The following is a 128,137-nucleotide window of genomic DNA, read 5'->3' on the forward strand; positions in this document are numbered from 1 at the left end:
TGCAATTAGCTGCCGAGGCAATTACAGGTTTGTGGAGGGTAAATGTGACATGCTCTTATTTTTTTAATCATACAATAAGCATGATGTTCATCGCTCGAGCCACAGAATTTGTGTTTACAGCAGAACTGCGATCACAAGAAAAATGTTAGTCATTTTAAAGTCTTAGTGGTATTTTTAAAACTTTAAATGTCTCTGCAGTTGCCCCTCCACACAGACGCGCGCACACACACACAGACATTACTCTAATTGCTTTCCTTCTGTATAAGTAATGTTATGCCAGCAGCCCAGCTGATTGGGCCCCTCCAACACATGCTGCTTATTTCCCACATAGCCATGAGTGGCCCATCAGAGTGCCATTGTTATCTATCAGATTGTCAGCAGTCATTACTTATTCAACCAGCTGTCATGTCTTTTGTCCAAAATCATTCTTTACTTTGTCCAGAAGACCTTCTAATGCCAGCTGTGGCCCGTTGACCCCCCATCTGACACATTTTGCCCAAATGCTCTAGTTCTCTCTCTCTCTCTCTCTCTCTCTCTCTCTACCACACACACACACACACTGACAAAAACTCTCCACGCTGGCTGTCCAGCTTATGCTCCTGTGGCAGTAAAGGGAGGTGGCCCTGCAACAAACAATCCAAGTAGACAAAAAAGCAGCACTCATCACTCTCCTGTTGTGCTTATCAGTGGCAGAAATATTTTAAAACACAGAGTAAGACTTTTCCAAATTTCATTTTACTTAAATTGAGTCTTTTAAAGTCAGATCTGTCTGAACCTAGATATCTGTATGGAACAGCCGGGATGCTACACTGTAGACACACTTATAAACATTGTTAAGCCACTTCAGCTGCTTCTTAATTCACCAAGGGATCACCAAACTAAGATCAAATTGTTATTATGAATAAATTATTATTATTAAATTATTTTCTGTCATTCTATAAATGATGTCATTGTTTATAGACAACATGACTTGCAGCTTTTTTCCCCTATAGACTCTACTACTTAAATGTCAAAACCAATTCCTCAGTTATCTTATAATGCATCTTGATGCAGCACTCTAGTTCATCTTTTGTCTGAAACAAGCCCTTTTAGCTCCATTCCCCCTCCCTTTATGGCATCTTTCTTCTGATTGGCTCACCCCTGCAAGTAGAAGGTTTGAATTGCAACTGGATGGGCAGTGTCTGCTCAGGGCCAGAGCTGTGTGCCTGAGATGAGCATGTATGCGTTGCTCTAAAACGAGTGTGTGCAGCAGTTTGAAGCCTGAGCCTTTGGCTCGTAGGGATAACCTGCACACAGCGTCACCATTATTTCAACCCAGTATTGGAACAATATATAAGATAAAATAATGAGGAAGCACGCAATAGGTCCCCCTTTAATGAGTGACATCTGAAGAAAATCTGTAATAATATATAATTGTAATCATACTTCCATTATAAGCCCTTGGGTGTATTTGAGATAAATGCACTGAACACTGGAATACTTTCAGATACATGCAGCACTCAGCTGGCTGGTGAACAGAGAGTCATGAAGGTGTCCTTGTGACATTGCCAAGACAGCTATAATATTTATTTAGGATTTAGGAAGTAAGGAGCTATGCCAAATACTTACTTAAAAATAGACAGGAGTCATTGATAGAAGCTATAAATAAAGAGAGGGAAGAGGGGCTTGTCCTGGATGGGGGTATTTATAGCGCAGGCACACAGCTGTTTATGGGAGGCAGTGCACTTATCAATAAAACCATAAACCCTGAAATACCACTGAATGCACAGTGACCTCCCTCATACATTTCTGGAAAGATGCATCTGAAGTGAAATTAAATCACTTTTATGAGGGGATCAAAGGGATTACTCCCAAGGGTCTTCTATTCTCGGACACAGTAAATGCAAAAGTTGGATCACTTTTCAGTGCTCATATACTTTTTTGTCCTCCTCCCCCTCCCCCGTTTCTCGTGCAGGTTTTTAGTCGCCAATACACCTCCTTCACCGATTACTAAATAAACACTGAGAAATTATATATTAAAGTTTCATACGTTTAAGATTGAACATCACATACATTTAAGAAGATTTTTATTTTAATTAATTTGTTTAGCTTTATATTTTTAATCGTCTAAGAAAGAAGCGTGTATTTTATGTCACTGTTTTTTTTTTTTTTGGCCGTGTAATGTGTAAGAAAGTTGTGTGATACAGGTGCAGTAGGGCAGACCAGCTGACTGAGGAGCAGGAGGAGGGGCAGGCAGGCTGGCCGAGGTCCTGCTGCACGCCGACACTGAGCACACTTGAACGGAGGGAAGCTGCGACGCGCACCGCTGCTGCTGGTTCTGAGCCCCCGGCAGCCATCAGACATTCACCTGTCTAGGAGTTTAGCTAGCAAGCTAAATAGTTGAAAGTCTGAAAAAACAAAGTGTCTACAGTAATAAATTAAAGATAGGAGCTGTAACTAGTTGTTGCAGTTGCAGGTTAAAAATGTCTATCTTACCGTTCACCCCTCCAGTTGTGAAGAGGCTTCTTGGCTGGAAGAAAGGAGAGCAGAACGGACAGGAGGAAAAATGGTGTGAAAAAGCTGTCAAAAGTCTGGTGAAGAAGTTAAAACGGACGGGACAGCTGGACGAGCTGGAGAAGGCCATCACAACACAGAATATCAACACAAAATGCCTAACTATACCCAGGTAAAGACAAAGACAGAGCGCTGACTGACTGCCTCTGAATAAGTGAGCTAGCAAGCTAATGCTGGTGACAGCTAGCGTTAGCCCAAGCAGCTAGGTAGTTAGCTTGAGTTGATATTAGCAGATGTTTGTATTTAAAGCAGCTCTATTTTATAGAGAGCAAAGTCAAACTGGCGAATTGCCACATCAAAGACAACATAAAGCGTTTGATGTTATGACATGGATTTTGATTGGACCTGCCGCCAGAATAAAACCAATCGTGCATTGTATTTAGAGCTAACATTAGCTCTATCATCTTATCATCTTAACCTGTGTTAAATAGATACAATTTTGTTCTGCAGATAGGGAGCACACAATTGGTACTCATCGGTCTTAAATATATATATATATATATATATATATATATATATATATATATATATATAATTGCCTGGTAGCGTTAAAGGAATAATATGGTGTGTTTCAACCCATATATTAGAGTCTGTTATGTTATTTTCCAGCATTAGTTTGCGCAACGATATGATCTGTAGTAAGACCAGCTGTGCAGCATGTAATTGTGAGGCAATGCTGTAGTAGTGAGTGTTTGTCACATCTCCGAGCTAGCTTCACCTGCTGACATGGTAACTAGTGCTGCATAAATATGTCCACAGTTCACACATGTGATAAACGGAGAGGGAGTGGTTTGGCTAAGCTGGAGCTTGACTCATAGAGGATGTTTAGACTGTGTGTGTCTGTGCTCTGGGAAAGTTATAATAAGAGTCCAGTTTGGGATTCCCCATATGGGATACCCATCTGTATTAGACCTGCACAATTTGTCAGACATATGAGGTGGACTCACTGGGTGTGACACATCACATTGGAGCCACATAGTTGTATTACCGGTGCTTTGAATCAGTGCACAGAAGTAGACTGATTAGGCACAACATAAAAATCCTTAGTGAAATACTTAACTCTGATCATTTTGTCAGACTGCAGTGTTTTGGTGGTTGCTGGGATTCATGCGGACAGCACTTTGACATGTAACACCATCTTAAACATGATTACTTACCTCACTCATCTGGTGGCAGTGGAATCCCTAAGCAGGGACACACTCCAAAACATAAAAAAGCAGTTCACAAATGTCTCAACCTGGCATCACACTCCCTGGATTCTTTACAATCTAATCAAGCATCAGCGGGCAAGAACAGGCCTGATGAAGGAAGACTTTATTCCAGCCTAAAGGGTCTCCTGTCAGTGTCCTGGTGCCAGACAGTCCTGGACATCCCCAGAGGTTTCCCAAAACTGTTTTGTCTGTATGCTGGGTCCTACCCAATATTAGGAAGGTGTTTTTAAGTGTTAAGACAACTCAGTGCATGTGTGCAGTTAAATATGTTTACTCATAAGTAAATGTGTTTACTTATTGTATACAGTCTTCAATCAAAGGACACAAAAAGTAGCCCCTTTCCCTTATAAAGATCTCCCCTTAATGACTAGGTTTGACACCTCAGCATATCCAAACAGACCTGGTTTTGTGACTATTGGGTTCCAAGTGTAGCTGCATAGGCAGAGACCATTCCCATTAACCTCTGATGCACGCCCAATCATTTTGTTCTATAAGCAGGCCTGAAATATGAAAGAACCACTCAGTTCATAAAAGAGATTAAAGGGTTACTCCTTGTCAGCTTTCTATGGGTAAGGAGTTAACATAATGAATGTTGTTACCATGACCTTGAGACCTGTGACAGTCACAGAAAAAATTTGGACCTTAAGCCCCTACTTATTTTATGGTGGCGTTTTGCTGGCATGCTTTGGGTCACCTTATCCCTTTAAAGTGAAATGTTATACAAGTCAATACAAAGTTGGTTTTAATGATCACTTTATCTTATGATAAAACATTTCAAAATGGCAGTATTCAATTCCAGAATGAGTGTTTCCCTGTTGGCATGAGTGATCAGTAAACGGTTTGATGAGTGTCAGAGTGGTGTAACTCATAAGCTATGTCTTTCAAATCAATTCAGGTCTCCAGTGCCACAATCAAAACAAGATGTAGCATTTTAAGAATGGTGTCCCGTCCGTCCAGTAGAGGCCCAGGGACTTAAGGGGTGTCCTCACAGGAAGAGACTGGCATAAAGTTAGTGGGGGTCTCTGTGGAATGTCAGTAAAATTCAGACAAATGTAAGAGTGAAAGTTGATTCTAAAGGTTAGCAGTACAAAGTGGTTGGTCAGAGTTGAACCTTTTTCAAGTTAGAGGTGAGCCCATTGAAGCAGCTACCAGTAAGAACAAAGGATAATGCTGATTGACAAATTGGGGAGTTGGTAAATACATAAGCGTGTTGTCTAACTGGAACATGGAATGTCTCTGTCGACCAACCATAAGCTATGGAGTGATGAACACTGAGTGAAAAACTGCTATATTATGCCAGGTTGTTGCTACAGGTATAGCAATGACAGTAAAGACATTGGTATAACACAAAGCCTGCTATTTAAAAAGATCAAATCAAATCAAATCACTTTTATTGTCACATCACATGTGCAGGTACATTGGTACAGCACATGTGAATGAAATTCTTGTGTGTTTCTTCTTGTGTTTCTTTAGCTTTTGTTCCCACATAAAACAAATAGGGCTGTTCCACACCTTTTTTTCCTCTTAATAATTAGTACAAAAGGAGCTTCAGTGACCTTAACAAGCCTCCAGAAATTTTTTCCAAGCCCTAAAAGGCAGCTTGTAGGCCTGATTGCTAACAAAACTGGGAGTCTCCCATCACAGTAAGTGTGGATGTCAAAGCATGGGTGGTAACCTACATTAAAACCTTTTTCTCAGTTGTTGGGAATGTGCTCTGGGCTCTAGGGAGGGCGTGGGCCACTGTTTGGATTGTGGTTCAAGTTGTCAGTGGGTTCATAGACAGTAGACTTTACAGAATAACAGCTGTGTTGCTATCTGTTGGGGATAGAGTGACTCAGTGATTCTGTATTGCAGCCAGCCTGCATTGTGCTGTACTTTCATCACCTCCTCTAATGTGGCGTGGAGAGAAAGGGGTTGTGAGCATTTAGAGTGGTCAAGTGCTTGCCTGAGGTGCTTGCACCTAGAATGAACTTAACCAGCAGGAAATTATTATGTACCAAAATGTCAAAACTGTGAAACTAAGCGCACCACAATTTTCTGGCATCCATGACTGATTTTACAGCACCCACAGTAAGTAGAGTAAAAAGTATGAGCTTACTGCAAAGGTTTGCCTTTTAACTGGTCATGTTAAAAAAGTTAAGTTCATTGGTATTATAATGTAAACCTCTCTTGTTTACTGTAGATTTCAAATATATTGGTAATGGGTTGTGTTTCTTGCCCTTAGGTAAGCATTTAATTAATGCCACTGTTAAAATAATTCAGTTACAATTGATGGAGTTTTGTTAATGTATAAAAAAATGTTTTTGGCATCCAAAAACATTTTGGCCTATTATGAAATTATACTAATACTTACTTTTAACCTTGATAGCATTCACTCAAGCAGAAAATACATTTCTCTTTATCAAATGACCACAAATAAGAGGAAATTGCAAAAACTTAGGTTAAATAAGGCAAAACATCTGGGTTAGCTTAACTACATGTGGCAAAGCCATGCTTGCGAGCATAATGGGAAGCCAGAAACAACCCTGATTTTTTTTAAGATGGTGTGAAACCCGACATTGATAAAAGATATCTTATAAAACCGGACATAGACAGTATGTCTGTTCATATTCTTGCATTTGTTAGATTAATATTATTGTTTATTACACTATATTGGCTATAGGATCATTTTGAATTATTGACCCTCAAGTTCCATACTGGTGCATTGTTGTATAAAACTGCATAAATGCAATGAAGGGACTTGCGTTTTGGTTAAAATGAACAGATGTAAATAAAAACTGAGCAGCTGGTGATACTGAAATCCTAGGTCCATATAGTGTGTGTCTTAACTAGTAGGCCACCAGATGTCCTTTAACAAAGACAAACGTTGTTAACATTTTTTTAATGCGCTTCTGCAGATGCAGGCACTTTGCGCCGCACTTGCATTTATTTATGTAGTATAATCAGCTGGTTGTGGTTGCTTCTGGAGTTGGAGTCTTTGACAGAAAGTGGTTTGTCTTCTACTCGGGGGGGGTGATTTGGTTGGTAGTGTGATGCTCTAACTTTCTGGCTGGTGGATGTACTGTTGTTGTATATTCAGCTAAACAGGAAGGTTGCCTCAACTGGCTGTGTGACAGTGGTCATCATGTCAGAGTGGCAAACCAGGGAGACAGAAACTAGCCCAGGCCAGCCTCTCAGCTGAGGCTTGCAAATGCTGACCTAAGCTGACCCAGGAAATAATGCTGGAGGTCATCATAAGGAGGACTGGAGTTCCTTCTATTTTTTTTAAATACCTGATTGTATTAGGCTAATGAAAAGTAAGCTCTGTTACTTACTGATTATAGTAACAATATTGGCAACTGGACCTTGTTTTCACTCATCTTAAAATGAGATTTTGTCACTCATTGCTTTATTTGAAATCTTTAACAATGGGGCTCTTGTTTTTTCATTTTAGCCTTTCCGCAGTTCTTCCAGTCGTTCCACCATTTGTCATTTTAGCTACTGGAAAAAACAGAAGTGCCATCCTCTGTTCTGGTTGCACATTTTCCTTGAAGATTTTGCCCCCATTGTGAGGCAAAATTGCATAGTGAACACAAGGCTTATAGAGAACAAAATTAAATGTGGATATTGTCATTATACTAAACCATTAAAATTCTGTGGTCTGTTTTGTATGACTGAAAAATAAAACCACCCTTTTAGGTATTGCATTGCTAACTGGGCCTCACTGGGTCCTTGTGTGTCAGTCTCACTGAGCATCTCTATATGAAGCTACAAAAATGACAAGAATCTACAGTCCTCATTAAAATAGAGGACATTTTTGAGACTCTTGTATAGCTGTTACAAAAACAGTCTTGCAGAATGTGTCCTGCAGATGGTATTGCTTTCAAGGAGCTCTGGTTTTAACATGGAGGGGGTCTGGAATTACATGAACAGACTGAAGATATTGTGGCAGTTTCTTGAAGATGCCAGTTTCTCACCAGGTGGCTTTAAAAAAAATTATTGTTATTTATTAGTGTTATGTCTTAGTTCAGCTTGGGTGGAGAATCAGGATAGAACCTGAGTTTGGTTCTATCCTGGTTTTGGTTTTGGTTGGTTTTGGTTCAAAATAAGATGTATGAGCCACATTGTGTTGTGATTCAAGAGGGACGAGCTGGAGGGACAGTAGGTCATGTGAGTGTTGAAAATGAAAAAGAAAATACCACCTTTTTCCATAATGTGAATAACAAAAGAACAAGTAATGTGTGCACAATGTGAGCAGAGTGTCTGTTATTACGTCTCTAAAACAGTGTTATTAGTGCCTGTTATCCCAGGTAGTAAAGAGTACCTTAAAGACACATGCGTCTTCTTAGTGTCTTGCAACATCAACAACTAAATCAGTGTTCAAGAGACCCAGAAGGTTGGTGGGTTACATTAAATCACAGTGCAAAGGAACATACATGCTGGCCTTAAAAAGGGCAACGCCCAAGTAGATTCACCGATAAACTTTGTGTGCTGGATCACTCCAATCAGCAGTGAGTGTAGACAGGAAGCAGAGTGATTGGCACTTAGGTCGTTAGGCCATTCACAGTTGAGGGAGGGACAGCACAGCAGAATCTACGTTGGGTCAAAAAACTCATCATTGAGAAAAAAAAAGTTTTTCCAGTTCATTTTAAGAAGTTAATGCATAAAAAGATTATTTGTGCACCTAAAACTTGGCCAAAGAATGAAAACCACTTTTCATGTTGCACAGCTCCACAATAAACTGAAATGTTGTTAAGTCATCAAAATGCTACCCCACACTGAGATTCCAAGACAATCCTTCCTTTGCATATTTTTTAAATTTCAGTTACATGAGGGTATACATAGGTTTACACTACAAAGGTACCATAACCTCCTAGGACCTGGCGTCCACATATGTGGACATCACATTTTTGGTTATTTAGACCCAAATACTCAATTTTGCTCTACAAGGGCCTGATATCCACTTACGAGGACATACTGCTACTGTTCTATTGAAATTTTAAACAAATATCCTAATTTGTGGCTCTCATTTTTCTTAGAAACGAAAATTTGGTAAAAAAAAAAAAAAAAATCTGGTAATTCTTTGTTTTTACATTCATCGGGGCCCAATATGCCCAAATATCAAAGATAAATTAAAAATGCATGCTGTGGAAGAGTTCGGGTCTTAGGAGGTTAAGTACTTAAATATTATTATTAGTTTTAACGAAAGCTGCTTCATGGTTGGCCTTTTCCACTTCAAATGTAAAAATAGACATTTACATTCTGTTATTATTAACCCAGGTGTCAGTAGAATTGGGGCCCTGTTTTGTTCTTGGACATATTTTGTGAGCTGTATTGAAGATGAAAAATATTTTAGTGAAACAATTGAGGGTAAACCAGCACAGAGTGACTAAATTTAATCTGAATGTTTTATATTTCGACCGTGATGTCTTTCAGGTCTTTGGATGGACGTCTGCAGGTTTCCCACAGAAAAGGTCTTCCTCATGTGATCTACTGCCGCTTGTGGCGCTGGCCGGATCTGCAGTCCCACCATGAACTCAGAGCTGCCGACCACTGTGAATTTGCCTTTCACACCAAGAAGGATGAAGTATGTGTCAACCCCTATCACTACCAGAGGGTGGAGACACCAAGTGAGTGTTCTTAATTGCTACGTGTTCCACATGATTGTAGTTAAATTAAAGCTTTCTCCAAACTGGGTACAGAACTGATCTGATCCACTGTCTCCAGTTTTGCCTCCCGTTCTAGTGCCACGACATACAGACATCCCTGCCGAGTTCCCACCACTGGATGACTACAGCCCATCCATCCCTGAAAACACCAATTTTCCCGCTGGCATTGAGCCCCAGAACAACTATATTCCTGGTGAGGGAAAAAAAGCAAAAAACACATCCCACTCATTCTTGACTCGGTCTCTAAATTATTTTTCTCAGGGATGATTTAGTTTCTGGCTCATGCCCCAAAAATGTTGTTCCTGAGTGCGGTTTTTATATTATATTAAAATATTGTATTTGTGTAGTTGTATCATAGAAGCAGTTTAAACACGCAAAAGAACAACGTGTGTGCTTAACCCATGTGTTACAGAAACTCCCCCACCAGGGTACCTGAGTGAGGATGGTGAGACAAATGATCACCAGCTTAACCACAGCATGGACACAAGTGAGTCACCTGACTGTACACACACCTGAAGCTTATACTACTCTAATTACAGCTTATAATGGTCATGAACCCACCTTCTATTACCACTCTGTTTCAGGTTCACCCAGCCTGTCACCCAATCCTGTATCCCCTGCAAACAATAATCCTGGTAAGTAACATCAGTCAGTCAAGTTTACTCAGCTTTAGCTCCTGGACATATTTTAAGTTATGTGTGCCAATAGAAATATCAGCCATTCGTTTAAAATCCAGTGTTTAATCTGGATTTGAAGTTTTTTGCTTGTTAGGAAAAAGCTTATTACACCCTCCAAGATATATGTATATATAACAAAATTGAGCAGTAACAGAACTGCCCAATAGTGAATGGGAAAAAAAATTGATAATAACATATTTATAAAGAAACTTTATAAATGGTTCTCCAGTTATTACGAAAGTCAAACCTGTAGTAATGATATCATTAAAAGTACAAGTGCTGTAATAGAATATTTGCACTTAATTCATGTGTTAGAGCCTGTCATCGCTAAAGTGTGTGTCATGCAACAGAGCCTATAAAACAAATTGAATGGTCAAAGCTATCATAATGATTTTGAGGTGTGTTGCTTGATTCAAATTTGAGTAGCGCAAGGGATTTAACTGTTTTTTTTTCTCCATATGTTTGTCCGTATTTGGAATAGTAGAGATGAGAAGTTGGCAAAAGAGCCATTTAGTTTTCAAACCGTTAAAACGGTCAAAGTTCCTTAACTAGCATGGATGACAATAATTTAATTAGTCTTGCTTTTTTCTCTTGAATTCACATGAAAACTGAATTTTTTCAAACACTAAGTGGTCTTTATTTATTTCTACAAGGTAACTACCCTTTTCTGATTTTCTTTATTTGGTTAGTGTAATTGGTCATAAATCAATATTTTTAGTCTGATCTCAACCTCTAAATGTAAAATGAACACTTATTGAATTTACTTCAAGAGGGCAATCGCCCCACATGAAAAAACACGGATGTATAATGACTTTATATAGTCTGAAATGGTCACTGTTGTATGAAAACTTGCCACAACTCTACTGTACACATGCTTGTGCTCAGTCTTTAATACCTAAATAAATGCTGAAAGACACTGGCTGATAGACACTATCATCATGTACACCTGAACTACAGATTATTAATTTATAATGGTAAAGAAGCATTTGCATCAGCGGTATGTAGTTATGCTCTATTGGCTGCTCCATTAATGGATGTAAATGGACACTGGGGCTGGGATCCTGGTGGCTCAGTTGGCTAACACACACAACAGCTTTTGGGGGTTTTTTTGGTCACAAATGACCATATTTAGACAGCAACACCAACAAATGTGGCTAACAGGATGCTTCAATAAACTGTATGGGTGCAATACAATTCCAGTCACCACAACTGAAGCACAAACTTTGTGGACAGTCTGTACTACCGTGCAGGCCTCTTTATCTGTCAGACAGTTCCATTGTCATCTTTCAAAAACTACACACACTACAATTACAGTCAAAAGGCACATTTCAGTAACTTAAATTAGAAGAGGTAAACCCTAGCAGTCAGCTATAGTGGCTGTAATTGCTTTTATTGCCCTAGCTCTCACTCAAAGTGGCTAAACACCTAATTTTAAAGTCTCCAAAAAAATTCACTATATAAGATATATTAAGAAAAAACATGTATACAAAATTTCGTCATTAGTACAGTTGTTAAGAAGGTGCAAATTAGCTGTTAAGTGAAACATTTTCACATGGGAGTCCATCTCTCTTGTTGCAGCCATTGAAGCAACTGTATTTTATGACACTTCTGCATTGGATCAATGCATCACTTGCATTACTATCCTTGATTTTCTTGTTGGTTTGTTTATTTATTTGTGGAGAACATTATGTTATTTATTTATTTATTTTGGGGGGGTTGGTGTGTTTGAATGTCTGTTTATGAGACTGATGAGCAATGTACGCACACACTTGAGTGAGTGGATCGTGTCTGGCTTAGCTTCAGGGCAGTAAGTATGGTATGAATGGAGTCTTTGTGTTTGCTCTGTTCTTATGTGTGGAAAAACCAGCTACATGCAGCTTTAAGATAATGCAGTAAATGTCTGCGTGGCGGGTTATTCTATGTGGAGACAAACTAGGAGGTCCTTGTTGTGTTTTGCTTTTTAAGAAAGGTATTTCATGTCTGGCTGAGGTTATGAAGGTCATGGGTAAGAGCTTTTTGAGAGGAACCAAAAGAAACATTGTCAGGACTTGGTCATGATGCTGCACCTTCAGCATCAATTTGATGACAGAGCTGTTCAACTATTTAATTCTTTCATCGTGGAAATAGATTAAACCTGTAAATGTCTCTTTGTCTTACCAGACTTTCAACCTGTGACATATTGTGAATCTGCCTTCTGGTGCTCCATCTCCTATTATGAGTTGAACCAGCGTGTTGGAGAGACCTTCCACGCTTCACAACCCTCCCTTACAGTAGATGGATTCACAGATCCCTCCAACTCTGAACGCTTCTGTCTGGGCTTGCTGTCAAACGTCAACCGCAACTCAGGAGTAGAACTCACACGCAGACACATAGGTATTAACTGTATTTCGAAGGGACGGCATAAATTTGTTCTGATTATATGTGAAGGTTGTTTTATGCTGAGCTATCTTTTTTTTTTTCTCCTCTTTTTCCAGGTCGGGGTGTGAGGTTATACTACATCGGGGGTGAGGTGTTTGCAGAATGTCTCAGTGATAGCGCCATCTTTGTCCAAAGTCCTAACTGCAACCAGCGCTATGGGTGGCATCCTGCCACTGTGTGCAAAATACCTCCAGGTCAGCACAACGTGCATACAAACACAGCTCATTAAAGGCAATATGACCAGAGTATGACTGTATAACTGTGTTCTTCTGCTCCTGACATTTATTTTATTCTCTGTGCTAGTAAACCTGACAATAAATATTTTGTTGCTAGGCTGCAACCTGAAGATCTTCAACAACCAGGAGTTTGCTGCGCTGCTCTCTCAGTCAGTCAACCAGGGATTTGAGGCAGTCTACCAACTCACCAGGATGTGTACTATTCGGATGAGTTTTGTTAAGGGTTGGGGAGCTGAGTACAGGTAAATATTTTACTATTTTTCTTATGTTACTTACAAAGTATAAGATATTGTTACATTTGCTTATTATTTGACTGACAGTAAAGTAATACGTGAGAAGGACTGATGTCATGTTGTAGTGGCGTAAATGTGTAATATGGTGTTCTGAAATGGTAGAGGTTGTGTAGTGATTAAAATAAATGTCATTTTCTGGTTAGGTCATTTACAGGTAGTTAATAAATGTCAGTGTACTAAATATTTTGGCTGGTAGATGGCCTGCTTAGAGGTCAGAAGACAAGTTAACATTTAACTGACCCAGCTAGTGAGTGGCTCGTATTACTCGTGTTTTTCAAGTCTCTGACGTGCATTTTTTTTTTCCTAAACGTGATGTGGAAACTTAAATTGTACACTGCATATACAATCAAATTGAGGTTCAGTGAGTCAACATTTTGTTTATTAGGCAGTAAAATGCTGGAAGAAAAGAATTTGTAAGTTTCCCTCTGTTTGGGAAACATGCGGACAATTGAATCTATTGTAGAACTTATTACACAAATGAATGCACATTATTCCAAAGAGGTTGTTAAACATCTTCATTCATAATTGGAGAAGTGAGGAATAAAAGAAGAAAAACATGACTTTGGGTTGTTGACTGAAGCTGACTTTTAACAGGAAAAGAAGGTGATGGGGGATGGTGTAACTGTGACTCTGTAAGAGAGGAGGAAGAATGCAGCAGGCATGCAGTAGTGAGGGGGGTATGAAGTGGGGTGTGGACATATTTCTAACTGCCTCTGGAAGGGGGATTCCCACTGGACTATGAATGGTGCGTGTTGTATTTCTGGCACCAAACACCTTGGAGAAAAACATCCTCAGAGATACTTGAATGGCTTCAGAAATAGCCCAGAGCTAGCATCACTGTTCGGGAAATTCTTCCAAAAATATGGACTGCATAAGCTATAAGACAACAACTGTTATAATATAGTACAGAAGAAAAGGTTCAACAATGACAGAAATGTGTGCTTTCCTTCTTTGTGTTCTGCAGACGTCAGACAGTGACCAGCACCCCCTGCTGGATAGAGCTACATCTTAATGGTCCCCTTCAGTGGTTGGACAAGGTCCTCACACAGATGGGCTCCCCCAGCATCCACTGCTCTAGTGTGTCCTAGGAGCAGCCCTCCTTCCCATCCACACTCAAACCCCCCCCATAGGAATCAATCCACAGAAACAGCATTTCCCCTGCTGTGTTTGACATTTCTCATCACATGTACAGCACTGTCTTTAGTGTCATTTAGTGTCTCAATTTCATGGTCATTGTAGGACATTTTTATGGGTTTTATTATTTTCAGAAGACAGAAATGCATCTTCATGATTATTCTTTTACATATTATGTCCATCCTTCCTGTTAATTAACTTTACATTTCACAAAGGAGACTGAAATGTTTGTTTTCCAAGTTGGAAGATATGCAGTTTCAACTTGGCCATCGACATGTTTTAAAACATTTTTGATTCTATGAATTAATCAATATTATGAATAAGCCTTTAGTGTCCCAGCAATCACTGAATTGGGAAGCTTATTTATTAAACAAACGATAAATTAACATGAGAAATGTTATTTATAGAGACAGAATATATTTCATTAATATTTTAAGTAGAAGGTACTTTCCTTTATTGATTTATGATCAATAAAGAAACCAATTATCTGATCAGTGAATTGGTATTTTGTCTAGTTTAAAAAAAAAAAAAAAAAACAGTATCAGTGTTTCTGATATAGAGCCCTTGTATTAAAAGTATTTTGCTCAATGAAAGAGACATTTTCTAAGTTATTTTTGCATATTGTCCTGCATGAGAATATATTTTTCTTATTGCCTAAATATGATTGTACATAAATATTTATAGCTTGTGTAATCTGCTAGTCATCCATTGCTTGAAAGAGTGGATCAAAGTGAACTCTGGCATGGGTGGATTCACAGTAAGACTACTTTTCAGGTGAGTTGGTTCTGAAGTGTGGCACAGGAACACTGTACCAACCATTAGTGTTATTTGATAACAGGCTCGATGAGTCATTATAGTAGACTGACTGAATCTGGACACCATGTGACTTGAAGTATGAAGTGTACAGTGACCAAGGTTGTGTTCATCTGTTGTTGGCAGTGTGGAGTGAAAACAACAATGCAGGTCTTCTTATGTATTATCAATTGTTAACCAATGGTACACTATGCTCCTTATGGGTAAATGATGCATTTCAAGTTTATTGTGTCACTTTAATGGTTGTGGTAATTTGCTTGTCCACTAAATACTGTATATTACATGTACATTACAATATAAGGCATGTGTAATATGCTCACTGTCCTTGGTCGTTGTCTAAGACGTCACCATGTTAATCCTGCACTCACTCACAGTACATAAGACTGAGTCACCAAGTAATCTATTTAAAGGAGTTACATGGTGCTGAACGGAAACACTGTACTACACAGTACATTAGGTATGTGGTAGGTCTGTATCAGTACTTGAGTTCCTTGATATTCTTTTAGTGGTTTTAGGATCCAAGTCTTATGTTTTTGTTTTTTAATGTAGACTAATATTTGTTCTCAAATGTCTAGAATTATCTGTGAAATTTTAATAAATTGCAAAACAGTAAAAAGAGGGCTGCTTCTCTGTAAAAGGAATTATGTATGAAATATAAATGTAAAAAGAACAGTTTCCTCACAGCAGCTGGTGCATTCATTGTACCACTAAATTGACCATTTCTGTGTTAGGGTGGCGACCTGTCTGGGGTACACTCTGCTTCTCATACGTGACCCTGCACCAAGGAGTAAAGTTGCTTGTTGAAACATTATTATACACCGTGACAAAAATTTGAAATTGATATACAGAAAGCGGATAAGTGTCCTGTAATAAATGATATCATCAGGAAACCTGTAGAGGTGACGCGACACTCTTTTGCTAAACGGCATAGTTTGTGATGGTATGTATGTACAGTATAATATTTTTAAATGTGCTTCTCTACTCATTAAGGCTTGATAAAATATTAGAAACTCCCCACTGCACTACATCTAAATTACTTATTTACTGCAGAGTTAATCGCAAAGCACAATACACATATCCTTTTATTTAAGTTGAATAGAGATTGTGAACCCATGTGAGTGTTCACAACAAATAAACCATACTCACTAAATATTAAAAATCACAAGGTTTTGTGTTAATTTATTCCAGTGTGCATTATATGTCTTTTTAGGATAAGGCACATCATTTACCTTTAAAATATATGTATCAATGTACCTAATAACAAATACACAAACCACATACATTTCATGTCTTTCCCCACCTTCAACACCATCACGTGCTGAGGTTCACTTAGGGCTAAAGTATAGTGAGGAACCCAGGGGAGTAGATTGAGGATCAGGGCCACTCATTTGCTTTTCTTGCAATCAGGAAATTCCAGCTGTTTTTTCAATACATCATTTCATGTTAAGAATCCACAGTTTCTAAATATACCAATGCCTACAGTGCCATCTGTAAGCATCTCCACTTTCCAAGTGCAAGCAGGATGTCACGGGATGCTGAATCTTGTGGAAGCCCCAAGAAAAACAGGAGGATCAGGTGAAAGGAGTCCAAGTTACAGCCAGCTACTTTTAGCTTTCTTCTCCCGATGATAACCCATCTATCTCATCTTCATCACCACCGATGGCCATCCAAAATGCTTTTGCCACCTAGAAAGCAGATTGTGGGTAAACAGTTCATGTATTGAACTAATTAAGGGTTAAATTAAAACACTAAAGAAAAAAAAAAAAGTTACCTTTTCTGCATGAACTTTTCTCTGCTCGTGGGGTAATGAAGAAGCTTTGTCTGTAGGTTTAAAATAGAGAAGACCAAAATCATCAGTCAGCCACAATGACATCAGGTCCACTGGCATCCAAATATTTGAGCACTCCTGATGAAAAGTTGATTTGTTGTTTTTTGTTTGTTTGTTTCTGAAACCTTGAATGCAAGACTAGAGTTTTTGTGCAATGTAAGTATTCCAAAATCTTAGTAATCTCAGAAATCCTGAAGGTAACTAGCTTGTCTGTACTTTGGCTTGTTCATAGTTATTGTTCTGGAAACTTGGGCAATGCACATTTCAAGACTTACATACATATTCTGACTCCTAAAACATTATTCCTACAATAATCAGCCATTGGGTCCTCTACTAAGTAAGAGCGCCTTGTCTTTTGAAGATTAAAAATTTCATGCCCACAATTCAGGATATGGCTTTAAGAAGGCCTTTACTCAGCTGGAACTGGAATTAATGGAACTGATTTACTGTACTTAAAAAGAAAGGAGGGACATCAAAGTGATGTCTGGAAAACAAAGCAAAAAAAACCTTTTAAGAGATCTACTCGTAGGATTGCTAGAATCCAAACCCTGTGATGAAAACAAAGGAACTTCAGGAAAATTGAGCAGACTGTGCTTTAATCTACTTGTACAACCATGACCTTCGTGGAAGAGATAATTAAAAGCATCAGAAGTTTTCAAATGAACATCTAAATAAACCTAATGATCTCTTTAACTGTTAAGCATATGGGTGGATGGCTTGTGTTACAGCCACTGGCACAAGATAGAGGAAGGATGGATTCAATTATACACCACAAATTCTGCACTGCAGTATCTGCAAACAAAAAGCTCAAGATAAAAAAAAAAAGATGATGTTGTTTAACAACATTTTAACAATCCGAAAAACACCTCAAAATCCAACAACAACTACTGAGTGACGAACACTGAAGATTTGTCAGTGGTTCTTGAAATTTCCTGAGCTAAACATCTTCAACAGTTGATGGAGTTTAAAGAAGCTGTGCAGGACAGAACAAAGACCTGACAAAAACTGAAAGATGTTTGCAAAGAAAGGGTGAAAATCCAACAAACAAGAATGGTAAGATGTGTTGCTTACAAAGTAATGACCATGGGGGCTTAAACTTTTTATCATAATCACTTTTTTTTTATTAGTTAAAGTAATCATCTGAAATGCATCAAACTATTTTGAAAATATAATGAAAAACAAAAGCCAAATACATCAAAGATGCTCACTTAGCTATTCAAAGTGAACTCTATAGAAAATACTTAACCTCCACAGGGACAACATACCTTTAAATAAAAAAAAAAAAGAAAGAAAGAAAGAAAGAAAGAAAAAACAAGATTTGCATGTCTTTTTTAAAATTCCCCCATTTACCTTTCATCTCCTTTAATTTGGTAAAAAGCCGTTCAAAGTTATCAACATCTACATCTCCAGTTGTGAGGTTAGCGAGCTCCTGAATGTCCAAATCAGTCATTGCATCTGAGGGAGATCAAAAAAATGTGCTGTATGTTTATACACATAACTAACAGTGCCAGCAGCAGTATTTTGAGGAATCTGAGAAAAATTGATTCACGACTTAGTAAAGAAAATTCTATCACAAGGCAATCGCTTACCAACTACTGCCTCTTCCTGTGTGTCTGTATTTGTAGTACTTTCTGTATGGTTAGGCTCCTCATTGTTAACGGTGCCCTCTACTGGTAAGCTGGAAGACTACCAAAAAAACAAAACAGCTTGGATCAGCATGCCTCCACAAAAACGACTTTAAAAAAAAACATAAATTGAAATTGTATTGATTCAAGCAAGCAAGAAAATGCATGGAAAAAAAAGACTATTAAAACCTAAATAAATCGATCATTATCAAAAAAGGAAAACTCCACTGACTGGTGGATCTTGGCAGGTGCGTGGGTTGTTATGTCTGGAAGCCACCAAACTGCTCATTAGACCAAAGCCCTGATTGTGCCCTGTTAGAGATGTAAACTGTCACATGCCATACATGCATACACAGAGTATGTAGTAGTTAAATAAAAGGTTATGTCATCTTACCATCCTTCATTTCCACGCTGGACCACACATTTGCATTGAGAGCCTGAACAATTCTCTTTACACCTGTGGATTCTGGAAAGTCGTCTGATAGAGAAAACAGAATAGTGTGAATGCGGGTGAAAATATTATCAAAACACAAAGAATTGAGATATAAATCTGGGTGATGTCACTGCTCATTTCTCCCATTTGAGAAACTCACCATCCTCATCTGGGAGCTCCTGAGGATTGAGTTCTACGAGCTCAAATGCATGAGCCAAACACCACTGCTGCGCTTCATGTCTGGTGACTCCTACAACATAAATTAGAAGTTGTATCCCCCACAACTTGTATGTAAGACAGTGTTTTCTGCAAGCCACGTGCAGAGCAGAAAAAACTGACCATTTTCACAGACTCTGTCACAGACCAGGATGAGCACCTCTGGCGCAAGATCTTCCACTACCGGGATCCAAGGTTGTAGCTTTTGCAGCCCATCTTTCTGCAAACATAATGGATGATATAAAGGCATGAAGAAACGTGCAGTTTAGACTTATAAATATAACTTCTTATGTCACATACCGCTTTGCTGTCAAAATAAGCGATGAAAGCTTGCATGGACTGGGCAATCTCTGACGACATGTGAAAAGTGCTTGATACAACACAGAGACTGACATCTGCCGTATAATACTTGTTGTTGATGGTCCAAGGGTACCAGACCACTGTTTCCTCTCGCTTTGTCGGCTCGGGTAAAGTCTTCGTACTGAGGATTTCTGAGACAAAAACAAATCTGTTGATCTACACGAACAAAGACGTCAAGCTAAGCTTCTCACGGTGAAAGCTCAAGCAACAGGAATAGCATTAACCTTAATTAGCATTACCATATCGCTTGTATATCAGCCTGGCGAAAGTAAAGGACATAAAATGGCTTAGACGCCTTGAAGAAATTCGCTATTAACCCGAGAAAAAGACATAAAAGGGCTTCCAGATGCTATCGCTTAGTTAGCTCTGTTTAACGTTAGCTTCCTTACTATTATGTTATTTTCACCTTAACTTACGTTTGATTAGTTCTTCTTCTTTAAACTCGCCGTCACAGCTAGTGACAAGCACACACGGGGTGGCTATTTCTGTGTTTTCTTCTGAAGCTGACATTTTAATTATAAATTGGAGAGAAAGCTTCTTCAGCTATTAGCTTAGCGTTACGATGGAAAACTTGGGAGACCTTTCAACTCTGACCGGCCTCTTCCGGTGCACGTTAAACAGTCTTGTGACGTTTAATTGTAAAAATATTTTTCGATCCATCATTGAAACTAAGTAATAATAATAATAACAATAATAATAAGGATGATGATAATGATAATTATTTAAAAAGCAAAATCAAAAAATTGCAGTCTGCGTTTATGTGAAGTGGAGGGACACTGTGAACAAATCTAACATCAGCTGATATGTTTTAGAAGGTGATTAAAGTAAAGGCCATGGTTATGTGGCAATGGGATAGGAGCATTGGGATAAACAATTATTTACTTAGACGTGACCCTTATATGCCTGACTGTCAAACTCCAGGAAGAAATGAGCTGCACGGTGTCTCGTCGTCAAGGTTACGTGTACCGAATCAGAAACTTTCACTGGTGACAAGCTAATTGTTTCGCTAACAGTGGTTAACTCAATGACTGTAGAAAAGTCATTGGGGTAACTAGTACAGTTCGCCATTGTGCTATATATATTTCAGTTACAAACCCATAAATAATGATGAAAAAAAATGTCCAAAGTGGTTAAAAAGGAAGACAAGTCGGGAGCTGTTTCGGTTCGGGTAAAGTTTCCTTGACTTATCTTGCCTTTCGCTAAATCATCAAACTCGTGTATGCTGTTTTTAGGTCATTTTCTGGAGTATTTACATTTTATGACTGTATTGCAGGTGGAAGACGATTTAAGACAAGTCAAACCTAGTCTTGAGAAAGTGACTGTCAGTGAGGGGAGGACAACACTGAACACTCAGGCCCTGAACATCAGGGTGAGAAATCTTCACGCACAGTAGCATTTATATTAAATAAAGAGACTTAAGTGAAACATAGTACACGTAAGAACCGACAGTTAATAAGTTCTTGACTGTCTGTAGAAACATGCAGAGGATTGTTTGAAAACAGTGAATAAGCAGCAGCTGGTTCTTCCTCCCATTGAAGATTTACAAAAAAAGACTATTTCTAAATGGTAAGTAGTATTTTTAGTGGGAATATTTTGCTCAACCATTACCTTTTTGCAAATTTGATTAAATATGTTTAGAATTGTTGTGAATTCTGGTTAATTGGGATTGTGAGTCTGAAAGAAAGTCTTTACACAGGACTCCTTGTCTGGAGAAAATCTCAGATGTGAAGAAACAGAGAGAAAACCTTCCAGGAGCTCCAGCAGGGGAACAGGTAGATTATTATGTGCATTCAGAAACTTTAAAAAAGGATAATAAATGACCTTTTTTCAATTAATGAGGGTGTGTACAAGCTAAACACGTGCAATACGATAGGGAAGGTAAAAGCGGGCAAGGATTGATACCTTTTTTGTTTAGCAAAAATCCTAACTATTTACACGCTCATTGGAAAAATTATTAGGTACACCTGTTTGCATTAACAGCATGTAATGCAAATATCAATAGCCCAATCACACGGCAGCAACTTGGTGCATTTAGGAATGTACAAAATCACCTGCTGAAATTCAAACTGAGCGTCAGAATGGGCAAGATGATCTCTGGACGTAGCATTGTTGGTGCCAGGCGGTCTGTTCTGAGTATTTCACAAATTGCTAGTTTACTGGGATTTTCCTGCACAACCATCTCTATAAGGTATACAGAGGATTGTCTGAAAGAGAGAAAATATACAGTGAGCGACAGTTCTCTGGATCAGAGGAGAATAGCCAGACTCCTTTAGGTTGATCCATCGCTTTACGGTTACAGTGTAACCATCTTCAGATGGCTGCTTCCAGCAGGATTATGCACCATGTCACGAAGATTGTTCACCTCAAAGTGATTTCTTGAACATGACAATGAGTTCACTGTACTCAAATGGTCTCAACAGTCACATGATCTTAAACAGAGCACCTCTGGGATGCAACAGATCTGTATTAGTGGCGTGATACTGTCATGTCAATGTGTACCAAAGTCTCTGAGGAATGTTTGCAGCCCCTTGATGAAACTTGTGCCATGATGAATTAAGGCAGCTATGATTCAAAAGGGGGGTTCAACCTGGTACTGATGAGGTATACCTAATGAATAGACTAATGAGAGTGCATCTTCTATTACAATTTCTGATTTTTTTTTTCCTTTCTCTGTTTCAGGACAAGTTAGCATTGAACATGTGTTTGCCAAACAAAAGATCCATTAGGCATCAGAAATCTGGGAAATTGCTTACTGATACTCACAGGAAGAGAGCAAATGAGGTAAGTAATATTCCATAAATGTAGAATAACCTGTAGTTGTAGTTTGCTATCATGCATGATTTCTGTAGAAACTACACCTTACAGAAAGCCATAGGGTCTTTCAAATGAAGTATAAACATGGTATTACATTTACTGATCATATACATAATGTTATAACATAAACAACTCTTAATCCAGTTATTCTTATTGTGATGTATTATTTATCACAGGTGGGTCTAAAATAAACCCTGTGAACTTGCCACTTTAGTCAGCTTTTCTCTGGAGCCTTTGAATCTGCTTATGATGTCGATAGTTGTTTTTTTCTCCAAAAATTATGTGCTACAGTTTGTCGGATTGAATACTCTACACAAAGTAGCTGACAGATAATTTGCAGTGGCTTTGTAAAACGGAACCACAAAAGAGAATTTAGACTTTTCATTTGTTGCAGACATCAGGCTCAATGTTTTCTAATTATATTTTAAACGTTTTCATGGGGCATTTCAGTCTTACTGCTGGAAAGGACACCATTCACTGCATGAAGTCTCGGCTATAATCATAGTTTTGTCAGAGTTTAATCATGAAATAATAATTATTTCCTCCGGGTATTTGCTTTGTACAGTGAGAAAAGTTTCTGCTGCACCTGTGGTGAATTAGATATCATTGTTCTTTTCCCCGATACTTACTCTCTAATCCTTCCAATAGACAGTGTGTGCTGGAGTGAAGAGTGATGGTAGTGTTCTGTATTAATAGATGCCTCAAGTCTCATGTTCAGACAGTCTGTGACGTAAAGGTCACTTGGCTTAGGGATGACATCCAGCACTTGTCACAGCAAACAAATTAATCTTTGCAAAGGTCGGCATTAGTTTTAGATCTCTTTTACACACTTTTCTGATATGTTTTTGGGAATCTCTACCTGACATGAGAAACATAGGCCAAGACTGTCACTCTGATATAGGAGAGATGGAATTGCTGGCTGCAGAAAGCGGAAAGCAGCAGATTGCAGCACATCAGCATTCTTCTAAAGTAACAGGCGCCTGATTGCTGTGCTATGGGCTACTGGTTTACAGCTGTCTCAAGACAGAAGTGGATACCTGGTCCAGCATGCCAATAAGACAGCCGTAGCTTCCCCAACTGCTAACCACTGGCTCTCTGCCTGCTACCATCTCCTGCAACTCAGGCCAGCTCTTCTTCTCTCCATACCCATGCCAGGCAATGAGCGTTTGCATTTTAGCAATTTTACAAAGGGTGCCACCTTTTTCCCCAACCTCATCTGAAACAGATGTGTGCCTTTGAGGGGAGAATCTCACTGCACCTGGCTGCTACCTGTGGTCTGTCAAAGAGCTCAGTGGTCTGAGAAGAACAAAAGAAAGGACATTAGGTGACAAATCTGGAGGAGCACAAACTTTCTGTTTTATGAGTTGTGAAATGTTTAAATGTAGTCACAACAAATTCATACTGAAATTAGGCCAATAAATCTTGTTTTATTTTTATTGTGATCCAGTGTTATGAATTAAAATGTTTAAGGTTAACAGATTTGAATAACTATGATTGACAGTGAGTTACAGCGAAGGTCCTATTGCCAGTGGCACTTTTCTAAATTCTTAATGAATGCAGCAAACCTGTTGTTTCTGATAAAGCATGCTATCCTGAACCGCTTGTTTATACTTGTTCCCCTAGAAAATGTTTTCATGTCTAATGGGACAGATGGGTTTTAATGTGGACAGTAGCAGGTAATGTCAGGCAGCGTTTTGTTGGTTGTGTTTACATCTGATGTGCAGTCACTGATGTTGCGAAAATCTTCTGTTCAGGCAAAAGGTGACAGGATAATCTCTGGCTCTGTGGTGAATCTTCAAGGAGCTGAATCAAAGGGCCATCACATCCTGGTAGTTCCCAAAGAAGACTTTGGGACAGGTTAGAAGCATTTCACCACCCCTACACCATCTCCTCATCTTTTATACTCCAGACAAACATCTTTTGACATTCTGTGTTTGCTTAATGTTTGTGGAAACTTTGATCAAGTCAGTAATTCCACAATATTCTATAGTGTCAAACTCCAAATCATATAAATTGTTATATTAAGTTAGTAGTATTAAGTTTAGATACTATTATATCTTTTTTTTTTAATCCGGGGAGAGGATGAACGAGGACAGTGCCACATCCAAATTTGTGTTCTGTGTCGATCGAGTACAAGGATGCATCTCTTTATCCCAGAGAAGATTGATATTTTTCAAAGATGGGACAGCACTCTACAGAGTCTGTAGCAGTTTTTCCTGTTTCTGTCTGCTTTTTACATGAACCTTGAATTTATTATTTAGGGAATATTAAAAAAATGTCTTTTATGGAAAATGTCATTTATCTTTGCTAAAAGTTCTACTTTTTAGAATACCAAACTTTTAAGAATCTGGATAAAAGTCCATCAGCTTTGCCAAAGCTATTATGTTTTTTGTCTCATCCTTCTAGCTGTTTTAGTTTTTCTTTCATGGTTTTAGGTTAAATATCTCAATGACTCTGTTCTTGAAGAGATAGCTGATGCTTGATTTGACTTCTGATCACTTATCTGGGTCTTTCTGTGAATTTTGCCCTGATAGATTCAAAGTCCAGGTGCCACGAACAGCCAGTATGTAAAACAAAAGCTGAATCCACTTATTTAAGAGCAGACAAAGACTGCACACCCACTAAGACACCAGCTTTCGCCACAACTTCCAAGAGCATGGTTCCTAGAAGTCCTCAGGTACACTAATTCAAAAATAGTAGGTGCTAAAAACCAACATTTTCATGAATTGTAACACTGTTATTAATAACTAAGCTGGGTGTCTCTCACTTGTTTCCTCTTTAGAGCCTGCCTGTAGATATCCCCAGGTACCTTTTTACAATCAGAAGTGGACAGGTCGACCCAATGGCTGCAGACTTCTGTCATTTCAAGCAGTGTTTTGTCTTGTGCTGGAGCAGTGTGGTTGATGTTCTAGAGGCCCTGCAAAAACTGCTCAGGGAGTTTGCTGTGCCTTTAGCCAAAGTGGGTGGAGAGCGCCTGGTGGAGCTGAGCCATGTTTGGGATAGTGGTTGGAGTAAAGCTCCTTCAGCAATGCCTGTCCTCTCAGTGCTAGAAAACTGGGAGGAGGTTTCAGAACTCATCTCGCACCCAGGTCAGCGCTACAAGGGAGAGGGAGGCATCGAGGCCGCTGCCATCCACATCCAGTCCTCCTGGAGGCGCTACTTAGCCCGGACAGCCTACTTGTGCCACTGTCGCCGCAAGTGGGCGGCGGGCACCATTGCCATCTCATGGTTGATGCACGCTCAGCTGTGCCGTGTCAGGAAGGCCCTGCAGGCTCGGCGTTTTAGTCAGCTGGAAAACAGCCGCAGCCGAGCACAGGTGATGCTACTTTCTCGCTTCCATCTCTCTTTTACCTGATAATGCTCTGGTACCTGTTTTCTTGACTATTCTCTCAATTTCTCCAAATCCAATGAATCCATTGATATTTGTCCTTTGACTGTAAATGGATTCCTTTTCATTAAAATAAGGTTGCACATTGTGATTCTGTTTAGTATAAATGTTCTGTATTTTACAAGCATTTTTTAAGGCACATGGTCATTTCTAGAACACCAAGACAATTTTAGAAATTAGGACAGAAGCCATGTAATGCTATGCCAAGATGCAGTGTTATAGACAATTGTTTACAGTGGTAAAAAATGCATTTCTCTAGTACTTACAGTGTGAGATTTAAAGAAACAAACCCAGATATACACATTTTAGTAAAGTTTAAGGAGAAAACAAAAAGACAATGGAAAAGTGGACGGGATGAAGACAATAAATATAAGTATAGCCACACTGTAAAAGAAGACAGAAGCAGAAACTGTGGTAATGAAGGCTACAAAGCCTAGGGACAATCAGCTGATTGTCTGTTACAGTTCAAGTAATAATTACTACACATATGATGAAATCTTATAAAAATGAAATACATGTTTTGGCATTTGTTAGTTATTTGATCTCTAAAAGGGAAAGGTTTCCCCTCTCTCTCTTCTGATACTCAACATCTGATTTAATGAAAAAAATTGATTATGTATTTTCTCAGTGCCACATCATCATTTGTGTTCTTTGTCGATCAAGCACAAGGCTACTTCTCTTTACCCTAGAGAGAATTGATATTCTTATAAGATAGGACAGAGCTCTACAGTGTCTGTAGCACTTTTACCTCTTTACCAGTTTTTTACAACCTTAGATTAATTTAGGAAATATTAAAAAATATATCTTTCTGCTTTTAAAAATGCCACACTTTTTAGCAAGTGAGCATGATTTGTGCTATTAAGTATCAATCCTGATCTAATGAACAACTAATGAATCTTATTCCACTAATATGAAATAAAATATATTTACATAGTCATGGCTTCTGCGTTTTTCAGTAAGCTACAAGGCAGATTTAGGTGAAGAAAATCAAATATTGTTCAGAGAATGTGTTTTATATATTGCCCACATACTGGGAAGGGATTTTTTCTTCATTCAAAAATAATATGTTACTGTGAATTTTAACGTGTAAATAAACAGTAAAGGGAAAACATGTTCTAATCGCACTGGCATAATTTAAGAGATGCAAAAGAGTGACGGTACATATAATCTCCACCAGAACTGCAGTTAAAAACAAGCTCGTTTTTTGATTTGTTAGGCTGAAAAGACTGATTTTCTTCATTGAAGACTTCCAGGCTTCCCAAGGTTTATGCTCAGTATCTCCAAATATTTTAACATCTCCTTAACATGGCAGAATGCACAAAGTATACTTAACTACGTTAACTTGTAATCTTAGACATGGGAAATAAAACAGTGTTTCTATTTAAAAGACTGCTGTGACAGTTCAATTGCTCTACATACGTAATATTCTGTAATCCTTTTCCCTTTTCTTGTAGATGTCATGTCTCTGTGTCATCTGGCTGAACATCTTCTAGAGCGCTGACATAATATTAATTAGTGCCTACAACTTCATTTAGTTTTACCATTACTGTGTGTGTATACATGCACTAAATGTATGTTCTCACTCTTAAAGCATTCATACCCTGGTAATTAAGCCTGCTAATCTTCCCCTGGCAGTAGCATCATGTACCTTGCTGATTGAATTAATTGTGAGAAGATGTTCCTAAAGTAAACGCTTAATTTAATTATGGTGGTATTTTATGCTTGGTTTGCTTCTGTGAGCCCAGAGAGAGATTGGCTTGATGTGTTTTAGCTATGCAGTGATATGATGATTTGTGTGTGTATGTGTGTGTGCATACGCTCTGGCGATCCCATCTCTGATCGCTCTTTTTTTCCGTCCCCAGCATCTGGCAGCCAACTGGAAACGCATCCAGTCCTTCAAGAGGACCATTATCCACATCCCTTCATTAGGTAGCTTTCTTTGCCTGCTGCACACACACACACAAGCACATCTGATCTAGCAGCAGTCACCCCCGGTCTCACCACTCTGCTGCCCCAGTCTGTGGCCCTGGTGCAGGCACTCTGTCTCGTTCAAATGACTCTCTGCAGGAAAGCACTCACAGGATGATGACAGTCCCCATGCCAGGGAACTGAACAATTTAGTCTCAATCGCCATTTAATTTGTAGATTAAGCAAATGAAAAGCCATTATGGTGAATATTTACAAGCGGCACAAAGGTCTTATTTTATTGCTGCGCAAAAAAAAGGCAGGAAAAAAAAGACACAAAAGAGGAATCGCTGCTGTGTTTTTTACGCTAAACACAGAGTGCAATCTAGGATCGGTTCTTGTTCTAATTTCACCACAGCATCCACATTTAGACTGTAATCAGGCATGTGCATTGTAAATCATTGAGCGATTGTCTAAAATTATTAAGCCTAATTACTAGCAGATGGAATGCTTTATTTGCACTTGGGGTGACTACAGAGAGTGCTGTGTGAGCAAGGATAATTAGAAAGTTGAACCCCATTGTTGTTAATTAGCATGAATCCAATCATTTAATTACCTTGATTCAGTTGAGGATTCTCTCTCAGGCAGAAATCCAGACATACATGGGCTAAAATCCTGGCGGTATCACTGAATGTAGTTCAGTGGTGGCTGGACATGGTGCAGCAGGACTCCCAGCACGCGACAGGCACAGCACCTGCTAGTTATTAAGCTAAATTAATCATCGGATTGCACTACAGTGTGATTAGACTTAAGTCCCTCACCCCCAAGTCTAGTAACACGTGCATTATCAGTAGTTGTACAGAGCTACAGATTTTTAAACTGTTAGATAACATATAACATTTTTCTGACAGGATACTCTCAGAGGAAACGACTGAACTTGAGAGGCTTTGACATCCTACAGAACATCCAAATGAGCAGGTTGTGTGATATTAGAGGTAAGCTGCACAGCTTACGTTTTTTTATTGTTCATATCTGTAAACATGCCATTTGTAAAACACTCTTTGTGTAATTGTAGATGAAAATGTGGAGGTGATCTACATATGTCCCCAGCATCTGGGAAACGACATCTTGGACTATTACACCAGCCTCCTGAAGTGTGATGGAGCCACAGATGGGGCTGATACCACGACCGCTCGAGCCTCATCCTCCCGTGAGACGCTACATCATCCTCACACCTGAGGCTGTAGATTATTTCCCAGTAAGGATGACAGTATTCACCAATTTATTTGCAACTTTTAAGTATTAACATGATAACAATGTGCCTTTTGAGCACAGAAATCTGCTTACTATATATTTATAGATGCCACAAGCATTTGTAGTTTAGAAATTATCCTCTAGAGGGTACCAAAGGAGGTTGTTGTTATAGCGCTACACTCTGTGTAACATTTTTTCATCTTTCTTTCTACTTGTCAAACCAAAACTCTACATATTTTGTAAGTTTTACTGAATTTAACTGAGGGTGTTTTCAGATGTTGTTCAGCAGATGATTAAATTCCATAGTGGGTGGTTTAATTAACTCATCATTACATTTAAAGGCTGTATTTTTAATAGTTCTGAGTATCTCACTGCTATAAAAGTGAAGCTGTTGCTATATTTATCTTTGCACATCCAGCCATTCTATCCATCTTATTCCATCGTTTTGCGCTAGATTGAATGTGCAACATGACATGGTCTTCTTCATTCTTTTTATTGATTTTCCTGCTGTTTTGTTGTTAAACTGTGCCAGACGTGTTGCTGAGATGAATCACTGCTACCCATGGCTGGCAGCGCATTCTGCCAGTGACAGAAGGGATAATTCCATGTGGATCAAATAAATACAGATGTGAAGTAATTAGTTGTATTCCCAAGGAGCTCATTGGGAGCACACATTAAAGATGTGAAGGATAGGGGAGGCCTCCCACAGGCAGCTTTTATCAATTCAACCTGCTAGAATACAGGAGAGGTCAAAACCCTGCTGGCTATTTCAATAATAGATCTGTTTTGTGTACACAGTGATAAATCAGGTCAAGAAACAACCCTTGGAAGAGACAGTGAAAACGCTCCGCTTCAGGAATAATCGTCCTCCTCTCTTCTCTTCCAGACCCATAACATGTGCCTGTCTACACTTCTGAAGTACAGTCCACAAACCCTTAAGCACATCAGAAACCTGATCCAGGGGAAGCATGCCTATATTGTGGGTGGAATTGCCCACGTGGATGACCTGGCGGTAGCTGATGAGTTAGGGCTACCAATCCTGGGTCCAGAACCTGCTATTGCTCAACACTACAGCACCAAATCTGGAGGGAGGAGAATTTTTGTGGGGGCAGAGATCGATGTGCCACCTGGTCAAGGAGACATCTACTCGCTAAACCAGGTCAGACACCAAATACTGCATTACACAAAGTCCTTCATCACTGCTCAGTAACAGATGAAAACATAATACATTTTCCCTCCTAATGTTTGTGTTAATTTAGTTTGCACTTCACATTTTTCAATCTTGGTCAAGCTTCATGAAACACTGGCAGAGCTTATGACTCAAAACACTGATGTGCAGCGCTGGCTCTTCAAGATTGACTCAGAGGATGGCGGCCGCGGTACAGCATATTGTGATACATGCCATCTTAGTTGCTATAAGTGGGCTCTGCAGGAGTATCATCGTTACGGTCCGGAGCTGTGGAACCCAAAATGCATTCAGGTAAAGATGTGACTCAGAGCATTATGTCAATCTTCCTGTGACTTAAAATTTTTGAGCATAATTTTACACTCAATTTTATGCAATGTTTTATTAAATGATTTTGAATTTGGAGTTTCTGTTTTTCTTTTTTGATTAGTTTTCCTTATTACATCTCACCAAATTGATGTTTTTTTACAATTATATCCTATTTTTATGGCTCTCTCCAAAGCAGTGGTTTTGCAAAAACACAATACAAATAAAGTTTATTGCAATTATTATTACAGCACCCATGAGGAATCTCCCTACTTTAAGTTAACATGGTAACAACTAAATAGTTAACAGATAACACTACAGTAGCGACTGGATATTAAAGTCCAGACTGTGCCCAGGTGTTCAGAAGAAGAGAGAGCCCCAAAAGAGGGTTAGATTCACTTCTGTCACTGAAGGAACAAAAGGTATGTCACATTAGGGTCAAAGAGATGTCATTTTTCACCTTGGGGTCAAGCTGATTCCCTTAGTACAGTATTTTAAACGTCATCCCAGGAGCCTCAGAACAGTAAATCAATAGATGACATTTTTTAATTTTATGCATATTTTATACATATAGATATATCCTGAAACACACACATAACCTAGAGTGCTTTAACTCATCCAACAGTAACAAATCACAGTACACATAGTGTATTTAACATAGTGTTGCCTATCCGTATAGTACTGTGCAAAACTCTTGAGTCACCCCCTCATTTTTATATTTTGCTAAGAAAACAAGTGCAGTGACTTATTGAAATGTCTACATACATACAAATAAATACAATATATAAAGGCATAAACAGAGTTTATACCATTCTAACAACATTGAAAGTCAACATTTGCTATCACCACCTTTAGGAAGACTTTGTTGCAATAGGCTTCTTGAAACTCTTCTTTGGATGTTGCAAATCAGCTTTTACAGATGGTGGATCCTGACCTCCTCCGTCCATACTAACAGCGATTTAAACCAAAATCTTCAAATTTGGTTCACTGCTTTTTAAGACCTGTTGCCACTGATTTTCAGTCTAGTACTTGTGTAATTTTTCTTTCTTAAGAATCGCTTCTTGGCAGCAACCTTTCCACTGGGATCATTTCTAATGGGACAGCAAATAGATCAACTAAAGTGTCAAATGTATCTCTCAGTCCCTGGCTCAGGTCTTTATTGGATTTTCTCATATTTCTTAAGGACTTTCATCTGCTGTTCATGTGCTGCAGATAGTTTTTTTTAATTTTATGTCATTTTTTGTAGATTCGGTTAAAGAATTGGAAGCAAATTGTGTTTATGTGACAGCAGCTAGTAACAAAGTTCCTAAAGATACAATTTACAATTGATTCTTTGCTGAGTTGCTTGTTATGTGGCTCAACAAAAAAAAGAAAGAAAAAAATATTCTTCTGAAGATGGCCAGTTGCAAGGACTGGACTGAAAATAAGGGAAGAAGCAACCAAAGAAAAACTTCAAAAAGTCTAGAGAAATATTGCTCAAGATCACTTAGGAAATTAGGAGAAAATACATCCTTTAAAACGAAATTAAAAGAAATGGGGGGAGATTCAAGACTTTCGCAAAGTAATGTGTATTTTGATACTTTTACTCTGCAGCTTGAGTGAGGTTTTCGCCTTAGTTGTTACCTTAGCATGTAAAGTTCTTTGTGATGGCTGCTGTGAATTGTTACTGTATCAGTAACTTTGTATAGAACAGAACTGAATAGTTTAAATACAAATTACATTAATAGTAGCTAATGTTTGCTATACTGAGCTTTTTACATCTGTTACACTCATTAGATGGATCTGAGTCTCTGTAAAATAAAGTCCAAATTGCAAATACGATGTTGCAAGAATTAATTTGTTTTTCCTGAAAATATAATTCCCGGTTTCATCTTGGATCTATTTAGAACAAATAAAATGTATTTAATCAATGGTAAACCATTCATTTACAACAAATGCAATCTGTACACAGCGCCTGAGCCCCTGGCTCTTATTTCTCATATGCTTACAAAGTAGCCTTTGATTTTCTGTCATGTGTTAATTACCGTATTTTGCCATTTAACTGGGAGCACTGTGTAAACTAATTACAGGCTAATGATTGTGGGCTTGGAGCACAACAATTTTACTTTTTATTCCATTCGGAAGAATAGCAGTCATCTCAAGGTTCTTGTGGCTCCCTCTGTTTTTGTTCCTATTAGCTCATTCTTTAATTCAGAGTGTATGTGTGGTGCGGGGCTGTAATTGTTGTGGCTTTGGTGCTGTTAATTATGGCAGAGAGTGGCTGAGCCACAGCCAAGGTCCATAATGGTGGCTGAAGCAGCACAGGGAAGTAAATGGGGTTTCTTTCACCAGCTGGGGTCCCATGGAGAGGGAAGAGTGCCGAGGCCCCCAGTGTAGGCCGACAGCCTCGGGGCTTCTGGGCCATATGGACACAACACTTTAACTGGCCTTTATTCTACACCTTGCTCTTTTAATCAAAGCAAAGCCCACATCCTGTGCTCTTCATTGCATGATGTTTTTCTTACGATATTGTTTTCTCCTAAAATCTGTTAACCACTTGGATGTGAATCATACTGACCTTCTGTTGAAATGCTTTATACAGAAGAGTGCAATCTGGCTCTTTGTGCTGAAAGATCATAAAACAGTATTGTTGAGTCGATCCGAGCATATTAATATGTTATATTAATGTATCTAATCATTATCTTCTTCTCACAGCAAAAACTATCATGAATGTTTAACCTTCTTCATACATTTTGAGAAATGACGCTCATTAATAGAGCACTTTGCTGAAAAACAATAGATCTAACTGCACTCGTAATGACAGCTAGTGAATACACTCCAGAATATTTTGCAAGCTTTACAAAAACAGTCGATTTAATAAATTATTAATCAAATACAAATGATCAAATTAAGCATTATAATACTAATCCATAATTTATCAGCTTTCACCAATAATTGTTTACCAATAAATATCAAAGGGATTATTAAAGTGTATATTATCATATGTGTCATAGTTTAGTTAAAGTCCCATTATATTCACTATAAAAGTAGATGGGGGATAAATGAGTGTGACTGGCCCTTTTTTCTTAATTATTGCTTGCTCTGATGGGCTCCATATGAGAAAGCTTGAGTCAGATAATACCATGTGCTCGTTCAAAATAATATTAACATTCAGAACCCTTCTGGCTATGCAAAAGGATAGCCTAAAAGGATACAAAAAGGAGAATGGATGGGTGGTGGTGGTGTGTGTGTGTGGGGGGGGGGGGGTTCATCCTTACTATAGGAGCTTTTGCACAGGTCTTAGAAAACGTGTGTTTCTCAAAATATTGTGAGGCCCACAGCTTCCAGCACAATGTTTTAGCCTGCAGAAAGCCCCCAGGCCTCTTTTAGCATTTACACAGAGAGAGGTTAAAGACATGTAGATCTGCAGCCTTGCAATGCCCGAAGGGGGCCATACACACACTTAAGCGCTCACACAGCTTGCATATGGATCATTAGGCACAAGAGGGTAAAAATTACACCTAATAGCGTCAACAGATGGAGTATTTCTTTTTGTCATGCTGTGTACAAACAGATCTTGAGCAACACCTTATTTAGGTTAAGTTTGTCAGCGAAATGGGTCATTTGATAATCACTACCACTGAAGAGGTAGAGGGACATTTAATACAGATGTTCTATGTCTAAATATTGTGCAGTCTGTGCTTGCATGGAGGAGTTTAAATATGTAATGTTTTGCCTTAATATAATTAACCTGAATTTAGGAATTTAAAATATTTCCTTTAGTCAATAAATATGTGTATATATATATATATATATATATATATATATATATATATATATATATATATATATATATATATATACATATTAGTTTGGTTTTTTTCATTGCAAAGACAATCATAAGTATTTATTTGCAATGTTTATGCAAAGAAAATTTGCCTCAGTTTGTACAAGAAATTCAAGGATGAGGTTGAAGTAAAGCAAATATTCATGCGAAATATATGAGTAGCCTGATTATATCTTCCTGTTCCCGAGACCTGTTCACTGTAGTATCTCAGTTGTTGTGCTATGTAGTGGAGAGATGAAATGGCAATCAAAGAGCCAGGGCAACATCTATTTTATTTATGACCAGATTGCTTGGCTTTATGTGGACACCAACCAAAGGCTGAATCCTATCACAGGGTACTATACGCAGTTTAAGTCCAAATAATTTATTGCAAAATACCTCTCTTTCTTTTCTTACTGTCCTGCTGTTTCTGTGAACTGCATAGGCAAAGTCCCGGGGTGAGTTTGCTCTTCCGTTGAGAATGACAACCGTTCCCTTACACTTTTTGCCGCACCATTGTGTGCTTTATGGTTTGTATAGGGGGAATCACTGTGTAGCATTTGACCTCGCCTCTTACAGTACTTGAATATGATGATGGCTGTTACATGACTGGAATATCAACAGTATAATCTCTGGTCCTGTCTCCAGTGAAGCCCAACAGCGTGCACTCAAAACAAAGTAATGATCTTGATTGTATGAGGACAGAAGAAAGATATTATTTCTACTTATAATTTAGTCATCTCTTAAAAAGATTTTTCATGTTTTATTGTGTATGAAAAAAAAATTTAATTCTTCTCTGTTGGCGCCACACGTACAGCATTGTTGTTGTTGTCATACTGGCTACAGAGGGTTTAGTCAGGGCATTGTATTTTAAATATAGCCATCATAGCCTTATAAGAAGAGAGTTGTACTTGTTGTTGTCAAACTGTTTCAGGGAAACCTAAAACAAAAGTTAGAAATTAACAGCATAATTAAGTGGTGTAACCATTATGGCATTTCCTAGTTACAGAAACAAGAGTGATATCGATCTCAGTCAAGCCCTGATTGATCCCCAGATAGATGGGGTTAGCTTACGTATTCATCAACTGCCCAGCGGAGAGAGTTGTTATTGAGGGCAGCTGCTTGGAGGCTGTGAGTTAAAGCCATTAGACTCCTGAGGCCTTCTGATAATAGGCTGTCACTCACAGATGGACCCTCCCGCAATATCCATCAGACACTTGCACAGAAATTGAAGCAGCCACCCAAGGTCTGGAGGACAACAAGCAGTCACTGGAGTCATCCGGATAACACAATGTGCTTCCAATAATATGGTCCACACATACAAAGCTTTAATAATAATGAAGTAACTGAAACTTATTATTTTGCATTGAATTGATACAAAAACTCCTAAAATTTGCATAATATTCAGTAGATGCTTAATGTATGCACTTTCTTTCTGTAGGAGACTGTGCTGCTCAGATATTTAGATGAGATCCCAGAATGGCTGACCCATTATGCCCAGCCTGCTAAAACCTCCTGCTATCCCAACTGGGCCTGCTTCCTGAAGACCTTCCTCAGGCAAGGTTAGATATCTATTGTCAGGCACTGAATGCTTTTCACTTGCAAATATAGCAGCATGTAATATGGATTTCCTATGTCGTTCCTGCTTCACAGGTGTTGCCTTTGTGAAATGCGAAATTCAATAATTTTCATGTAACTTTCTGTGATTGCTAAACAGCTGCTAGGAGAGTTCAGGTCCTGTATTACTGTTAGGCTGTGTTTTGTTGAGGGTACTAGAGCCATTTATCTGCTCTGCTATGTTCCCAGGAGGTGTGGTGGAGGCCTACCCCCCTTCAAACAGTGTCACCTGTCTGACAGTAGATCTGCTGCTGGAGCCAGGGGGTGAAGTGACCATGTTCTCTTGTGGAGACCAACTCCATGGTGGTTGTAAACTTGAAGCTATAGGCTCCATTGTTCCTCAGAGCTCTGTACACCCAGAAACTTTGCACTCCATCTGCACCCGTGTAGGCCGGGCCTGCCTGCAGCGGCGTATCGTAGGTTATGTCTCTGTGGATCTCGTTACCTTTCTGGACCATAACACCATGGAGAAGAAGGTGAGACACAAACAGAGAAGATCTTAGCTTATCTATCATAATAGATATGATCTAAGGTGTTACAACACATTCTGCAAATGCTTTTATTTCAACGTATTGGTGGAAAAGATCAATTTTTAGGCTGGATCCATAGGAGCAGTTAGGTGCTGCCCATATTAGTCCCCTGGGATCTAAAAAAAAAAGATAAGGCAAACTGTGGGCACTGGGAGCAAATGTGTCACGAGGCCATCTAATAAACTGTCAAGTCTTATTGTGTCGATACACTGATTCCACCATTTAAGGCTTGCCCTTTAACCTTACAATACTGAGAATTTCAGAGGCACCTATCTTTCAGACAATAGGTCATTCCAAAGTGATTTGGCAGCTTCGGGGGGGGGGATACCCTGTCAGTGTTTAACCCCTACCTGCAGCAGTCGGCTGAAATGTATCTCGCTATTATAGCCAGGCAGCATGGAAGTCTTATTTCATTTGTCAGGATTAAGTTTTGCTGAAAGCACTTTGATTTATGATATTTGAAATGGACTGGTTTATGATGCTTTAACCTCTGCTCCTAACATGTGGCTTGACTGACTGCCTATTGATTTGGAGCTGTATGATGAAATGCTTTGTATGTAATGTAGTCTATAAAATACTGTGGAATTTTACAGGTTTTACAAAAGCACAAAGAAGAAAGAAGGACACTATCTTCTTTCCCCTTCTTTCATTAAAAAACATGAAAGAACACCAGTAGCAGAATACAATTTGTCCTCTAGTTATTTATGATGGATTTTTATTCAGAACATTTCAAAAAATATCGTCACTGCACTCTTCCGACTTTCCTTCTTTTGTTTATATTCATAATAGACATGCCGGAGTTGGAGAAAGAGCACACTTGCCACTAGAGGGTAGTATCTTCTGGATTAGATGTAATGTACAATGTAAGCAAAGCAGTGATGCAATTTGCATCCTATAACCTCAAATGTCCGATTTTGTTTTAGATTATCAGCATTTTTTCTTTCTTTGAAGATTTAGAAATCCAGCCAGGAATGTTTTTGTCAGTAGTCTTTGCACAGACTGTGGACTCTACCATGCTGTATTTATTTTAGGGTAAAAAACCAACTTGCAGTACTTTCTTACATCCTGTGATTTTATTTAGTCAAATTAAACTGTCATTTCAGTGACAAAATGGTGACACTAAAAGCAGAAATTTCTTAAATGTATTCGGGACAGAATCAGGCCCTTTTTCCTTTACCTGTTTAGAATGAAATAATGACAGGCTTAAAATTAATTTTCATCTTCAATGTTGACCTGAAATTGAAAGGGACTCACTGACAGCATAATTAAGAATAGACTATAAAACAGCGTGTGCTTCAATAGAGGCAGGAACATTAATGACAGATTCTTAACCATCTCCCCACACACACAAAGCTTAGATGGAAGAGAGCCACATGGGCAAACCTGTCTGGGTTTAAACATCAATTTAGATTCAAACCTGTTGCTAAAAGCTGCCTACTTTATTTGATGGGAAGAAGTGGGTCACATATGTTTGCCCTTGCAGTCTTTCCTCACATTGTGGAACGGTGGGGCCCCAGCTGCAGCATCGGGGCTTTTAATGAAAATGCAAGGCAATAGAAAACAGGTACAATCCAGGCTTACATTTCCCACAGCTTTGTTAAGAGCAACAATGGGACAGGGGTGTATGAGTTTTAGTGAGTTGAGTGAATGGCTTGGTGAAGTGTGTCCATCACTCAGGCCCAGGTATCAACCTGATATATAGAGACGTGAATCTGCCCACAGGTAGCTAAAGTAGCACCTACAGAAAAGCTCACTCAGTTCTGCTAAAGTGTTTCCCACCTTGAATTTTTTTTAACTTTGTATCCACATACTGTACTTTTTCTTTTTGACGTTTTTATGTACCTCGTGAAATTTTCATACTTGTTTCTGCAGTTTATAAATCATAAGTTTGGGCATTTTCTTATTGGGAAGAAAAGGTTACTAACCAAAACTGCGTAACTTCTGCCCTATAAATCAGATTATGTCAAATCAGGAAAAAGCTATTTTTGTCTCTATAACATTTTAAAAACATTTTTTTCAGATAAACATGTCACACATTTTCCAGTTTTCCCTGCTTGTGCCAATCTTTTCAAGTTTTCCAAACATCTCACATTTTCAGGTATTTCTCCGAAATAGTTTTTTACACGCTGTCGCACTAATCGGTCCCAAAAACAATTGTTATAGAAGCAGACTCTGCAATATGCTTTACAATATATTCAAATTTCATATAAAACACAGTGAAGCATTTAAGATAATTACTGCGTATGGTCAGATGTCCATGTGCTGGTGGAGATAAAGTACACGGGTTACCGAGACTGCGGGTTCAGACAGGCAGCAATTTGCATTCGGTGGCAGGAGCGTTTACTTTGACAAATAGGAACGGCTAAAGGAGGCAGCCAACTGCCACTTAGTTATTAACAACTCCTTCACTGGTGATTTATTTGTCACTTTTGAAGAAAGGGCAGAGCTATTAGGTTATTATTGGGAAAATTAGCCCTGTTTAAGCGGAGGGCTACGACCATACCTGACCCCTTAATATACTTATAATGATGCCATTTACCATACATAACTGAACTTTACTTCTCATCAGACCTGAGCCAAACATGCCCAGGGCTGCCCGAATTCAAATACACAGGGAAGGATCTACTTTGTGCACATGTCAGAACTGAATTACCTAAATCAGTCAAACACACACCATGCCTGTGTTTTCCTTATGTTTGCCTCTTAACATGAGTAACACTGTAAGGATTAAGAGGTGCTAACTCTTCGCTTTGTAAGGTCCCGGGGGTGAAATACTTTGATGTTCCATTTTTTTTTTGTGATTAAATTGAAATTATTAAGTCTATAGAGTTTTGCCTTCTCTCCGTGACACAGAGTTCACGACGTCTTGTTTGCAGGTGTGGGCTGTTGATCTGGACATCACATACAGTAACCAGCTGGCCATGACCCAGATGCTTCTGATGATGACTGGAGGAACGCTGAATTGCCGCACAGGCTGTTTAGAAGCGCCAATGCCAATCAGAGAGAAATGCTGTGAACACCAGATCGTGCCCAAAGTACCGTCTTATATTTGCTTATATTTGCAGTTTAAATTATGTCTTTACTCACCTATCAGTGTATTGAGTTTAGATGCTATAATTTAAATTCACACTTTCTTCTTTCTTCTTAAATCAAATGATGCCGTCACGTAGTTTCTGCAACAAAAAAGCAGCCTGAGACTATGGAGGCTATTCATAGCCTTTCAGTAATCACAAAGATAGATCAACGTTTTGCTCTTCATTATTGTTAAATACAACTAAATACTGTAATTATGCACCGAGCTCAATTGGTGTTTAGGTGCTGAATTCATTATCATTTTGATAGATGAGCCTAAATAATCAACACATTAATAATTCATACCATTTTCATTATGCATGTGTATGCATGCTTGAACACCTCATCAACCTGGTGCCAGGCCTTAAACAATAGAGTTCTTTTATTAGCAGTATGCCCGAGTTTACGCTTGTTGATCTGCGACTTGTATTATTTTATCAAACATTCATTTAGTTGGTGGCCTGGTGCTTCAGTACAGCAGTTGAGCCACTGCAGTGGTTAATGGCTTCGGCGCTGGCCGTCATTAAGGCCCTGCATATTACAAACACAATTAAATCCCAGTTGGACGCTTTTATTGTTGTGTGAGGGCCCTGCATCTGACAACTGCAAACACACACCCTTCACAGCAAGTTATGGGCTATCTCCTGAGCTCGCGGGGGCTTAGGCCTACTCTTTAAGTCTCCCAAAGGTGGCTGAGAAGCAGGAACATTTTTATCCTCTTAAGCCCTGCCACTTTTAAGTAATCAACCTCTCTGGTGTTACTTATGACACATGCAAACAGAATCCCTCTATTACGGTGATACAGAATGTTGTGTGCAGTGAGTATTCCTTTTGTGGATTCACTAATGCTTTGATCTTAGATTGAATGAAAAAAATCTGCAGTCCCCAACCTGTAGTTTCTTTGATTGGTGTCGTACAATTAAGCTCATCTTGTGTTTGGCATGTCTTCTAAGCATTAATTGTTCCTCCCTGCAGTTAATTAAGAAAGGCCCAACAGTTTACCACATGTGCCCCGTACTCATCACGTTCACTAATCACACACACAAATTCAGCAGTGACCCTAAGGACATGTCTGGGGTTTAGCCATTTCTGCTCTATCTATTTCACACACTACCACCATACTTAGCTGCCAAATATAATCAAACTTTAAATTATTGGATTCAATGAATTAATTGACAAACAGTCATCACTCACATCTTCTGCTGTTTTCTTTTTTCTTTCTTTCTCTCTGTCTATTTTTTTTTGTCCAGGCTCCAGTTGGAAATCTTTGTGCAGTTATTGGGAACTACTTATTTCACTCTGACCTTTCCATGTTATACAATAAGGTGTTCCTTATGATGTGCAAGGCCCATGGCATAAGATTTAACAAAAAGGTAACAATTCAGAATTGATCTGCACGCTTTTCTATCATCATTTCCACTGTTCCTGTTATATGGTTAATACAAAGGGAAACTGCACAGATTTTACACATCAGAGTCTGTTTTCAGGTTTTAATGAGTACAACAGCATATGGAGGGAGGGCAACATACAGAAAAGGTGTGAATTTAAAGAGCTTAGATTTAAAGCAGGGTTGAAATGCACTATTAGTGAGTACTCTTTGCTATACAATGATGAAGCTTTATTTTTCTCTGTTTTTTGTTGCTTGCGTTTCAGACAAAGCAAGGCACGGTTTTCGCTTTTTTTGACAGCAGTAAGCGAAGCAGTATTGGAATGATGTAAGTATGTCTTACTACACCAGATCCATACAAGAAAACATGAGTTATGAACTTTCTTTCTTTATAGACAAACCATAAGCTGATCTGTTATTATTTTAAGTCAGAAATATAGACAAACACAATGTGGAAGAGAATAAGATTTTTGGTTTTTTGTTGCATATATGTGTATAAAATTTGAGGCTCATCCCCGGGAGATGGAGCTTTACTCTCCTCTGTTCAAAAAGGCGATCACTTTCCAAAGAAGACAATAGGCGATTAGGTGAAAGACTTCACATGGCTAAGAGTAAAATCAATTCTTTCAGAGGATTAAGATGCCACCTCTAGCTTTGGTAATGCTACAAACTCTAAAAGTTGTTAAGCAGAGGGTTATTTAACATATTTATCACACAAATCCTTTCGTTTCCACAATGCTGTAACAGTTAAATCAAGCTGTGCTCATCCCCCTAAAGAGCGAAGATGTTGTCTGCTGAAAGTTTCATTTAACCACCACTATCAGATGAACAAGGTGATTGTTTCTTAGCTGGCGACTTGGGGATCATTAGTAAACTCGTTTGTTTGTGGTGTCGTTAATAGAACAGTCTCAGAGGATCTCCAGAGAGCTCTCGCGACCTTTGCTCGGCATCTGTCAGTCATTCATCAGGAAATATCAGTTCCTAAAAGCCAAGGAGAAACCAATTTCATGGTACCATGTTAATGAGTTAATGATCTCTCCTCATCTATTTGTCATGAAACTTGTGTATCAGTGAAACTGAAAGCATGATCACTACTCATAAATATCCTAATAAGAATATATTTTCAAGTTAATGTTGATGATTTTATGGAATAATAATAGGTAATACTCTAAGTTTGCTTCCTTTTCTGTCTGCTTTACTTGAAGGAGGTGATTAAGGAAATAGAAGATATACTGCAGATGACTCAGAACAAGCTTCAACGGGAGGCTAAACCTGCATCTTAGATAGTTCCATTATCAGTGTTGCTGACTTGCTTTTCCAAAATCACTAAATATAACTAAATATGTCTACTCTGAAGATGATTGAAGGACTTTCCAAATAAATTCCTGAAAAAAAAGCCTAAATATATCATAAATCTGTAAAATCACTGGCTTTGTAAAAAGTTTCAAAAGTCTGAATATACTTTACTATAAACAAAGATTACACCGCCAGAAACCTATGCAGAAGGAATTTGCATGTGTAAATCAAAAAGTGTGTACATAAAAAGAAGTCAAATGTGTGTATATAGCAATGTATGCTTCTTTTGCCAAGTCAAATGCTTCTGGTACAGATATATATATATATATATATATATATATATATATATATATATATATATATATATTCTGTTACAGAAGTCTATTTGCGTTTGGTGTCACAATACACACTAGGATCTCCCAGAATACCTTTCTTCTGTACAAATTGGGCCATGCACTACTGTGGTTGATTTTTATTAAATTAGATTAGGGTCAACTAGTTTGATTGTTAAAGTCCTCATCTGGAAGCTGACAATTTCAAACAACTCGCCTCATATGGTGACATGACAGTGTTTCAGTCTGGTCTGGTATTCGTGGATTTGAGATTGCAAAAAAACATTTAAATCGTACTTAATTTTTATTTTGTAATTTGTATCAAGGATTTATATATGTTAATTTTATCCAAGAGCCTTACTTGATGTACATTTTTTAAAGCACATAAAATTTTAGATTTCCAGGAAAAAGCACTCATAGTCATGCTTTACCCCCCTCTGTTCAAATAGACAGTTGTATTGCAAAAAAGACAACATGTGATAATGGAAAAACTTCACAGGACTAATTCTTATGGAGGATTGAGCACCCCAGTGGCTCTGTTACACCTTTAAATCCAGAGACTAGAATTACATTTGAATGTGTGCATTATTTTCACATATCGTTAGCTTCATAGCATAAGTGCCTAAGTCATTTTTTGGTCAAATTGAGATTATTGCCTAACTTTACTCCCCTACCACTGCTGATTAGTTTTTTCTTGTTTTCCGAAAACACAAAAAAATGACTTAGGCACTTATGCTATGAAGCTAACGATATATTTGACTTCAGAAATAATATTTTAAGACACTGAAAACATCTGGGACAAATACATCTGTAATTTATTTTCACATCACTTAATTATTATCTATTTGCATTTCACACAGAATTGGACCCAAATTATTTAGCAAATCATTTATAAATCATGCAGATGGGATTTCTGTTGGTTTGTGAAGTTGTTAAGGCATTACCAATCACAATGACAAATTACGGTCAATCAATGAATCAATCAAGCTTTATTATATGGCCCCTTTCCTGCAGGTAAGTGCTGCACAAATGACTGAAATGCTAAAAGGAAGACAGGCAAAGATATATTCAAATAACATGAACTAAAACGCAAATTTAAAAAAAAAAACATGTTTATTTTTTTTGTGGGGGGGTGGTATTTTATTACATGTAACAAAAATCACATCACATACGACAAAATTTATAGCCAACGATAAATTAAAATGCCTGTTCTTAAAGAGGTTTTTTAAAAAAAAAAACATTTTCAAAAAATGAGTAAATAATAAAAGAAACAAAAATGATGAGCGCATGTATTAAATATAGCATATGTATATATTATGGCTTATTTGCGGTGTTTAATTACCACGTAGTTTATAGACTGCTGTCCATGGTCCTGATCTACAGCAGTTCACTGAACCGTGGAAATGCTTCAGCAGTTGCTGTGGTGGTTTTAAGTAGATTTTAAAGGAGTAGGTGGTGTGGTCATGGAACCAACAAAAACACTTATTAGCCTATTGGCACTGGGGTCAGTGGTGGTTAATTTTGAAGAGGTCTTTTGGTAGCTAGAACATACATTTGTCGTTTTCATGCTTATTTTTTTGTGGTAAATAACGGTAGAAGTATAAAGAACAAAAAAACTTTATGTTTAGTTGTTTTACAGGGTTGTTGAACACGTGGCAGTCTATAAATTCTTATAAAGGATATAAGTCCTATATTGAATGAACCGGGGATATAAATAAATACCAGACTGAAGTTAATTCTGTTAAAGAGGAACGGGTTCGGAGAGACGCGTTTCCAGCCGGATGAGTTAAGCCGCGGTACGAGGTCAGACGCAAGAAGCACAACAGAAACAGAAAACCAACCAGAGGAAAGCTGCTCTTCTTCTCACAGGTGGTTTAGATACATGTGTGCGAATTCAGCATTTCTACAGAGACACGTCAGGTGTATAGGTCAGTGTTGGAACATCTCAGACATGGTCTGAGGATTTAAGCTCGCAAATCGTACGGGAGTTTGCTTGCTAGCTTTAGCATATCTCATGTCAGCTGCTGCTTTGATGTGTTACAACTTGGTATTTTCACTCTTAAAACGTTGGTATATTCCAAGTGTGGCTAGTTATAGGTGTGTCCTTCTGCAGTCCGAATGCTAAAATACGAATCTTTAAAACCATGAAGGAGTTTTTGAAGAAGACCCACAGCCTCTTTCTGAAGATCGCTCTGTTTCCTAGCACGTTAGGCAGGACAGGTTCGCGGCCAGCTGCTTCGGAGGTGTTAACCTGTCACCTGCAGCAGCGCAGACTTCCTCCGTGGACTTCATACTGTGTCCGCTACAGCTCCGTCCGCAATGACCAGTTTGGAATGTCAAACTTTAATTGGAGAGTTCAGGGATCCAACTACCACATTCTGAGAACGGGATGTTTCCCCTTTATTAAATATCACTGCACTAAAGCGCCTCCTCAGAATCTGGATTTTGAAGACAGATTTTTCACCATGTTAAAAGTTATTAATCTGGGTCAGTATTTCTTCCACGTTGCTGTCATTGTTACATACTTGTATTTTATTTCCAATACAACAGAGTCCATATTCAGTGTCCCTTTAAACTGCAGGTATCCCTTGTTTGGCTTATGGCATTGGCTGCTGGATGGTGGTGGGAGCATCAGAAACAGTACAGACGAGTGTCGGACCTGTCACAGTCTATTTTGCCTACAAAGAGGAGGAAGGTGCACAGTACTGAAGTGAAGAGGAAACAAAGTAACTTGAATGTGTTTTCGGGAGGATATTATCTACCAAGCTGCTGTATTTTTGAAACTATTAAAGAGGAGCCTTTGTGTTTTGTTTTTTTTTCTTTGCTTTTGGTCCTATATGCTATTTTAATGATGGACGCTCCTGTTATACAGAGTTTAATAGTGAGGTCATCTTACATTCAAGCAATCCCTGTGAATGAATGCTTTGAAGTCAGACTGCTCTGAACACTAAGTTGCATTTTTGCTACTGTTGGCTTAGTTTGATCTCAAGCACATACCTGTGAGTGTGAGCAAAGAAGCCCTACCCACTGATCAGATCTGAGCAGCCAATCAGAAGGGGAACCAGAGAGAAAACTGCTTATTTCAGATAGTAAAAAAAAAAGTGTCCCAAGGCAGAGCATAAGAAAAATATGGATTTTTTAAAATCAATTTTTCAAAATCCTGTTCTGTCAGGGAGCTTTGCAATCAGATTGTGATATGGATTATTTTTAAGCATGAGTCAAGCAAGAATAAAAACATGGAGCTGGAAGTGAACATAACAGGTCCCCATTACCGTCATGTCAGTAGTGCTCTAGCTGAGTGGCACATCATATTGACTGGACGAGCAACCAACTTTGACATGGGGTCATTCTGCTCAAGTTTGCTTTTTTTTTCCAAGGAAAAAAAGCTATGCACAATTATAACCAGACAAACATGGTACACTAACAGAGAAATGTAGCTGCACTTATAAATGTGCAAAAATATCTGTCAAAGATTGCAGAAGCAAAACAGGAGACAATCAGTTACAGAAGTGGATCAGCAATCTCACCGCGGTCTAGAACAGTTGACTGTGGGCACACAAGATCTTCAACATTTTCCCATTTGTTTTGTCATTTCCAAGTAGACTCATGCTTTAAAACTATCTGGTTTGGGTACTTCCCAAAGTCTGACCTGCATAGGCTCACCTGTTCGGTGTCGTCCTCAGTCATGCTGGGTACCACAAATGCTGCAGAAAGACTAAACTACCATGAACGAATGATTATACTGAGTTTGCACTGCTATAACTTATCAGTGAGAGACAGGTGTTTACCAAATTGTATGACCTAGTTCAACTTATGGTTGAAGAGTAAGTGTATCGCTAGAATTCAACTTAAGGGACACTGAGTTTCCAGGGTAGGCCTGGACCCCTGAGATGCTCTTCTTGGACTGCATAGATTCAGTTGTATTTAAATACTATTAAATATTTAAAGTTGAAGTTCAGTTCTTGTACTATATTATTCTTTAGCAGAAAGCTTAAGAATACCTCAAGAATAGACTGAAGTATGGAGCGATGGAGGTTTTTCATCTTGGTTTTATTGTGAAAGGAGAGGAGACATTTTTGAATCAAATTATTGAGAATGGCAGAAAGGAGATGATAGAATGTTTGGTTTTTATGGCACTTGTACTTACACGCGTTGGAAACGAGAAGCTTCTCAATGTCGCCTGTTGAAAAAACATAGCTTAAGTTTGGCAGATGTTTCCTTCAAAACTTGATGTAAGCGATGTGAAGTGACATAATTTATTTGATGTCTTTTGCTTAATTTTGTGTGACAGGTACAGGAATCTAAATGGCCACAGCTCATTTATTTAAAGTTAAATTAGTGATCACCCTCCACTCAACAGATAGTCAATAGTGTTAGAGAAAAACCAGTGACACAACAGGTCTGAGAAAATAGGTTTTAATTACCAAAGTGTGGCCTTTGTAGAGAGACATCTACATCCCTTCCTTCGGGCCTTCTCTGGCCTTTGATTTCTGGTAATGTGCTTTGCTGACAGGGCACACTTACCCCCAGCTGCAGAGTTCTCCTCCCTCTGAGAGGCAGGTTGACAAACTGCCATATTGATTTCTCCTCTCAGCATCTCCTACTAATAGCGTTTATCAGCGACCTCAATTTTCAGGCCTTGGCCTCTTCAATTTTTAGCAACAATGAAACTCTAGGAATAATTTCTTGTCGTACACGGGAATCAATGCACCTTGTGACCTTCGCTGCAGTTGAAGGCTACAATTACTTGCCTGCGTGTTGTTACAAATGTTCTGCATCCTCATGATCATCTTATGCGAGAAGATTTAACTAGACATTTACATGCCGCCTGACCACATTTTTACTTTAACACCCACGTCACAAAAAAAGTAATAAATGATCATTTCTGTTGCTGAATCTGTCTTGAAATGTACAGTAATTTAGACGGTGCCTCGGCAACACTTTAAAAATACGACTAGCTTAAAGGTTTTTATTGTAAGCAATGCAGCATTTGCTTTGTTGAAAACCTCATGCAGAATTCATGTGCAAAATCCTCTTAAACAGCGTGATGACCCCTCGCTATCTCTTTAATCATACTAATTGCCTTGAACAAGGAACATTTAGACACACTTATGGAAATCTGATCCTTCGTATCAGGCTGCACTTAAATCCCCCTCCTTTCATTGCCAACCTTTCATCAGGACTGAAAGTGTGCATGGGGAATGCTCAGGCAACCATGTCTTAATTACTCATTGACCCTTTGACCCACGAGCTGCATTGATACTGCCGTACAGCCAGACACAATTGCACGGGGTTGGAAGTGACTGCAGCTTTGTGCACTGCTAATACGGGCCGATGTGCGTCAGTGAAATGTAAACTGCGGAGCATCTGAGTACGATGTATTTGTTTTCAGGGCTTCACCTTTGAGTCACTCTAAACTGCAGGGGAGCGACCCCTTCCAGCTCGGGCTGAGGATTAGCATTACATATCAAACTTTAGTCACCACCACAGTGGGTGCAGGATGCCGGGACTGCAGATGGACTTGTGTAAATTAACAAAATGCGCCTGCCTTTGGTACGAAAGTGATGCCTTTTAATAGCCGTAATCGTGCAGTCTTGTATTGAAGTGTCAAATTACCCTACATGCATTTAATGTGGTAATGAACAAAGAATTAATGCCTGTTCGGCAAGTTTAATTGCACGCTGGAGCTGGTAATAAGTTTTGCCAAGGTGAAATCTTTAAATACTTATACTATTTAGAATTTAGGTAAGTAAGGCAAAACAAGTGCTGAAATTGAGTGCGGTCTTTCTGTAAGTTGTTAATGTTCAGCAGTGAAATTGCTAATCAACTTGCAGAGACTTGTAATTATCTTCTAATTAGCTAATAAGTTCACAGTTTCTTCAGAGGAAAAAGGAAAAAAAGAACAAACGATCTCTGAAATAGTTGACGCAGCCGCTCCGTAAATCAGTTATTTAGCAGGAGAGTCACACCAGCTTTTCCTCTGTCATATAGATATATGGCTTGGCAGAAACAATTATTGTGTGAACAACCCCTGCAGCTAATACTGGCGAGGTTATCATTATTAAGCCTCCGGATCGGCCACCAGCACCGTCTCCATGCTTGCTCCATGAACAGCGGGGTACCTGAGCCATCACTCAGATCACTTTAAGGATCATGCTGGAATTACATGTTTATGCAGCAGAGTCAAGACAACATTGTCACAGTGTTTACTGTCAAACGGCACTTTCTGAATTATAATGTGACGTGAGAATCATTGCGTTTCATCTGGAGACATCTCATGTTGTAAACATGCGCACGCTTTGATCAACTTTGAAAAAGAAATGCTACGGGAAAGTTTGCTTTATTTTTTACCTGCACTTTGTAATTGCTGACCTCCCGTCACTGACATTCAAAACACAACCTTTCCTTTTTCTTTCGGTGAGCAGATAGCCATTAAAAATCTATTATGGTGTTTTTCTTACCCAGGGGATGACAAGGGGCACCATAATTCTTTTTTTTTCTTCACTTCCCCCACTTGTGTATCTGTGCATGTGTTTGTGTGCATGTGTTTGTGTGTGTGTGTGTAGGGGGGAGGAAGAGGAGCCACTGAAAGAGTATGCCTGCTGTGCCAGTGTTGCCAAAGCTACTGTCAGTGGGTGGCTGAAACGTCAGTCATCTATTCTTTCTTTTTCTGCTTCCAGCTGACATTAAGACTAAGCTGCAACTTATAAATAAATAAGACAATTTCATCAAGATCAATTGCACTTCACATTTTAAACACAATAAAAAAAGAAAAAACGGCGATGCTTTGTCTTCATAGAGTGAATCTGAATTTCTAGTTATAGTTGAATACATCATTGTCTTTGCGTACACTGTGTTTAGCTGATGCCCTTAAGCTCGTGCACTTATCTTCGTGCCCAAACCTCTTGTTTCTTCCAGTTCAAGTTGATTATTATTTTGCGTTTTCTTTCTTGTCGATGACAGCGGTATGACATTCACTTCATTCATACTTAATGCTTACTCTGTTGACATTAAGAGAGAAATGGTTTTTAATAGTTTTTTCCGCGACTTATCTGGAGAGTGAAATGAACTATCCATTTTTAGGAGTATTATATATTATGCAGTATTTAAAGTTTCAGCTCATTAAAAAACAGACGCCCTCCACACCCCCCCCAGGCTGTCTTTTACCCCCCACCAGCATGCAGTCAGGCTCCTCTAGCCACAGGCTCTGCTTGATCTGTTTTTCCTAAGTCAAAATTGAAATACTCAGAAATATTTATTTATTTGTTTATGCGTTTTTATCTCGCTAAGGAATAGCGTAATGTCTTTGTAGCTTAAACAAGCAGCATCAGTGGATTGGAAAAAGGAAACGATGAATGAATGCTTTTTGTTTGATTGATATAATCTGCTACATCGCATATGTGCTTTTATCATTTACTCCCAGACAAAATCATATACTGTGTAAAGACATACCGTGTGCACCTTTATCTTACAGCAGAACAGGTGCCCGTGTGTTGTATGATCACCCTGCTTCTTATTTGCACAATAAGCAGCAACCTGCACAGCAACTCGGTGCTAGATTGGGGGGATTTACATTAAATACACTGATACAGATGCTGCATACAAACACAGAAATGGAATAAATCAATTTTGCTCCCAGAAATGTTTCACATACTTTTCGAGGCAGCGTGATCTCCAATCTTTCTGCAAATGAGCTGCAGTGCCTTGTAATGGTTTCTGCTCCTCGTGGGAGGCCGCCGTCTCAGAAAAAATGCTGATTGAGGGAGAAATGTAATACAGGTGTAAAGCAGACTTGATAGGGGTCTTACATGAGGGTTATGCATTTTAACAGTGATATACATACTGTTACATATTTATCAAAGAATATGGATTTTGCTGGGTTGACTCTTTCTGGCCCGTAGAGATTTGAAGGTTTCTGCTGGAGTGTTGTTAATTCCTGTTGGAGAGGGTGGCTATTATGTTGAATTAATAGGAATTAAGGGTTTAAATTGGTTAAGTAAGCACTTCATTAATCGTGAGTGGATTGCTGTGTGAGAGGTTTATAGGTGGTGTAGACTGCTAGCGCATAGATGAGAGAAAATGAGGCCGTTCTGTCTTTAAAAAGCAGGTTCGTGCTCAATAGATGTAGATAAGGAAAGCACAATAAAAAGCATAATGTAGAACTGAAATGATTAGTACTGTTTTTAGTTGTGTTGATTATAGAACAATAGCTTCAGGTATTTTTTTTTAACAAAAAAAAAAAGTATAAATAAGCACAGAGACTCTCAGGCTGCAGCTTCTGCTTCGTACCTGAGAGTTTTTGTGCACTTAAACTGTCTTAGATCAAGACTTTATTGAATTTAGGGATTTATTTTATTCAAAGTCTCCCTTTCAGTGTGTGTAACTGTTTGATAATGTAATCTTTGGCCTTTACTTTGGACGTGATGTGAGCTGCTGTAATCAATGCATGGGTCAGTTGGAGCAGCCCGCCTTACTAGACGTGCCTCCCGCAGCAGAGGTGGACTAATTGTTGAGGTGTGTTTTTATCTGAGCTTGCTAATAATGATGAGGGTGCAGGAGAAGTAGTCTGTCCCCCAAGGCTGAAGAATAGCTTGACTTAGCCAACCTTCTGTACTTATTGTCCAACAAAGGGGGAATTCACTTAATGCAGTGCTTCAGAAAAGTGGATAATTGTGGCCACGATCAATAAAGTAACAGAGCAGAAAATGAACGTTTGGGTGCAGTGTAGATGTGTGGATGTTTGAAGGAATCCAAAAGAAACTAGATTCTTGCTTTTGTGTTTGTTTCGGAGAAGTCATCGAACACGGAGGCAATTTTTGGTATACAAGCAGGTATTTTACTTTGCGTATGAAAGGCTGTGACCATCAGCGGGTGTGTGTTTGCATGCGTTTGTGTGTGTGATAGAGGGGGTAGGCTTGGTTGGATGAGCCACATTGTTCCTGTGCGGCCCACTGACATCGCTGGAGGGCAGAGAGGGATGGAACCTGAGAGGGGTGACAGTGATAAATAGCCCTTTTAATAACAGCTGCCCCACTTGGCCAGCTAGTCCCAGTCAGTGTCCTCTGTGTATTTATGCCTATGTTTATTTATGCATCCATAGCATGCAGGAAATCACCACCGCAGGGGTACAATTATTCTTTTTTTGTGTGGTGGGGGGGATTGCATTGGTTTTTACTTTGGGAGGAGGTAAGCAAGCTGATCTTAAACCAGGCATATATTCATTTAAACCTGAGTTGGGTCTGTAGCTGTGTCTGTGCTGGAATATAACTACACGTGCATCACAGAGAGGTCACGCTTTGATACACAAGCACAAACAAAAGTTGTTTACAAAAACAAAGCCAAGATTTCGTTATTGGAAATGTCAGCTCGCATATAGTTAGCAATGACATTGAATGCCACAGAGAAGAAGATAAAACTGCACATTAGCAAATACTGAAAAGATTTTTGCAGTTTCTGAGGACAGATTCAATACTCTAAACGGCACATTTTCCTCAAGAAAACTAGCTTAACAATGACTCCGCTGATGCTTCACGAACCCTTCAATCTGCATGGCTTTTAATTTTTTGGTTCATTGTTGCTTTATGACTGAAGTCAAAAACCTTTTGTCTGCTGAAATATGACCTCAGGCCCAGGTCTGTGAGCAGGGAGAGGGGAGGCTGTAGATCAGAGGTGTCAAAGCTTCTTCCCGCAGGGTGATGCCGGCTCTGTTCTCACTCAAACCAGTTCCCTCCCTTTAATTGGTTCAATTAGTTAAGTATCTGTATACATTATCGCGTATGCATTTTTCATGACTCCTCTTAACGCTCTGTTTAAACAGAACAACTTCCGGCTATGATTTGCCATTTGGATGAATGTCAAGGAGACTAAATGATTGCGCTAATTGAGTAATTAAAAGCAGATGTTGGAGCAAGAGCCAACAACATACACTTTAAACACTTTGCCCTCCAGAAAACCTACAGTGTTTTTGACACCCCAGTTATGTATGGTTATCCCAGAGGTGCCTCTGTAATAGTTACAGTTTCACCCTTGTGATTATTCAGTTGAAGTCTTTGCTATTGAACCAAAATAGTGTTTTTATGCTATTTTGACCATGGGAAATGGCCTGGAAAAGAAAAGCCCATCACGCTGCCTAATGGCCAGACTCAGTGATGCACAGATTCAACGTGAGCTCTAGACAGCCAAAGCACGATATCTCCGCGCTCACCCAATCAGTCTCACCCCCCCACTGTCCTCTGGTGGGACACTAGTGGCCTGTACAAGACTCTTTTCAGGGAGATGATGTTATGTTGAAGGTAATTAACATTGGAAATGTGCCAGTAATGGGAATCAGTGTGCCATCAAATCACAAAGGAGCAGAGTGTATTTCCATGGTTTTGACAGCTGTGGTGATTGGAGCATTGCTGGAAGGCTTTACAGAGTGCAGATCAATAAGTAACAATTTTCCTATTAAAGAAAAATTACTTGCACATTGTACTAAGATAGCTTGTGGCTCTTTCACTTCCGAGCAGTTATGGAGGAAAGGTGTAGTTGAATGAAGGTTTGTGTAATTTTTGCCTTGATGATATTTGCTTTCTTTCTTTCATTCTAGTTTTCAGCACTTGCTCATTCTTTTTGTAAATGTGTTTGAAAAGAAGTCAGACTTAATTCTCACTGTACTCTGGCCCTAATCTGAGAATTACACTGCGTATATTTTTATTTAAAGATGATGTTTTGCCTTAATGTTCTGAAAATCTGCAGCTTTTACAAACCATTTTACAAAATTTGAAGCTAAATGTTATTTGAATTACTTTGTAGACCCATCCTACAATAGTTTTTAACGGGCTGTTATTCACCGACAAGAAAAGCAAATTCAAACTGCTGATTTTATCTTTCTTTTATCTTTTTGACCTCTTCTGTGTTTCATATCATTATAAGATGAAAGCCCACGACTGTAGGACTGCTGGTCAGATACAGTTTGAAGGCTTCACTTTGGGCCCTCAGAACTTAGAGACTCAAATTTTCAATAATTACATGAATAATTGAAAAGATACCAAGAAACTAGCTCATGGTTCAGTCAGACTGCTTATTAAGGTTAAAATCTTTTTTTTTTATGTTGATGTATATATCATTTTATAGGGAAGTGTTTTTTTAGGAAACATTACATTTTATTTCTTGTATGACAAGAAATAAATTCATGTGACATTTTTTCTTTAAAGGGCACTAAGGATCATCCCAAACTCCTCCTAGTAAACACTGTATTACATAATGTTTGTTAGCTTAAGCCTTTTTTCTCCAATTGGCTAGCTACGAGTGCCACCTGTAAAGCAATTTGCGCACAGTGATAACCCTCTTAAGCCTGCATTAAGATGTTCAAAAGCAGTGGCAAGATTTGATGACAAATTTTGTTTTAATAAATCTCTAGGCCACTACCGTGGCTAATGAACTTAGTAATTACTCATCACTGGTTGGAAGAGTTTAGCCCGGGTGAGATGAAAGCATTGGCTGCTGGGAGCCACAGGAATGGCACAACAGGCAACAATCAACACAGTGTCTGCACAACAATCAATCAAATCTGTCAGGCCCTCAACAGTCAGAGTAATTTGCTGGTGTTTCTCAGAAATGAGTACACCTTGTAAAATGTAGCTAAGATCACTTTCACAAACACCTTGCAGCACAATATGTTTAAACCAATGAGATTTGTGTTGTATGATTTATCACACAGCTCTAAGAAAAATTATTATTTTTAGCTAAGAAAGTGTTTTATGGGCTCCACTCAACCCTGAAGTCACTTCCTCCTACAATGTACTGCTCAGTGTTACAGCTCAGGGGTTTTTATTATTTGTTTTGCTTTGTTTTTCACTTTAATGTCTAGTCAGTCACACATTTCATGTCAGCATAAGGCTACATTACAAGGAGCTAGAGAAAATATAATGAACATAGCATGAGAATCTATCTATCTATCTATCTATCTATCTATCTATCTATCTATCTATCTATCTATCATTTAGAGATCAGATTTTACTGAACATCTGTTAAAGTACAGTAATATTTAAATACGAGTCAGAGCAGGGTGGTGAGTAACACTGGACTATTCACAGATGCTTCTTTCTGCAGAGCTCTAAATCATGTTCCTTAATTCCCAGAGCCACATCTCAATCATACTCCTTGCTAATTTGAGAGTCACCCTCATTTCATTTTAAACGATTCATTTTTGGCAAATTTGTAAATGGCCCCGATGTGTTCCACAATTTAGTCAATTACTGTTTCAGCCAGCAGGACTCCAGGGACCAGGAGCATACATCGCCTGGAGGTACCATCTCAATAATTGTTTCAGAAAAGTTGGGAATGGATTGCTAACGCTCTGTTCCACTTATTGAAATGTCAATTGGAGCCAAAACCCTTTTTCTGTTCTCTTTTTCTCATTCTTTCTCAGTACAGTATGACTGCTTTGCCTTTCCTGAGTTCGAATCATTGCTGAGTGATGAACCGAGTTTGATATGTCCTAATATTTAATGCAAAACCAACTGTGTTCTTGGGATGACTCTTCCAACACAGATTGTATCACAAATTGCTTCTCTGAATTAATCCATGGCCTGCACTTTCCCTGTCATGTGTCAAATAAAATGTAGCACATAATTTGAACTATACTGTAAACTGAAATTGTAATTAATTATTAATTAGATGGATAAAATTAAGAGATGATAACAATCCAAATTAGGTCTTAATGGATACTAATTAAGAGGAGAATCCTTCTTTATGGAATCAAACAGCATGACCTCAAGACCCCAATTAATTAAGCTATTATTAGCCTTTTCCTGTCTAGATCTCATTCAACTGAAGGCAAAATAGATTACAGAACCTTGGAAAATGTGTTTTTGGTTTGTTTTACCACGAGGTCCCTAACCCATCCTTCAAGCCAATTAACCTGTGATCAAATGTTGGCGAATGCTTTTTAATCGGAGCCCAAGGAGATCTACACATGATGCAGTGATATACATTAGCATTTAGCTGTTTTTCTTTGTCCCGGCATATGTGCAAGAACCTACGCAGGAAACTGTCTGTGTAGAGTCATCTGTGCCATTCAGGTCAAAAGCGTTTGCTGCCATACTCATTCACTGTTCAGTAAATCTTTACAATAATGCACCACAAACACAAACGAAGTACTAAGTTTATTTCTGCAGCACATTTAAAACAACTTCAGATGACAAATGTGCTTTAGCAATTACACAAAATATACAGCATACATAACGGTCCCTAAATTAAAAAGAAAAAATGATCAAATTACACCTTTTTTTTTTTTTTTTTAGACTTTAGGTTGTTGTAAATGTGTGACGTAATTTCCATCAACATTTTTGATGTGCCAGTAGTCCAATACTGTCACCTGTTTGGTTGCCCCAATACTGTAACTTCAGCATTTCTGCGGTAACATCATAAAAGGGTTATTACTGTAAATTATAGCTACATGTCTTTCGCCATGTGGACTGAATTAAGTTTATTTTCTTTCTTGAACAATGACAAGATACCAGCTCTGCTGTAATTCCCCGTTTCTTTAACACACATGGCTACAGGTACCAAGACTTTTTTACAGTAAGAAACCGTTGTTGCAGATCACAATAGGAACACTTTTAAGCTGACAAATCTAGCTGCCAGTTATACTGTACTATAATTGACTGGAAAAAATCTTATGCTGTCTGTATGTGCCATTATAGGACATTTTTAACGGGTGACTAGGGCACAATGAGTCCTAGGATGTCACTAGGCTTCATTGTAAGCTAAAATACCCTCAGGAGATGGATCCATGGTTTGACTCTCTAACCGTTGCTGCATATCATTTTCCTGTTCTCTTCCCTATTTTTCCCATCTATATCTGTTTCAATGAAGGCAAAACGCCAAACGAAAACATTTAAAAAAGACCTGTGTGTGTGTGTGTGTGTGTGTGTGTGTGTGTGTGTGTGTGTGTGTGTGTGTGTGTGTGTGTGTGTGTGTGTCTACCAGCTTTAGTTTCCATTTTTGATTTTGAAGCAAATTAAAGTTGTGTTAGAATTTTTAAAACTCAGTAATAAGTTAAAATCATGTAAAATGTTTTCTGTATTTTAACGTGAAGTTAAAAAGTAAGTTTGCTTAGGAAAATGCTTTAAATTGCTGTCTTCAGTTAATTATTCACGTTGTAAGAAGATTTTTTTTTAAAACTATAGAATAGCCGCTTAGTAGCATCTCTCAGTCCAACAACTGCTTAACAAACTTTCCTCCACGGTGTGTATTACAGTGTATTACAGTCATGGTTAATGATGAGTAAATGTGTGTGGTATGTTCGTCTGTACCGCGGGTCAGCTGCATCTGTCTGTTCTGATTACTGGATGGGTAATTTTGTAGTTCTGTGTGTAAGACCTTCAGCTCTATTCTATAATTAACTTTTGCCTGCGCCCATCAGGTTCCATTCCACACTTGATGTGTCCATAGTGACTGTTACATGCAGCCAGCTTGCCATTCAGTATGTATTAAGCTGTCAGAGTGGGCTGCTCTCCCAAGCCGCCTGTCTTCACTGAACAACCCAGCCTATTAACTCCTATTGACTGTGACACACATGTCCCTCCAAAATGAGCGGTTCCGTATTGATTTTTCCTGAGCGCTGCTCACTTCCCCCTTTCATGCCGCCAAGGGTGAGATCTTTATCCTGACTGATTGTATATGTTCATCGTATCAGAGTACTGTTGTGCAATTGCCATTTCAGGCCCGTGAACCCTCTTCTGCCGTCCCCCTCCTGTGTATCATGGCTACTTGTGTGCAGCCAGGTCTCAGTGAGACAATTAAAAGGCTTGAATCCCCTGTGTCCTCAGTAACAATGCGGTCAAATGGAGCTGCAGACCTTCCACGCAACCCATAGTCTCCCCGCAGCTTAATGCAACACACAGCATAAGACATAAGACATGACAGCCAGCTCCTCTCCCCCCGTTAACATGCAGTCGGGAATCGATGGAGCTGAATAGAAGGGTGCCATATCCTCTCATTGATGCTCTTTCTAACTGCTACAGCCAAAATGAACCCTGACAGCATGTATCGATGTCATATCAAGCTCCACCATTGAGAGAAAAATGATTATCTGCTGCTGAAATCAGTTATCGACATACTGTGGAATAGCTTCCCCTGCCCAGAGGATTTATTGATACAGTTTATTGCATATAAATATTTATCTAATATGTGTCTGAAATAGATTTGTCTGGTGTTTGTGCGTGGTCTAGTCCACAGAGGGCTATCAGTGCCTCGCTCGCGCTCCCCGCCACTCAACCATGACTCTGCCTTTCGCTCTTGTTGGATACTGTTTTTACAGACAGCATGAAATTGCTTTGGCTGTTGTGACTCGGTCTTGAAGTTAATAGTAAAACATGTTGTAATTACATTTTATTGCCTCTCACTCTAGAAAATCAAAATGCCTTTATTGCGGCCATCATATTGTAAATGCATGTAGAAGTGCTACATGCCACACCATCAGTGGGAAAGGTGCTCAAACCCTGTAACGGGAGAAAAACTAGAACAAGCCCTTTATTACTACTTTTTACTCAAAGCTCTACTGGCTAATTTTTTATAGCAAAATACTGGTTATGAATTTCTACAGTCAGTGTAATTTATTTCTACAGGATATCAAAAAAAGATGTTGCTTTTTTATATATCTATATAAAGCTACAACAAATGCAATTAGCTATTCAAATACAGCCCAATCTTATATTAAATACATTTCACTTTTTAGCCTATACAATAAAGGCTCCAACCATCTTTATCTGATGGAACCTCGCTACCATCACTAAACAATGCAGCATCTGTGGCTTTGCATAACTACAAACATAAGATTTTGCTGTTACATGGCTTTTAGGTGCCTAGGTTATCTCGATGAGTGCTTAGTCATCCAGGTAAGGTGGATCAGACTTTCCTTCATCATCTTTTTTCATCAACATCAGGCAATATAACATAATTATACATACACTTTTACTCCTAATACACCTCTATTCTTCCAGTTATTTTACATTAAGATGCAAACTACCCTATTAAAATTTTTTTTTAAACAATCCTAAATGGGTAAGTTGATGGCTAAATTAAATGGCTGTGACAGGTCTTGTTCTCTTTTTCACTCTTACGCACTCTGTTTTTCAGGGTACTTGGTTGGCAGGTTCTTCTAGCATCTTGGAAATCCTGCTGCAGTTCTGTGAATTTTGCCTCTTTCCGTCTTCTGTTTCACGTAATCAGATCTGGCAGGGCCCTGTGAGCCGCCAGCGTGCAGCAGAACTCAAGCCTTAGTTCATCTTGTCTCTAAGGATATGTCTCTAGATGTATGTGTGGGGAAATAGGTAGGATTCCCCCACACATCTTCGTAGTATTGTGTGGGATTCTAATATCTAAAGTGTCCCAAACTTTTAAAGGATTGCAGATAACTATTGTTTTCATGGTTAGCAGTGAGATAATTGTGTCTCTATGTCCTGGAAGACTGACACACCCCTGTTACTCCTCTTAAAGTTTCTTAAATTTTACATTTACTGATCCAAATCACTTTATGTAGAGATATTATGTACTGAACTAACACACCACTTCAAGCAGATGTGTAATTTGTGATATTTGGATATATACTGCACACACAATCAGCTTGACTTTAGCAGCATAAATGAGCAGCTTAGAAAGCTAGGAGATTTTCTGCCAGATTTCTGTATCTCCTCAGGGTGTTGCAGTAAAGTCCCCCCCCAAAATAACTAAAATAGTTTCATTAATATTAGAAAGATGTAACTATATTTACTAACCGTTCCTGTTCTGTAGTGTTTAGACGCCGTTTTCCAGAGTCTGTTCTTACAAATTAGTAAAAATGACGAAGCAGTTCAAACCAAACAAATCTGACATTACAGTGTCCATCGGCTTCATGTCACTTGCAGCAAGTCTTGTATCGATCTTCCTCCTCACACAGCACCTGAACTTGACGTGACCTGCTTCGCTGCTCAAATGTTTGGAGGAGGGAAAATGCATTTGTGGCATTTGACTTTTGCAGTATTTTTCTCACCCACCGACATGCAGTTGTCTTGCCAAGAGGTCTTTTGCTGATCGTGATATTGCAGGAAATTCACAGATGGCAGTCATGTTGCATGATATTGATTTTTACAGACAAGCATGTGGCACACTGACTTTTTCTCCTGGATGATGCACAACCGCAGCTTCATGAACACGACAGGCGCTCTCAGGTCAAATACATCTGTTTCCCATCCTCCGCTGTGTCTCTATTACAGCCTTTTGACTCTCTGGCTGACTTATTGACCACCTCTCATGCTCGTTACTCAACAGAGGAGTAGTTTGCTGTGATTGATACCAAGACTGCGCTAAGAGTCTCTCTTCGCCCCCACCTCGTCTTTACTCTCCAAATCCTATCTGCGGTTTTAAAGCCATGAGTGGTTTTCATTAATGGTCTCTCCTGTTTATGACACCATAATTAGAGTTGAGGAAAGGCACCTAACTACCACGGTTCCACCATACTGAGAAAGTCAATAATGCAAGCCCAACAACTTCTCACACAATTGAGCCCTGTGGAAAATCTATATGCTCTGCTGCTCTATGTCTTTATGGTGCCGTTTTAGAAAGAGGCCACCTGATTTGTTAGAGTTTTGTCCTCCACTTTTAACTAATCCCACAGAATTGATTATTAGCACCGACAGCATCGCTTAGCTTCCAGCAGCAGCCTCCACAGAGTAGATGTAGCGTGGGATGTTTCCTGTGTGTTCAGTATAGGAACTAAGTGCAAGCCTCGTGGCCATTTACCTGCTTTGTAATTTGTTTTGTGCTCTACCTCATGAACATGTAGGGACTCCTGTAAGAGCCCAACCAGGCTGACCGCTATGCATGGGCTGTTTGTGTGGAGCAGGTCATGTGGGATATTATACTAGATTGCCTTCCCAGAAAATAATTCTGCCAGGTGCTCTATTGGGCTTTTTTTCTTCTTCTGTGTCAGACAGAATCGTGTAGAGTTACACAGAGAAAGAGAGCTATTTGAATACACACAAGTACATTCGTCCATCTCTCTTTTTAATTAAAGTAACAACAAAAAATAGCACAGGTACTCCCTTTGCTATTATTGTTGCACTTCCAGAAGAACATGCACTGTTGCCGGATTCATCTTTGATAACGAAATATATATGTTCACTTATTTACAAGCTATTTTCAAAAGAACGCTTTTTTTCTCAGTGTTAGCATAAATGTCATCGTATACTGCTACTTAAAAAAATGTTTCTCTGCTTGACACAATGGGGAAATGTTGAACAGAACAGTTTTCCTTTTGAGTAAAGAGTAGTGCGATTTTAGTTTTTTAACAGTCGAGTATTGCAGAGACCTCAAAGGGCTAAAAAAATGTTTTTTTAAAGAGTCCACATAAAGTTTAAATTAGAATTAGCTTCTTTTCTTAGAGCCGTTCACCTAGAGTGCCGGTATTTGTAACAGAACTCCTTGTTTCAGCTGAGGCTTTGTAAAACACCATGAATTGTTGATGTCGGAGTGTTCGCTGCAGCCCAGGCTGGAATGTAAATAAGAAGCTGGTGGCTGGGGCAGCGTTTCAAGGGTCAGGCTCACTTCAGTTTCACATGGATGCACTGTTTGCACATCTCCTGTACACCTTAGAGAGAAGGCTAAGGTTTTAAATTCTGACCAAAAGAAGAAGAAAGACACAGTGCAGCCAGTTTTAAGTTCTCAATACTACAGTGAGTGTGGTGACAATTAGCGTGTAAAATTGACCATCAAAGGTTAACATGGCATCAAACTAAGATCTGTTAGTTAGCACCAAACAAAAATTCAGCTCAGTTTCATTCATTTTTGTTTATATAGCACCAGTCCACAATGATCATGTCATCTCAAGGCAGTAACTTTAAAAAAAATAAAAATAATTTAAAGTCTTTAATTTAAACTTCACCACAAACTAAACTCACCGTCACTGACAAATTCAGCTGTTGTCAAGAAACAGCAATCTCAACACTGATTAATAACCACTTTCCTAAACAGCGCTTAACTAATTTATTAGCCCACCTGTCATAAAAACATGAAAATACAAATATTTTAGAGATCTTTGACTTTAGAAATGATTTAAGTCTATTTAAAACAAAGAAATTGTATTTTTATTTCCAGGTAAATAGCAGCAGAATTCACGTTAACAATTAATCGCACATAACATTCAACCACTAAAACTATTTTTTTCAGTCAGGAAAAGTAAATGGCTAAAAATATTGAGCTTTACTATTTTACTATTATTTTATTTTACTATTTTTCCTGCAATTTTGTAGAACAGTACATTTGAAAATTAACAGATAACTGAAATAATCATATTTTAGCATTGAAAATATCATGTTGATTAAAGAGCTTTCACATACTGGTGGATTAAAAATGACAGAAACATAAAACATTTTTTGGTAATTATAATGTAATTATTGGTACCCTAACCCAATGTCAACATCTGGACACAATGCATGTGAACTCCGAACAATGTTTCTATTGCAATTCTTCTAATAGTTGTTAAATTATTATATTGTGTAAATTTTCAGTTTTAAGTAAATTTTGTAGTTCATACGTAGCAGTGTGAACACTGCCGTATGAAAGCAGTGTTAATGAGGCCGGGAAAACATGTTGAGATGACAGCAGTTTAATGACTTCCATGACAATATACAGGCACTGGTGTAATCACAACTAAATGTCAGACAACATAAGGCCTGGTGCATAATGGCTTCAAATTGATATCTCTCTCTTGCTTTAATTATGAAATGCAAATTTTGCTTAAAAGGTATTGATTGTAGTTTAAAGGAAGAGCAAGCCGTCAGCCTGAAAAGTGAAGAGAGGACCCTGGAGTCACAGCAGACTGAACATGTGCATGGGGAGGGGTTTGCTTTGTGAAATAAAAGCCAGGGAGGATCTTTCTGGTTAGCTGCCTTACTTTGTCTTACATAAAATGAGATTAGGGGTTAAGTAACTACAAGGTTGGGATGATTATCAGTTATGATTGCTACTATTTAGATGCAGACTTTGGTCATTAATCAAAGCAGTTAGTCCGGGACCTGTGAAGCAGATTTCCAAGTAACTGAATCCCCAGAGTCAGGTGCGTCACTCAGTTTGGGAAGCAGGAGATGAACCGGTGCAGGGAGCCGGACTGTGGATAGCTATCTATCATGAACAAACTAGGCTTCCGAGAGCAGAGTGACAGGTCTTGCACACAGAGCTAAGCGGCATGCCAGGCTGGGACGTTTTAACCCTGGAGACACTGCACCCTCTGGCTGGCCTTCCCAGGAGAATGAATGTTATTGCTTGGGATTCAACATGTGCTCCGGTAAACATAAACCAAACCTAGCTCATATTGCTTCACCCTCGACTGGAAACCTAACCTCAGTGACTGAATGAACCAGTATCATAATTAAATCATCAGTGCTTCGCTTTTACTGTGCCTGCAACCCTAACCACAGCAGGAGATGGGTGAAAGGAACACGGCTCTGCCAGCCGGTGATCATAGTGTAACCAAAAGCTGAATAGTGGAGCATGGCAGGAGCCAGTAGGGCAACAGACACCCACCTAACACCCACTTAGACCTTATCTGGATATCTGTGCTATCATTCTTTTAGTTACTCCTACATTATCCTTACTTACCGCAGCCCTTTTGAACATTGTTCATTACAATTGAGAAGGAAGGTGCAGATTTACTTATTAGCCTGCACATTTTTAAACCTTTTCTGTGTTTTTTACCCAGTTGTTTCTGGTTTTACGTTTGAATTTCCAATCCTCAAGCTCCTGTCAAAGCTCAGCTCGCACACCCCACATATCTAGATTTATGTGACGATCGTATGGTGTGATTTGTTGTTTTTTTAGTGGCATATGGCATGAAGTTATGATTAAAACTGTGCAATGGACAACTTTCCCCTCCCCTGTAACCCAGATGGCAGCTGAATATCATCAAGAGCTCCCACTCTGTGGACTTCTGGTTTCACGGTAGCTGCTTACAAGATAGTCTAATATGAATGGGGCCCTATGGAGCTGTAGCCAAAAATGCTCATTATTGTTTCAATAGGAGTCAATACAATGGATATAGTTTTTAGGTTTGAAATAAATGTGCCTTTCTGTTAGTATTATGCGTGCCACAGCACCTCAACCACTTCACAGCATGCAGCATTTTGATTTTATACACAAAGCAGCGGTCGCTGTTGGATTATGTTGTGATTTAATTCAGCTCCTAACATTTCCTGTAGCTGCTGTTTGCAAACAGGTGCCATCAAAGAATTATGTCATCTCAAATCCTTAATATAACTGCTAATCAGCATTTGGAGAATGCTAAAGTTTAGTCAGTACTGGCATGTTAGAGAAAAAAATGAACTTTTCTTTTCAACTGTGTGCTGCAGCAGCACAATAGCTTATTCTTTATGTGGTGAAAGAACGCAATATCACTAAAGCAATGTATCATTAATATTATACAGGTTACAGCTGACTAAATAGAATTCAAATTAGATAACAAAACATTGTAACTTTCAGTACCAACATTTTCTTTTGTCTCTCAAACACAACAATCAGCTGGAGCCATCAGACAGTGAATGATCTGAAATCCACAACCTTCAGCAAACTCTGCTGCAGGTAGGAGGTTTGCTCGCTCTTACTTCAGTAGCTAATGGCATGTTGCACTGCATGTCTAATGACTGAGACCCTATCAGAGCTCATCCTGTCGAACAGAGGATATTAAGGAAGGTAGTTACAAAAGCCAGACTTTAATTTGACCTCTGCCTGCCCTTTTCTCTAGTGAGGTGGCTCCGAGAAGCAGGCCGGGAGTTTGGGCAGTTGGTGATGAATGACTGTATTTGGTGGGCAGATTGTTACAGTTCCACACTAATTGAGGGGGTCAACACAAAGAGCAAATGTGGTAATTGAGTCACTTGACTGTGGCTATTGAGCTTACCGCAGTTCTTTTGACCCTGTAGCCTGGCCTGGAGTCTCCCACTGAGCCCTGTCTGTTTTTGTTCTCAAAGATATTATTGTCTCTTTTATTAGTTCTTTTTATGCACATCTTCAGTTGTCTGAGGGAGGTTTATTGGACTCTAAGTGCTGCACAGTTTTTATTAGAATGATTAAAAGCAGTCAACAGTATATAGAGCTGTCCTGTGGTCGGGAAAAGTCTAAGCTTCAGGTGACCGTTATGTTGTATTTTCTCACCAAAAATATGCTTCATCCCCATCATTTATACTGGAATCATGTAAAGAGATTTCTTTTATTAAGCTACAAGTGCAGGGAGAAAGGCCTTTCTGATGAACCCATGACCATGTGAGTGTTGCATTGAGAAACACTGGAAGAAATGTCAGCATACCTTTTAAATTTATCTGTGTGAGTTTTATTAAAGTTTTCATATTTTCAGAATATGAGTTTGATCAATTAAATGATAAAGGTCTGAAGATTATTGGACTGTCTATGCCAAGCATGCTAAACTACACATGTGCTGCAATATCCTTTTACCAACTCTATTGCTATATCGCTACACATGTTATAGTTTTACTTCACTGGAAGTCTGATGGTCTTATTTAGTGTTTTCATGAATAACTCCCGAGTCCATGTACATTAGTCGCTTCTACTTATCCTGTTTTGGCAGTGTTAAAAAAAGCAGCTGCACAATGAAACAGGACTTTACATTATCTGTTTTTCTTCTGATTATATATTTTATTATTTCTTTCTATAAAACTTTAGAAAATTTGAAAATGACATGATCTTCTCACGTCATTTTTTTCTAATCTACACTTGAAGATCAAGAAGATTTTTTAGGATTTACATATACATATATTTTAAAAAAATGCTAATATTTATAACATAAGAGGCTTCAACTAGATAATAATTGCCACTAAAACATGTTTATTATAAAAAGTAATTGCTGGTTGACTCTGTTTTAGGTCATATATTTAAATTAAAACAAATAATAATAATTTTCTCTGCTGATTGTATCATCTACTCCCTTTTCCTTCTCTTTGGTAGATCGCCTTAAATAACATCTGTGTGTTTGTCTGTTTTTATCATTTTCTAACTTCTTCTTTTGAGATATTTTGGCTGAGCCACCCTCCCGTTTTCATTTTGCCAGAGGAGTCATCTTTGTGGTGTAAGACAGGTTCCCGTGTTATTGGATGGAGTTTAATGGATCTGTTGGCCTTTGCATTTGCTTTGCTCCTGAAACATGTGCTCAGCTGAGACTTGGGCAGAACACCATCCATTTACACCTAATGGCCAATGCCTTTGGATGTGTTGAGTTGTGAACAAACCTCTCACTGTGCACGCGTGTGTGTGTGTGCGTGTGTGAAAAGCTACAAGGACAAATGCATTCTGCATTTAATGAGTGTGGGCCAAAGGGAACCTGGGTAGTTAAAACTGAGAGTTGGCGAGACTATTTTGTCCCTTGTTACCTGACTCTTCTGTTGCACCTTTAAACTGCAACATGCCACTAAACTACTCTGATGGTCTCGCAGGACAGATGTAGAGGCTGCAATCCTGTGCGAATGGGATTGATGGACCACATTAAACTCTGAGCTTCATCCTGCTTAAATGCTTTTGCACTCTAAATCTTTTCTGCTATATCGCACTGTGGTAAGAGCACAGACTGTAAAAGGTTTATCCGAGAGATTGCTGGACTGTCATTTGAACTGTATATGTGGTTGATATGTGTGCCTATTTATTTTCTTAAATGCATGGGTAGAAACAAAGATGAGATTTCTTTGTTTATCTTGGCACATCTCCCAAAAGCCTTTTAAATGTCCGCCCTTCTCCTCAAATCCTCCTTACTCCTAAGATGTGATTGTTTGAACGCACAGAAATATGGATGTTGTAATTACTATTTGCGCAAACAAGACAGCAGCTTCATTGATATGCTGCCACTGATAAGACAAGAGCTTGGCAGTGAGACAATGGTTGAGGCCACCAGGGGCTCGCGAGCACCAGGGACGTAGGACCGTCCTGCCTCCTTCGTCAATGCAGACAACCAACAAAAGCGGCCTGTCATTCACGGCACACGAGCGTTTTTAATTAATTTTCACTCAGCTCTCCTCGGAGTGCTTATGTGGTGATGTTGACCCCCAGATCTGAATGTAGATCTGAATGTAGCTTTCTCTTCGTCTCTGCCCGTCAGAAGGTCAGCAGTGCAGTCATCCTAAACAGAAGCCCCATTTTCTATAGTCCTGGACTCATGAGGTTGTTAACATTGTCCTAACCAGGGACGTGTTAGAGGTCAGTCGGGAAAATCGCAAGAAGGCTTGTGTAAGAGCATGCAAAACATGATAAACAGTACGGACCCGCATCGACGATCTGTGTAGAATTCAGCAATGTTGCGACCTGTAAAAAACTGCCAGCACAATCTACCTATTAGCCTTTACAACGACGTAATGCACACATCCTTATGTGGCATTAAGACTATACAGAGAAGGGTTTTAATGATGTTCTCGCCATGCATAAGTGCAAATCTGGGTGGCCTGTGGATAAGCCGGATCAGGGTTGATCAAATTGCTATTGTCTTAAAGCCATTCTGATTCGGATTAGTTCACAGGAGTGGTCACACCCGCTTGGTCTGTAAATCTATAGGTCCTTATGTTTCCACCTTGCACTCCCACTAGGCTTTGTGATCTGCCAGGGCTTTGGAGGATGAAAGGAAGTGGGATCTTGTTATTCTTTTTTGAATGTACCAACTGTGTTCAAGGGAGCTTTTGAAATAAGTGCCCTTGACCTATCCTTAGGTTTATCTCTCCGTGTCTTTGCCGTCCCTCTTTTGTCTCTGCAGGGGGCTGAATTTAGTCTGATTAACTAATGACGGCAATGCTGTTAGAAATTAAGGTTTTGGGGTGACCGCAGGGTTTTCTTCAAAGTCCCGTCATCCTGCAGGTGGCTCTTCACCTTGGCTTTCCATGAGGAGATTAAACTTGCAGTTCACCTGATCTGCTTACTTACATCTCACCCATGGCTGTAAAAGCAGTGTTTTGATCATACCCTCTAGACCTTCATCATTTTTATTCCATGGTCTTGCCCACTCCCTCCCCTGCATCCCTATGCAATAAAACCAAATTCAAAGGAAGAAGCTACTGAAAATATCTTTAGAGTAGCTTTAATGCCATTCTTTGAAAAATATTTAACCATTTTCTGATGAGTGTTTTTTGGGGGGCTAATCAAGGGTGGCATTATTTTAGCCAGCTTTTCAGTCTGGCCCGGGTGGCTGGGTAAGATGTCCTCTGGTCTCTGAAAGGTTTAGAACTAATAGTGGACCATTTTGCTCACAATTAATAGAGCTCCCCATGAGACCAGAAGCCTATAGACTTGTGGAAATACTGTAGCAGCCTTCAGGCAGCTAGCTAGATGTGGCTTTCTTCCCCGTCACTCACATTTGTCGTAATGGCACGAGAGCCTCACTGGCTATTCCCCAATGCTGTGTGTATGCATGAGTGTGTGTGGAGCCCACTGCCCCAAGCATGTCTCATTTCAAAGTGCTGTCACTCCCTGCTTCCTGGCATCTATTAACACCCACCATTATCATGCTAATCTACATTGTATGATTACATAAAGTAATTTATGCACAGCTCTATCCCATGTCTGCACAGAGAGGCATGCTGCTATTGTTGAATGTTTTAAAAAGAACATTTCATGATCGTCGCATTCACTTTATTTCCTCGCTCTTTGAATCTTCTCACACTTTTCACTCTAGTCGTCTTACTTTATCAACAAAATCCTTAAAAGCTCTTACGAAGGTTTGAAGGCCTCTACCTACTGGGAAAATAATAGCTAAAACCACTAAGTGAACCACGCTGCTTTGTTCATGAAGAGGGGATGAGTTTAGATCAGTTTCCTCGCAGTCCTCTTTAGCTCCATATCGGAAATGGCAAGAATGTGTTTTGTGTTGAAAGCAGAGGGCAAGAGATGAGCTCTCTTCCTCATTTATTCACAGCTAGTGGAGTAATTAGGAATGCAGAAGGCTGTTAAATTAAAACTGAATTGCACTTATTAACATTTTAACTACCAACCCCACCCTCTTTAGACACTAAACAAGGACAGTTTCAGCTCTAATATGCCTGAAGAATCCCGCTGAGGGGACTTTTTATGTATCTCTAAAACAAAGACGTTCTTTAAAGTAAGATCTCCCTTTTGTTTAAACAACCAAGCATTTAACATTCAGTGTAATATGCCCAGGCTTCCTCCATGCTGTCAGGAGACACACCACCAGAGCTTCTCAAACTCTCTGCTTAATGGAACACTATTTGTGGTCAGATTGGATAGCTAATGGTGCTCCCTTTGAGGGTAACTCTCCAAATTAAATAGCATGGATTCACATCTGTCAGACAAAACCAGGAGGCTCTTTGTAATCAATGACCCAAACCAAGAGAGGCTCCACAGGGGGCACCTCCGCTATGATGGCAGAAAGCATAAGGAGCCACCAGGGAAGGAGGCAGCTCACCTGCTCTAACAACCACTGTGCTGGGCTTGTGGAGAGCACGCTAGAACCTGGAAGGGAGCATCGGCAGGGTTAATGTACATTTATAGAACAGGTCAAACTACTTAAGCCAGGCACTGATTTATAATGCAGGAGTGCAATGTGACTAAACTGTAAAGGGAATTCTTGTTTTTCTGTGCAAACATTGCCGTCGGTGTTGTGTTAAAATGTTGAACCCCATTAATTTTATCACTCCCCCTCTCTTGTTTCTCTACGTCTCTAAATTTTGTTTGGAGGAGAGACTAGCAAGGCCTCCCGCTGTTGCGGAGAATTTCCTCTCGTTGTTAATTTTCCCTGCTCCATATGGCGCCACAGACACTTCACCTGCAGGCTGTAGCAGGCCGTGCAGCAGCCAGCAGACATCCTCGGGCTCAGGCTGTCATTTACACAGGCCTGTGCATCTGTCTGAGCAGAACAGAGCGCAGCAGAATGGAAACAGCTCTTCCGTTCTCACCTCACCGCCTGAGACCAGCACCAGCTACCTGACGAAATCAGATACTGTTTCTGAAATATACTGAAATGCAATAAGGAGGCAGCAGCAGGTTAAGACAAGACGCCGTCTTTGTAGCCCTGAACCGGCACTTTGGAAAAGTCCAGCTGGAAAAAAGCCAGCGAGATCATGCCAGACGTCTGCATGCGAGTCTGTCAGTCTGTCTTTGAGCACGTGCATGCATGTGTGTCCACAGTATGTTTGTGTGTGTGTGTGTGTGTGTGTGTGTGTGTGTGTGTGTGTGTGTGTGTGTGTGTGTGTGTGTGTGTGTGTGTGTGTGTGTTTTCAGGGGACCTGAAGTTTGCCTATGGCAGAGCCATGGAAGAGAGCATTTCATCCTGGTTTGTCATTGATTAGAGAAGGGTCTTTAATTCCTTCCCACCCCATGTTGTGATTCATTTGCATTTGTGTCAGGAGGTAATGGAGTTTTGCTCCACGGTTTGCTCTGAAAATCTTGAAGATGTGGTCTAATGTGCATGCAGCCGCTAGCAAAGAGCTTTCTGATTTATTAGGTCTCTTGTGTTGGCTCATTTTTTCCCATCTTCCTTATCTTTGAGTAGGACTCTGTGCTTCTCAAACACAGAGGAGCGAATACTGTAAAAAAAAAAAAGAAAGAAAGAAAGAAACTCTCAATATGCTTGTAATGATTATTATTTTACAGAAGAAATTTGCATCCAAAACAGACACACAATTTTGTAATAGAACTGTAGAGCAGTTTTCTATTCCGCTTACATTAATTTAAAACGTTATATGATGTATATGTTTTATTTACTGCAAAATCTCAACCATTATAAGCTCTCAGTGACATAAATTTGAAAAAATATATATATAAAAAGAGGAAAACCTACAGCCCATATCATAAATATATCAGCAAAAGTAAAATAAAATATCTCTAAATGCTCATAACAAGCACTGTGAATTTACAGTCTTTGTTTTTTTTTTTCTAAAAATGATTTTAGAAAAGTGCAAACATCCGTTTTTTTCAATTATGTGACAGTTTGTTAATTAGTGTCTGATAATTCTTCGAGTCTTTTGCACTAATTTACTGCAGTGAAAGCCGTGAGATGTCCCTCATCATCCCAGCACATGCCCTCATTTTCCATGAATCTTAAAGGGTTCCTGTTCACAGAGGTCTGATTTTCCCATTATGTCGGAGATGAGATATGAGGTTAGGGGAAGCGCCTGGATTGACTGTGGGTTGGTAAGTTGGTCTGGTTTTCTCTGCAAAGTTGGGAAAATGTGGTGATAAAATTTGTCAGCCTCTGGGGGAGGCCGTGTTCAGGGTCACGGCTAAATCTGTGTGCCACGGGCAAAAGGCTAGCCCATAATTCCAGCACAGACGAGCGGAGAGCTGACCTCACTACAGCTGAGGCCAAGCCACACTGATTTCAGCCCACCTGCTGGATAGTCAGTGGGATAACAATGGAGGCGAGGGGAGAGACAGCGGTCTCTCACTCTCTCTTCTTTTCTCCTTTTCTTCTCGGTCTGTAGGGAAACCTAAATGTCCTTGCACATCGGCAGACTCGCAGCTTTTTCTTCATTTCCTCCTCAAAAGAATGCAGCTGTTCACATAACAGCACCGTGCTTTTCAAGTAGCAAATGGAATTTTCAAGGAATCCCTCCACATACTCGGTTTATCAAAGAAAGAACTCAATAAACATCAAAAACGGCAGAACTCGCACTCTTACAGTTGCTGTTTATGTTAATCCACATATTGATTTTCTATTATATCAAAGTGTTGCATCAACATGCAATCACATTAATACATCTTACCTATTGTGAGTCATGGCTCATTCAACTGATAAATATGTAAATTAAGATGTTTTATAGTTGATGGCCAACATTAATCTCATTTGGATGTCTTAAACCAAATTAAATGAGAAAGGGTAGCTCATAGCAGTTTGGAAAGAGTGTTGCAAATTCATCTCTGAATTAAAAAGGAAATGAGCAGGGGATAGAGCTCACTTTTTTTTTATTACAAATGTTAATGAAAAATGTTATTGACTTGAACAAATGGAAAATACACCTGGAAATGTATATTAAAACCCCCTTTCCAATTTCTCTCTCTGTGTAGTTTGCAATTATAGTTATTTCAGCAATAGTGGGGGAATTAATTTTGCGTGCAGACTGATAATGTTAGCAGTGTAAAAAGAATGGATATTGTGTTGGATAGGGGGTCTCTAGGTATTTAGAAGGAGGGGAGAGAGCAAAGCTTTATTTAATTGAGAGAATGAATCAATAACAGCTGCGGCGCTTTGTCAGAGAAGGCCTTGCGAAATGAGCAAGTAATTTAATGTGGACAATCCAAGGCCAGGTGGATGGTTGATTGAAGGAGTGTATTCGTGGTGGAAGACCATCAGCTGTAGCTAGATGCAGGTGGGCATCTTAAAAACTTAACAAGTTACAAGGACAAGCACTTCCATTGACGCTACGTTTTTAGTTGTGGCTGAGAAGTATAGCTGTTCTTTCTCCTCACTAGATGATGACAAGATCACTGGCTGCTTCTTTGCCTCTTAACATATCTTGACCAAATATCCTTAAATCCACAATTAAGAATGTGAAGTTTCAGAGTATCCATCCAAGTGATGCCGCTTTAATGGTAAATAACAATCCTCCACTTCATCCTCGTAGGGATATTTTTTTTCTTCTTGATCTAAGTTTCTGGAAACTCTTTTTCTGTTAGAACAGTTCTTACTGTTTATAAGTAGAAAGAAAAATAGTTTTTCCTCGCTAGTTACATCTTACAGTTCAGTTTCATTGTTGCTGGATGCTGGCAAATGTTTTTTTTTTTTTCAGATCTCACGTATGCATCATTGCTCTCAGGCCATCACTGAAATCCTTTCTAGAAAAATCAATCTTTAAGGTAAATTAGTCTCCCTGCGCACTGGCAGGCATCCCAGTATGTAAATTCATGTGCTAATTCACAACATGATTTCATTTCAACTTTCAAGCAAATGAGATTTTAATTGAAAATGAGATCTTCCATAGAGTTTCTCACTGGAGATGTGCAGCAGGGGAATGGTACTTTTCGCAGATTGTTTTAAGAGGCACGAACACTTTTGTTTTTAATCTTCCGAGCCATTTTGCAAAAAAAAAGAAAAAAAAAGAAATACACACACACACACACACACACACACACAAAAGACATTGCACATTTCTCAGCATTTCCTCCACAACCTGCAGGTTGGCGAAAAGGCAATGTGAAATTAACATTGCGCTTCAGCTCCTTGTCCGTATGAAAAGGTGGGCTATTAGCGTATGTGTGTGTTTTCATTATGTTAATGGTGTTAACACATGGCCGCAGATTGCCACCAGTGGTGCAGTAATTTTGTCTTGCTGATCATAAAGTGTCCGAGTGGGTCATTTTGATTATGACACGCTAATTACATATTGCTTTGCCTCTTTGTGTATTCTTCCCCTCAAACTCAGAGCGACCTACAGTCTTTAATGGTAAGCTTTTATGCGTTGGAGGGAAGAAAATAGCAGGAAAAGATCTCTGTCTATGTTCCTGACGGCTATGCTGCATGCATGCTTCACTGCTTCCCTTTAAACTTCCTAAATTGTGTTTCACAATAAATAGATGCCCAAGCCCTTAACTGCCAGTATTAGATTAGATACCATTAGATGTAATAGAAAATTCTCTCCCTGTAATATTTTCATAAGAGTTTGAGGCATTTGATTAATCTGACCACATTTTATTGCATTAATGATTTTTTTTCCTTCCCACTCTGCTGTAAAGACATTGTATACAGGCTAATGCTGTTTTCTCTCTCCCCACTCTGCTCGCTCTCATTCATCCTCAGCCGTTATTGCAATGCATTGTTGATGAGGTGAGTCGGCGTCTTATGTGCTTTCACTCCTAAAGTCATTCCTAATGGAGTGGAAACCTTATATTTTGTTTCCTAATGAAGCACAGGAGTGGCAGACAGCTCCGCTTGGGCTGTCCTTTGGCTGCCTGCAGGTTGAAGCCACCGGGCCGAGCCTCGCTGCTCTGAGGGAGACAGCGGGGGATGCTGGGCCGGGGCAGCAGACAGCTTATGCATGAACTTATACACAGGATGCGGGAAGTCTTAAAGAAAAAAATCTTTTAAAATACTCCATTGGAAGTAGAGGTGCGGATTTAGAATTTAACTTAAGTAAACATATGAACTTCAACACTCTGGTACAGTGGTTAGCAGCGTGGCCTCACAGGAAAAGGGTCCTGGGTTTGAATTCACCCGCCAGCTAGAGGCTTTCTGTGTGGAGTTTGTATGCGCTCCCTGTTTATGGGAATGGGTTCCCTCCAAGTTCTCCGGCTTCCTCTCATAATCCAAAGACATACATGTAGTGTTAACTGGCTATTCTAAAACATCATTGGATGTGAATGTGAGCATGAATGGCTGCCTGTCCAAGGTATACTGTGCCTTTTGCCCTATGATAGCTAGGATAAGGTCTAGGCCTCATGACACTTGACTCCTATGACCCTGAACTGGTCATACTTGGTTGGCTGGATGAAAGTGTGAGAGCAGCATCAGCAAAATATGTGTTAATTATGAGTAGTTAAAGAAACCATTAAATAGCAGATATTTTTATGAGTGTCATGTTTTAATGCCATAATTGGATGATCAGATGTTAATCAGATTTTGTAAACGAATCTGTGGTTTTGTGTCATATCTGTCTATTACATACATAATCAAGGTACAGCCAACATGATTTTACTTTAATTGAACTCGAACGCTGGGGGAAACAGCTAACCTTGCGTTGGAGAACAGCATCTCTAATTTAATTGGCACTAAAACTGAAGTGTAAAAATAAGTTGGCGCACTCACACGTGTTCTTTGTTCGTGCTAAGCTAAGCAAACTAGCTGCTCAGTCTAGCTGCAAGTGCCTTAATTAACTCTCTGATAACTTGTAGCTGCATCTGTCAGATGCTGTAACATCTCCATTTTAAACAGTGTAGCAAAGTAGAACACAGAAGAACTCAAGTGAAGTACAGCTCGCTTTAAATCGATATACTTTCAGCTATCAGAAACATCTGTAGTTTATAAAGGAAAGAAAATACAAGAAAAACTGAACCGTTGAGGGGTCGCTGCTTCTTTTTTTTTTCTTTGTCTCTGAAAATTAATGCAAAGTTGTTCTGAGTGATCACCTGCTTCCTAAAATTAAACATTTATATTTAGACATGGGGGTCTGTCAGAATGAGTGGTCCCTGACTGGCTTTACATTGTATTTAACACAGATTACATCCTGTGGGAGATAACAGATACCACTGTCCACAACAATTATCCAAAAATCCAGTGAAGTATCATCTCCTGAATAGTTCACATAGTGGACCAACACCTCACTAACTAACTTTATGTTGTTTTTTCCCCCTTTTTTGTCACCTCTCTGTGCATCGGTGCATTAACACATCGGATTATTCATTCAGATCTGCATCAGAAATCGAGGATTTCATGACCCCAGTCGCTGCTTTAATGCTGTGTTCAGCCAGAACTGAAGCGGTGATGGCTCTGCGCACTCAGAGTCTGTGGAAAATCTGAGCTATTCTGAGCTGAGGTTTCACAGCAAGGTCACTTTTAAAACAAAATGTCTCCCCTGCTATCTAGGTCACAGCACATTCTGTTACTTTCTCCGAAACTTCCTCCCTTCCTTCCTGCAGCTTATAATTAAACACACACAATTATCCCAAATTTAATGGGATTTCAGAACCAGGCTTTTATTTAAGAGGTAATGAATAATATTTTAATTGCATATGTAACTGTGAGATCGAAATGTGCTCCTCTCATCACGTGTAATTACTATGCCACATTTTTCTCGTGTAATATTCTATGAATGCGATCAATAACTGATGAACATCTTTTTGTATCAGTTATTAATTATGAAATGTTCCAGGAGGATGAAAAAGAAGAGGCATAGGCACACTGAAAACATATGGACTGAGTCCTTTTGTTTATTGATCTCTGTAATTAATGATATAATGCATGTCACTGAAGTAGTTTGACCTCTGAACCGATCATTATTCGGAGTGTAGCAGCATCAATCAAACTGCGCTTTTCTCAGATCTATTTCTGAACACCCCCTCAGGGACAGACAAAGCACCCACTGTATCCTCATTTCTATTCAGCTGACCGTGGCCTTAGTATGAATGATTTAGACATCTGTACATCAGACACAGACAGTATGAGAAGCAGTAATGTGAGATTTTACAAGCCGCTGCTGAAGTTCATAAAGAACACAGTGTTTGCTTCGCTGCCTCAAACTCCCAGAGAAGAAAAAAAAATCATTTCCTTTATAGGACTTTGGTGTATTTACTGATTTGTTGTTCTCTCTGTTCCACCTCGGAAACAACATGTATTTACTCGTCTTGGCGAGATGTTGTTTTTGTGTCCAGTAATGACAGGCTCAGTGGTGTTATTCGCCCTCTTCACATCGTAATGACTATATGAATGTTTGCCTTTTGGATAGAGTGGCGGCCAGATTGTTTGGGCTATCCGGAAAAAGCGACATGCATCACCGCCCAGCCTGGGGTCTAGAGGTGGTGTGTGGTGTTTATGTCCCACTCCAGCAAGCGTCCCAGGCTCTCCTTGGGACGGGTGTATTAGAATAAGTCATTCCGCTGTTAATTTAAATGGCTTAATACATCACTCTAAGGTGGCAGAGAGATGTGAGCGGCAGAGGGAAGGAATATGAGAGAGAGAAGCCAAGGGGTGTTTCTTCAATATCAAATGAAATTGAATCCTGTGTTACCTCACTTTTGCTGTTTCTCAAGCAGCTCCCAGGCTATTAATGGAAACCTGGAACAGGATTGGTTCAGTCTTACGGTTCTTTAATTTCACCACAGCTCCCAGATGTTAGGTCTTTGTCTCATTGCTGATCCCTTGCTGATCTATGCTGTTGTCTTTATCCCGCCTCCAGTCCGCTGTGGCTGTGTGTTGTGTTATTGGGTCAGGTGAATCTATCAAGGACGGAGAGTTGGGCAGTTCACACACCAGGGGGATAATTACAGGGTGATTGGTGTCCTCACGCTCTCTGCTCTCACTATCTTTGTCTCCTCCCTGCTAGCCTCACCCTTACATAAACGCACACAGCATGCCTGGTATTGGAAGTCGACCAAAAAAAGGAAAAAAAGAAAAGCTGCTTAGTCCCGGGATCCCGGCCCTCTTACCTTCTAGATCTCGGGGGCCCAGTTTGAACCAGCTGTGTTTGTTTGACAGAAAACATGCGCGTCATTGTTTACAGATGTTTTGCACTTATTTACACCACCTCATTGTGCAGAACACAAGAGACAGCACACTGGATTTCTGCACTACCACCACATCTGCTGCTATTATTACCCTAACCTCCTCCCATGGATAATTCATCACCCTTACCTTCCAACCACATTCTCTTTCTGTCTTACTCAGCCTTGATTCCTCACATCTGCACGTCCTTTCACGGTCATAATGACACACTGCTCAAGTTGAATTAATTACTTTGTAAAACCCATTCCAGTTTTCACTCTTTAAGGAATAGTTTGTCATTTTGGAGGATACCCACATTTGCGGCCCTGGTGAGAGTTAGCGACTTAGCTTAGAGGACCAATGCCGCTCTTCTGTCTGTCATTCAGACTTGAAGCTAGAGTCTAGAGTCTTAGCTTAACTTAGCATAAAGATCAATAATAGCTGGCCTGGTTTTCTCCAAAGATAAATATACTCTGAGTGTGTTTCTAGTCAAGACACTTTCATCTGTTACCATGTGGAAGGTCAAAGATTCATGAGAAATTTTCAGTTGAGTCACCAGCATGCTCACTTTTAACTCAGGGAAATAGTGAAGAAACTTAAAGCCATGCAATAATTATTTGTTTTTATTTCAGTGTGAACATACACAAGCCTAACCTCTTCACAAAATATACTGGGTCAGAAAACCCACCAGACAATGAAGTCGAAGCATCCCAGTGCAATTAAATATCTCTTCTGACTATCAACTACAATACAAATATTGTGAGGTCAAATAATCCCACCACCAGCTTGTATATATGTGTGTGTGTGTGTGTTGTATTTTGTTTTCTTTTTTTAATATGTTTAACAAATACTTAGCTAACCGTGGTTAGGACCCCTGTCAGTCACGTGACCAGGCGGAGTCTCTGGTTTGTACCAGCTGCTTCCTCACCTTTGCTGTGCCGGTTTTATAGTGACAAGAATGCAAATCATGCACTTAAAAAAAATGTTGTCCTGTGTTGTCCTTTAAGCAACACCTCTTTACTCTCCTGCGTGTTGGATGCACCTTGTATTTCATTGTATATTTATTCGTGCGCTTTTCAAAGTTTGTAACCTTGAAAACACGCTTTCTTTGGCGAGGGGAGGGAGGCTTTTATATTTTTGTGTTAGACATGTTGCTGACAAGTATGTTGCACGCCCTCTCACCTGCATGTGATCTTGATGGAAATCTCTGGTTTTTTGTTCACGCATACGCGCGCACACACTTTGCACTTCCCGACTTTGAAAACTGCCAATAGAGCAACAGCAGGCTGTTTCAGCACTCTGGACAGTTCCTCCACAGAGACCCGCGGGGATGTTTGAACCGGAGGCTCTCCTCAGCAACACCACCACTCCCACCCAAGTAAGACTGGGGACACCAAGGCTGAGTCCAGCACTGAGATTTGCCACTTCCAGATCCTGATTGTGTGTGCGCGCACGCACAGATGACTCCACTGGAGTCACACAACCCTTCCCCCACATACGCATATCATCCACCCAGAGCTATTCTATCTGTATGGAAATTTGGGCTCCACAGCTGGAATCCCACAAAGCACTGTCATCTACTAATAGTTATTATCGCTTTGGCCTGCTCCCTCACAAAAACCCTGCAATACAAGCACATCGCATCTTTATGGTAATGCCCTACAATAACAGCCCCAAGCTATGGTGCATAGACCTTTGTTATCATTACGATAATTCCCATTCTCACTTGACTCCTCATTACACTATTGAAACTGCTCGGGGTTGGATATAGACAAATTCCTGTATCTTCCTTTATTACACTGTAGCATACAGTGATAGTGCACAGAACTTAGGGTCCCTAAATACTCAAGCAGTCCCTATAATGGCAATTTAAGAGTTGTTCTTGTGAATTAGCAGCAGAGAGATCTGTTTGCTATAGCATCAAGGCGCTTTTGAACTTGGTTCTTGTTGGGGATGAACAGCGTAGAGTTTAAATGCAGATTGGATTATGTTATATTATGTTTGACAAAACTCTGTTTATTTTTATTATACTGTAGAAAAGAAATAGCAAAATTATTTTGAGGTCCTTTTTTCTTTGTCAACTGCTTTCTTCAAGGTCAATTTTACTTCACACATTAAAAAAACTTCTATGGTTAAAAATTCTAAGGTTAAAAATGAATTAATGCATATTAGGTTGTTTCCAATGTAATTTAACACATATTTGCTACAGTGTTAATATCTAGAATATATTAGTATATTACTGTCTTTTTGTCAGCATTATTTTTCGGTACTGGTGGCAAATATAGCTTTACATATCTGATCTCAAAGTTAAGTTAAATGCTGCTACGGCCGTTTGATTTCTTTGTGTATTTTTTTATTTTTCTTCCTTTGATTTTTCTATTTTATTTTATTTTATTACTTTTTTGTCCAGCGTCGACCAAAATCTTCATTCGCTGCCATCAGGATCGTGAACTCTGTGCTCTGAACTCTGCATCTTCAATCATGAAGCTCATTGCCTTTAGTGACTGCTTTAGCTGCATGCTCGATCTAATTGTATTACACATATTAGTATGGGCAAAATGCATCTTTGAATCAGTGTGATGTTTGCTCTCTGATGGGTGCAGAGTTCATCATGAGAAAAAAAGGATTTGAATTTGCCAGGAGGTTTTCTCTCTCTCTCTCTCTCTTTTGGCCTGTTTTTTCCAAAACAGACGAGTCTGTGATTTACGACACACGCCTTCTACGATGCGCTTCAGGTCAGCTCTATATTGCAAGCAAGGCTCAGAGAGACATGGCAGCTTGTGTCCTTGCATCTCTCCATGAATGCCCGCACAAGGCCTCTGGATTGCACAAAAAAGTAATTGCGGAGTGATGGGCACAGCTTGTCCCGTGCAGCCTGTGTCCCACACTTGAAGGCTCTCCTCGGAGCACCCTCATTGTCACATAGCCTTTTAGCACCTTTGTTCCTTCCTTCCCTCAGGACCTCACAGCTCACCATTGGCAGATGAGTCCCTGTCTGTGACAAAAGGGTCCCTGCGCTCAGCCTCATTTGATGCTGTGATGAACTCCCCCCCCCCCCCCTCACTCACACTCAACACACACACACTGCACACCTCCTCCTGCGAGAAGAAATGTTCCGTTTAGCGGTGGAGGATGTGGGGGTCAGGACCCAGGGGTGGGCTTTTAGGAGACAAATAAACATCAGAGCAGGAGAGGGGTGATGACTTGTTTACACGTTAGCGAGCATTTAGCAAGTCTCACTGTTTTCAGCGCGTCTCTCCGGTGGCCTCTCAAACAGCTGATCTTTCTCTTTTGTTGTCCTTCCAGCTCACGATCAACACCGGTGGAATCATGTTGAACAGTCTCAACTTGATCTTGATGCGTACCTGATCAGTCCTGGATCACGTGTCTTTTATCCATGAATTACTGCGCATCGCCCTCTCAGAGAGAGCAAAACCGGGAAGATCCAGAATAATTAGCCTGCAGCACTTTTGCCAGTGATTGTCATCAAACAGTCTCTTGCACATTTTGCGCTGCTCTTACCCTTCCAGTGTTTTTTTTAAACCTAATCAGGCAAACACACACATACACGCATTTGAACACACTAACTCACAAACTGCATCTTTCTAATACCATCTAATGAGGTGATGACCAACCACTTGTTATAATTGCTTCAGTCTCCTTTTAATTTTCAAGCTTATTAATCATATGTAGAGTTATTTAAGAATGCATAAATTAATCTTAGATTAAAAAGCCTATCAAAGCTTCAAAACAATTAAAGAGTAAGGTAAGATTTCCCCTGGGCTGGCACTTTTATTTTAATAGAGTGTTCAGGTGATTATCATACTTTGATGCAGCACTGTGATTAATGCAGACACACTTTTAAACGAGCTGTTCTGGCTTGCACACATAAAAAGGTAGAATAAGCACGAACCTGACGATGACCTCACTGACTTTTTTTTTTTTTTTTTTTTGGAGGGTGGGCTACTTTTCCCATTTCCTCGCCTGTAGGTGTGGTTGAAAATCGCTATTTACACACCACTTCCTGCAGAGAGGGAGTCCTGCGAAATAAGTCTGTAGCATTAACAGGAGAAGAGGGTCGTTGTCAGTCTTTTGAATACTTGAAAGCATGCTCATTTGGAGTGGTTCAGTCTGTCAACACAACTTTTGATTCATCTGAATGTAACACTGGCTGTTAAGGGGGTTTACTCTGCTGCTTCAGTGATCAACGGATATTGCCATTCAATCTGAATCTGGTTACTCATTTGAGACGAACAACACCATCTTATTCTCCTTTTTAGCAAAAATAAAAGAATATTTTTTATCATACAACGTGGACATTAATCCCATTAATTTGCATTTGGCGAATATAAATGTTTCTACTTCCACATTTAACGCTGACTGGACAGAAATCTGCATTAAATTCATAATTCTGATATCAGTAATATGCATTTTTATTTGCATTTTGCAACTGTTTTATTATTATTATTATTATTATTATTATTATTATTATCATTATTATTATTATTATTCCCGTGGTATCACATGGTACACTTCTCAGAATAAGTGAACAATTACGGATACGTTGTTATTACCGCTCTGCCCCACTGAGGTCGATGGGGCCAACGGGATCGCGTCCTGTTACCTTCATCAATATTACATGACTGCCTGTCGCAGCACTTGTGCCAGTTGAAAACAATTAATCCAAACCTTTATTGGCTTTTAAAGGGTAAATGTTGGTCGTTTATGGCACGAGGCTTCACAGTTTTCTTCTTGTGGATGCCTTTCTTTCAAAAAAGAGAGAAGGACCCAAGCGAGAGATCACCAAAGTGACCTTATAGAGCAGCTGGTGATTGTCACAGCGCGTGTTTAGGCCGGGGAGCTGGTAAACGGCGTGTCCGTGGGAACACAGCACATGATGAAGGCCTGAGCGCCGTATTCATAGGCGGACGCGCACAACAATGTGTTGGGGGGTCCCTGCTGTTTTTAGCGGAATGCCTGATCCCACTGCAGCCTCCTCCGTGCATAATGCCAAATAGCCCTGAGAAGGAGCAAAAAATAATGAAACGCATGTAACCGACACCACACCATGACGGAATTATGATAAAATATTATATTTTTTTTTTTATTTAAATGTATTTTTATCATATTTAAAATATAAGAAAGCCGATTGCTTTAAAAAAAACAACAACAACGATTTATTCATTTATTTAATGTATCTTTTCTAAACACTTTACCCAATAAACCTCCAGGCTGCTTTAAGACTAAGCACTCAGATCAGCTCATCTTCATTGGTCATGAATCCATAGTTAATTCAGACTGCCTGTGTGAGTGGGAGTGTCTTGCCATAAGTTTTGCCGTCACTTGATTGCGATCGTTGTAGTGGAGTGGGGGGGGGCTGTACCACAGTCTGCCTGCCATGTGGACTCTGCTGCTGCTGGTGGCGCAACACAAACCATCCGCACACACTGAGAGGGGAGCAGAGAGGCGGGAGGGAGGCGGTGCTGCACGGACAACTGCGTCCCACTCCTAAAGCAAACATCTTCAAGTCCTCCAGCGCGGAGTTGTCATTGCTCCGACATTCACTTGATCACAGCTTTGTCGGTCACGGCGGAGGGGAGCTGCGCGAGCGTCTGAGGTGAGTTTGGGAACAGACTTTGGGCAGCAGATGCACTGAGTGTTTTTGGGGTGTTCCTTATTATTTACGCGCAGTCTCTTTGATATAATCGTGTTCATACACTGAAAAGGTTTAAGATATTAAAGCAAATATAATTCCGTGAACTTTAAGCGTGGAGTAGCTTATATGATTTCTCTGCAATGTCCTAAACACGAGTGTCTGCTTTAAAGACTAATTTCTAAAAATAAAGCATCAGCTTCGTGTGTCTTAAATTAAAAACGAAGGCCTGCAAATGACTTGTCCTCGACCTAAAAACGCTGCAGTGAAAGCTAATTATAAAGCTGGAGTTTTGGCGTTCGTTTAACTCACGTGTTCATATCAAACCTTGCTTTTCTTTTTTTTTTTCCCTGCAGCTTCTAGGCCTCCAAGGATGGACTCGATACCTGCGGGGCGAGACTCCACTTCCTCGCCAAACTCCAAACAAGAACTTTCCTACCCGAGCACTAACTTGAAGCCCAACCAGGTCGGAGAGACTGTGCTGTACGGAATACCGATCGTGTCTTTGGTAATAGACGGCCAGGAGAGACTGTGCCTCGCACAAATATCCAACACCTTATTGAAGAATTATAGCTATAACGAGATACACAACAGGCGTGTCGCGCTGGGGATCACTTGCGTCCAATGCACCCCTGTCCAGTTGGAGATCCTGCGGAGAGCAGGGGCGATGCCCATCTCCTCCAGGCGCTGCGGGATGATCACTAAACGCGAGGCAGAGAGACTTTGTAAGTCCTTCCTAGGAGCTCACTCGCCCCCTAAACTTCCGGAGAATTTTGCCTTTGATGTGTCCCACGAGTGCGCCTGGGGGAGTCGAGGCAGCTTCATCCCGGCCAGATACAACAGCTCCAGGGCCAAGTGCATTAAGTGCTCCTATTGCAACATGTACTTCTCCCCGAATAAATTCATATTTCACTCCCACCGCACGCCGGAGTCCAAGTACACGCAGCCAGACGCAGCTAATTTCAATTCTTGGCGGCGGCATCTAAAACTAACAGATAAAGGCAGTGCCATGGAGATTTTACACGCGTGGGAAGACGTGAAGGCCATGTTCAACGGGGGGAGTCGCAAGAGGACGCTGCCAGGCAGTGGGTCCGGGTCTAGCTCTCCTTTGAAATCACACGAGCCCAGCCGTCCACAAAGCTCCCCGGAGATCCCCGCAAAGATCCTCAGCTGCGAGGGCAGCCGGGGTGCTATGACGAGCACGCGCAGCTACCCGGTCATCCCGGTGCCCAGCAAGGGCTTCGGGATAATGCAAAAGATCCCACCACCCCTCTTCCCTCACCCATACGGGTTCCCGGCTTTCGGCCTGTGCCAGAAGAAAGAAGACGGCATGATGGGCGAGCAAAGCAAAGCCGGCCTCCCGGGTGTGCTGTGGCCTGCCACCAAGGACAGCGCCTACCACTCCTTCCCCATGTTCTGGCCCGCGGCCGGCGCGCTGCCCATGCCCCCATATCCCCAAACCCAGCACAAGCCCCCTCCAGAGCTGCTGTGTCCGCCCAGGCAGACTGACATGGACATGTCCGAGCACAGTGACCGCAGCACCAACACATCGAAAGACAGCGCGGTCGATAACGACCGATGCTCCAGCACTCAGTCTCTGCGCAACGAAGAAGACAAGTCAGGGGACGAGGGGAGGCCGGCGGAGGGGGTGCCGCTCCAGCCCCGGAAAATCAGCTACGTGTCGGCGTTCAGACCTGTCATCAAAGACGCTGACTGCATCGCCAAGCTGTACGGCAACAGAAGCGCGTACAACGGCTGTCGCACCGGTTACTTATCGCCCGACTTTTTAAGCGAGAGCTCGAGCTACCGCTCTGTGTCCCCGTGCGTAGACAGCGAGGGCGAGCCAGACGTGGACGTGGAGACAAACAAAACGCAGGACGAGGAAGAGGAGGAGGGCTCCCGGCCTCTGTCTTCGGTGTGTCCTCGGACTCCCCTAGCTTTGACACACACCGTTTCACCACACGATTCTGACTCTAAAGGCCTGCAGGAGAGCAGCCTGGTCGATTCCCAGAAAACGAGCCTGCACGTGGCCCAGTCCTCTGAAAGAGAACTGCAGACCAAGCAGTTATCAGAGAGCCACATAGCTGCACCTTTCACCGAAGTGAGTGACTTCAAACACGGGCGATAATTCAGAGCTGTAATTTTCCCCTGAAGATCGGGTTCTGTTCTTTTTGCCTGTATGTGTACGTTTCAGCAGAGAAATGTGTGCTTGTGGGGGAATTTCTGTCTATGTTAAAACAGTGTAACAGTAACAACAAAAGGCATGTCCACATCACTTAGGAGGGGGAATAAAATCTTTTATCGTTTCTCTAATAAAATATCTATACATTAATTAAAGGTTTTCATTATTCATTTTTTTAATGTTTTACTCCATTACAAATATTTTTTTTTTTTCACCAAACTTCAAAGAAGTGGTAATTCTTTTTCCTTTAGGTTTACACACCAGAGAGGAGTGAGCTGCAACAAAGGAGCAGTCCGTATCAATTCAGAGCTGCGAATTACCCGCCTGGAGTAGGCCTACTTACAACAAACGGTTAGACTTTTATTTTCCTGCCTTTGTTTAAAAAAAAAAAAAATTGGAAAAAAAGGGAGGGAAAAAATTATATCGACTTATTTTGTCTTAAGATGAGAGTGCAAGTAAAGAAGAGCCGTCTTCCACAGTGGAGGAGATCGAAACGAAATCTTTTAACGAACAAAGCAGCGAGGAGCACCAGCGAGAGCCGGATGAAGGTAAGTTACACCGAGGTCAGAAAAAAGGGATTTCAAAAAAAAAAAAAAGCTCAGGAGATGTGGGACTACATTTTTGCCGAAGAACTTAATTTATATTATGTGTACTCAGGCGAGGACGCGCCACCCAGAGCTCTACCAACACAAAGGGACATACAAAGTCTGGCAAAAGGTAAGCTATCTACTGCTTCTATTATTATTATTATTATTATTATTATTATTATTATTATTATTATTATTATTTACATTTGACGTAGCCTACTTTATTGAGTTTTTCTCCATCACATACATTTATAAATATAAAAAAAAGCTCATGAGAGGTTGTAGATTAGCGGGCCTAAATTTTATAAATCAAGCAAAACTTGAGTCAGTTTCAACGTCCTGTCGCTCATCTGCACCTTCAGAGTCTTTGTATTTTCGAGGTGGAGCGACCTTTAATTAACAAATTAGAAACACTGAAGTTAAAGTTAATAAGACAACACCTCAGACTTTCCACTTTCATCTTTTGTTACATAAATGTGGGGTTTGGCGGGGGTGTCGTCTGCAGTCCAGGAAGACCTGCTCTGAATTTTCAGTGCAGATGATGATAATGATGTGCTCATCACTGTCATTAAAAATAGCAAAAGTGTCCTACATGGAAGCTGATGGGAAAGCCCTCATCTTTTCTCCTTCAACACCCGGCGTTTTTGTTTGATTTTGATTTGTTTCTTTTTCTGTGTTTATTTATTTGTTTATTTTTGCAGAAGAGCTACAAAAGCAGCTCTTGGAGCAGGTGGAGCTGAGGAAAAAGCTGGAACGTGAATTTCAACATTTAAAAGGTAAGCTAATCTCTGCCACGGTGCATGTAAAGGCAAATGTTCCTCCTCTCTGAGGCCAAAACATAAGCCTTAATATATCAAATCCACCTCAGCAGTAGTTCCCATGTGCTGCAGCGGAACTAAATAACTGCTGTTTTTAATCTGATCTACCTTTTCCCCTTTTTCATATTGATATACTGAGTATATGTTTTTAAAATATATGTGGACAGCAGAAAAAAAGGGTAACTTTAAAAAGTCAATGTTTGATTTTTACGAAACACTAACTGAAAAATATCTATAATAATATAATTATATATAAAACTGTTCCCCATCCACCACAATGAAAAATGTTACAGAACATTCCCATCTGCAGTCCATACATTAAGACCATCTGGATATGACACTAACAGCTTCACACTGGCAATGTAAAGATCATGATTTTGAAAATGAAACTAACCATGTCCTCAAGAACCAGCTGCATTCAGGTGATCAATCAGGTGAATATCAGGTGAGATATGAGCAAATATTTTTTTTGTAACTTAAAATAATTTTATCCACCTTTTCTTACAAATAAATAAATACCTTTTTTCTGAAACATATTATATAGCAATATTAATATTTGGCAGACTCATATAAAAATTGAGAATTGATGTAATACCCAAAATATGTGCACTGGTTGCAGTACAGGTAAAGATGAATAAAAATTAAGATAAACCTGCAAGAATGGAAACTAAATGATGTCACATACAGGTAAGTGATGATGAAGGCTTCCATATATAAAACTATTTGTTTTTCAAAATTGTTGGAAAGAAATTAAACCTATATGTGGCCCATTTAGCATATATATATATATATTATAAATTTTTTTAATAATATTAAAATTATTATTAAAAATCTAGGAACAAGACAGTAAAACTTGTTAATATCAACCCTGTAATATCATTAATATTGAAAACTATTTTTTATTTTAATTTTGATACCTAGCATAATCCCCCTATTACTATATCTGAAAGTAAGACTGTTATGAATATAAGAGTGGTGAAGAAACATTAACACATAAAAATCTGAGCAGATGTTATGATATAACATATTTAAAGGGTATTCCGTTTATATTTCTCCTAATGTAAACATGTCCTTGCAAATGTTTTTTTAACTTTCATCAGTGGCATCAATATTTTAATTATAGGTCGGATTTATTTTCATTTAAATGCTATAAATAAAAAAAATTATTGTCATAAGAAAATGTTTTTGTTTCCAGCTGAAGGCATGCCCGGGTGTTTGCTACCGTTGATGCCCTTGGTTTGTAGCTTTAGCTTGAGAAGAGCGCCCTCTACTGATCAGCTGCCCGACAAGTTTAATACATGCATCTGTTATGAATGGCATCAGCCTCTTAAAAGCCTTAATTTATAAGAAACGATTGCCTCTCTCTAAACAAACATTCCACTTTGTTTGTTTATGCTGTGGAGGTTACATGATTGTTAAAAATGACAAAGATCAGAGGTACAAACATTTCCTACATGGTGCTGTCAGTAACTTTGGGGACAGCGGTGGCTAAAATGAAGGGGTTTTTTTCTGCCTGTGAAATAATTGTGGTTGGTTTACTGACTCAGATCTTTCATTTGCTTCTCAGATAATTTTCAGGATCAAATGAAAAGGGAACTTTCCTACAGGGAGGAGATGGTCCAGCAGCTTCACATAGTCAGAGGTGAGAAAAATAAAGCAAAGGCAGCGCACACAACAGCGTTTCAAGATGTTTCTAACTGTGGGATTTACAGATATTTTATAGCTTATTTTTCATGTAAAATCACCGACGACAGTCTATGTGCTCAATTAGGTTTATTTTACTGTTTTCATATATAACGGACAAGCCTGATTTTCACATGATCTCTGTTTTTGGCATCAGGGGTGCAAAGTGGTGAACAGTATCATAACGTAACTTTACTACGATTTATATCAACAGATATTAGTGGCCAGCTCTTGCCTCTTGCGTGCACACTTACCCCAGTGAATTGCTCCAGAAAGAGAAGGTTGAAGGGTAATTGTGGATGGACAGGCTATTTAAGTGGATGGTCCACTGCCTCTTTAAACGCTTCCAAACTACTTGTTTTGAGCAACTCCGACTCATATCATGAATCGATCATATCATCATTTAACTGTAAACGTGCAGTTGTGTTTAACTTGTCTTGTGTAGGTCTAAATATTTAAACAGCAGCAGCCTCTGTAATCCCCAGCAGGATGATTTACGCTCACATGCGCGTGCACTATTGATTGTTTGATCTCCTTCTTCATAGAAGCTCACGACGCTTTACACCATTTCTCCTGTAAGATGTTGACTCCTCGCCACTGCACCGGATCCTGCTCCTTCAAATCGCCTCTGCTACCACCGTGAATCAGACACAGGGGCGCGAGGACGCAGCCACAGCTTCTGTTAAAAACCACACCACGGGAGATTTAAAAACCACCACGGACACTCTGAGCCAAGCTGAAAGTAGTCTAAAGTGTAATTACCTGTAATATTAAAAAAAAAAAAAAAAAAAAAGTGGATCTCCACCCTCAGCGTTTATGTATCTCGCATACAGTGATTTGTTTTATTGAAATTATCCCATCGATTATTATTATTTGTGGCAAAGTGCAATGACAATGTATGTTTGTTGTAAAGGTGGGTTATTATTTCTTCTTCTTCATTTTTTCCTCCCCCTATCAACAATAGCAGCTTTGATTAGACGGTTCATTGCTCCTTATCCTCTCAGTATTGTAAATAAGTCTACTAATTTTAATGTGTTCTTCCATGCAGGCCAGTAGCTTACCTTGGATGTTATGCACTTTAAAACGAGTGGTGGGAATTACAGTAAAAAACAAAACAAAACAAAATACAAAAAAGCCTCCGCGTTGAAATACAGCATATTTATTTCTGTAGCGGTCAAACTATGCCTATTTGCTGTTGGAAATTTGAAAAACACAGAAATTAGTAGGCTGAATTAGTGCATCTGCGACCTTGTAAGCAGTGACATATCCTATTAAGAATAGTCTATTCCTCCATGTAATATTTGTTTTTGTCGCTAATGAATAAATCATTTTATTTAAAGAAGTGTGATTTATTTCCCCCCATATTTACATTTCTTTTTACCTTTTTGATTCCCACAACTTTTTTTTCTTTTTTTTCCTGCAAGTAATCAATCAACATAGGATCTCGTGAGCCAGTGGACTCCTAATTTAGCAAAACCCACTTATGTGAGTGCACCTTTCACCTTTGTGAATGAATGGATGAAGCTATATGCTGTAAGCGTTATTTAAATAACTGTTTGTGGAGGGGGACATAATGCCATATCCATGAGAAAACAGCTTTCTACACGCGGAAAACAAGCAACCCGAGGCTATTTTGAGTGTGGAATATTCGTCTAGGTAATCGACGACTGAGACCTAGATCCAACTTCCCAGAGCCCAAGGAAACAACTTGAAATGATCAGGTATATATATATATATATATATATATATATATATATATATATATATATATATATATATATATATATATATATATATATATATATATATATATATATATAAAGTGATAAGACAAGGAAAAGGTGGCGGATTCCCAAGTTAAAATTGCCAATATTAATTACGTCTAAATTACTTAATTATAAGGATCAAATATTTCCATTGTCAGTTGACAAATTAAATAAAAGATTTACAAATTATAGCACGAATAAAGGGAAGGAACACTGCGTCTTAAGCCTAATCGCGACCCTGTTTTATCTTTACGTACTGCAGAGCAAAACGCATCAAGCCAACTAAGATCTGAAGGTGCGCCCTGCTTTTGTTCAAAGTAGTCTGTAATACCTCGGAGATGCCCTGTGGTCGTTTGTGTTCCAGCAGCGCCCCCTGCTGTGCACTGTGGAGAATGAAAACTGACTTTTTTATGTTTCTTGAGGATGGCTGTTGCGCCTGCGCAACCAGTGTAACAAGATGGCGGAGAGTGCGGAACTGAAGGTAAAGCGAGTACATACGTTAGCTTGATAAATAAACGTTTCACACACTGAGATTTCAATTTCAGGTGTTAGTGCCGTTGACACTTAACAGTAGACACCCGAAGAGTGTTGTTATGAAGGCATATGATAAGAAAACAGCAGACCAGAAACGACTAGATAGACAGTTAGCTGACGAGCTAGCTCGGTAGCACTAGCTTTGTTATTGTTGCACACTGCGTTAGGCTCTGTCTGTGGTTCACCTGCACTTAAATAAGGTCGGATGTGGGCTTTAGCAAGAGATGAAGCTAATATTCCTGTCAGCGTGTGAAACCCACTGGCATTGTAATGTTAGCCTCCTAGCCTTATCAGTAGTTCGCCGTGCGAACCGCAGTTTGTGTTAAAGATGGGCTCTGTCTATTCCCTGGAATCCTAGTGCAGGTTAACTTGGATTGGCTATACTTTTGACATCTAGTCTAACAAATTACAGACACTGTCCACACTCCTGTTTTAGCGTAATCCAACGCGATTTGTTTTCAAACACAAGTTAACACAATGAAAAGTCTTGTTTTGTTTCAGTGAGGTCACACCAGCATCATGCGGGCGGTGTTAGCTAGTTTTTACTTATTAAACCACAGCGGTGTGTCCCCACTTTCTAATTTAATATTGTTAATGGATTATTATTCCACTGTGGATAATTACACTACATGTAAAAGGCTTTCATTTTGATCTTCACTTCAAATGAACTAATATCTGCGATACTCACACGTTGCATTGCCAAAGGTGATCATATCAACAGTACTGTAGCAATCATTGAGGTTGATCAGTAAGTGTTACTTTTGTACAGCATAAAATGCATTTGAGATGAGCTCACTAAAGATTTAAATCTATCTGTAATTTCTAAGAGTACCGCTTTTGAGTTAAGCGTTGGATTTGCGCAATACTACAGTACACTTCTTTAATATGGCTTCATCATTATGTAGGGAATGTGTTATAAAGGTGTTTTCATGCGTGATTCTGATTTGCACTGCTGGTGTTGCAGTTAAAAGAACACAGATTCTAACACTAATTAGTCATTTGGTATTTAAAACCACCAAGACTGTCTTTATTAGTGGTATATACTATACTGAGAGAGAGAGCTCTCTGTGATCCCTTATTCTTGAATATGGCAGGCACCACCCTGTTATGGGAGTGTGTTACAGAAAAAAGAAATGCCATTGTAGTCATCTCCAAACTATGTTTTAAGTTTTCTCAAGCCAGCTTTAATAAGTACATATTATGCAACTTCACAGTATAATTTGCACCTCTAAGGCGTCAAGAGAATATTTTCCATTGCTTAAATATTTATCCCGGGTAGGTCACTGATTGATTGTCAGAGGAGATTACCAAAATATTTGCATATGGACTATATGATTGCAGCCTGTCCTTTTAATGCTGACGTTGCTTTATTTGTCTGCAACGCAGTCATCCACAAAGATATTACAGCATGGAGTCAGCACAAGAATATGAGTGGAGGCTTTACAGTAGAATGTAAGATAGTACAAACTATTTAAAATTGACTTTTATTCTCTCTGTGTCTCAGAGGCTGTCATGCAGGCTAGTGTTGCTGCTTTGCTTCACTGCATTTCACTCTAAAATATTTGTTTTGTTTTTTAAACAAACATAAAAGAAACTCACGTCCTGCTAAATCCTTGAAAAAAATAAAACCACCATGTAGTTTAATGCAGTCTGTTGCAGCGTTGCCACCTTCATTGTCAAACATTACCAGAGTTAGATTATCTTGGACAATGTCTCAAAAAGTTTCTGTAGTGGCTTCCATTATTTTGCACAGCTGACCATGTCCACATCCTGTTTTACCACGAGCAACATGTGCTGATGTGTTATGAATTAAAAGTACAAAGACGTTGCATTTGAAAATGTGCATTTCTGCATCTAACCAAAAGCCTGTCTCTTCCATAGTCATCTCAGAGGGGCTATGTTTACAGACAAATATTAATGACTCAGTGAAAATGTTGTGTGTGGACATTGCAAGCTAGCAAAGGATTTAAAAGCATTATTTATTTATTTTTAAAAAAATAATAAGAAGAAGACATTATTTAACAGTTGTATTTAATTGACAAAATAGTTTTTTGTTTCTTTATGACAGATTAGAAATTTTTGTTTTTAAGTTGTTATAGATCTTCTCTTCCTCACTCTTCATTTTTCACCAGCAAATGGTAATGAGCCTTCGTGTTTCTGAGCTCCAAGTGTTGTTGGGATATGCGGGACGGAATAAGCATGGGCGCAAACATGAACTTTTGACCAAAGCTCTCCACCTACTCAAGGCTGGTTGCAGTCCCGCAGTGCAGATGAAGATCAAAGAGCTCTACAGGCGGCGCTTTCCAACCAAAATGGTTTCGCCAGTGGACCTAGCTCTTCCCGGTGTTCACGCTGCAGCCAGCTTGCCCACTGGCCTTGCCCAACTGGGGTTTGACAGCCACGGTTCCCCATCACCGCTGCTGCCTGTTTCCTTACTCGGGCCTAAGCACGAGCTGAGTCTGCCTCATCTTTCCTCCGCTCTGCACCCTGTACACCCTGATGTCAAGCTCCAGAGATTGTCATTCTACGATGTGCTGGATGAGCTGATAAAGCCAACCAGCCTGGGTGAGTCCACAACTTCCTGTTCAGCTTTGTTTAGTGATAGCACCTCTCCATTGCGTGCATCCCATGAAAGCACCGGGTAAAAGTTCAGCATCTGTTGACCCCAGTCGTTTCTGTAGGTTTCCCCACTGACTCTGTGTTTCTGGTTTCTTTTTCATAGCTTCAGACAACAGTCAGCGGTTCCAGGAAGCATGTTATGCCTTTGCATTAACACCGCAGCAAGTTCAGCAGATCAGCAGCTCCATGTAAGTGAGAAAGCTTCTTGGTACATTCGGCAAGTTAAATAAATGAGAAGACAAATAACTGTCACTTTTAAAGCTTTATCGCTAATTAACCTTTTATAATTAGATATCGGAGAAAACCGAGTCATTCATGTGTTGTGTGTTAAATATTTCTTCTTTTTGAATTCTTCAGGGACATATCCGGGACCAAATGTGACTTTGCTGTTCAAGTCCAGTTAAGGTATGACTAAGATAGCCTTTTCTTTTGAGCATCTGTTTTAATCGGTGTGATGTGGCGGTGTGAGTAATGGGTCTGTTTTTAGCTGCTCTCCATTTTGAATCAGCCAGAAATAGTAATGTCACATGAACAAAAGTTTAGAGAAAAAAAGAGCAACTGTGCACACATCCAGACTAACTTTTCTTTTAAGTGACAGAACAGAAAAAGGTTTGAAAACTAAGTGGCTACAAGTAATAAGTGAACCCTTAAAACACTGATACACAAGCAACATTTTGATCCTCAAGCATGCCAAAGAACAAAAAGCCTAAGAGAGCTCATGCAGCTGGAAACTTGTTTCTAAATGTTTTAATCCTGAACAAAAGTTACGACAGTTTTGTTTGTTTTAAGCATGCTGCTAGTGTTTTTCTTTTCAAATTTAAGAAATGAAAGCCTCAACTTGCTAATTATGATTTTAGTTATCGTTAATGATAAGTGACAATGATGAGATCCTGCCATCCATGCTCTTCTGCTTATCGTTATCAGGGTCATGGGGGGGGGGGGGGGCTGGAGGGCTGGAGCCCATCCCAGCTACGCAAAGATAAGAATTGAGTTGAATTACATTGAGGTCAAATTTTCAAATGAACAGTGAAGGATACAAGGCATGTTTTTCTCTTGGGGGCTCAGGCTTTTGTTTATATTCACAACGGACATAAGGGATTACAAAAATAACCAAAGAAAAGTACAAGCATATTTGGATGTGGACACATTGTTACCACACTGAACAGTAAAGGGCAAGTTTGCTTTAAAGAACACATAATTTATCCAGTCTAGCCTGTAGGATTTCCCAAGCCAGCATATATATGACAGAGAATACTTAATGACATTAAAAACTGGTGAATGACATCCGTTAAGAAGTGCTCTCCTGTATCATAGATGGAGATGGCTGTACTTGACACAACCGAAAACCTAAAATAAGCAAGAAAGAAAGAAAGCCAGCCTTTTTGTCAAAGTGGTAACTGAACAGAAACAAATTGTGTTTGCCATTTTTTCCTCAACATCTGAACTTATCCTCGATGCAATTTGTTTTCTCTTATTTTCAGATTTTGCTTATCGGAGACAAGCTGTCCCCAGGAGGACCATTTCCCCCCAAATCTGTGCGTGAAGGTGAATGGAAAGCCTTGTAATCTTCCGGTGAGTCTTTGGTGTTTGTTTTGTTTTTCTTTGCTTGTCATAGAGCATTTCCAGTGTTTAATAATGTGACTGTGAGTTACTAAATTTGTTGTGTTCCTTATAGGGATATCTTCCTCCCACCAAAAATGGAGTTGAACCAAAAAGGCCCAGTCGCCCCATTAACATAACGTCTCTTGTCCGGCTGTCTACTACAGTCCCCAACACAATTGTGGTGTCATGGACTTCAGAAATTGGCAGGGTAAACACACTGGATTCTCATTTTTTTTTATGTTTAAACAAATGGTCTGCGGAGTTGTGAGGAGAACATGAACCATCAGCATGACCTGGTTTGCTTATTATTTCCTCTTTTTTTTCAGTGTTTTTCCATGGCTGTGTATTTGGTCAGACAGCAGTCGTCAGCAGTGTTGTTGCAAAGACTACGGGCCAAAGGAATCAGGAACCCTGACCACTCCAGGGCTCTGAGTAAGTCACGATATTAATTGGGAAGTACAAAGAACTGGATCTGCCCCATGATTTGTGAGAATGACATTTAAGAAACAGAAATTTCATACAGTAACTCTGCTACAGTTTTCTAACTGGTCTGACCACAGAGTCGAAACAAAGGTAAAGGTACTTTTCTTTGCATTCCTCATATGTTCTCTGGAAAAGTCCCTCTGTTTGTTTATGTGAACAAAGGCCAACGGTGGAGCTTACATTTTCTGCTTCACAATTTTGTAGTCCTTACTGTATGTGGGACTCTACAATACTATTAGAGTAATTCCCCTGAGATTGCTTGTTTCAGTTTGGTTTTTAATGTTTAAAGTGTTTAGTTTTTACTTTAGCTTTGTTTGTTTTTTTATATTTGCAATATGAAATAATTTGTCAGTAGCAAGGTCACAATTGTTCCTTTAACACAGACACACTGGGAACAATGTTTGGTCTCAATAAATCTATGCAACAACATTGTGCTTCAGTTCAGTTCAGTTTTACTTCTGTAGCACCAAATCACAGCAACAGTCGCCTCAAGGCATTTTATATTCTAAGGTGAAGACTCTACTGTAATATAATGTTTTAAGAGCTTTTCTTTTATGTTATTTTTTTAAGTTTTTCAATACATGTTAACTTTTTTCCACTTTTTTAGTTTTGTTATGTTTTTTTAGTTCAACAAACTATAATAACCTTAAAACATTGTTACACAAGCAACATTTTGAACCTTAAGTGTGTCAAAGAACAAATTCCATTAAACATTAAAAAGTTGTGACTCTAGCACTTTGTTTTGCTTACAGTCAAAGAGAAGTTGACGGCCGATCCAGAGAGTGAGATTGCTACCACAAGTCTAAGAGTCTCTCTCCTGTGTCCTGTAAGTACCATTCATCACTATCCTCCTTGATGTTAAGTTGCTTCTTAGCCTGCTGTTAGAGCAACAAGAAATACATTTACAGTTTTAGTGACCCGAGGTTTACGATATTTGGATGTAAAGTGGTTGGGGACTGTTGCTTTTGTTCTGTGCTATTATATAGTATAAAACTGATCACTGTGTCAGTCAATGGAAGCGACATTTATCGAATTATCTTTCTTTTCTTTTCTTTTTTAGTTGGGGAAGATGAGGCTGACAATCCCCTGCCGAGCAATGACATGCTCACACCTCCAGTGCTTCGATGCTACTCTTTATATTCAAATGAATGAGAAGAAGCCAACATGGGTTTGTCCAGTCTGTGACAAGAAGGCACCATATGAGCACCTAATTATTGACGGGTGAGCACGTCTTTTTTTAATTTATTTTTTTAATGTCGGGTATGGTTCCATGCCCATCCGTTTAGTATGATGTAGTCAGAAATGCTCTCCTTCCTCTACTTTGTAGAAATGTTAATCCAGTCGTCTTCTGACCAGAAAGGGTGGAGCAGGTTTCTTTAACATTGGCAAAAAAGGGATGCGCTGAATGCCTTTTTAATTTGATTAAACCCACTTGTTCTGGGTGGATGTTGCTGATCAGACAGCTTTAGCAAAAACGGATGCAGTCATCTGGTTATGAAGTTAAAGTTGGCTTAACTTTAACATCCTGCATTCCTGATTTTTATCAGGATAATCCTGCAGCTTGTCTGACAGTTGTCAAGATAAATAATAATAAAACTGCATGCTGCATAAATAGCGTGTAGCTTTATAAGCAATTAAACTCAATTAAACTTCTTGTTTTAACTTGAAACAGACTTTCTTTGGTTTGTGTTTTATTGTCTCCTGACTATCTTGAACACAGCTGTTTCTGGACTGGATTCTTGGACAGGAATTGCCAATAATACAAATCCTTGTTTATGTTTATTTAGTATCAGTTGCTCAATCTGCTCATGATGAATCACAGCTGTATTGTAATTCTGAAGTTTGACTTTTAAGTGACTCACAAGTACTTAAGATTATTGTAATAGAATTGGAATGGCTTGTTTTTCTAGGTTGTTCATGGAAATCTTGAATAGCTGCTCTGACTGTGATGAAATCCAGTTCAAAGAAGATGGAAGCTGGGCCCCTATGAGGTCAAAGAAAGAAGTGCAGGAGGTTTCTGCTTCCTACAACGGTGTAGACAGCGGTATGTCAGTTGATTTTAATCTTTAAATCTAATCTTCCCCATGATCTGGGAACGCAGACTGACATTGCTGTTTCCTTGTAGATCTGTCTGGAACCGACGCGCATGAGCACAAACGGTCTTCTAATGACAACTGCAAGAAAGTAGATGTGATCGATCTGACACTGGATAGCTCCTCAGAAGATGAGCTAGATGACGAGCCGCCTCCTAAAAGAGCCTGTCCCTCGCTGTCACCCGTCTCTCCACCTGCAAGCAAAGGGTAAGTCATGAAACTGCAAAGGAAGTGAGATGACTATAAAAAATGTGTTCAACTCTGTCTGCTTTTGTCTCTAAACATATGATGTTATTTCCTCCCAGAGTACTAAACCTGCACAGCCAGGCCTCACCTGTGAGCAGAGCTCCCAGCATGCCACCTGTGGAGACCAGTTACATTCCTCCCCCACCACCTCTCATCCAGGACTACCGCCACTACTATCACACAGCCAGTGACCTGCCAGGTAGCCCCGTCAATTTCCCTAAAGGATAGGTTTTGAATTTTATCTCACTGCCATCATAGCGTGTATGTGTTAAATTCTGTCATCTGACTACCAGCATGAGTGTGCCTCCTGATAGACAGAACTAGGGATAATGTTGATGTCTTACAGAGTAGCCATGTCATAGGGAGAAAACTTCACAGTGATTGTTGTAAGTCATTAAGTGTACATTAGTCACGTAGGTTTGCGCAAGGGTGAGACAGTAGAAACAAAAACCTGTTCGTTTGGTTGGTTGTTTTTTTGGTTTTGTTTTCGTGCAGTGGTCAGTTGAAATTTTGTAACACTTTTTTTTTTTTTTTTTTTTTTTTAAGCATGCTGAGAAAGATAAGACTTTGGTTTTTGTTACAAAATTTTCCTTATCAGGACACATTTATTGTTGTACTGAATAATTTGGCTCTCTAATCAGATAATTTATCAAATGTACCAGTGTAATTAACTGGGGAAGGTGTTTTTACTTTAAATGCTACTTTTCCAAAAAAAAAAAAAAAAACCAAAAAAACTTTTTCTCAGAACTTGTTTTTTTTTTTTTTTTTTACACACTGAGCGAAAAGGAAACAGAAAAAATGGAGAACATGGACGCTTTTTGGGAGGGATTAATAAAATAAAAAGATATTCAAATTACCTCCGTAAAAATATTTGGCTCTAATGTGTCGATTAAATTGAAAGAAAGGTTTTTGTTGTGGGAAATATTCCATATACTGGAGACCTGGGGAATTTTCATTGTAATACGTCGGTTGTAAATTATTCACTTGTAATGACTTCATGCCTCTGAACGCAGCTTGTAAAGTCTTTTCTTTTTCTTACAGATCAAAATTTCTTCTCCTTCCTCCAAGGCGACAATCAGGTACAGTTACTCATTCTCATCCAGCGACCACAAACCCGCCTAAATAGATTGTAAAAGAGTGATATATTTTCAGTAAGACAAATCTTTAGATCTGTACATTGAATTAAATAAATTTACAGATGGTTTTTATCCAGTGATAGCTGTGCAAATCAAAACTAAGCTTTATTCATACATTTAGTGCTGTACATACAGCAACCTCACTTTTTCTCACATACTTAAGTTACTAAAGTGCTGTTTGAAATTATTATCTCGCTAACAAATAACACTTGCCAGGTGTACGCTGAGGTCCGTGTCAAATCTGAGGTCATTTGGAAAACTGATTCTCAGATTTCTGCTAAAACTAGTTTTCTGTTATCCTCTTACAACAACTGGTGTCTTCATGTGAGGCGTTTAGTGATTGTCTTTGTAGACTGTTACTAATGAAAGTAACTTGGTTTGCATCCCTCTTTCCAAATTGCACGACTCTCTGCCCGCACATCACTCACACACAGCGCCATTCAACACCACAGGAAAACATGCCAGTGACATTTGGGAACAACTATAAACTTAATATTCACTAAAACAACTTAATTTGCCATTTTGCTTCTATCTTTAGCAGCTGTTAGTTGAACTACTGTATATTATATTAAAGCATGCATGCAGTCAGACAGGCACAGGTCTTAGTAGTTTGTCTTAAAATTAAAACTTGGTCATCTGTTTTTGCTTTTTGGTTTGTTTTATTCTCCCAATTCTTCAGTGTCATGAAGTTTTGTAAATATAGCACTAGGCTTTAACATATTTCTTCACAGTATGCTCGACTGTTGTCACTCTTCTTTGTCCTGTTAGCATTACAATATGGTGATGGCTGCTGCAGCAGCTGCGTCGGCTTCAGCCTCAGAGGATCATGACCTGCTCCTCAACCGTTTCCTGCCCTACAGCTCCCCTCAGCTCTTACGTGAACAGCCAGGCACCCCGGGGAGCAGCACATTGGCTGCCACCAACGGAGGCAGCAACAGCGGCAGCACCAGTAGTTTGGTGTCTTCGAGCAGTCTGCGGGACCGCGACAAAGACCGGGATCGGGACAGAGACAGGGACAGCCATTCCATTTCAGGATTATCAAGGTCCTCAGTGGAAGCAGCAGCAGCTGCAGCGGCCATTTATGGCTCCATATCTGACATTATCTCTCTTGACTAGATCCACTCAGAACTGAAAGACAAGGGAGACGTCGAGAGCAGGAGTTCTTTGTAAATAAAGAAGAGGAAGATGAAAGAATACAGTGCTATGTACAGAGAGGAAAATCTATTTTCAATTTTACTTATCATATGTATATAAACTTAGGACGCTTCCTGTCCGGTGAGTTACTTCAGTTGATATTTTTCTGTGAATACTGAAGACTTTTTCACACCTCTTCATGTGGTCCTTTGATTAAATTGTACCTTTTGTACCTGTTTTTACGGTTTTGTTTCGATAATTCATGTCAATGGCATTATTTCAGTATACATGCACAGAACGCAGTGGGGGTCACAACCTTATGGAGCGTGATATTCAGAATATAAAGCAAAAGGGCATTGTTATAGATGTACAAAAGGCAAGTCTCAGCAAAACAGGAAAATGGGTAACACTTTCTTTATTTTCTAAATGGCTTTATTTCTGTTGACATGCTGTGGGCAGCAGAAAGATCGGCCATTTTTTGCCATCACTGTAGAACTTTTTCAGTAGAACATTCATGCTGTGGTTATTATTTTAAATAATTATTTATGATGTAAGTTATGTAGGATGCGTGCTGGGGTTTTTTTTGTTTTGTTTTTAAAGAAGCATTCCCTATGCCTCTAGGAACTGTTGCCACTAGAAATGCAGGAGTAAATGCTAGATCCTTCTATTGTCGTAAGTGCTCTCTTTTCCTCCTCACTTCTTCAACTCAAATCAAACATGAGCGATGTTAAATTGTTCAAACTGTACCTGGATGACATAAATTGGGAGAAGTCAGTATTGTTAAGACAACACTTTTATTTTAATTTTATTTTGTTGTTGTGTGAATGAAGGGCACAGGTCCAGCAAGAACCACTATCGGACCTTATAAAAATAAGTCTTAGATTTGCAGTATTGTGTAATTTTTTTTCTCTCAAAGTGTAGCTGTTTTACTTTGCATATTATATTCTTAAAAACATGCACAGAAAAAAACCACAATTGATGAGTTGATACCGATAAATTTCTGCTCCACCGTCAATGGGAGACTAGTTTCTGGTCCGCGTGAGGTGAAATGCTATATTTGAAAGGTGTAAAACTGTTCACTGAGTGCAATTGGATTAAATACATTTCACTGGGTTTGATTTTAGCACTTGTTGCTTTTTGTTTTTTAATTTACAAAGAGCCTGTTTGGAGCAGTGAAGCATTACAATGCGCAATTGAGTAGTTTTCAGCTTTATGTGTGTCTACAAATTACCTGAAAGCTCACCTGTTTGAGTGCTCTTCCCTATTGAGGCGACAGGACACAGCCTTTTTTGATGTTTAATGTATTTGCAGCAGCCTCTAAGATAACTGTGATAGAGCTTAGTCTTCGAGTGAATCACAACACCCTTTTTTTTGGCCCAAAAGTCAAAATCATCTATGTTACTTTGGACTCCTCCCTTTCCTTTATTTTGTTTGACTTGTGCTTACACTTAGAATTATTTATTATCATATATATTTTTCAGCATTTGTTTGATTAATGAACATGCATTGCTGTCATTGTATGTGATCATTTCTTTTGTAATTATATATAATTAATGCTATTTAAAGATGTCATTGTTGCTTGACATGCATTGTAACATTTTCTGTTTGTCTGTTTTGCTATCAGATGATGTCAATAACTCAATAGAAGCTTTGATCATTTTGAACGGCTGCGAGGTCTACTGTGCTGTTTGATATTTGTAAGAATTAAAACCAATACAAGGAAGTGCATGGTTTGTAGATGGCGTGAGGACAGCTCCGTTTGCTTCTCTGGTAGCTTTTGAGAGCATTCAGTATAGAAACAAAATCATTCGGTTGAATGTCGCCAGCAAAAAAATGTACCGTCTCTGAGGAGCGGCGTGGCACTTAAAAGAAATCTGCATTGTTTATGAAATTGTTTTTCAGTATCAAGGTCTTAGGTTACAAAAGGATAAAGCTACATAATATCATTGGCAGTTATTATTAGAAGAAGAAAGAAAAGCAACATTGTACACATTTGCTTGTTAGTAGTTTTCTTGATTTTGGAGGAGTGGAAATGGGCTCGGGGTATCCCTGTGTTTTAATGGTTAATTTAAACTAGGAGTGATGGCATATTCAAAAAATACAAAATAACTGAAATGATATTTATGTACTTACAAACCAAACTAAACTAAAATATTAATGCATATATATACAGGAAATGTCCCTTTTTAAGTCTTTCTCAATTTGGTTGAGTATGTAAACCTGACAAAGTGCCGCAGGCTTTCTGCATTTGTTTATTCAGTCAGCATGGTCGAAGTCCACTTCCCTGCTGTGTTTACCATACAAAATACGTTATTTACCCTGTATTTAGAACTTTTTTTTTCATGCAGTTGAAATGGACAGGTTGGCAGTCTGTGGCAGAGACTCAGACGAGCATTCATGTTCACATTCACACCGATAGTCATTTTGAAATCAGTATTATAGGACTGTGGGAAGAAGTCAAGGTACCCATAAGGAACCCGTGCAGGCACAGGGAGAACATGTAAACCTCACTCAGTCATGCCCAACTGGGGGCTTTTTGCTATGAGGTGATTACCATGCCGTCCTTAAAAATACATCTGCCAGATGACACTCTGCCAGACAGATAAATTGAATTATAGATGATAGTAGCATGAGATATAAATTATTTCCTGTATCTGTCTTTGTGGTAGTGGAGCTGAATCAGTCTGTTACATAAGGTGGACCTCAGTGATATTCCTGTCCATCACAGCTTTAAAAGTTTCCTGTTTGCAACCAATCACAGAGCCACAGAAGCAGATGATTTCTTCATCTCAACAAAATCATTTACTAGTCAACAGTCAAACCTGGTGGTGGTAGTTTGGTGGTCTGGGACTGCTTTGCTGCTTCAGGATGACTTGCTGTAATTGATGGAACCGTGAATTCTGCTCTCTTCTAGAAAATCGTGAAGGAGAATGTCTGGCCATCTTTCCGTGCCCTGAAGCTCAAGCACACTTGATTTATGCAGCAGGACAACAATCCAAAACACATCTGCAAGTCTACCTTTGAATGTGCTGTGCTGGCCTAGTCAAAGTCCAGACTGAAATCCAAATCAGATACTTTGACATAACCTTACACAGGTTACTCAAAAATGCTTAATTAAAACAGTTTTGCAAAGAAAAGTGAGCCAAAATTCCTTCCAAGTGATATGAAAGATCTATTGCCAGTTACCACAAATGCTTGATTGCAGTTTCTGCTGCCAAGGGGCACACAACTAGTTATCAGGTGTAGGGGACAATTTTTTTTAACACAGCACCAGTTGGTTTGGCTATCTTTTTCTTTTTTACATTAATAAATGAAATCATCATTTACAATTTGTGTTTTGTATGTATTTTGTCTTATATTATGCTGGAGAGTAGTGACAATCTAATTTGTTAACTAATGCCATTGTGCAGTAACTTGCAGGTAGTGCAGTTACATTCACATTTGCATTGTTTTTATTTATTTTCTATCTATTTATTTATTTATTTATTTATTCATTGCAATTTTTAATAACTATTGAAATTATAATTTTTGGGAGTATAAGAAAAAATATATGTTTTTAAACTTTTTTTCTACCCTGGTCTCTGGTTTCTGTAAAAGAAATTAACTGGTGAACATTGTATACAGAATCCAGACACTAAACATGGCATACCTTGTTGACATTTTACCTCCTTTTTAAAATTATATTTAGTTATTTATTTACTGCGTTGGTTCAAATTTTATGTTAATTTTCATTTCATGATCAATATTATTATTTATTTTTACAGTATTGATATTATATTGAACTTCTGAAAACCTGCTTTTGGCAGTTATCCCCCACTTAAATAATAATAATAATAATAATAATATTGAAAAAGAAAAAAACTAACAGAAACCTGCCAACCCACTCTGAAACTTTTACTTAACGTAAACAAACACCAAATAAAAATAATATATATATAAAATCACCAGTCTTTGGAGCATCTGTTCATCATATGACACTAATTAATAGCACACTTGCGTTCGAGCCAAACCACAGGTCTGTCTCAGAGGACATGGGCACAACCAGCTGTTTTTAGCTTAAAGCCGTTTCATGACTTGTTGTCTAGCCTGCATTTTATTTTTTTAACAGACACCGATGCTTCAAAAGTCCAGCAGAAGGCAGAAACGTGTAAGGTAAATGTGAAAAGAAATCCTGTTTTGCATTCATTGCTGATTTGGAGTGTGGATGTGGGTTTAGTCGGGGCATTAAAGCGTCATCGCGTCGGTCATGACGTTTTTAGAAAGCGGCGCCGCTGCAGACTGGAATGGGAGCTGGCGATTTTTCCCATATTTTGATAGTTTAATCCGTGAATGGCGCCGAAACAGGACCCGAAACCTAAATTTCAAGAAGGTAACAGTTTGTTTCCTTCTTGTTCTGTTAGGCTTGTACCAGCAGCGAGTGCTGGAGTCGCTGAAAAGCTTCAAAGTGTCAGCTAGTTACTGATCGTAACAAACAGCTAGCCGTATTAGCTCTCATTGTTGTTACTGTGAACACTAAATGGGACTCGGGAGTTTTTATTCGCCGCTTTGGTGGTTTATTTCGTCCTGTCATTACTACACAAACCAATTTCAGAAGTAAGAAGCTATAGAAACTGTGTTTTCGAGATCTTTTATTGAACTGAAGGCTATATTTTCATTCATGCAGCGTTAGCTTCTCATTGACTGTTAGCTGAGTCCTAGCTAGCTTTTTTGTACACGGCGTGTTAGCACCGCCTGCTGCTGACTTGGCGCTCATTTGTTGAATTATATACAAGTGGTTAAGTTATTAAATTAACTAGCAGGACTACGTTAAATTTATTTAGTAAAAGTCTTCCTTTTTATTATCAGTGACCAGAATGTTCTCTTGACAGTTAGTCATATTAGTGAGATAATAGTCGAGTTTTCATGTAAACTTCCGTAAATATGCAGTTGTGGTCAGACGTTTATATGTAGTCGTTATGGGCATGTAATGCCATGGTATTTTTTTCCACCCTGGAAAACGAATGAGTATACATCATTAATGACTTTAACAACCAAGAACGTGGTACACAAAGTATACATACAGGCTCAAATGTATACATACATTCACTTAAAGCTTTTAAGTAGTGCTTAAGGTTCTACAGTGTCTTTTAAATGACAAGACCAAGGCGCATTAAGTTCTTGTTGGTGATCATGACTGACTACAACTGGTAGTTTTTAGTTTTTATTTATTTTTGTCTGGGGAAAACATTTGTTTGACAGCATTAATTGGGCTGACCAATACTTTGAACAGTGGGACTTTGATGGACCAGTTGGAGAAGTCTAAGTAACTAGGTAAAGATCTAAGAAGAAGATTATAATTTTATTCAAGTTGAAAAGTTGAACAACCCACAAACCACTAAGTCTCAATGAACTGGAAACCGCTGCAATACCACCATCACTGTGGTTTCACTGAGTTTTACATTGCTACGGACTAACAGGGTGCCGACCAAGAATAATAATAATAATGGATTGGATTTATATAGCGCTTTTCAAGGCACCCAAAGCGCTTTACAATACCACTATTCATTCACTCTCACATTCATACACTGGTGGAGGCAAGCTACAGTTGTAGCCACAGCTGCCCTGGGGCAGACTGACAGAAGCGAGGCTGCCATATCGCGCCATCGGCCCCTCTGGCCAACACCAGTAGGCAAGTAGGGTAAAGTGTCTTGCCCAGGGACACAACGACCAGGACAGAGAGCCCAGGGATCGAACCAGCGACCTTCCAGTTACAGATGCGATTCCCAACCCCCTGAGCCACGGTCGCCCCGAATAAGCCCCAGCTCCAAAATCAGCACCTTCAAGATCAACTGAAATTTGCAGTTGGCCACATGAACAAGTCAAATGTCTTCTGGAGAAAAGTTTTATGATCAGATAACTCCATCCCTAGTAAAAAGTTGTACCGTATGTCTTGGCCAAGAATCCAACAAATTTATATTGTCTCTACCAAGTCTGCTAAGAAGAGGGGTCAGATATCCAGTCAGAAGCTTGTTGATGACTACCAAAAGCATCTGGTTGAGATGGAGCTTGCTAAGAGACACAATCAAATATTAGGAGTGTATGTATACTCTTGAGCCTGTGTGGTTAGGACAACATCTAAAATAAATTCAAGTGTGTGTTCGTACTATCCTGGTGGGGACCAAAATCTGACATATACTATACTGGTGGGGACTTTCTGCACCGTGGGGACCAAAATCCAGGTCCCTATGGGGTTGAAAGCAATTTTCACACTCAAAATGTGGTTTTAGTGCCAGGGTTACAATTAGGTTATGGTTAGGTTCGGGGTTAGGCATTCATTTTTGATGGTTAGGGTAAGCGGCTAGGGAAAGCATTAAAGGGGCGACCGTGGCTCAGGGGGGTTGGGAATCGCATCTGTAACCAGAAGGTCGCTGGTTCGATCCCTGGGCTCTCTGTCCTGGTCGTTGTGTCCTTGGGCAAGACACTTTACCTACTTGCCTACTGGTGTGGCCAGAGGGGCCGATGGCGCGATATGGCAGCCCTCGCTTCTGTCAGTCTGCCCCAGGGCAGCTGTGGCTACAACTGTAGCTGCCTCCACCAGTGTGTGAATGTGAGAGTGAATGAATAGTGGTATTTTAAAAGCGCTTTGGGTGCCTTGAAAAGCGCTATATAAATCCAATCCATTATTATTATTATTATTATTATTATTATGTCAATGGGATGTCCCCACGAGGATAGCAAACCAGACGTGTGTGTGTGTGTGTGTGTGTGTGTGTGTATGGGGGGGGGGGGTTCTTTCTTCTCTCCTGTCAATGCCTTACTCACGTCCTTATTTTGTTATCTTTTCAGGTGAAAGAGTGCTGTGTTTTCATGGGCCATTGCTCTACGAAGCTAAGGTAAGCTGCCTTAATTAAGCGTGTCTCTCATTCAGTCGTCTTCTTTGTGTCTGTGTTTGACAATGAGTCATCCCTCTCTTTGCAGTGTGTTAAGATAAACATCAAGGACAAACAAATCAAATACTTTATTCATTACAGTGGGTGGAATAAGAAGTAAGTTTTTGGTCCCAATAAATCCCGATTAACGTTTGTACAGGAACTGTTTAACAAGTGCTTACATTCTTTTGATGTTGTGTCTTCCAGCTGGGACGAATGGGTTCCTGAAAGCAGGGTGCTTAAGTATGTGGATAGTAATCTGCAGAAACAGAGAGAGCTTCAGAGGGCCAATCAGTACGTCAATACTCTTTTTCTTTTCACTATCGACTTTGAACTGACTGTGAGTTCCTTATGACTGTTGGAGCAAGTTAGGCAAAATCCTTCATCTAATTTCAGTAGCACACAATGTGTGCTATGTTTTAAATGTATTGGGACACAACAGAGTTTTAGTCTAGCTCACAATGGGCCTGTGTGGAGTCACTATACAAGTGAAGCACATTCAGTCTTAATAGAATATTTTCCTGTAATTTTATTTACACATTAATCTGTTATTTTTATGCTCGAGTAAATGTCCCACTTAGAACCCCCCCCCCCCCCCCCCCCCCTTTATTTGTGTACTAAATCCCTTTATGCAAGTGCCAACACTAATGTGTCATGCCTATTTATAGTACTACAAAAACTGTGTTGGGTCACATGCTACAGTGATTTTTAAATCTTGTGAAAGTGTAGTGAGTGTGGTACAAATTAAGTATTCCTGAATATCTGAACTTGTTTTAATACAGAGACCATTATGTAGAAGGAAAAATGAGGGGTCAAGCGCCAAATAAGAAGATACCTGCTGCATCGCAGAAAAACGATGTGTGAGTTTTTGTTTTGTTTTCCTCTGTAACATAAGCTGCCAAACTGCTTTTCATATTAACACTTCACACTTAATTAGCTCTTCTTTGTTTGTAGGAAAACCAAAAAGAACAAACAGAAGAGTAAGTACATCACATTGTCTTACAATGTTAGAATTTATAAATGCGATTCTTAAAATTGACTCATTATAAGGCAAGAGTGGCAGTTAATTAAAGCTGTGTCTGTGCAGCTCCTGGAGCAGGAGAAGGGACTAGTTCAGGGGGAGATCCAACCCATCCTCCACGCAAGAAAAGAGCTCGTGTTGACCCAACTGTGGAAAGCGTAAGTTCAGATAACTGCTGAATTTTTTTTCTGTTGGTAATGTCAAATAATACCAGACTGTGCGAAAATGAACAGGCTTAATGTGCCAATACACCTGCTGCAGTGGTCGCTTTGCTCACTGCCACGCCATCACACAGATGCAGCCATTTATGCCTGCAGTTAAGGCGCAAGAAGTTTGTAGTATTCTCCTAAATGATAGGTGTCGCCACTCAGACACCATCTTGTCATGTGCGCTGATGGGGAGAAGTCAAAACCGGAAACCAAAGCTTTGTCAAAAGTGTTTTGTTTTTGTTTTATTTGCAAAGTTCCTTTCACAAGCTCAGCCGAGCACAACGCACAAAGTCGCAAAAATCAAGAGGTGCACGACCGACCAACATGGCACAAGATGTGAAGTGAAAATTATCACGAGACGGCTACGACACAAGCGACGCGGCAACCATAAAAAAGCCCTAAGGCTGCTTTGTTTTCTCCTCATGTGGTTTATGAGAACAAAGTAATCGCACTTGGGTGCAGACCAGAGCAACCGCACTGAAACCCTTTGGGGGAGCTGATCTTTCTTTGGTTTCAAACAAACTTCAGAGCGGTTTGTTTATGGTTGTTTATAGGTTTGAGTGGAACACCTTGCTGTAGCCGAGAATGCTTTGCATTCTGGAGTGTTGCAGCGTGTATAAACTGTGAAATATTAACCAGATAAAATACAAATGTTAGGACTAAATTTTCCATGTTATCCACTATTCCAGACCACAGCACCTGTTTCCTGTATTTACTTTTGTTGCTCTCACTCCAGACTCGAGTAAGCATACCGAACATTGTTGCATCGTTTTTAGTGACGCATTTTGGCTCACTTGGAGTTTGATTGGCATCTTCTGTGTGAAAAGAGACGAAACCATGGGAAAAAGCTACAAGTTTACAAATTCATGAACTGCATCAGACCAGAGTTAACAAACTATAGGTGTAAAAACGCCTTAATTCACTGCAGTTGCAGCTGTGTAGCAGGAACTACATTTGAAACCACTGTTTATGAAATGTTTCTGAGGCTTGGTTTCCATTTAGGTGTGTAAACATGATTGTTAAAAGCTTCCTTTTAATTAACTTTTTCTTCTTTTTTTTTTTTTTCCCCCCCCGCACTCCTGTTTACTCAGGAGGAAACTTTCATAAATCGAGTGGAGGTCAAAGTGAAAATCCCAGAGGAGCTGAAACCCTGGCTTGTGGACGACTGGGACTTGATTACACGGCAAAAGCAGGTTAGTAAGCACTGACCTTAAACTCAAGTTTCACTTACTTCACAGCATTTTATACATTGTATTTGTCTACAACATTTCCAAGGTTATTTCTTTCTATTTTGTTTTTCTTCAGCTTTTCCACCTACCTGCCAAAAAAAATGTTGACACAGTCCTTGAAGATTATGCAAACTACAAGAAATCAAGAGGAAACTCAGACAGCAAGTAAAAACTTCTACTTTTCATCTTCTCAAGCAAAACTGTTTATGGTGCAAGCAATGCAGAGAGAGAAAATGTTTTATTTAAAATGTTTCTAGGACATGGTGAACAAATACTAAGAGTAAAAGTTTGACTTTTCTGTTTTCTCTTCACTGCTCAGGGAGTTTGCTGTAAACGAGGTGGTTGCTGGTATCCGTGAATATTTCAATGTTATGCTGGGGACACAACTTCTCTACAAATTCGAGAGGCCTCAGTACGCAGACATCCTTGCCAACCACCCAGATACACCAATGTCTCAGATCTATGGGGCTCCTCACCTACTCAGACTCTTTGGTAAAAGCACTTACACATCATCATGTTTGGTGAAAGAACTAGACGACGAAAACTGTGTAGAAGAGCTAAAGATTGTCCTGTTTTTTTTTTTTTTTTTAATCAAATTATTCATATAAAACTATCAGATGTGTGTTGTAGGTCTTAATGCACAAAAATGATTGAACATGTTTTTGTCTAAGCTTTAACATATTAAACACTGAGCTGTTTCTACCATAAAACTCCAAAGATGCTTTTTAAAAAAGATTATCTGCCTTTTCACTTGTGTTGAAAGAGCTGACTGTAAAATCTCTTGATGATTCAGTTGTTACTGGAAATTAACTCTTTGATCTGGGGGAGGTATCATTTCCACTGTAACCACAGTTTGAAGGCACAGCCAAAAGTTTTTCAACTTCATCATCTCTCGACTTGGACTAAGCCCAAAATAACTCCCTATTGGCATTGTCATAATTAAGGTTATAAAAGGTCAGATTCTTTTCTGGATTCGGTCCATCTTTTATGGATGCTTTGTGAAGATAAAATTGGGCCTAGACAGGTTTTTAGTGTCAGGGCAGTGTCCGAGAAATCAGAAAAATATATGCCAGCATCAATCATAAAAAGGAATTGATAGCTTAGAGGCTGTTTATACCCCATCTAGGGCTGGCCCGGACAAAACACGAAAGGCATCTCTTTCCCAAGTTCCAAGGAGCCACAAGAGCCACTTGTTAAGTTGGTGAATTAACTCTGGGGTGAGCTGAGGCCAGAACATCAAGCAAATCTGTCCACAGATTCAAAATGGAGATAATCCAACCAAAAGAAACAAAAGGCAAAACGCAGCAATTCATGTACCCAACTGACATAAGTATGAGAACTGTTCAAAATTGAAGGCAGCCCACCCTTAGTTATTCACACTTGAACACAAACACATTGCAAGAACTACATGTGTGTGGCAGGTTGAAACTTGCAGCTCCCCCCCCCCCATGCAGATCCTTTAATCCCTTCAAGACCCTCAGAAAATGGGGGGCTTGATGGAAAAATAGGTGCAACTCCTAAATGATTTATACGTTTTGATAAACAGTTATAACTGAAAGTCTACACTTTATAATAAATTAAGATATGACTAAAGTCTCCTGTGGCAGTGTACAGAGACAAAACTGCGAGAGGTTTGTGATTGGCCAAAAGCGTATGGCCCTGACTGCGATGCCATGTTTATTACAGGGTATGTTGTCTCAGTTAATTTCTTGTCATAACAAAGCATCATAAATAAAGTCAAATGACATAAGCTCGGTAAAACATTTGTTGAGAGAAGTGTTGCACACACGCCTCTTTAGATGGTGTTGATTTTTGCTTAAGCAGTAGTAGTAGTGTAGAGGTGTTGACCTTCTCTGTCTAGTTCCGACTTTATCCTTTAGTGTGTGTGTGTGTGTGTGTGTGTGTATATATATGTGTGTGTGTATATATATATATATATATATATATATATATATATATATATATATATATATATATATATATATATATATATATAAAATTAATTTATTAGGGGTGCAACGATATTCGTATCGATATTGAACCGTTCGATACAGTGCTTTCGGTTCGGTACGCATATGTATCGAACAATACAACATTTGTAATTTATTTTATCAATTTTACTTCTGACGATGCTGTCTGTGTTGAGCGCTCAGTGAATCTGTGTTCGACTACTCCGCCTAGGCTGCACTGTCGAGCGCAGATCCACTGAGCGCTCAACACAGACAGCATAGTCAGAAGGAAGAGCGCAGGGCAAGCTAGCGAGACAGAAGTTAAGCTCTACTTGCAACATTCAGATCTGGCGTTTGGAATTATTTTGGTTTTCATGTGACGTATGACCCTGAAGGTAAGCGAGTCATGGACTAAAGTAAAACAGTATGTTGGATGTGCCATGCAATGCTCAATTACATGGGTGGGAACTAGTGTGTTAGCGCAGTTAGCTCGTTAACGTGTTTGCCGTCTAGCCCCATGCACGGAGCGATCGGCGGTAGCTCGTTAACGGAGATTTGCCGTGTTGTGGCGTTAAGGTCATTCCAACGAGATTAACCTGAAAGCACTAGTGGGAACACAACGAATATGACTGCACATTTACGCCGACATCATCCTAGTGCAAAGACAAGTGGAAGCAGACAAAAAAAAGCAAGCATGCTACTAACTTTAGCCGAGTCATTTAGACAGCTGTTAGCACATGATTCTCCTTATGCTGCTGAGAATATAGCCCAGAAGAAGCGGATAGTATAGCTTTTATTTTGGAAAGAGCCATTTCTCTGTAATAAACTCTCTTTTCCAAAGATGAGTGATTCCTCAATCAGATACAGGGCTTGCAATATCGCTAGCCCGACGTCCCGGAGCTAGCGATTTTTTTCAGTCGGGCTACCAAAATCTATCTCTGCCCTGCCCGTCGGGCTATTGTAGGAAAAATATATGTCAATGCTTTTGCATTCTTTCAGAAATGTAGCTGGGTAATTATGTCATTGGCATCGGTGAGCCACTGTCAATATGTGACATATGAAGTCGCGTTTGAATTTGCGCTTGTTTTTTTGCTTTCACTTTGCAATCGCATGAACTGTGTATAGAGAGTGACAGCACTGATCTGTGAGTGATGATAATTTGTGCACCAATTCCTCTGACATCGTCTTATTAATCGTTAGCTTACTATGCAAACATGACAAGTGAAATCTCCCGCAGCAAGCTTAAACATGTGAGAGGTTGATCGCGCAGAGAATCGCTGAGCTTATGTGAGTGAGCGTGTAAAAGCATTTCAGTTCTGCTGAGCCAAATAAGACAGGTCAGGGTGAAGAAGTGACAGCCAAAGAAAAGCTTACCACAAAACGGAGAAGTTATGACAAATCAGACTATAAGGCAAAAAGAAAGTGCAGCTTTATGGTTTCATGGACAAAAGAATTTCTGTGGCTGCAATATGACGAGCTATATAACCAGGGCTGCACATAAGTGGTCCGCAGGTGCGCATTCGCTGTCAAAATAAAAAACACGCACAAGGGTTAGGGTTAAATTTAAAAACTGTACTTTTGAGTTAAAATATATATTTATAATTTTAATAAATGACAAATTAAAAAGGCATGAACATTTTTTTTTGTATCGAAAAAATATCGAACCGAACCGTGAATTTTGACATACCCCTAATATATATACACACACACACACGCACACATGCACTCATGCAAGCATCAACATTTAAAAATAAGGGCTGCTTTAAATTGAAAGTGTGCAGGTGAGGCATGGTTTTGCAATGAGCTGTTATAAATGAAATGGAGGTCAGTGGTCACATGACTTATAAAAGGCTGTCATTGTTTGGTTTTGAAAGTGAGAATCGGAGCCATGCTGGCGTACACGCCCCTGGATGAGAAGAGCCTTGCACTGCTGCTCAGTTACCTACAGGACTTCCTCAAGTGAGTATTCAGGAATCTTAACGAGGCTCATGATGATTATCAAAGCTCAGCAGAGATGAGTAAAATGTTTCTTCATTTCAGGTATCTTGTAAAAAACTCTGCATCGCTCTTCAATGCAAGCGACTATGAAGTTGCCCCTCCAGAGTACCACCGCAAGGCAGTGTAAGGTTTTTTTTTTATTTTTGGATCAGAAGGCTTTGTGTGTTGACGTTTGGAGACATTCTTCCCAGTTGAAAGGATGTTTTCACAAAACGCCTTTGGAGAGCGGATTGTGAGAGATCTGTTGACGATGTAGAGGAGAATTGGAGCAAGATGTCACACTAATCCCTGGACAAATCCATTTTCTTTCATGTGGAAAGCTGCTGATTATGCTGTTCCTGTACTGGTATGTTTTTGAGTACCACTTTGTAGTTTGTTTGGGTTTTGTTTTTTTTGTTTTTTTTTTAATTTTGTTTTTGTTTGGGGTTTTTTTTTTTTTTTCTCTCTTTAGAGAGAAGAATTTCACGTTCCCTATTTTAATTCAGATGCTGGCTTAATTTGTCATGTAGGCTGTCACCATTTTTCTAATAAAACCATTCTCCAGATGTTTGTCCTTACATTTACATTTTGTTTAAAGACGTGTTTACGTGAAGATCCTTTGTTTTGTTTTTTTAAATGTAGTGCTTTATGGGAGCGTTACAGAAATCAAAATGAAGATGTGATTAGTTGTTTACAACCAAGGTACAGATTTCTTTTCATATATTTTGTTGAAATATATGAAACCCGTTAAGACAAGTCAGTTGTATAATATGCTGTAAATATTTTTAATAGATTAAATATTATTTTGGACTTTTCGCTCAAGTTTAATTTTACTTGAATTTCACTCTTTTACCCAGCGTCATAGTTAATGAACAAGGACCAATAACAAAGCTTTTCTTTTATGCAATGAATGTACGCTAGGACTTTTTTTTTTTTTTTTTTTTAAATCCGTAATACAAATGGAGGTTTTAAGTGCAAACATTAGTGCTTGACAACTTATTTTCTCCATCTTTTGATTCTGCTCTCATTTAGTTTTCATTCATTTCAAGTATTTTATGTAAACATGTAAATTACTCAACACTGAAACACAGTGAGCTTTTAAATGCACAACTTGTACATTTAGTCATTTTAAAGACCAAATATTTAATTAGTACATGATGTTTAAAAATAAATAAATAAATAAAAATAATTTTTAGAAAAGTATTATGTCTGAGGTCTGCAGAGCCAAATCAGAAAGATTAAAGTTGCATCTACTTCTGTCATGTGAATGAGCCATTACTTGGCTTATCTAACAGTGTATGTGGGGCATTTGATGGTGTAACAAATGCAGCAGTGCCGTTGCACTGAAATATTTAAAACCATATCTAAATATTTTAACGGGTATTTTGTGCCTGTTATCTACAACATTTACTGTTAAAATATATGTTATAGAAAACAAGCTTTATACTGTTGTCACATTTGGCATTTGGTTGTTATTTTATCCTCTTGGCTACAATTTCCCATAATCAGATCATCTCAAACTGGTTTCTTGAACATGACAAAGTGTTCACTGTATTCAAATAGCCTCCACAGATCTCAGTCCATCTGTGGGATGTGGTTGAATGGGATATTGACATCATGGATGTGCAGCCCTCAAATCTGCAACGGTGTGATGCTAATATGTCAATATGGACTAAAATTTGGTATCTAGCCTGAAGATGGAGTTGACCACATGAGGTTTAGTCTTTTAAAAAAAATCACCCTCTAAACTTTAGTGCTGTTCTTGGATAAACACACCACATTGCACACAAAGTCTGCACTAAATAACTATAATAACCCCACTGACCATAACAGTTCTTCCAAGTGAATTATTTGAACTTAAACATTTGGATACCCAGAAGTCTTTACACTCCATGAAGGAAGGGGAGAAGAAACAGATGCATTGTGTCATTACAACAAATTGCTGTTAATACTTTTTGTTCAAAGTTGAAATTACTCAACTTTATTTACAAGAACATACGTACTTTACAAAATGACCTCCATTACATTTACAGAGGCATTGTGACAGGGCTGGTGTATAAAATCAATTGTGCCTGAATTTCAGCTCAGTTTCAGGGTCCTGGTTTTGTGCACGTTTGCACGCTGTCTCATTGTCATGACTCATTGTTGAGCTATCAGCAAGGTTAGTAGCAACACCTGTGCTTTTCTTATGATCAATCAAAACGCCTACTGTGAAAATATTTGTCTTCGGCTAGGATTAACAACGATTTAATTAGTCTTTTAAATCATTCTGTCTCGGTCTGTGCTGTTTAGACAGGGATATTTGAGTGTCAGCCACACCCGGCCTGTTCTGCTTTATTTCAGCTAAGTGCCGGATCAGGGCCGCAGCCAAGATTCCTTCTTTCCTGCAGAAATTAAATGTAACTGATGACTTACTTAGTATGAACTGGACAGATGGTCTTAATTTAAACACCTAAAAGGCTGTTCTCCGTGAAGCCTTTAATGCTCCACTTAAAGAATCATTTCAAACAAAGTGGGGTAATGTAGACACCTGTCTTTTTCCTCTCACGCTGGTTGAGATGATTCTCCTGCTCTGATGATCTGAACAAAGGGAGCAAACCCAACTCTTTTACTGCCAGCGGTGGAATAACATCTGTGTGATGGAAAGCATGTGCTGCGCTCAGGCCTAAGAACAGTTTCTGGCCACTTGAGGGACAATTTATAGGGCCGCAAATTTTCAAGCCTGTCTTAAAACAACAATCAGGGACCCGTGTGCAAATAAAGCCTTACTATATGAACCCCGAAACACGCTTTCATGCTGTAATCATTTCACCTTGTTGAGGTAAGAAATATAATAATCTATCCACATCCAGAGAGCCTTCCTCCACTCACCTCTCTCCACTGTTCAGCACAGTCCCCTCCAGCTGGCTTGTCTTCCACTGTTGTGACTGAGTCGACATGAAAAAGAGAAGCTAAATATTAGTTTCAGGCTGATTTGTGGTTTCATCTGTCAGCTGCTTGCAGTTGTTATGGCAAGAACGATGCCGAGCGTTTCAAGAAAAATTTCTTTAATCCAATTTCCCCCGGCCTCAACCAGAACCATATGTGTTTTCACTGCAGTGTGCTCTGAGATCACAGCGCCCTGATGGCTTTTAACAGCCCATCAGGAAGACTGACATGAAACTAAGACTTCTCTGCAGATCCGTTCAGGGAGACACCTCAGCGCCTGCTTCTTGCTTTGGCGTCATTTACTGCTGTGATTAACGCGTCACGCTCCCAGACAGAGGCCGGGTCACCGAGAGGTTTCCTCTGGTGTGAGGGCTTTCATTTGACCCAGGTGACAAGTAGCCTTAGTGCTGTCATTACCTGACAGATGAGAGAGACATGTGCGCAATGTGGCCTTCACCAAAATGGGAAAGATTTAAGTCTGAGTGATGTTTTTTTTTTTTTTTTCCTTCACGTCTGCTCTGATCTGCCAAGTAAAAGAGACACTTCAGAAAAGTCTGCAGAAACCACTTGGATCAGAGATCACAAAACGGCCTGAGTTCACTGCCCTTTGGGAATGATCAGAGTCAGGATTTACCAGAGTATTCCAGCAACGACTTGTGGTTGTGTTTTATATATTAAAGAAAATTAGCCTTTCCTCTTGTGGAAAAGTTTTTACTTTTACTCGTCCGCATTTTTCGTTGCTATATTAAAAATATAATATAAAAGTTTCAGCTAAACCAAAACACTATTTATATTTACCTCATATACTCACATTTTTGCTCCAGATCCTCTGGAAGAGCCCGTTCAGCACTCTTAAGTGCAATTTGCCCGTCAGCTGCCTCTGTTATTTGTATTAAAATGTTCAGTGGTGAGGATGTGGGTTTGTCTTTCAACGCTTGCTCACTCGAGAATCTCACCAATATTGTTTTGATAGTAAACAAACATTTGTCTTCTGTCTTGAAAAGATCATTATGTTGTCAGTGGAAAAGATGCAGGTCGAAATCCTGATCTAATCTATTTAACTACAAAATCCCCCCATTTTTTGTGCCCACCAAACAAAGTATGACTCACTGTAATGTTTCGTGAGAGCCACCAGATGGCAGGATTTCACAGGATAAGTGCAAAGCCAGACAAGACTTGAACGGTCCAAATCAAGATATTCTGGTTTGCGGTATACTTATCAGCTTTGCTGGTTGTTTTGCTTTTTTCTCCCGAATAAAGTTTTCTCTATCAGAAGCACATGTGAGGCAATCACTCCAGAGAAAGATTAAGTTACTGTAGAAATGTAATGCCAATAAAAAAAAAAAGAAGACTGTCATCCAGTCGTCTTCTGTCCAAACTGTCTGTCTACAGTCCAAATTGTAAACTCGAGACAAACTCCTGCAGTGATGGCAGAGAACCCCCTATTATTAGAAAACAAATGTTATCAGTTTAACTGACTGATGAAAGGCATTTGTGCTCGATTACTCCCTCAGAACGCATCCATCTGTTTCAAGCTCTCTGAGGTGAAAGACTGTCAGTGTTTAATGTGGTTGTGAATGTTTCCCCAGACTAGGATTTAGTGGTAGACTAATTACACAATGGGCAGGCAGCCTCAGCAGCACACTGCTGCCAGAGTCTTGTGTGACTGTATGTCATTAGTATTGGAACAGAGCGTTTGCCACAAAGGGCTGCGGTCACTCTGAGCCATTAAAACATGAAAGACGCCTTTCCCACTCTTCTGGAGAAGGAATTTGCAAGACATAAACAGCCTGTAAAATGGAAAACTACATCTGTGTCCATTTGTTTTCCTGAAAGGCGGCCAGATTTGGTAATTCGTACTGAGATTCTTTCCAATAACAGAGCGCAGTCCAAATAAAGGATAAGGACTATTTGATCCATCTGTTTTCAATGTGGCATAGTAGTGGTTTTGTGCACAGGATCTCGATCCAGTGGGAGAGTAAGGAACTGTGAGGGCTTCAGAGTATGTTGGTGCCTTTGCTCAATTTGCACTCAGAGGTTTAGTACATGTGTGATGTTTCTCAAGTGAAACACGAGCCACCCCAGTGCATTGCTGGAGAGTAACCCATTTACTCGACTACTGTATTTGGGTCTATTTACACTGTTGTATTACTGCTTATACAGGCCTGAAGTGAACATACCAGCATTTTTCCAGGGAGTCAAGAACTTCCATAATACTTTGCAGAATCCGAGGAATGTCATCGTTACATTTGAAATTTTCCATTTCCATAAAAAAAGAAGAAGAAAAAGAGAAAGTTCGGGGCCTGTAATAGCTGTATTTATTTTGTTAAACAGTAACTGTATTGTCTCTTTTAACCACATCATAGTCATTTTGTTATGCTCTAAATTTAACTGACAGCTGTATGAGGATAGGTTTTCTCTCTCTGGCAATCAGTCCTTGTTATTGCAAGGGAACCCTTGATTTTTGTATTTCCAAATCCTACGAGTTGTGTTGCCTATTGAATGCCTTCCAGGTGATGTATTTTGGGAACATGCTGGAGAGATTATCTATCCTGGCTTGCCCTGGAGAAACCTCTGTATTCAACCAAAGAAAAAAGGAGATGGTAGGCAGAGAGAGGGAAGTTTGGGATAGCTACGCTGCCCCGTGATCCATACCCAGATAAGGAAAGGATGGATGCACAATCACTGGAACTGATTTTCAATTTCCAGAGCAGCAGATCATGACCATACCGGTTTGTGGGCCCTCTTCTTACTGATTGTTCAATCACTAACTTTTTGCTGTTGTTGTTTGCTTAACTATATGCTTTTCCCAGAGTTTTCTGGAGTAAATTATTGCTTAGTTTTACTGGTCTACCGCCATGCCAACAATTTTGTAAAAACTTTAATCATTGTTAAGATGCTTACAATCAGAGTCACACCTGTAAAATCGGGCTATATTTTGTGCTCTTGCTTGAACCCCAACTGACCATAAATGCACAAAATCTGATAGTAATCCATCAAAGGCAGCGTGAAAATCACAGGAAAGTTAGTGAACTTCTATTCATCCTTTTGTTAATCTTCTTTTAGACCTCCTCAGATTAACCACATGACTCCTCAAGGCGCCGATCTTTGCCCTCAGATTGGAAACCCGTGAACAGTACTCACTGAAGTGTGAAAGCGTTGAGAGGAAAATGTAAATGAGCCCTTCAGCGAAACAGTTAAACGTTAATTTAACCTGCAGGGACTTCACTATATTAGACATTACCTTGCCAGAAAATTCAATCTTTCTTTTGATGTTGAGCAGGGGTGTAAAAAGACTGTGAACTGGCAGCTCTGAATATCTAAAAAAGATAAGCCGGTGTCTCTCTCCCTCATTAGGCTGAATTCTGAGCTAAAACAGCTTTTCATGTCACCTTAGTAAACAGTTTAATGTGCACCTCTTTCATCTGCTATTCCCCCCCGCAGCTTTGATCCACGCCTCAGTGTCTGGGTACGATTGCACCTCTTCACTGTAGATTTGTCTCTATGCTAATTGAGATTTTTTTTTTTGATGAGCTTTTTCTGAAAACACCCACTGAGAAAATAAATGAAAGGCCAGAGTGTCATTTAACCTCTGACTCCTCTCGAGATTGAGATGGAATATCCTGATCGTTCATTGTTCTTTCATTTTATTTTTTCAGTCAGATCATCACAGCCCTACGTTATCAGTGTTAGGAATGTGTGCACCTTCAACATATTTTAGCAAATCACCATAAAACAAATCATAGGGAGATTTAATTAAAAACAAATACGGCGTATTGTGATGACTAACAGGACGGTTTAATAGTTTAAAGTTTCTCTGTGAGGATGAGGTGCTGTGCTTTAGTGCTGTAACCTTCTTCTATAGATTGTCACTTGAAACAGTAGGGGGGCAATTAGTGGCAAATCTAGTCAGCTCATGACCTTCTGAGCGGCCTTCTTCTTTAGTGATGAGTGAAAATGAGAGAGCCACTTTCACGTGACATTTCATTCATTGCACAGTGTCAGGGATCGAACCATCGGCGCTCCAAACTGCTCCACTTTCCTGAGCCGCAGCCATAACCGAGTTAAAATTCGAATTAAAAGTCAGCTGCATAAAACTATTTACTGTGAAATCAAAATCAGGTGGTAAAGCGGTCATATTTGTAACCTGCAGAGGGCAAGCTTGGCTGAGAAATAAGCATCAGAGCTGAGAGCCACACTCAGCAGCCACTTTATTAAGCAGACCCAGCTAATGTATTTCTGTATATTTAACATAGTCCTGCATCAATTTGTGTCTTTTTTCTCTGATGTCAGCCTCTTTGCAGCGTTTAGTTTTTGATTAAAGTGTTTCAAGTATTTTATTTTGATATTTTTTTTACACCTCGTTCATCTGATGGTAGATTAGATCTCAGAATTAACAACACCAGCTGTAGCCTCAAAAATTAACTACAAAGTTGAAACAGCAGATCTCTAGGACATTTTTTTTTAACACAGCTGAGCATTATTAGATTCATGAAGGTTGAATTAACAACAGAACAGCTGCTTTGTATTGGTTTTTTTTTTTATCTAGAATCTCAAACTATCTGGCATTCAAGTATATGATGCACTTTGAGGTCCACTGCTAACAAGGTAACAAGATCCAGCTTTCTCAGGATTCAGCTTCAAGAATCAGGATTTATATTCAATAAATCAACACATAATCTTATTAGACTGTGGTAAAATAGAAGGCTTATGTTTTATATTTAAAAAATAGTTGCTTTTCTGAATGCATTTCTCAACAGGAGATGGGATGACGTATTTTAGGTTTGCAGGAATCAAATGGCAATATCTCATTAGGAGGCCTGTACCGTGACAGTTACATCTCCTCCGACTGTGCTGCTGGTCAGTTCTAAGCTGAGTGATTTTTCCTGACCCTGACGTGCCACAGCAGTGCCCTCGGTGCTCAAACTATCCATGTTGCTTGTTGACAGCAGCTCCTCTTTGGGGCTGCCGGAGATTGGCCCGAGGCTGACCTCCCGTCAGTCTGCTGGAGGAAAGCAGGAGACCAGTTTGGACTGGGAAGACAGGGTGAAGCCTAGAGGAATAATAGGGAGGGGAGGGGAGAGCCCGACACACAGACAGTGCACTGCGCATACACACATTTGACAGAGTTGATCTGAGGTTTTTCTAGGCTTTCCTCCCACACATTTCCACCGCGTGAGTCAAAGGGCAAACTGTTAATTTATTAAATTACTACTTTCTTTTTTGCTTCCAGGTATGTTTTCAAATGCTATAATTAACTGTCAGGTGTATAATGACACAAATATTTTGATGGTTGTTATTCATTTTGTAAGTTGATCTAATGGTGCATGAGCTGTCTTCATGTCTAACTGGGTTTGTTGACTGCAGGAACAGGACAGCACTGTGTTATTATCATTTGAGAGGAAATGTTAGGTTTCATCTGCGCTCATAAATAGTCTATCATCACAGAGCAGCACATAGTGGGGAAAAATTAGTGCATATTTTTGTGCTGTAGATCAAAGAAAAAAATGGCACAGAATCAATTAATGATTAATATGCCATCTGTTGGTGGTGGCGTTTTGAATATCAATATGACTCCCCTCGGATGTTTAATCACCTGATACCATTGTGTTGGAACACAACAACGGAGCTGTTGAAAGTGCCGTAGTGTCAGAGAGCCCAAATGTTTTGATCCACCTCCACGATATCATAAGATATTCATCGCTCCAGTGGAGAAACACGTCTTCGGGGCCCCGACAGCGGAGCACACATACAGATATCTGCTGTGTGTGTGGGGCTGCTGTAGAAATCCCACCCAAGGCAAGGCCCCATTCGCTCTCCAGCACGGAGGATGTTGTCGATATGGCCTTGACAGCGCGTTCTAACCCTGAGGCCCAAAGAGGGACAGGAAACAGTTGGCTCTTGATCGACTGAAGTGGTGCCTGGGACTTTCCCACACGCCTCGGGATGCTCCTCGTTGAGCCTGGTCTGTGGTTGGAGCGTGTGTCTGCACCACTTCACACCAAGGAGAAGAGGGAGGGGAGGGAGAGGAGCGGGGCACGCTCAGCCTTACTGTAGAAGTTGGAGAAAACTTTTCAGAGGGGATTCATCGCCCCTTAGCTGAGAGAACAGCATAAATTATTTGCGCTGGCAGATGTTCACAGACCCAAATATGCATGAATTTGTAGAGCTGGCAGGCTTCCCTCAGTCAAACGTACTAGTTTTCACGATGCGTGCAGGAGCAGTTGTTATTCTGGCTGTTTTACAGAGAGCATTAATCTGAGCTGTCAGCACCACCAACCACTTTGGTGGAAATTATTTCACTCCTTAATAAGGGAACTCTGGTGCTGTATTACATATGGCGGTCAGGGTAACATTCTTGGTGGGTCTGTCATCATGTAGCTGCTCTCCAACAGTGAGCCTTCTGTGTTGGGCCTGCAGCACACTCTCTAACCCAGAGATGAAAAGAATACTAACTGGGAATTAAACGGAATAACTACCGCTCACATTCTCTCTCGTGGCGAAGATGAAGAAAACCTCCTGCTAGGAAGAACGAGAAACTCAATATTAGTACTATATTGACCTATTACTGAGCTTCTCTTATTATTTATTATGTATTATATGTTTTTTAATGTAATGTGGCATAATACATTATATAAACCCAATTTAAACAAATTTTAAAAAGTTGGGGCGCTGTCTAAAATGGGGGCGATCGTGGCTCAAGAGTTGGCAGTTCGTCTCGTAATCGGAAGGTTGCCGGTACGAGCCCCGGATCCGACAGTCTCGGTCGTCGTGTCCTTGGGCAAGACACTTCAAGTCATGCAGTTTGCGGTTTAGCATTGTCTTGCTGAAATATGCAAGGGCTTTCTTGAAAAAGATGTCATCTGGATGCGGGCATATATGCAAAGATAGAATTTCGTATTTCGTTCAGAACTGATGGTGCCCTCCCAAATGTGCGAGCTGTCAATTTCAAAGGCACAAATGCATACGATCAGGAATGCAGGCTTTTAAACAGAGTGCTGATAAGAAGCCAGATGGTCCCTCTCCCGCTTCCAAAAATATTTAAACATTTTTTATTTGTCTGACCACAGAGACGTTTTCCACTTTGCTTCAGTCCATTTCAAATGAGCTTTGGTTCACAGAAGGTGGTGGAGTATCAGGATCATGTTCATACACAGCTTCTTGTTGGTGTGATAGAGCTTCAGCCTTGTTTATGGATGACACGGTGAACTGTGTTCACGGACAGTGATTTCTGAAAGTGTTCCTGAGTCCATGCAGTGATTTTCATGACCGACATCACGTCTGTTTTTAATGCAGTGCTGCCTGAAGGCCCAGAGGTCCGAAGGTTAGGATTTTCAGCCTTGCCCCTTGTGCACACAGATTTCTCCAGATTCTCAGAATATTTTAATGATATTGTGGACTGTAGATGGTGAGATTGTCAAAGTCTGGACAATCCTACATTGAGGATCATTATTCTGAAATTGTTCCGTAATTCGTGGATGACATTTTTTGCAGATTTCTGAACCTCCTTTACGTCCGAGAAGCTCTGCCTGTCTAAGAAGCTCTTTTTTATTCCTAGTCCCGACCTGTTTCTGGTTAATTAGCCTCCCAGCTTTTTTTTTTTTTACTGTTTATAATTGTTAAAAATAAATTGTATGTTTCTTATTTCTTTCTCCTCTCTTATGTCATCTCTTAAGCAGCTCAAGTTTTAGCTGAAATGTACAGGCCGCTTTTCAGCCAAATACATAAATCTGAGTACATATTTTTCTTATTTATTGTAAAAACAAACTAAACCCTGGATGCCTCCCTGGCCAAAAAAACTTTAGTCCCGATGATTTATTTTTATTTTTATTTTTTACTGCTGATCATTTTAGCATTACAACCTTCACAAATGTGCTATTTCTGCAGGACTGCTGTAATTACATAAGACCACAAATGTGCTCACTACATATGGGCATAATGAAAAATAGATTAGGGAAATGCATATTGTGGTGCCTTCTGTGGTCGGTTATCCTGGCCACTCTAAGCACTCTGGTCATTATATGGGTTCTAATGTAGCATTTTGCTGCACATGGAAAGCCAGCGTTTGCAAATGATCATGTTTCTATTTTCCAGCACCTTGTATAGGCATGTAGTCATCAACTAAAACCGTGTGACACCTGCATGTGAAGCACAAAACATTAGACATTGTATAATCAAGCTTTCATCGGCGTTCCAAGAAGTAAATAACAATAATAAAGGTGGGTGAGACAACCTGTAACTGTCACGCTGTATCTAACTGTGGAGAGAGAAGTGACTTAGAGCCTTTCCAACAGGAGGGCTTTGGCAGACTGCCACTTAGTGTGGTCCCCCTGAGGGCCCTTACTCATGAATCAGAGAAAATGGGAATTACACATATTAAAGAGGGTAAACGTCAGTAATCACAGCGCTGGGAAGGATGCTTGAGGACTCATCAGGCCCACTGCTGCTTTTTTAGAGACACTTGTTTCAAGGAGCCACTGTGTTTAGTGGCTGGCAGCAACACTGCGACGGGCTAAATTACAGATTTCACCTAGAATATTCACTGTCAGCACACCTGCATCTACTCCCAAGCCTCCACGAGTCTCCGTCTCCACGCTGATGGTGCGCACCACAATAACGCCGTCTGACCGCCCCCCCACTCCCCGAGTCACGCAGCAGGCAGGTCGAGTTACAGCCTGCCATGTTCGTTATTGTCTTCTGTGCATTGGTATTTCCAGCATGTTTGTCCGACATCGACTGCCTTGTGGTCCCTGATAGAGATGGGCTTGGTAGTTTTGACACGGAAAAGTTTGTTTGTTTGTCTGTCTGGTCAGCAGAGGTCACGCAGCAGTATGTTTGTTTGGCGGGTCAATTGAGTCTACTAACAGAGGAGGCCAGTGAGGAGAAGTGATGGAGGGAGAAGTGCTCATTAGTGGCCCTTTCCTCCTATGTGTTCCTCCTCTGGTGGAGATGGGAAGACCACCAGGCCCTTTACCCTGACTCCCAGATAAGATGTCTGGAGTCGCTCCACATGACTTAGTGTTGTTGGTACTTTGACAGAAAACAACCCTCAAGGGAAACTCAGGCAACCATAAATATTTAGGCACCAAAGAGCTTTATGGAGTTTGTTGTAAAAGGATTTATAGCAGCCTGGGAGGCAATGCATCAGTGTCTGAGGGCCTTAAGCATCCAGTGTTTACAGGACCCCGTATGAATCCTCCCAAAACTCTCAGCCAAGCCTGGAGAATTGGACCAAATAAGCACTCCAGCACCAGGAATGCAAACACCACAACTCCTCCAAATGAGTTTCAGAAAACAGGTGTGAGCGCAGCAAAAAAAGAAAAGAAACGAAAAATGACCTACAGATGATTATTCACAAACAAGTCAAGTTACTGGCCTTATATGGATCGACTTGGAAATATTGGTTCTGTGCCTTGTGAGGATTTGATGCAATTATTCGCTGTGTAAACTGAGACCAACAGCTAGAAAGGCCATCAATAAGCTTGTAAAAAATACATTTGGGGTTATGAATAGTTCAGGATCTGATTTACCTAGTTCAGCTGTGTATTGTTTAATGTAATATCGGCACTTGCTGTCTGTGTCAGATAGGAATTTCACCCCTGGACAGAGCCGAGCTTGTTGCTTCCCAATTTTGCCATCTTTAAGCTGAGCAGAACGATTCGAAAGATCTGAGCTGTGTTCAACAGGGAAGCTAAAAAATGGTTATTTTTTGCAATAACTCATTTTTGGGACAAACTTGTATGCTTTAACCATCCAGCAGACACTGAGCAATGTTAGCATCCATTTAGTCGCCTGGTTCCCCCACCCCCCAATACACTCTTTTTGGTCACTTGTGAGGCAAATGTTTGTGTCTTTAGCTGCTTACCCTTTCTGTCTGTCCATTATTTGGTGCTAAGCAGTCAACACTCACTGAGTTTTATAATGGTTTTCCAATAGAAATTTCACAAATGTAGAGAAATTGTAGAGATATTTTGTGGACTTTTCACAAAGCTTTGCACCAGGAGGCCCTGTGGTGCATGGAGAATGTTATGAAAGTGAGAGTGTCTTAAGTGCTTACAGTCTTGCCTTACCACACCAACGTCAGCCAAGGATCTGCATAACTTGGATCTAAAGTTTGACTCCCCCGATTCAGACTTTTTGAGAAAGGGAGCAGAAATCAAAACAGTTACATTGTGGGCTGTAAGGCTGAAATTTGAACATATGCAAACTTTTCAGACATGTGGGAAGTTTGGTGATTGCTCTCTCTCTTTAGTGTAAGTGACACCTTTCACATACTGGTTGAAGTGTCCCCTGTTAAAGCCACTTAAATCACTGGAGAGCTGTTTGTTATTCAAATTCAGCCTCAGCATGCCATGGTATGATGTGTTGCACAAAAAGCCTTTATGGATATACGCTCTTATAATAATGGCTCGTTGAACCAGGCGTAAATAAACAACCATGGCGGGTAGCTGATTAGTTATTGTTTCCTCTGTGGCAAACTATTGTTGCACTAAAACAACGGCACTCTCTAAACAAATCACTTGTAGCAGCAGGCTGTCTGGGCAGCCTCCACCGCAACTCTTCCTTTACATTCACTCTCCTCATCAATGTTGCATGAGGGTGTTATCTGCATCCCTCTCATCTCTCCCTTCCTCCCCAGGTTTTTATCTGACCAAGCTCTTTCATCTCTATCCTTAAGGGGAAGCCGGACATCTCGGTCCACTATCCACGCCGCCCCTGTCTCTGCTGGCCTAGCTGCTCCTCTCTTCATCCTCCCATGCTGCCCTTTACTACCTCCCCGCAGGGTCACAGGGCTGCTTTGTCCCAGATTGCTGGAGGATCAGGATTCCTCATTATCCCTTTAACTGTACATTTATCTGACAAGACAGAAGAGAGAGAGCGACCCCCGGCATCATTAAGCTTTAATAGACAGCCAAGAAATGAGGGAGAAGCCATAAAAGCAGGAGCCGAACCAGAGTTTCTCTTTAATGTCTCTGATCGTCCTGACAGGATTATTAATCAGGAACTAAAGGAATTTAAAACCTTTGCTCTTGGCTTCCTCACTTAGAGTCTTTAGCTTGCACCATTACATAGCAACCCAGGGTCAGGAGGTCTGTAGCTAATTGGTTCTACAGGGTTTTGAATAACAATGAGCTGAGCCCAATTACTGAACTACAGAGAGGCGGAGATGAGAAGAGAGGGAGGGGGACCCGGTGGAACAGGCACAAGGATGCAGGGAGGAGGCGGAGGAGGAGATGAGGTGGGGGGGAGGCTTTTTCACGGCTGCTGTCTCCCTCCTCCTTAGAGTGGGGATATTAATGAGATCAGTAAATGAATGCTGGCATAGATGGGGATGTGCTGCTGTAGAAAAACAGCCGCCCTACCCCTGCAGGACAGCAGCAGCAGCAGCTCCTCATTCACTATTCCATTTGACTCGCACGAAATGTGTGCGCCACGTTCTTTTTGTCCCAGATTTTTCCCCCTTCTTTGCATCACATGTTCATTTATTAGTGATGTATTTTCCTTTCTTTGCTCTGACACAGGGGATCTGTTTCTGTGGTCTTTTGATAGCTCGGCCGTATAGCAGTCTGCCTTGTTGAGCCTTTAATGTTGTCTTCGGGGGTTTGTATTCAGCGGTGGCTAATGCAGTTAGTCCCAGCAGTTTAGAGGCAGTTTGGTAGTAAATTCACAGTCACTCCGAGGCATAACAGCTGCCGATTGTTCCTTATTTTTGTGACCCCTTCTGCTTTGGTCCACATCAAGACTTGTTTTTCATCCTCTTGCTTACCCATCATAACGTGCTGCTGCTGCTGCTGCTGCATATCCAGTGGGTAGATTAAGCCGAGCTGTATCTACACAATGTCTCTCCACTCTAGTGTGTCATGGCCCGTCTTGCCCTGCTTGTGCTGATGAAACTAGTTTGGGTGGAAGCATTATCAGATTTAGAGAGCTAATTTGTTGCAGCGGCAAAAGGACCGTTCATCCTGTTCAAGGGATGCTTTTTTCACTTTGGTGGTGCTCCGTATTTTTTATTTTATTTTTTTTTTAGCCCTTGAAACATTGCATCAGTGCTGAGCTGTAAGACTTTTAAATTGATCTCTGCTTAAATAATCTCTTTCAAATTCATGAATTCACATCGAGCAATCCCCTCTTCTGAGCATTCATCACTTTCAATAAACCCCCGAGAAGCTGTCATTATGCCTCCACCTCCTCATCGTGCTCTAAACTGCTGTTCAAGGGCTGCAATTTGGAAATGTGATTTAAATATTGCTTGAAATGGATAGCTCGTATTTACCTAAGCCCCCCCCTTCACGGTGCCAGAGTCTGTCATGCGATGAAAGCCGGAGGATGTCAACTGCACTTCCTGTGCATGAGTTGTAGACATTAATTGCTGCTAGCACAAAGTTTAGCCCCGACCTTTCCAGATCACAAGGCAAACAGAATTCTCTGTGGGCCTGCTTTTCCGCACGCTTTTGTCACTCCTTCTTCATGGCTGGATTTCTCCGAGATGAGAAAGGATTGTCTTTGCTTACACTTTTAATCGGCTATAGAGCGCTGAAATACTCCAGCTGGAATGAGAAGGAGATAAAGGCCTTCTTAACTCCAGGCTGCAAATGAACTACAAATCCTTGAGCTGGATTGCTGTTCATTCTTCAGTTATGTAAGCCCCAAATCAGTTTTTTTCCCCCTGTTCCCACTCAATGGTGTCACTGTGTATATACAAATAAATTCTTGACAGACAAGCCTTATAATCTCGTTCAACTTTCAAGTACAAGCATTAATAAGAGCACGAGTCAATTTTTCCCAGGGTTTAAAAGTAATCAACACGCTCGCTGCGTGATGATCAACTCATGATGGCTTTGAATATTCATCACCAGTGATTGATTGGCTTCATATAGGTTTGTGCGAGGCTG

The 128,137-nt window shown here is 39.7% G+C and overlaps 7 protein-coding genes across 9 annotated transcripts; 6 read left to right on the forward strand and 1 right to left on the reverse strand.

Moving 5' to 3' along the window:
• The first annotated feature begins 2,236 nt into the window (after positions 1 to 2,236).
• On the forward strand, positions 2,237 to 15,869 carry smad3b (SMAD family member 3b). Its single transcript, XM_040025847.1, has 9 exons — positions 2,237 to 2,665; positions 9,180 to 9,373; positions 9,471 to 9,605; positions 9,825 to 9,899; positions 9,997 to 10,047; positions 12,250 to 12,462; positions 12,564 to 12,701; positions 12,841 to 12,985; positions 14,001 to 15,869. Exons 1-9 carry the CDS (start codon positions 2,463 to 2,465, stop codon positions 14,122 to 14,124), a joined length of 1,278 nt encoding a protein of 425 aa, XP_039881781.1. The 5' UTR covers positions 2,237 to 2,462; the 3' UTR covers positions 14,125 to 15,869.
• A 178-nt stretch (positions 15,870 to 16,047) lies between these two features.
• On the reverse strand, positions 16,048 to 20,046 carry aagab (alpha and gamma adaptin binding protein). Its single transcript, XM_040025848.1, has 10 exons — positions 19,862 to 20,046; positions 19,386 to 19,576; positions 19,209 to 19,305; positions 19,030 to 19,119; positions 18,831 to 18,914; positions 18,669 to 18,748; positions 18,401 to 18,497; positions 18,162 to 18,266; positions 16,755 to 16,804; positions 16,048 to 16,668 (listed from the first exon to the last, which is right to left on the reverse strand). The coding sequence occupies exons 1-10, from the start codon at positions 19,953 to 19,955 to the stop codon at positions 16,591 to 16,593; spliced, it is 966 nt and encodes a 321-aa protein (XP_039881782.1). The 5' UTR covers positions 19,956 to 20,046; the 3' UTR covers positions 16,048 to 16,590.
• Positions 20,032 to 42,096, forward strand: iqch (IQ motif containing H). The gene is given in 21 exon segments (XM_040025844.1): positions 20,032 to 20,613; positions 20,719 to 20,814; positions 20,920 to 21,011; positions 21,142 to 21,217; positions 22,125 to 22,226; positions 24,014 to 24,116; positions 24,794 to 24,936; positions 25,042 to 25,575; positions 27,510 to 27,576; positions 28,464 to 28,547; positions 28,628 to 28,761; positions 28,763 to 28,810; positions 29,693 to 29,965; positions 30,098 to 30,286; positions 35,545 to 35,665; positions 35,910 to 36,196; positions 39,127 to 39,285; positions 40,573 to 40,695; positions 40,976 to 41,037; positions 41,611 to 41,719; positions 41,915 to 42,096. Coding segments are annotated over 21 exon segments (2,931 nt in total). The 5' UTR covers positions 20,032 to 20,562; the 3' UTR covers positions 41,993 to 42,096.
• Positions 42,097 to 44,094: 1,998 nt separating this feature from the next.
• On the forward strand, positions 44,095 to 47,233 carry cunh15orf61 (chromosome unknown C15orf61 homolog). 2 transcript variants are annotated; one of them, XM_040025851.1, is made up of 3 exons: positions 44,095 to 44,265; positions 44,549 to 44,824; positions 44,919 to 47,233. In XM_040025851.1, exons 1-3 carry the CDS (start codon positions 44,220 to 44,222, stop codon positions 45,044 to 45,046), a joined length of 450 nt encoding a protein of 149 aa, XP_039881785.1. In that variant the 5' UTR covers positions 44,095 to 44,219; the 3' UTR covers positions 45,047 to 47,233. The 2 variants fall into 2 exon arrangements, with proteins under 2 accessions (XP_039881785.1, XP_039881783.1); XM_040025849.1 differs by having other exon boundaries at positions 44,127 to 44,824; positions 44,919 to 45,770.
• A 13,884-nt stretch (positions 47,234 to 61,117) lies between these two features.
• skor1b (SKI family transcriptional corepressor 1b) lies at positions 61,118 to 88,697 on the forward strand. Of its 2 annotated transcripts, none has more exons than XM_040025845.1 (8): positions 61,118 to 82,104; positions 82,497 to 84,241; positions 84,574 to 84,673; positions 84,766 to 84,870; positions 84,980 to 85,039; positions 85,611 to 85,685; positions 87,295 to 87,369; positions 87,956 to 88,697. In XM_040025845.1, exons 2-8 carry the CDS (start codon positions 82,514 to 82,516, stop codon positions 88,051 to 88,053), a joined length of 2,241 nt encoding a protein of 746 aa, XP_039881779.1. In that variant the 5' UTR covers positions 61,118 to 82,104; positions 82,497 to 82,513; the 3' UTR covers positions 88,054 to 88,697. The 2 variants fall into 2 exon arrangements, with proteins under 2 accessions (XP_039881779.1, XP_039881780.1); XM_040025846.1 differs by having other exon boundaries at positions 87,959 to 88,697.
• A 907-nt stretch (positions 88,698 to 89,604) lies between these two features.
• pias1b (protein inhibitor of activated STAT, 1b) lies at positions 89,605 to 100,749 on the forward strand. Its single transcript, XM_040025852.1, has 14 exons — positions 89,605 to 89,657; positions 91,843 to 92,275; positions 92,433 to 92,517; positions 92,687 to 92,734; positions 93,811 to 93,901; positions 94,005 to 94,139; positions 94,258 to 94,363; positions 95,167 to 95,240; positions 95,475 to 95,635; positions 96,325 to 96,458; positions 96,540 to 96,714; positions 96,813 to 96,952; positions 97,795 to 97,832; positions 98,658 to 100,749. The coding sequence occupies exons 1-14, from the start codon at positions 89,634 to 89,636 to the stop codon at positions 99,003 to 99,005; spliced, it is 1,992 nt and encodes a 663-aa protein (XP_039881786.1). The 5' UTR covers positions 89,605 to 89,633; the 3' UTR covers positions 99,006 to 100,749.
• A 2,516-nt stretch (positions 100,750 to 103,265) lies between these two features.
• morf4l1 (mortality factor 4 like 1) lies at positions 103,266 to 113,128 on the forward strand. The gene is made up of 12 exons (XM_040025853.1): positions 103,266 to 103,392; positions 105,849 to 105,895; positions 105,981 to 106,048; positions 106,139 to 106,225; positions 106,714 to 106,791; positions 106,886 to 106,911; positions 107,019 to 107,110; positions 108,253 to 108,354; positions 108,467 to 108,555; positions 108,710 to 108,882; positions 112,214 to 112,298; positions 112,380 to 113,128. The coding sequence occupies exons 1-12, from the start codon at positions 103,353 to 103,355 to the stop codon at positions 112,462 to 112,464; spliced, it is 972 nt and encodes a 323-aa protein (XP_039881787.1). The 5' UTR covers positions 103,266 to 103,352; the 3' UTR covers positions 112,465 to 113,128.
• The last annotated feature ends 15,009 nt before the right edge of the window (positions 113,129 to 128,137 follow it).

This window comes from Simochromis diagramma, unplaced genomic scaffold (genome assembly GCF_900408965.1).
Source record: "Simochromis diagramma unplaced genomic scaffold, fSimDia1.1 OVJJ01000293.1, whole genome shotgun sequence".
NCBI lineage: Eukaryota > Metazoa > Chordata > Actinopteri > Cichliformes > Cichlidae > Simochromis > Simochromis diagramma.

Excerpts from the sequence above, each read along its gene's own strand:
- smad3b (XM_040025847.1), top strand. The coding sequence starts at position 2,463 with ATGTCTATCTTACCGTTCACCCCTCCAGTTGTGAAGAGGCTTCTTGGC. Across the intron at positions 9,606-9,824 it reads CCAGAACAACTATATTCCTG|AAACTCCCCCACCAGGGTAC; the intron begins GTGAGGGAAAAA and ends CATGTGTTACAG. Across the intron at positions 12,463-12,563 it reads ACTCACACGCAGACACATAG|GTCGGGGTGTGAGGTTATAC; the intron begins GTATTAACTGTA and ends CTCTTTTTCCAG.
- aagab (XM_040025848.1), bottom strand. The coding sequence starts at position 19,955 with ATGTCAGCTTCAGAAGAAAACACAGAAATAGCCACCCCGTGTGTGCTT. Across the intron at positions 19,577-19,861 it reads AGAAGAAGAACTAATCAAAC|AAATCCTCAGTACGAAGACT; the intron begins GTAAGTTAAGGT and ends TTTTTGTCTCAG. Across the intron at positions 18,267-18,400 it reads ACAGGAAGAGGCAGTAGTTG|ATGCAATGACTGATTTGGAC; the intron begins GTAAGCGATTGC and ends GATCTCCCTCAG.
- cunh15orf61 (XM_040025849.1), top strand. The coding sequence starts at position 44,482 with ATGAAGGAGTTTTTGAAGAAGACCCACAGCCTCTTTCTGAAGATCGCT. Across the intron at positions 44,825-44,918 it reads GTTAAAAGTTATTAATCTGG|GTATCCCTTGTTTGGCTTAT; the intron begins GTCAGTATTTCT and ends TTTAAACTGCAG.
- skor1b (XM_040025845.1), top strand. The coding sequence starts at position 82,514 with ATGGACTCGATACCTGCGGGGCGAGACTCCACTTCCTCGCCAAACTCC. Across the intron at positions 84,674-84,765 it reads AGGCCTACTTACAACAAACG|ATGAGAGTGCAAGTAAAGAA; the intron begins GTTAGACTTTTA and ends TTTTGTCTTAAG. Across the intron at positions 85,686-87,294 it reads TGAATTTCAACATTTAAAAG|ATAATTTTCAGGATCAAATG; the intron begins GTAAGCTAATCT and ends TTTGCTTCTCAG.
- pias1b (XM_040025852.1), top strand. The coding sequence starts at position 89,634 with ATGGCGGAGAGTGCGGAACTGAAG. Across the intron at positions 95,636-96,324 it reads GAGCACCTAATTATTGACGG|GTTGTTCATGGAAATCTTGA; the intron begins GTGAGCACGTCT and ends TTGTTTTTCTAG. Across the intron at positions 96,715-96,812 it reads TCTCCACCTGCAAGCAAAGG|AGTACTAAACCTGCACAGCC; the intron begins GTAAGTCATGAA and ends ATTTCCTCCCAG.
- morf4l1 (XM_040025853.1), top strand. The coding sequence starts at position 103,353 with ATGGCGCCGAAACAGGACCCGAAACCTAAATTTCAAGAAG. Across the intron at positions 103,393-105,848 it reads GAAACCTAAATTTCAAGAAG|GTGAAAGAGTGCTGTGTTTT; the intron begins GTAACAGTTTGT and ends TTATCTTTTCAG. Across the intron at positions 107,111-108,252 it reads TTGACCCAACTGTGGAAAGC|GAGGAAACTTTCATAAATCG; the intron begins GTAAGTTCAGAT and ends CTGTTTACTCAG.